Source organism: Strix uralensis, chromosome 2, assembly GCF_047716275.1.
Source record: "Strix uralensis isolate ZFMK-TIS-50842 chromosome 2, bStrUra1, whole genome shotgun sequence".
In the NCBI taxonomy this organism is placed as follows: Eukaryota; Metazoa; Chordata; class Aves; order Strigiformes; family Strigidae; genus Strix; species Strix uralensis.
The window spans coordinates 120,057,735-120,201,913 of NC_133973.1; the positions used below are offsets into that span (position 1 = coordinate 120,057,735).

Consider the following 144,179-nt stretch of genomic DNA (forward strand, 5'->3'; position numbering starts at 1 on the left):
AGCCCTCGAGGGCAAAACCCAATTTGCTGGTAGTAGTTCTGCGTTTTTATGGATGGAGAAAATATTCTATTTATTTCTGGGGATGTACGTTTACCTTTCATATCCTTTTCCTTGTTAACTAAGAAGCTATTGCAAGAGCTTCTTTCTCCCTCAGTGGATTTTTCCACACAATTAGTGGGAAATGGCAATTGCAGTGTTCACCATGTTCTTGTGCTGTGGACAAATCACATCCAAGCACTGTGAAAAATGTAGTGTCATTTCCCACCAAACATAATGAACAATATTGTATCACCTACTGAGTGGCAATCTGTAAAGCACTGACTGCTCAGGAGTTGATGCAGAATGGCAACTTAGTGGTTGATGTTCTCTGTTTACTCACAAAGCTCTAAGTAATATAAATTTGTAGTCCACAAGATGACGTATAGGGTTTAATTTTTATTTCTCAGAGTCCTTCTGGAGGGGCTGTGATAGTTTTGGTTTGTCTGAAAACATGTCTACCAAGCAACCTCAGGAGTGATGGCCATAAAGGGCAAACGTGGGCTAGCTTTAGCCAGCTGTCTCAGGTACTGGTAGCAGGCTAGACATGATGTTTATCTTGTGCTGCCCATTTGCCCTTCATCCCAGTCTGCTGATTGAAGCTGGCAGCTTTTGGGATGCAGATAAATTCCCCTTAATAGTGGAACTGGGATCAAAAACCTAATCATTTCTAATATTACTGCATCTTGAGAGGACTGAGATAAATGGGCATCCTGGAGGATAAAAAGTCCTCAACAACTTCAGTTAAGCCTTCCAGCAAACCCACTTATGTTTTTGTTGAGATAAAGCAGAGGAACACTCACTGCCATGTTTACTGTCTCCCCAAGCCAATCAGGTAAAGCCGAGGACTCCAAGTAAAGGAAGGTCATTAATTACCCTACAAAATCCTGGTCCCCCCATTGAGCGGTGTCCCTTAAACAAAGCAACAATTCATTGCTGCTACACCATGCTACATTTCCTCATTCAGTTGGTATGCAAGGGCATGTGTCGCATGGCAGCAATGAAATAGGATGCAAAGGTGAAAAAAAATTCTCAGTCATTTACTGTTATGTGTCTGACAGCCTTAATAACAGTAATTTAATGAATGATTCAACATTTTTTACATAAGGCAGTAAAAGGTCAGTTCTTCACTGTTAAGAGAACAAGACTTCTATCCCAGATGTCCAGCGGGTAGTACACGTACTACATTGAACATTCTGAGTATAAAATCTGAGTTTAACTCTCCTGGCCAGATTCTGACTCAGGAAGACTATGAAGGCTTGATCCTATGGTCCTTCAAAAACAAGGAAATGACTTCCATCTAATACAGATAAAGCTCTAACATGGATTAGTTAGGTTAACTTCAACCTCTGTTGAAGTCAGTGAAATTGCTAAATATTTACCTGAATATAGCAGAATAGAAATCCAGTAGATTATTTCTGCAGTGTACCTTAGTTCTCAAGTGTGCAAACTCTCAGCCTGGTCATAGGAGATGCTTCTTGCTATGTACTTACAAATCAGTGCAACAGGGCTTGCTTTCTGCTCACAGCTTTCATTGTAAATTGACTGTAATATTTAACATCTTTCAGCCAAAGAAAACTTTCACGCCTTTATTGAAGAAGCCGCTTAAACAATTACTTGTTAGGTTATATGAAAGAGCACAGGAAACTAACTGCTATTGTTTTAAATGGAAACAGAACCAGTATCCTTTTAAACAGATGTTTTTCCAGCAGTGTCAAAACTGTGGATGTCATGGGACATGCCATAATCCTAATTCTATCCTAATAGATGGGAACGCAGGTGTGATATTGGACATACTAACCCCTTTTCTTGTGCCAGTTTCCTACACAGCTGAGAATTATAGCTGGAAAAAACAGGGCTGGATGGCTCCTTACAGGTCACTTAGTTGTCCTTTCACCCAAGTGAAAATGAACTGTAATTATGCCATCCCTGAAACATGTTTCTCCAATATGTTCTTAAGGATGATGGGGATGGGCAGGGATCAGCCAAGGCTTCACTTGCTCTGAGCTGGTTGTGAGTATTTTCCACAGCTTTCTTGCTCGCTCACCTCCAGTTTATTCACTCCCAGGAAGATTTATGTCTCTTCAGTCTGTGCTTCTCCCTTTCGTGAGCAGTGCTTCATCTTTCTTTCTGTACATGTGTCTGTAACTGGGAATTGTGGAAGTATGGAAGTATATTATGCTAAGGAAAGACAGAAATGTTTTTTCTGATTTTATTGGGGATTTTTTCCTGTTTCTGTATTTGTGGTCTTTGTTGAAATGTGTTTCAACACAGGAGGTTGGGAAAGAAGGGCAGCACTTTTCATCTTGGTTTGGCTAATTCATAGCAAAGTCCCCAGCTGTACTAATTCAAAGCCATTATCATGCCTCTTGGTTGTCTGGATAATACAAATTAGCTGGATGTGTTGTGGCTGGATGCAACAACTGGCAATGTCCCTTGTGGTAGGAGGGACGTGAGAAGTGACCTAGCCTTTTACTCAGGTATAAGGCTGGTCCAGCCACCCCAAGTTCGAAATAAGAAAAGAAAGTGGCACTTGGGGCTTGTTCAATACATGAATGAAGAATTTTAGCATTTGTAACTAAAATTTGACACGGTCCACTTGCAGTGGATTTTTGAAGACATGCGAACCCAGAGAAAATGGTATTATTTATAGCAGAGTGTCACAGGTGGAACAGATTAACTGAGATCATGGCCACATCTTTTTAAAATTCAGTAGCAGATCTACATTTCAAATGGTAGTTTCTTTCTGTTTTCTCTCAGCTTAATTTCAGCAGAGCTAAATTCCTGTTTTCAGGCTGATTTGCACAGATGGATTATCTGGCAGAATATAATGCAGACTTCTGAAAGAATCAGATTTCTGTAGCTGGTTGCCATAATTCACAGCATATTTAAGGCAGTAAAATCTTGCAGCAGAGGAAAAATAGAGAAGAAAAATGGGAAGCAGGAAAAATGATGCCAAGGTCATTGAAGTCATGGGAAGGAGATGCATTGATTTCCATAGACTTTGGGTTGGGCCCATAGGAGACAATTTGTGAGGGATCCTGGGCACTGAGGTGACTTTGTCTCTGCAGTTTATTACATGTAGTAGGATTACAGCAAGAATTAATTTAGCAGAGTCATCAACCTCTCAAAGAACTCCTTGACATGCTGTCCTTTCCCTCCTTATATTTTGCTGTTTCTCCTCTGCACCCTGATTTTGCAGCACACAGAGTAAGAAGCAGATGCCTTTCAGGTGAGACTGGGATGAGGTAGTGAAGGCTGATCTGATTAATGCGCTGTGGGAAAGGAGAGTAGGTCAGAGGAGAAGTGACACCAGGGAAAGTTTATCTTGGAGTCCTCTGCATGAGAGTTGCAGGCACTATCAACTCTCCTTGTGTTCTCTGCACCTGTGAAAGAGTGGAAAAGAGAGTTTCTCCAGGCCTTTTGGACCCATGGGTATTGCTAAGCTCTTGAGAAATAAAACTCTGCAGAGGCCACTCCAGCTTCTTCAGCAAGATAGTAAAAGACAAGACATAATTGTCCAGCATTCAGGGCACATCTCAGTTTGAGATTATGAAACCTAAATGTATGGGACCAAGAGCTCTAGTGCTGAGAATCCCATCATGGGTGATGGCATCCCAGCTGAGACAGCCCTGGGGTGGAGGGAGCTGCTCAGCAGCCAGGCACTAGAGAACTGCATGCCCGGTTGGGTGCCTGCGCATAGTGTCATTTAGGGTGCCAAGAGTCTAGCAGGCCATGGTCCCTCATAGGTCATGGGGGCATCTGCCAGCCACATGTGGATGTCTTGGGTGTCCCATGGCACCCCAAACAGCACTAAATCCTAATGTCTGGAAAACTGAGTCAAGCAGTAGGTAAATATGTCAGGGTGAACTGAATTATTCTCTGGGTCTGCTGGCTGTACTTCCTCAGGATTCAATCCAGTTGTCTGCACATACGTACGTAGTGCTGATTGAGATGTCCCTGAGTATCTAAAACATCCATGTGGGCTGCTGCATGTAGCACAGGACCTGTAGGAGACTAATGACCTCTGTAGCAGCAGCTGGGGACCAGCCATGTCAGATGGCATTCAACACTTATCTGAACTGAGTCCAGTATCTCCACTGACCACAGTGGGCCCTAGGTGCCTAACTCCATGTAGACATCTCTTAGGCATTGGAATGGGCTGCCCAGGGCAGTGGAGAGTCCCCATCCCTGGAGACGTTTAAGAGGCAGGTAGACATAGCGCTTAGGGATATGGTGTAGTTGGGAACTGTCAGTGTTAGGTTAATGTTTGGACTAGATGATCTTCAAGGTCTTTTCCAACCTAGATGATTCTGTGATTCTGTGAAGTACATGCCTAATTGTACATGGATACTCTGCAACTGCTTGCTACCCTGGGTTAGCTACCCTTATCTCCTTAGCTAACCATACCTTGAGACACGGGCATCAGTGGGTAAACTCAGAAGGCACTTTCACTAAATGAACCCCGTTGTGACTGCAGAGTACATCCTCACATTTGAACAAAGGAGGCAAAAATAATAGAATCATGGACCAGAACTTTTAGTCTTTACTTAGGCAAAACAACGTTCAGCATTGTTGGCAGTGCTGGTGAAGAGAGTTACTTCACATCGAGTAATTAATTAATGCTGTGTAATCGTGCTAAGATATTGCAGTCATTTCCCACAAACTAATCTCTAACCACAGAGAATGATAAATTTACTGACATCCATTGATTTGTTTGTGGCAGTGTTTAAAAAGTAGAAGTTATTAAAGCACTGTTTTGATCAACACAACTTCACTGATTATATATCTCGTCTATCTTGCTAGTTTGATTTCCCTCTATGTTATTAACTCTGAAACTTGGCTTCTTCTAACAAAGAGTTATTTCTAAATCCAATATTTCCATTACGCAGTTAATTCCATCTGTTTTTTTCACATGTGCTGGTTACAGCTGAAAAGTCAGTGTTCGCAACATGATATTATGTGAAGTGCTGAATATAGGAGATGAGGTACCCAAAACTGCTGACTGGTTAGTGGCAGACTACCCTCATACACTGCAAACATGCTGGAGAAATCAGTGTCACCGGGATGCAATGTCACCCTGGACATTTTCTCCGCACCTCCGAGACCCCCTCTGTGCAGGTTTGTACCTGTAGAGCACTGAAGTCATGGCAGGCATACTTCACCTAACTTCAGTCATCTAGATGTAAGGTCCAGGTTAAGCTTATGAAATAGCCTCCATCAATGGCCAGGGAGGCAGAGAAAGGCATTTCAACGGGTGATTCACTTCCCCCATTGACTAGAGAGGGACCTTAATCATTAACTGAGGCTGGATACCTAACTTTTAGACAGCTGAAGTTATGTGACACGAATACCTCTTAAGTCTGAAATCTGTAGGAACATCTGCAACAGCTCTGGAGCCTTTTGCTCTGTACTTGTAAAATTCTACATCTGCTGTGATTTTAAGTAAAGGCCTATTATCAGTAAAATTGAGGCTTCAGTAATACACCTGACACTTAAAATTGTGTTGATGAATTGGAAGACCTGGAGAGACCATTTAAAATGACATGCCTTTCTATTTGTGCACTGAGTAACTAATGCTGGTCTGGTTACTAATTTCTGTGTAGTTTAGCAGGGTATTATTAGTAGGTTCAGCCTATTATCTTACTCATTTCATCTGGAGCTGAACTCAAGACTGACAAATAACACTATGCGTATCATTATCAATCACTGCCACTCTTTCTGCAGTTGCCTTAATTGTACTTCATTACTTGTATCAATATCTTGTATTCTGGGACTTTAAATAAAATGGTCTTAGTTTTAAAGGTGCTAGTGGAGAGGCTAGTTTGGACTTTGACATCTCTGGAGACTGTTTAATAGTAAAAACAAATTGTCAAATGCAGAAAGTTTACAATTTTTTCTTCTATCTGATATTAACTTTTTTGTAAGTGTGATTTTAACGTTTATTTTCCAGTCCAATGAATCACATGTAATAGATTGTATTTTGATCATCATCTCTGATTTTAGAGATTTTAGGGTGAGGTTTAAATCTCCTAAAAGGACCCTGTTTTTCAGTCATATAGCTTCTTTTTGATGGCACCAAGAACCTTAATTTTCGATTCTGGGTTCCCTTTACAAACTCAGGGTCATTGGTTCAAATAAGAAAACATAACAGAAGGACTAAGAAATTGTTACTAACTGTGCCCTATTTCATTATGGTTACAAAGCATTTTAGGAGTCTTTGGAATGATCAGGTACTAAAATGCAAATCTTGGCCAGTACCTTTCAAAGCTGACAAATCATTTGGGACATCTTCTTTCTTAAGTATGCACCTTGACACCTCAACTAAAACTGCTGGATTTGACAAATGTGCCAACTCCAAACCTCTAAAAATCAATTCCTTTCATTCACTTGAATTAAAGCTCCAGAAACATTGACCGCTAAATGTACTGATCTTATGTTTAGGAGGAAAAAGGCACGCTTTTTCCTTCCCATGGTATTTTTTCTATCAATCAGATTAATGAGCAATCTTGGCTTAGATAGAGGTTTTCTGTACAAGTTTTCTTTTGACCTTGATTATTAAATCTGGCTCTGGCAAGCGACACCAGTAACAATTTAAGTATACATGCTTGGGATTTCAAGGTCTGTTTTTATATTTGTCCCTTTTATCTGGTGCCAACAAGTCTTTTATTGCTGATTATTTCTCAACTCTTTTCCAATGAATATGTAAAATTCTACCTATGGTGCGGAACAATCTCACTTTTGATAGGTATGTTTGCAGTATCTTCTGCCCTTTTCCCCCTCACATCCCAATTGTAGTGGCATAATTTTGCACTTACGATCAACAGCAAAAGTACTTCCAGTTTTCCAAATGCCATGTTAAGAAGTCTGATTATCTCAAAACAGAAGCAAATGGGGGCCAGTCTTCACAAACTGTGTGTTATCAAGTTCAGAGAATAGAGTTGTGATATTAAGCTGATTAAGGCTGCTTATGATATAATTTCATATCCAGGGTTCAAGATTTTCTTCAATGAGATGAAGAAGAAACCCACCACCTATGACTCAAAAAAGTAGCTCTTAAACGGAAAGACATATAGCCTATTATTTAGTCTTCTTATTTTGATGTGTAAGTCCGAGAGATCCATCAGACACTGCTTCCTTTCAATGCATCTTTTTCTTTCCCTGTTGCTGCTAGTAGCTGATGGGAACTTCACCTTTCTGATGCTAGGCCCAGTTTTTGGTGGGAGTGTTTTTTTCTCCTTTGATTATAGGTCAGCCTCAGACAGCTTGCTGTCTGACTCAAAGCCACCACTCCTGTAACATTGAAAGCCGCAGCATTCCCATTATATGCCATTCCCTTGCATATCTGAGGTGATGGCTGATGGACCTTTTTGGTGCAGAACAGTTTGGTGGGGAGGACAGATGTGACAATGTTCTTGCCCTCAGGTATGAAGGGACTCTGCTGTCTTCTGAGTGAAACAGAGATTGAAAGGATTGATAAGATTTGGAAGATTTTGGGAGACTTTATGGGCTGGTAAGTAAAAGCAGGCCACTCTCTCTCTTCTCTTGAGCTTTCCTGCTTTTCCCACTGCCCTGTAACCCATCCTGGAATAAAACTGACAATGCAGCATCATTCAGAAACAGCTACTCTTGGATTAGTCTTCCATCAGAAAAATTAAGAATAATTTGTCTGATTTTTGGAGAAGGAGGTTCTGTCCCATCTGAAAATCAGGTCCTGTGTCCTGTTTCAAGTCCAGTTTCTGAAGTTGGCTCTCAGATACTGAGGTCACCAGAATCAGTGACTGCTCTTTAAAATATGAACATTAATCTGAAATGGTTCACACTGAGATCAGAGTATGCACAACTGAGATTCAGTGGAAGATACATGAATATTAAGAGATTAAGAGATGATTTAGTGGATTTGTCTGCTGTTACTAAGAGTGCATCACTTAAGTGGATCTAAAGTTTCAGCTTAGTTGTGGAATTTGCATTGTGATGTGAATGAAAAGGTCACAGAAATGGTTTGCCAGACACTGCAATGAACAATGCACATGTGCAGGAACTGATTCATTGACTCACAGAATTAAGTTGTGTTTTAAGCATTAAACTGACAGCTGCTAAGCAATTAAAAGAGATGTCTATTCTCGAGTGCTGATAGAAAGAATATAGTCAACATCTTAAAAAAAACCACCATTACAGCATACTTTGTGACAGGTTTCAGTCCCTTACACTTCATGAATTATTAGCGAGTTTGACAGCGTAGGAAGGCTTTGATCAAACCAGTCCAGTGTTTCAACATTGCCCCAAAATGACAGGCAGGAATTCCCGGAAAAAAAATGAAAAAACTTTCCTCCTTGCTTTGGGCCACAGTGAGTGGGTGTGTAATTACCCTTCACACATAATTTTCAGCAATTTTCTATTTATAATAATGGGACCTTGTTTTGGTTTTGGTTTTGTTTTAATCACAAAGGACCCAATACTGCAAAGAGACAGTTGTTTATAGGCATACTTTTTGTACAGGCTGATTAGGAGCTAGGCCTTAGCTGCCAAAGTCAGTGCAAAGCCTCCCACTGAGACTGATCTCCCACACTGGCATGCAAGAACAAGCCCTGGCATCACCTGGAGGTGACAAGTGCCCCACCAGCAGGCACCCACCAGAGACACTCCTGCAGCTTTTTTGTCATCAGACACTTTGATTGTGGGAATGAACTTTGCAAACTCAACACACCCTGGCAACATCTTGACAAGATAGTGGGTCTGTCTGCCTGTTAGGGCCAAATCAGCAAACTGGTAATAACAAACAAGGAGAAGACTGAGGTACTCAACAACTTTTTTGCCTCAGTCTTCACTGGTAATCTCTCTTCCCACACCTCTCAAGTGGATGGACCCCAAGATGGCAACTGGGGGAGCAAGGTCCCTCCCACTGTAAGAGAAGATCAGGTTTGTGGCCACCTGAGGAACCTAAACATACATAAGTGTATGGGACCTGATGTGATGCATCCCAGAGTCCTGAGGGAATTGGCTGATGTAGTTGCCAAGACACTCTCCACAATATTTGAAAAGTCATGTCAGTCAGGTGAAGTCCCTGGTGACTAGAAAAAGGTAAACATTGCACCCATTTAAAGAAAGGGTAGAAAGGAGGACCCTGGGAACTTCTGACCCATCAGCCTCACCTCTGTGCCTGGGAAGATGATGGAACAGATCCTCCTAGAAGCTATGCTAAGGGACTGTTGTGGTTTGAGCTCAGAGGGCATCTGAGCACCACACAGCAGCTCACTCTTCCATTCCCCCCCCACTGCTGGGAAGGAGAAAATCAAAAATCTCAGTCCAGGAAATTGAGATAAGGACAGGGAGGGGTGATCTTATCCATTATGACATAGGCAAAAGACAGACTCATTAGGGGAAGAAAAAAAGAACATAAAATTTAATACAGACACTAACAAAAACAAGTAACAGACAGAGTAGGACCATGAGAAGCATTACCACATCCTGAAAACACCTTTCCCCATTCCTCCCTTCTTCCCAGGCTCAGCTTTGCTCCAGATATCTCTACCTCCTTTCCCACAGTGGTGCAGAGGACAGGGAATGGGGGGTGCAGTCAGTCCTGCTGCTTCTTTCACCTTGGGAGGTGGGGACTTCTGGCATTCCTTCCCTGTTCCAGCATGGTTCCCCCTCTCACAGGAGACAGTCATCCACAAACGAGCTCCAACAGGAGTCACTCCAACAGGCATGTGGGTCACCTCCCTGTCTTGCAATCCTCCCAGTGCCAAACTACAATAGTGGGGCCTTCCTCCCACAGGGTCCTGGCCTTCTTCAGGTGCAGCCATCTGGTACAGTATGGGGCCCCCCACAGGCCACAAATTGCTATCTGCTCCACCACAGATCCCCATGGGTGGCAGGGGGAGTGGCCCTGCTGTCTCACCATGGGATACAGGGAAGTTTCTGCTCTGGTGCACCTCCCCCTCTTCATCCTCCATCCTTCCACTGACCTTGGTGCTTGCACAGATGTTTTCCTCACAACTTCTTCTAACAACTCCCACGACTCCTCCCAGGTACCCCTTCTTATATATGTTATCACAGAGGTGCAGCTAATTGGCCTGGATTTGGTGCAAAGGTGTGTCCGACTTGGAGCCAGGGGAGCTTTGAGAAGCTTCTCACAGGGACACTGCTGTAGCCCCCTCCCCTGCTACCAAAAACCCCTGCCATTCACTCAAACCAGGACAGGCACATGGACGTCAGGGAGGCGATTTGAGTCAGCCAGCCTGGCTTCACCAAAGGGCAAGTCCTGCCTGATCAACCTAATGGCCTTCTGTGATGGAGTGACTACATCAGTGGACAAGGGAAGAACTATGGATGTCATCTATCTGGACTTCTGTAAGGCCTTTGACACAGTCCCTCACAACATCCTTCTCTTTAAATTGGAGAGAGATGGATTTGGTGCTTGGACTGTTTCATGGATGAAGAATTGGTTGGGTGGTTGCATCTAGATGGTAGTGGTCAATGGCTCAATATCCAGATGGAGATTGGTGATAAGTGGTCTACCTCAGGGGTCCGTATTGGAACCAGTACTGTTTAATATAACCATCAATTGCATAGACAATGGGATCAAGTGCACCCTCAGCAAGTTTGCCAATGACACCAAGCTGAGTGGTGCGGTGACATACCTGAGGGTCAGGACGCCATCCAGAGGGACCTGGACAAGCTTGAGAAGTGGGCCCATGTGAACCTCACGAAGTTCAACAAGGCCAAGTACAAGGTTCTGCACCTGGGTTAGAGCAACCCCTGTATCAATACAAGCTGGGGGATGAAGGGATTGAGAGCATCCTTGTGGAGAAGGATTTGGGGCTACTTGTGGATGAAAAGCTGGACATGACCCAACAATCTGTGCTCACAGCCTAGAAAGCTGACCATATCCTGGGCTGCATCAAAAAAAGTGTGGCCAGCAGGTTGAGGGACGTGTCTGTCCCCCTCTACTTTGCGCTGCTGAGACCCCACCTGGAGTACTGTGTTCAGCTCTGGAGTCCTCAGCACAGGAAAGACATGGACCTGTTGGAGCGAATCCAGAGGAGGGCCACAAAAAAGATCGGAGGGGTGGAACACCTCTCCTATGAGGAAAGGCTGTGAGAGTTGGGGTTGTTCTGTCTGGGGAAAAGAAGGCTCCAGGGACATCTTATTGCAGCCTTCCAGTACTTTAATGGGCTTGTAAGAAAGAGGGAGACAGACTTTTTAGCAGAGTCTGTTGCGATAGGACAAGGGGTAATGGTTTTAAACTAAAAATTTAGACTAGATATAAAGAAGAAATTAAATTTAGACTAGATATAAGGAAGAAATTTTTTACGAGGAGGGTGGTTAAACACTGGTACAGGTTTCCCAGGGAGGTGGTAGATGCCCCATCCCTGGAAAAATTCAAGGTCAGGTTGGATGGGGCTCTGAGCAACCTGATCTAGTTGAAGATGTTCCTGCCCATTGCCAGGGGGTTGACCTAGATGGCCTTTCCAACCCCCACTATTCTATGATTCCATATGTTTTTTGTACTAATTTTCACAATGCCTTACAGTAATTGTGCCTCTTCCCTTCTCTCCCCTGTCATTTCTTTGGTGAAATAGCAGGGTCTGTAGCTGTCTGTTTCAAGAAAATCCCTTCCCTGCTTCTGAAGACAACAGACGGTACTTTTGGGATAACTTTCCAGTGTTAAACCCTATTTTGAAGAAGCTTATGATTCACAGGGCACGTATGAATGCTACCCACTGTTCACCACCTCTTGCTGTTATACAATCTCTCAAATGTGATAAACACTTCTAGGGGCTTTGTCATATTCTTTTTGTTCAGATACATGAACAGTCTTCCGTAGGATAACACGTAATTGATATAGTTTGACTTTCATTGTACTGCAGATTTAAATCCCCATGGATTTATCAGAGGCAAGAAGTCCTCCATCTGGGAAAAAAAAAGGGCTCAGTTTAGTACAAACAGCTGTTTAGTGAGGCTAAGGGGAAAAAAGAACACTTTTAATGAAAAATTAAAGCTGGGAATAAAGAAAAAGGTTCATCATCAAGACTTTGAGGCAAATAATATAAAAATCTCATAGGCCAGCAGACCCAGGCTGTTGCAGCAGAAAACAGTTTAATGGCAGAAAGGCAGCAAGCTGTCAGAGGGGGAAATTATCCTGTTGGTAGACCCATTCTGCCCAGTGAGGACTCTGTACCCACTTGCACTGAAGATACTGCCTTTGGGAGTTCCATAGGGAATTTCTCCCCATGGATGGGAAGAGACAAGTTAAAATGGAAGATACTTTGGGTGTCAAGTAGATCTTGTAGACCTCTAGAGACTTATAGGGAGTAGCTGCATGGGGGGTCGTCTGCCGTTTCCCATATCTGTCTTTGCTGAAATGCTCCCAGTGCCACGTGGTAGTACAGCAAGACTGAAACTCAGTCTCAGGTTGTGATTTAGGAAAGGAGGAAAGGAAATGGTGCAGAGTTCACATCACTGGAAGCTTTTGAAAAAGTGGGTTCTACATTTAGAAGTGTTAGAAATGGAAAGTTACAGTCAAAATGGAAAAAAGTTGTATGGGAGATTAATAAAGAACTGTGAGAAAGTGAAGAGCTGTGGCCTCTGGAAAGGCATGTTCTCTGGGGCGAAGGCATGGAAAACTCTACATCTTCAAATGAGTGGTAGTGTAGAGACTGATAAGCCAGGAGAGAAACAGTGAAGATCAGTCTGAAGAAAAAAGTCCTATTGAAACAAGGTGCATGCGTGCGTGCACACATGCGCACACACAAAAAGATAACTGTATCAAAGGAGTATGTGCTTCCAATGAAATGCTCAGAGTCTAAAAGCTGAAATCAAGGAACAGGTATGTTTGCTTTTAAATGTGGAAGTTGACATAGCAGACACCTTAGAACTGGAAAGGAAAGAATTATAATGATTTGGCTGTTGTAACACCTCGGAAAAAATTATTATTAAAAAAAAAAAAAAAGAGTGGCTGCCCAACTATAACAGTGGTGCTATGTGTTAAAGAAGACATGCAGTCAAATCAGATAAATAGGTTAAGTGTGTGACTCAAAACACAAAGTTACCATGGATAATAATTCCAGACCTTAATAGCAAAAATGCAGTGTTAAGACTATACTTCAGACCAGGATGGATAGAGAGAATGGCTATAACATATGAATAGAAGTTAGAGAGATGGCAAATGCAGAAAACCCAGTAAGAATGAGATACATGAGTTGTTTTATATAAAATAAATACCTGCAGTGTGATTGCAACATGGTGCTGGGACTACATTTTTAGACTGCACCATAGAGGAGCTAGTCAGGGAAAAGACAGGTAGAACAGCAGCTCTCCACTGAATCTGGAGCTGTGCAGAGGCCTGGTTTTAAGACATTACTGTCAAAGCCACAATGTTCAGTTTAAAAAAAAAACAACAAAGCAACAATATAAATATGTTTATATTTGTAAAGAAACAGACGGAAAGGTGAAGTGTTCACAGGTGACATAAGAATTGTCTGAAAATATCAGGGACTTGAGCAACTGCATGATCCCTCTTAATAGCATGTCTAGGAAGACCAACAAAAAAAGCCACTTGTGGTTCAAGAGTGGGGTAAGTAAGGCCATCCTTAAAAAGTTGAACTTAGTGAGAAAGAAAAGTAGAAATAGACATTAACTCTGGGAAGCAAAATATAAAATCATGGTAAGGCAGACCAAAAAGAAACACAGAGCTGAAGGCATAAAAATGAAGATATCCTTCATTAAACACACGTAAAACAAGAAACCTACCAGGGAGTCTATAAACACTCATACTGCTAAAGAAGTTCTGAAAGAGTATGGGTCTATAACAGAAGAAGAACATGACTTATTTGCATTGTTTGTTTTAGTGGAGGAGGTTGGTGTTTCTTTAAGGTCATGAATATTAGAGAATCACTCTTAAACCAGACCACCACAAGATCACAGGATGGCTTCGACTGGAAAGGATCTCAGTTCTCTGTTCCAACCTCCTGCTCATAGCAGGGGCAGGCCTGAGGTCAGACCAGGCTGCTCAAGGCTTCATCTAGTCTAAAATTAGCAGAGAAAGTTTTACAACATGGTGCTTAAATCAGTGGAAGCTCCTTAGCCTTTGTGAAATAATTGAAAGAGCATTCTGAAGTTCCTACATAGTTGTTATGAATGTCCTGTTGACTAAAGCTGCCTCAGTGACAGAGAAGCTCACAAATGTGGCTGTGATTTTCTACCTGGATTCTACAGGTGGAGTCAGAGATCCACGGGCTACCTTCAGCAAACTGAAGGGGTTTACATTACTGAGGAGAATCAGCAGATATAATGGGCAAACATGGACTTGGGAAGGACCACCAGACTTTCTGTAGATTTCATAGCTAAGAGCCAGTGAGCATGGGAGCTAAGGCAATCTGTTTCATGTACTTGGATTTCCAGGAGGCTTTCAGGAAGATCCATCACTAAAGACTCTCAAGGATAATAAGTTGAAAAGGATCAAGGAACACATTTGCTCATAGATTAATAACTCATTAAAAGATGGGGAAAAATGAATCCATGGATATAGAGGTATTGCAAAGACTTTTAAATCTTCTGTGGGCTTTATTAAATCTCTTGTTGGAGGTGGGGAAGTACCAGGTAAGTCTTTGGGTGAAGGTCATAGCTGTACTTTTATTTAATAGCATTTCCTTCTTGAGTGATGTGTCAAAAATGAAACAAATGTCTGTTAGTTGCATAAAAGCAGTAGCATGTCAGGATCTCACAGGATTTCATTCAGTTTCTTCTTTTCCAGTTTTGATCCAGTCAAGTCTTTCGGTGAAAGTGATTCTGCACTGTGAGGACTGGTGTTTCTTCTCTGTCATCTAAAAACTTTTTTTTTTTTTTTTTAATGTATTTGGCTAATTAACTGATTAAAGAGGCTTCTATTTTTAAAAAAGAAACTCTTCATAGAATCATAGAATCATTTAGGTTGGAAAAATTCCTTAAGATCATCAAATCCAACCATAAACCTAGCACTGCCAAGTCCATCACTAAACCATGTCCCTAAGCACCACATCTACACATCTTTTAAATACCTCCAGGGATGGTGACTCCACCACTTCCCTGGGCAGCCTGTTCTAATGCTTGACAGCCCTTTCCCTGAAAAAATTTTTCCTAATATCCGATCTAAACCTCCCCTAGTGCAACCTGAGGCCATTTCCTCTTGTCCTATAGCTTGTTACTTTGGAGAAGAGACCAATACCCACCTGGCTACAACCTCCTTTCAGGTAGTTGTAGAGAGCGATGAGGTCTCCCCTCAGCCTCCTTTCTTCCAGGCTAAACAACCCCAGTCCCCTCAGCTGCTCCTCATAAGACTTGTGCTCTAGACCCTTCACCACCTTCGTAGCCCTTCTTTGGACACGCTCCAGCCCCTCAATATCTTTCTTGTAGTGAGGGGCCCAAAACTGAACACAGTATTCAAGGTGCGGCCTCACCAGTGCTGAGCACAGGGGGACAATCCCTTCCCTAGTCCTGCTGGCCACACTATTTCTGATACAAACCAGGATACCATTGGCCTTCTTGGCCACCTGGGCGCACTGCTGGCTCATATTCAGCCAGCTGTCGACCAATACCTCAGGTTCTTTTCAAGCAGGTAGATTTCCAACCACTCTTCCCCAAGCCTGTAGCGTTGCATGGGGTTGTTGTGACCCAAGTGCAAGATGGGTCACTAAGCCTTGTTGAACCTCATACAATTGGCCTTGGCCCATTGATCCAGCCTGTCCAGATCCATCATAGAGCCTTTCTATCCTCAAGCAGATCAACACTCCCTCCCAGCTTGGTATTTTCTGCAAACTTACTGAAGGTGCACTTTATTGCCTCATCCAGATCATGGTAAAGATATTAAACAGAATCGGCCCCAGTACGGAGCCCTGGGGAACACCACTTGTGACCGGCCTCCAACTGGATTTAACTCCATTCACCACAACTCTTTGGGCCCGGCCATCCAGCCAGTTTTTCACCCAGCAAAGCGTGTGCCCATCCAAGCCATGAGCAGCCAGTTTCTCCAGCAGAATGCTGTGGGAAATGGTGTCAAAGGCTTTACTAAAGTCTAGGTAGACAACATCCACAGCCTCATCTGCTAAGCAGGTTACTTCGCCATAGAAGGAGATCAGGTTAGTCAAGCAAGACCTGCCTTTCATAAACCTATGCTGACTTGTCCTGGTCACCTGGTTGTCCTGTACATGATTCATGATGACATTCAAGATGATCCGCTCCATAACCTTCCCCGGCACCAAGGTCAGATTGGCAGGCCTGTAGTTCCCCAGCTCTTTTTCTGATTCTTCTCGTAGATGGGCAACGTATTTGCTAACCTTCAGTTAACTGGGACCTTCCTGATTAGCCAGGACTGCTGATAAATTATTTTGCTTCTATTCAGGCTTCTGAAGGTAAATGCAATAATTCTAAAAGTTGACCTGGCTAGGAATTGCAATAACAAGCATGCATTGATATGTTCTATACCTCAGAACAGGAAAGTAACCTGCAGGATAGCCTCTGGAGCTGTAGAGCACCATCACCTCTGCAGCTCTGTTTGAGATGGAGGTCTGTGCTGAAACCTTCTTTGGTGGCCTCTACTGCTCTGCATGAAAGGTCCCTGGGCCCTGATGTCTCTCAAGACTTACACTGATCTCCGGAAGACAGTATTTCCAACGTGTTGGTGTGCATGGGGTTTAGAGGTTGCTGTGATGAGCATCCCACTGCAAGGGCTCCTCTCAAGGGGCTGCTGTGCTGCGTAGGGCCAGTCATGCCCCAGGCATTATGGGGACGTGGTGCAGAGGCCCCCGGTGCGGAGGCTGGATTGGCCAAATCCTGCTGACTCAGGGCCCACAAGACAAGCTCTCATGCGTGAACACAGGCTGTCCTCCAGCTGCGGGAGGAGTGACAGAAAGCCACTGATTAGGGTATTTGGGACACCTTGGTCTGGCTGGTGGTGTGGTGCTCAGAAATTGTTTGGGCCTCTTCCACAGGTTGAAACAGGGGTTTCAAACTCTGCTTTGGGTCCGGAAAAGATGAGGGCAGGGGACTGAAGTTATCTCCTCAGTGCTGAGTAAGCTGCAGTGGGAGGCAGAAGAGCTCAGGCTCCACTGACTTCCTTACTGCAAGTTACAATGAATGCAAACTAATCATCTCTCAATGAAAATTTTAAGAACGATTTTAAAAAGCCCATATACATGTTTTGTTATTAAAATAAATGCAGGAAAATTAAAGTAGGTTGTGATGAAAACTTTCAAAACGTGTTCTCTTATTTTCTGCAGCCTCCATCATGAAGCTAAAAATGATACTTTTATTTCAGTGTTGCTATGGTTACTGATACTATTCTTCTGATTTTTCAGAGGCAATTAATTGATTGTGTTAAGGAGGAGTCTGTATACAGGAGATAACCTCAGACCTTCATGATGGTTTCATTTATATTGGTCTAATTTCAAAGTTTCATGGCCTAATCTACACTTAACTGAAGTAGCTGTAGTTTCATTTTTCTGTCCTTGTACAGACAAGTTTAAACTCTTAACAGATAAGGTTGAAAATTTTGACCTGAAGTCCCAGAAGACAGAATTTGTTTATTTACTATTGCTCCCCAAAGCACTCCATGAGATAAATACCTTGTTGAATGTCCTGGTAGCCTTTCCCATTTAATTTGAAGAATTCCATATATTTAAGAATGTATAAGGTATTTTTTGTAGTAAGGATGAACTTACAGCCAAAAATATTTGTTCTTGAACATTTTCCATCCCCTTTCTCCCAACCCCACAGTGACTCCGTGTGCTATTTACCGTGAATCACAGCACCACAGGATAACTCAGGCTGGAAAGGACCTCAGGAGGCCTCTGGTTTAACACAGGTTGGTCAGCTCAGAGGTCAGACCAGGCTGCTCAGAGCTGTGGCTTGAAAACATTTGAGGATGAAGTGTTGCTTCTTGCCCCAAAAGACCCGTGACTTCCATGTACAGGAGGGACAAGAAGGCAAAAGAGGAGCCAAGGAGACCACTAGGGCCATACGGAGAGCTGGTGACAGAGCCAGGAGCAAAGGCCTGATTCTGGTACTCAAGTCAAGTTAACAGAATTTAACAAACTGTTCCATAGACACTGATTTTATGTAGGTTCCAATTTCTCCAAAAGCAACACAGCTGTGCAGCCCTTCACTGTAGGCAGGCCCCTCTCTGGGGTGGTGTCTATCATCAGGGCATGTGTAACAGTTAAGAAGATCATCTCATAGCTTTGGTGCCAAGACCACTCAGGCACATTTAGCTTGTGCCCATGCTGGGAGAGGCTGAATTCATTAAAGCAGACATGGTTCTGCATTAATCTTCCTACCTGGTTGTGCCGGATGGAGCAGCTTATGGCTGTTAGCATGTGATGGTGGAGTGATGCCCCAGGGGAGGAAAGATAAGAGGTGTTGCTGCTTGATCATAATGCCTTTCAGCAATGAACTGCAAGTGGTTTGAGGTGAGTATGTGGATGATTTAAAATAAGGAGACATGCAGAATTGGCCTTGTTCTCAGTATGCTTGTGCTGTAATTGTGCTGCACTGATGACACTCAGCTTAAGCTAACATGTTAGCTGCATTCAGAGCCTACTCATGGTAGCTTAGAGCTAACGCACGTCCCATCCTACAGTCTCACTTACTAATGAGACCATTTGTTTCTTGGCTGGAGAAAGTGAAAGCATACACAGTGATTTAAGACTAACAATATTGTAGGGACAGCTTAACTGTGTCTAAACCTAGTTTAGCTTAAATCAAATGGGTAGTTGTTTGAATTCACACACACACAATGCTTGTGTTGTTTTCTTTAACTCTGTTTGGAAAACACTCCAGCTAAATCAGGGCATCCCCTGGTGTGATATAATGAGGTCTCTCCTCAGATGAGTTACACCGATATAAAGGAGCTATACAGGAATGGTCAATGCAGCATAAAACTGTCTGTAAGCAAGCCTCAAGGCACAGCAGACTAAGACAGCCTGCTCAGGGATTTGCACTGGTTTAATTAATTTGTTTTGTTAATTGAATCCCATTAAATTACAGAAAGTTTTGATTTTAGACAAAGCTTCAGGCCCTGATCTTCCTTTTGGACCTGTTAGTAGCACTGGCTGAACTGCTTTTGGTGAACACTTCATTTGCAACAGCGCAGTGTTGGTCGTCCCCAGACTATTGATGAGTATGACCCAATTTGTCAAATGGTTTCCCTGAAAGCCTTGAAAATTTTCAGGAGCTGATGATGGGGGTCTCCTATTTACAGTCTCTGAGCTGAGTAGCTATGGCACAACTCAGGGTAAGACCCAACTTCACTTTGAATCATCCGTCTAAGGAGGTGTGAACTGATAGCTCCTTAGCTGAGCAAAAAGGTTTTCTTCCTCCTCTGCCCTGGGAGCCGTGTGCCCTGTGCTTACCGCAGTAATGCCATTTCTTGTAAAGCTGGTTCACACAGCAGCTTGGAGTACCCTGGCTTTGGCTGTTCCAAGACCAAGGGAAAGTAAAAGGAACACATTGACTAAAGTCAGAAGACTCAGCTTTGTCAGTGCTCCTTCTGGAGACCATGTAAGTTAGGTGGTCGTGCCTTGTCTGAACAAAAGCTGCAGGCTATGCTGACTCCTTCTTAGATGCGGGGTGACTGTAATCTGGACTGGAAAAGCCATAAAGGGGGCTTTCTCTAGAAACTAATGTCAAGATCTGTTATGGAGAGAAAAACCTCATGTTCTAACTCATTAGGTGACTGTGTTTCCATGTCTGTTTGCTTGTGCCATGTTAAAAAACAACCAACCAACCAAACAAAACCCTTGGGGTTTTGGACAACAGAGTAAGTCACTGTAACTGGGATGGGTATGTGGTACAGAGCACAGCAGTTATTTCTGTGAATTGCATACTTATAAAAATGCAGGAAAGGACCTTTACACCGTGTAAAAGCATACAGGTTTAATGTAACTTGATTAAGCTTTGTGTGAATGGTACATATTTTCTCAGAGTACCAAATACGAGCAAAAAGAAATAACCCAAGGAGTAAACTGCAAATGGTGCTGTGTGCTGGCTCCCTAATCCCTGCTCTGGGAGGTTTTGCTGGTAGTGATGATGGTACATCTTCTGAGGGTCTAGGAGTTACCTGTACCTCATGGAATTAGCAATTTAGGTGATTAACATTTCCATTTTCCTTCTCAGGTGTGCTCTCTGGCTAAATGACATCTTCCCAGGGCAGCACATTTCGTGGGATGCCTTGCAGCAGTGGCATGGCTGCTTGCCATCGAGAAAGAGATGTGATACATCCCAGGAAACACAGTCCCTCCCAACAGCCTGGCTCAGGGAGAAGGGAGCAGAGGGCCTCCATCTGGGACAAGGTCGTGTTACATCTTGGCACGCCTGTTTGGTGCAGAGTGGGAAATACCTGATATGAAGGGGTTGATAACCGTGTTTCATGTACTTGCAGCTCTGAGGTGCTGCCAGGATGATGTGAAACCTTTTCCCTGCCCTGAAGCCAGACACTGTGTGAGGAGGGAGAGCCCTTCATTTTGCCAGTTGAGGGAGAGGTGGGATAAGATGCGTATATGCTATAAGGTGTGTAGTGGATGGACAGGTTGGGTATCTCCTCACACCACTGGTGCTGGCTTCCCCTGGTTCAAGGGCTGGGCTGCATGTGGGGCTGAGCTCTGCACCCTCCAAGGGGTTTGTGCTCTGTCAGCTTTGGGATGGGTGTGCTTGTTGTCATGGTGCGCAGGCACAGCTGGGTGAGGAAATGCATCAGCACTTCTTTGGAAATTTTGCTCATCTGGTTATTTTTTTGCATGTATTTGGCACTTGGTAAGAGTGCATGCACCTGGCTGCACCCATGTGCTGTTTCCTGGGACCAGCATTGCTGCTGGGGGCACCCTGGGCCCACCAAGCAGGGCCATTTCTGCAGCTTGGTAGGTCTCACGGGTGGGTGCTCAGGTGGGGATCTCCGGGCAAAGGGGCGGCAAGGTGGGTCTTCCTGCGGCCCCGGGCGTTGCTCTCGCTGCTCAGCAGCGGATCTCCTGTGCACATGCAGGGCATCGCCCAGAAAAAGCAGTTTGGGCGTCTAACAGGTTTTTTTTTTCTTCAGCTTTTAGGACGGCACCTTCTAGCGGGCTTTGTGAGAATTACCGACTGCTGGAGGACCTCCCTTCCCAGCGTATCCTTTCTCAGAGACTGTGGTGGAGGACAGGCAGCGCTGCAGCATCGCCCCCACCCGCCACCGGCCCGGGGATGCTGCGGTCCGACCCGGGGATGCTGCGGTCCGGCCCGGGGATGCTGCGGTCCCGCCTCACGGTCTTCGTGGTCTCAAACCCAGCTAATGACCTCAGCGCAAGCACTGCTTCCCAGACTGCTGCAGGGTTCACTGTTCCCTGTATCCCATATCCTCAGGGAAAACTGACATGGGGCAATATTAATAATTCTCCTCAGTTATGCTTTTTTTTTCCCTGCTGGCTTTCTAGTGCTACTTGCTACTCACCTCAGCCTCAGACAGTGTTTTTCTCAGGTTTTTAAGTTCTCCCTAGCCCTCAGAAAGCATGGAGAAGAGAAGGAGAGGGAAAAGGAGAGGGAGACAGAGAGAAGCAGCTGAACTTGTTGAGATGTGGCAATGCAGATGCTGCAGGTGGAGGGGAGGGAGAGTGCTAAAGTCTAGAGGCTGGTGCAGTGCTCCTGTGCCTGCAGAGGTGTTAGGCAATAGTAATTTCAGGGTCAGAGAACAGAAGAGGCAAAAATTACTCACTGAAAAAAACAAAGTCTGAAAGCCCTGAGCCCCTTGATGTTATTTTGAAGTTGTCTCTGCCTTGAGTGGACACTGGACTACATGACTGGCAGAGGTCCATTATAGTCTAAATTATTCTGTGATTTTAATTTTGCTCTGTCTGCATTTTAAAACAACAAAATTCTCCTTTGATAATGTATGGTCTTTTGGGAATCATATTATTTGCATTATTCTCATAAAGCTGACCAGTTACTTGTCTAAAGTACTGACACATCTGTCTGCATCACAAGCACATTTCAAATGTTACTGGGGTCATCTCCCTTCCTTGGAATTACGGGACATTTTCTGACAGCTTTGGAAAAGAAAAGAAAGATTACACTGCAGGGTGCAGCTGTCAAATCAGGGATTTGCACATTGACTGTATTCTTTAAACTATATTTTAAAAAGTAGGGAAATGTATCTGCTGATCACAAAACTGCCTCCATGCATGGTAGAAAGGAAATATTTTAGATTTGAGGGAGAAGAACACAGTGGATATTTGCTGGCTCTACAGAGTTTATAGCAGCAGCCATATTCCATACAAGCAAGAAGAAGATCTACAGATTTCTGGAAAGACAGCAAGTACATGTTCCAGGAACACTTAAAGTGAGTAATAGTTGAATTTCTGAAGAAAAACTGCAAGGTCAGTTAATGCCTTCTGTTACCACAAGCAGCATGTAGAGGAAAATCTTAGTTAACTTTTGAAATCAGTTGGACTTGAGAGCACAAAGTGAGGGTGACACTGTTTGTCTCCCTTCCCTGACAGAGAAGTGATCCTGCTGGTGATTTTGTCCTCTGGCAGGGGTTCAGGGTTACACATGGCTTTTTGAGGGTGCAGTGACCTATCAGTGCAAGCAGATGAGAGTGAATAGCAACAGAGCTGGGCCATGTTGCACAGGTCAGGATGCCCTGCTCAGTCCCACTCTCCTCCCTGTGCCCACAGTGGGTATGGGGTTTACTGCTTCCCCCGCATTTCACAGTATGATTTGGACTAGCTGCATATGCTTAAGTTTATAGAGAGATCAAAAGAATGTGCCGTTGTGTTTATTCTGTATAACCAAGATATATGAAGTGGGGAGAGAGAAAAGAAACCCCGAGAGGAAGGCCATGTCTGTAGTGCCTGCAGGATTACACAGCCATGGCACTCCCTGCTCACTGAAAGCACCTTTGCCCTTGTTTAGGAGGAAAAGGATGAGCTTTGCAGAGATTCATGTGGTGTGGGGCACAGCAGATGCCCAGATGTGAGACCACACTAAGTATCAAGGCAGGACCACACCGAACACCTCAGCCCCACCTGCTCTGCCCCGTCTCCAGCGGCTGACTTTTCACTGGGGTGACATGTGCCCCCCAGGGCAGAGCAGCCCCCTGAGAAGGGGGTCGGGGAAGGAGCTGGCGTGAGATGGCGGCTGGTACCTGGTTCCCAGCACCAGCAGAGGTGCCAAACCCGCTGCCACACAGGCCACACTCCCACATCCTCTGTGCACTGCTGAACTGAAAACTTGAGAAGATACAAAATCACTGAATTAAAAAAAAGAAATCCCCTCAGAAGCAATACGGAGAAAAGGATTTGCACTCGCCCATGCCTTCTAATATAACCATGAAGTGGAGCAATTTTGCGTATTTATACTCATATTCTCCAGGCACCTGCTGAATATCTATCACTGTAATGTCTCTTGCGCCTTTCTGTCTGTTAAAAATAGCTCAATACCAGTGATTTTAGCATTCATTGCTTTAAACTGAAGCCAATAGTTACTGAAAGAAAGTGCTTATTCCCCATGTCTTCTGCAGAAAAGGTGATTAAGGGACAACTGTAACTCAGGGGCTCTAGAATGTGATAATGATGTCCTGCCTTTGGGAATAAGCCATAATTAATTACCTGCCTTGGAGTGATTTTATTGTTGCTAGTGGATTTCAGAGAAGCCAGCTCCCAGGTGCAGATCTCCTTTTGTTTGTAAGAGGTGAAGCATCTGTGTAGTTGAACACAGCATTTCACAGCTGGGGGTCCTGGAGTTCTGCTTGTCTGCAAGGCATCAGCAAGTGCTCTGCAAGTTAAGAACAAGGACTTTACATGTTTGCATGTAGGCAAGGAAAAAACCAAATGAGTGGATATAAAGAATAGTAAATAAACATTCAAAGCTGAAGCTTTCTATTTTTTTTTTTTTTAATTTTTCATTGGAAGTGAGAACTGCACAAAAAGATCGATTTTTTTTTTCCCCAAAAGTGACAATCAGCCTTGGAAAAATGATTTTATGCTCATTCCTTTGCTTGGACCTTACTGTTCTGTGAACATGCATCATTAATTCCTTCTTGGTCAGATCTGTGGGATGGGGGATGCTGATAAAGACACCCAGAGCTGAAAATGAGCTGAATACCTGCCCTCAGTTTCTGCTGATTCCTGGGGAGGCAGTGCAGGAATCCTGGAGCTGACCCAGTCATGGAAGCACCCCCTGCTTTAGTTCCTGCTGGCACAGCTCCCATGGGATGCTCATCCCAGTCACTCCTTCAGAGCTGTGACCTGCATTAGATTGGGATCTGTAATCAGAAAAATCCATCTCCATCCATTTTGGCCAAATTTCTGTCTTCTCACAATGCATCTGGCTTTTCTTTTGGGATTGTTGTACTGGCTTTGCTTGCATTTTGTTTTCACACAGGATGCTGAGAGAAGGATTGGTGTGGGAGACAAGGCCAGTGGATCCACGCCGGGACTATGACTGTTCTTGGCTGTCTATTCAGTGTTTTTTGGCTTAATTCCCTCAGGAAGTTAAATTTATGGGATCATGTCATTGCTCTCTCCCTCTGTTCTTCTCCCCCTAGTAACTTTTGGATCCAGTTTCAACCACACTGGACAGGAAGGTAGATGTAGCAAATAAACAAGTAATACAAAATGTCAGCATGTGTTGAGTGAAAATAGATGGAGAAACTTCGTTTCTTATGGAGGGAAAAACCAAAGAGGTCCCTGCTCTGGGAGGCTGGGATTGAGAGGGAAATGCTGGATACTGGGACACACTGGTTCTGCTGCTCACACTGTCATTGAGTCAGTTCAGCAGTGGGGAGACACAACTCAGACCACCTCCAGTCACTTGACAGTGGGGCACTGGTCTGAGCACTGAGTCCCGGTCTCTGCTGAGGTTTGTGGATGGGTGCTTCAGTCAGTAGAGATTTAGAGGAAGGTCTGGTCCCACTGCTTGAACAGGCATGGTCAATGTCTGGGCCTGCAATGCCTTCAGCACCTTGTGGGAGAGACTGCTGGACCCTCACAAGATGTCTGGATGGTGTAGTCTCGGCCCAGCCACTCCACTGCAGATGTGGGCTGTGGTGGTGACATCGTGCATGGGTTGGCTGTACCCATTTTTCTTAGAAGGGGGATGGAGGCAAGTGGTGGCAGATTGTCCTTCTGTGACACAGAGGGGATTGTCCAATGGGATTCAGAATATGCTGTTGCAGAAAGAGAAATAGCTCACCAAGCTGTTAATATTGTCACTGTGTTCAGAAAAATGGGATAGGGTTTAAATATGATGTTCATAATTTTTTTCCCCAAGCCGGTGCAGAACTGAGCCAGATGGGTGCATTCTGTATTGACAAGGGCACTCGCTTTCTAAGAAGGAGTTTTATTCATCTATCCATCTGCTTAGTATCCATGCAACAGTGAAATGGATCAGCTTTTGCATATTTATACCCTTGTTCAGCCTGCAGCACTATGAGAACCAAATGACATGATCACAGGGAAGTCTGCCCACTTAGAAACACTCCAGCAACCAGAGCAGAATAAATGTGAACTGAATGTTATCATTTAATTATTTTTAATCAATAGTAGAGCTTGGCAAATTCAGCAAAGAAGTATTCATCAGTGTTAGCTCGAACAAAAATTGTGCTTTTGCTTTGGTATTCACTCTCCTTTTTAATGGTGCTCTGAGAATATGCATACAAATGATTTGTGCTCAACTGAATGCAAGTGCAGTGCAGAGAGGCCGTTCTCCAGAAGGGAGGGTGGCCTTGTGATTAAAGTGGTGTGACTCAGGAGCTCAGGGACAGGTACCTAGCACTGTTGCAAACTTTCTTTGTGACCTTGAACAAGTCATTTCAGGGAAGTGTTTTGGAGCATGTACTGGATCAGGCACTTGGCCATCAGTTAGAATTTGGGTGCTGGATCCTACCTTGTGCCTTTGAAAAATTTTGCCCTATATGTATCTAAATAGCTTCAATTCCCCTTGTGAAAAATTTGGATAATTGTATTTCCTTCTTGTCATCTGTAATTTGTCTTGTCTACTTACATCGTAGACTATTGCAGGCAGGGCCTGTCTCTACCTGTGTGCTTCTGGGGCTCACAGAGCAACTCAGACCTCTGGAGCCACTGTTGCAGAAATAAATTTGCGCAGAGTGAAAAACCTTTCCAAGGTTCCTGAAATGGCCATCTTCAAACTCATTTGATTTCCTTCTAGCTGTGTGTCATTCTGGGCAGGGAGCAGAGAGCATGGGAGCATGCCCTGCCAGGTCTGGTGATCCCTGTAGGCTCCTCCTGGACTGTGACGTCTCAGGCACCACCTTCAGGCTATGCATCCACCATGGATCAGGTCCACCATGGATCCAGAAAGATCAAAGCACCTGGCACAGAGGTTTTTTTACCCAACTTAGATACAAGAAGAAATTCACACATGGTATTGAAGAGGAAAGTACAAGGCCAGGCTGAAGACAGGACAGCCTTTAGCAGGGTGAGAGTGACTGTGAACAGCTCACTGACAGCACAGAGATGGCCAGAGATAGTCTCAGAGCTTTTGAACTGTTCCCGTTAAGTAACAGATTAAAATGACTCCTGTGGATAGTTCCCATAGACAGGAAAGGGCTGTCTGAACCTGCTAAAATATTGGCTACTGGCCACTATTGCGTAAATGAACACCACGGCTAACTGGATAGTGTCTTTTCTTCACGCTGCAGCAGTATAATGCACCTTCGTATATGCCCAACATATATGCCCATATATAGGTTCAAAAGAGATTATGTTGGACAGAGGCAAAGCGAACACTGTGTGTAGAGGCAGAAATGGCACATTTTTTTGAAACTTCTCTATTCTCAAAAAAAAAGTTCAGAATTATCTCCCAATTCAAACAAAATCTGTAACCTCTCCTGTTCTCTGCAGGTTCAAAGGCTAATGAAAGTCAAGGCTGAATTGAGGTGTAAGGGTTTCCCCCAGCAACATACTCTCAAGATCAGACTTACTGTGCCATGAAGGACAGGGGATCTGGGCTTCAACAAGAGTGATCTCAGCCTGGCTGTCACTTCTACTGGCTGCCGTTACTATCCCTGTTTGGGCAGCTTTTGGCGCATGCAAAGAGAGGCTGTGTGCAGGACATATGCAGATCTGCACCTTTCCATGTTGGAGTTTCCCCCTAACCTTTGAGCTGGTACTGATGCCATGTCAACACCCTATCTCTACCTGTGGTGTCACCTTTGTGTCCTTGCCTGGCTCTGCTCTGAGGATGTCTCATGGCTCCTCCTGGTGACCGTGCAATGGCCACAGCAGCCGGAGCTGTGGCTGTGCAACCACAGGGGCTATATCAGAGCTTAGTTTTGGGGCCATGGGTACAGGCAGTTGGACCTGGCCAGGGATGAGGAGGTGACAGCTGGGGTTGAGGACAGAGGTTGCAACTCCTAGCATCCACGGCCTGATACCATCTGATGATGGATGCCATCCCCACACGTGGTATTAGGGCTTGGTACCGGGTTGAGCCTCCCCTGGCACTTCTGCCTAATGGGCTGCAGCCGCTGGCCAGGATAAGGGTCTCTGCAGGTCCACAGAAGCCAGCCTTGCCCTGCTCCCTTGGTTATGCAGTGAGTGACGCTGCCCTGCTCCCAGGCCTGGAGCTGTGCTGTTATGTCGTGCTGTCTGCAGCCAGCTGGCAGTAAGAGCGGCTGCTGTGGTGTTTGAGAAGCTGTGACACAGTGAATGATGGTGCCAAAAGCTGCATTAGCTGTTTAGGGGGTGTTTACAAAACCTGACAGTGTTTCTTTACCTGACAGTGCAACCTTAGTGCTAGCAATGTGAAGACATCAACTGTGAATCTTTCTCTTCATCTTGAACATATACAAATCAAAGTATACATCTCACAAAGCATTATGCTGCATAACAACTTCAGACATATAGAAGTGGATTTCTCTGATGTTTAATACTTGCTTTTCAGTGACAGCAATGTTCACATTTGTGTATTTTCTAGTAGATATATAAAATATATTTGTCCCACCTTGTTATGATCTATGTAAACATCACTAATCTATATAAACTCTAGTAGCTTGTAATGACAGGGGATGGCACCAGAACTGATCATCCATCGAGCGAGTTATTCTATTGTAAGTTAGTTCATGCAGCAAAGCAAATATCTTATTCTAATTTATTAGGTAATATTCCAGTCAACAAGGCACTATTTTTCTGTGATCTTTTGATTGCTTTTGTTCTTTATTTGTTTGATATCCCTCAGTTCTCTATTTTTCCACTAGTAAACAAATTTTCTTTATATTTGGCATAAATAAGCAAGCAGTACGCCAGGGGGACATTCTAGTGCAGTAGAATGACAGCTACTGAAATTCTCATGTTTTCTAGGCATAATCAGTCTTACTGCAGAGATCTTTTAACATTGTTCCTTAATGCTTTGTTGCAGCTTGGACGGAAAAAGAGATTTTTAATGGCTAATTACTAAAAATTGGTGTCTTTACCTTTTTTTCCTGCCCTCTAAAACAGATGTTGATTTAAAACTGATTAAGGATTAAGCTTATCAGTTAAGTTTTTCCATTAACCATATGTATTTGAACTATTATGTAAATTGCCTTGGTTAAGCCCTGATTACTAGACAGGTATAAATTTCCTCTAATAGCTACCTGTACAATCTGAGATTGTTATTTCTGTCCCAATTCGATCATAACATTTTATTATTAATTACTCACCTGTCCTAGATTCCTTCCATACTCACACAGTTGCTTGACAGGACTTACTGGAGTGAACAGTAATATCAGTAAGTGAAGCTGCTTCCCTTTGAGTTCTTGTCCCATGGTGGACCACCCTGTAACACAACCCATCAAATTCCATCAAGACGGTTATTATATTTTTGAGTGCATTTTCCCAAAGTTTGAACTAAGATTAGTGAAATCTTTTCTTCCAAGATGGCTTTACTCTTTGTTTTGGTATTTCTGTGTGCTGACAATGTCCACAGTTACAACTGGATCTTGCTCTTCTTTCCAAGTCCCCTGCATTTTTGTTTTTGTTTATTAAGTTGCAGCCTAGCTGGATAGCTATCTTTTGATTTTTTTTTCTTTTTACAATTTGTTTTATTTGAATATGTAGCTATTGAATACTTAAAATTTTTAGCTGATATTCATCTGGTACTTCATTATCAATACACGATGACTGACGTGTCTTATTTTTGACTAGTCACTGCCATGTGAGAAGAAGACCCATATATGACAAGGACAGAACGTACACCATTAGAGTGACAGGACATTTTTCATCCCAGTCTTTTCCTGTGCTTCTGAGTGTCTTTCCCAAGGCTTCCTTTAATGTCCAGTTCTCTCTGCCCACTGGGTGAGAGGTCTGGGAATGTCCTTTTATGTGAAATCACTGTTTGACTCCTAAAACTTCGGTCTATTTTGTAGCAGCTGCTCTATCTCTGTGTCTCTGTGTCCTCCACGGATCTTAGGGCTTTGCTAGTGCATCCACTTTGTTATCTCTGTCCCCTCTTTCCATCTGATTTTTGGTAGGCTTTCAGATGCATTACTTGTTTATCACCATTTATTTTCCTTAGGGTTTGGGCCACTTGTTCCCAGAGGGCAACATGTAGTATTAGATTGCCATCTCCTGAACATGACCCTTTGTTTTCCCATGCTGGTGGCCAAACAACAATAGCTTGGCAAATTTCTGAAAATAGCAAGTAGTTTCTCTCAGTCCTCATTTTATGGTATTTCTTAAGCAGCCCAAGTTTCAGCTGCTTGAGCTGAACAGAGGAGTACTTTCATTTTTGTGTATGTATTTGTGCTTATGCAAATAGCTGCAAATCCTCTTTCAGGTTTTCCATATTTACAGTAACTGGATCCATCAGTAAACAGTGTTAGCCATTTTTCTTCTCCCCTTTTATTTAAGTCTGAGTTTGGATCTAACAGCCAATTTGCTTCCTGATATTTTCATGTTCAGATCCTCATATTTGGTAGAGGTGCTAAAACCTTTCCTCTTCTCAGTGTTTTCCCCTGACTTGTTAAGGCTGGTGTCCGCAGCACTATCTGTGGTGTGCTGCTCATCGTTTCAAGCTTTCGCAGCGCTGTATATTTGCTAGGTCTGTGCCGGGGGTAACTTCCCCATGCCCCCTGGCGCATGCATGCTCCTCTGTGCAGTGTGAAGCTGGCTGAAGGGCTGTCAGAGCTCTTGCCCTGCACATAGTACTTCCTTTTGCATCAAGACTACCCCCCCTTGTCAGTGATGGGTCACTGAATGTACAGTGGGTCTCCTATGCTGGGGCATGCCAGTGCAGGAGCCTAAGAAAAATCTTCCTTCAGCTGCCTTGGTGCCCCTGTCTGGTCCAGGCCCCATGGCTACCACCTCTTCTCCTTAAGTGCCATGGTCAGCATTCAGCTTTTGCCTGCTAACATTGGAATAAAACTGGAAAGTTAAATATTGATTGCAAGGTCCATAATTCTGGTATGACCGGGCAAGTTTATGTGTGTGTGAATGAGCTCTACCTGTTGTTTATCAGCAACCTCTTGAGCTAAAATTACGCCCCACTCTTTAAGTTCCCACTGAACCAGTTGGGTCTTTGGTCACCTAAACTAAAACCCAGTATCCTCTGTTACCTGAAGCACTATCTCTTTATTTGCTCTCATGGCCACACAAGAGGTTCCATGGATCAAAATAGAGAATCTACAGAAGGTGTAACTGAAGCTTGGTTCTTTTCCAAGAACTTCACATTTACCATAGCACACACAGGATAGGTTGCCGTAGCATTAGGATCCCTAAAGCACTGGCTGCCCCATCTGAGTATGAAACAATGCTAAAATCTGTGTTTCTACTTCATGTCCAGCATAGGTCACGGTTGCTTTGCTTGGTGGCTCTCTGGGCTCCCCAGGGGGCTCTTGCATTGAGCCAGCTGAAGGTCCTGCACTTGTGAGCATTTTGGGACTATATGTATTCACTTTGTTGTGATCAGCGATCTAGTTGCTGGTTGCCCCCCATAAAGTATGGACACGTCTGGGCAGGAGCAGCTGGAGGTTTTGAGGAGGTGGGCATCCCTACTGTGCAGAATCAGGTCTGTCTGGATCAGGCTTTACCACTTGTTCCTTTTCCAGCTCTTGTGGTTGAGTTAATTTTGGTTGTTCTTAAAAAGCACTAAAGGGTGCCCTTCTCCCACCATTTATGTTTTCTCCTTCTGTCCTCAGCTCCATGACCTGCTAAAATTCCCTCTTCCATCTCTGTCTCCAATACTCCAGCAAAATCACTGGCCTTTGTCTCAACTTTGAAATACTGGCTTTTCATTGTTAACCTTGTTTTCTATGGAGCAAACAATTAGTGTCAAATGTTACTGCTTGGACTGTTTCACAGACCCTCTTCTTCTTTCTCTTTACATTTTCTATCTATCTGTGCCTGGTAAAATTTTTCTGCCTGAATGACTTTCCTCTTAAGATAAAGCTGAGTCAAATGCTGTTGATTTACGGGTTCAGTAATTGCCGTAGCAGCTGGTACCAATCCATCCATCATTGCAGGTTTAATTTTGACCCTCAGCATTAGGTTGTTGTCTTGAGCCCTCCTGCATGAATTCTGATCGTGTATTCAGTACCTGCTTTTTTATTAAAAACCCCCTCTGGTCCTTCCTCAGCCTTCTCTTCTTCCAAACCAAGCAACTGCACCATGGTTAGGGAGAGCAGCAGTGCCTCTGCAGTCCTCCACAGTGTTGCTGACACTAAGATAAAGTTGGACGGTGCTGCGGTGGTTTATGATCACTCATGGCTGTGCCTGGGGCTCCTGTGAGTCCTACAACCCCTGTACTGCAGCTGCTGCTGAAGACAGTGCAGGTGATCCCCTGTTCAGCTCATATGAACAAATGGGTGCTGCTGGTACCAGATTTCCAGGACAGTGACATATCCTTCCTGATTCCAGCAACATCAGTTTTAGGATGGGTGCTGTGGTCCACCATGCAAGCTGTAACACACAGAGCAGAGATCTACACTGATGAACACTAGGAACGTCATTTACATTTTTCACTCCTGCACAGAACAAAAAGGTTTCTTAGCAAAAGAACTGGCAGTAATTGGGGTATATCAGCAGGATGTTTGAACGATTATAGGAGTGCGGTAAATCACAGGGCTGAGTTGCAGTGGTGTGGAGAGAACTGTAAGTTGTATGTTTTCTCTGTGTACACAGGCTAGCACATTGCTTTTGTAGCCACAAATCAACCCATCTGTATGATTTACTTTCTCCTCCTACTGTCTCCCTTTATTATGTTAAATCAATCATCCCTCTGCTCTGTGATTTATGGATTTTTTTTTTCTGGGAATGTGTCACAAAGCGAAAAATGGAAGTTTTGATGTATTAGTAAAACCAAACTAATCTGCCTAGGGATTGGAAGAATTTAGTTTCCTTTTGGGTGAATTCTGACAGATGATATAAATTTCCATCCTTCCCTCTTCTTCCTCCTCCTCCTCAAACCACACCTGGCTGCAAAGAAAGGCCTTGAAATAGGTGGTGGCCAAGGCTCAGCCATCTCCCGATCTGCCATCCTGTCCTGGCACACCTTGATGTGCACCCTACAATGCCTGTGGCCCTTTAGGGCTCTGTGTCATCTCTGCATGAAGTCATGGGTGGATGGACAGATGAAGCTGAAGAACTCAGCCCCATCCCAGGTTGCTCTGATGGCCTCCAACAGCTGACTGTGGCTGGCATCAGCCATGGCCAACTGAGCGTTCAGTGACTCCAAGGATGGACATGCCATCAGCTAGCTGTCAGGGCAGCATTATTTGGTATGGTCAGTATTTGTCTTCACCACGGTCCATACAAGGAAAATCTGACCAATGTGGGAGACATTTTTCTGGGAGGGAACAGAAAAGGAGTTTCCCATTCAAGTGGAGGGGGAAATGTCTGGTCAAATACAAAGGCCACAGTATGGGGACTGCTGCAGTCCAAACATACTAGCTTACCCACCACCCCATGCACTCTCCACTCCAAACCTGGACACAGAGTTTTATTTTGTGTTGGATGAACAGGCAGAGGGGCAGTTATGGCCCTACCACTGCACTGTTCTCTCTTTCAGAAATGGAGACATCATCTCTCCCCATCACATCCCTTTAACTGTGCTGAGCACCTCATATCACTCCTCTTTGCTATGCCATGGGGTATGTGTAGCCACAGGCCCTTAGAAGCCCATGTGAAGGGTTTACACCTCCCTAGACCTATTAAAAGCCCTTTTTTTGATGAGGGAAGGTCCACTGTTTGTCTAAATTGCCTCTCCTTGTCTCCTGTTCTTCCCAAGGGTGGAAAGCAGCTACTCCCCAAGTCCAACTCTTCTCCTTTTAATTGGAAGCTTGAGAGGCAGCAGATTGAGAGGGTAATGATGCTTATCAATTAAGGAAAACACACCTCTAAAAAGTTTGTAACACCTTAACTACCTTATAAACACACTACTTTTTAGTAGCATAATTCACAATTATGTTGCTGCAAGTAATATGGAGTGACAATTGTATTGCTTATTACTAGTATTACTACCGATACATAATTATATTACTACAAAGAAATCTTCTAAGTCATGCACTTATTAAGCTGCAATTTTACTGCTTTTCCTCCTGCACTTAGTATTAAGGTGCCAAATCTATCCTTCCTTATAAGTTTATGCATCTTTACTGCACTGTCCCACACCAAGTCTTATGGACCAACCTGTTGGAGAGACCATCAGCGTGTTCTCCAGGGGGGGTTCCCTCCAGCATCCCCAGTGGTGTTGGGTCCACAGCTCAGCTTCGGCATCTGCAGTCCTTCCATTAGAAGCTTCTCACCCTTCTTTGTTCTCCAGCTGATCTTATACTTCACTGCCCATTTTTTTCTTTTTTTGCATCCACATTTTTTCCTCCCTTTCACCTCTTTTGTGCCCTTTGGACTCCTCCCAAGTAAACATTCCTTAATTACACATTGGTCTCAACTCTGTTACATTTATGCCCAAATTCAGTGTTTCTAACACTATTACTAGGACATTTTAAGCCTATTATGGTATTACTGATACACTTCTTTAGATAAAAGATGTCTTACATTACAAACTCCCTCCACACTGGTAGCATTTGATTTACATTTTATTTTTTGGGGGGGCAGAATTACCTTACTTTAGCCTTATTCACCAACCTAAGTTTAATTAAGCAAAAGCAGTTTCTCATCTGAGGTACAGAGCTTGCATACCACAGCAACAATATTCGTGCATTTTGTTCTTACATCTCTGTACTGGGACAGTTTTCAGCACACTCCCACTTCCCATCAGAGTTCTTGGTCAGTTTTGGAGCCTGGTGTCCCAGCAGGACCCCTGGCTCTCAACCCCTAGCCCTGTGGAAGACCTCACATCCAAGTTTCCACAGATCAGGCATCACTGTGGGTGACCCCAGCTAGTTTATTCCCACAGAGGCCTGGATCACCTCCTTGTGTCATCCTCCACTGGCTTGGTGGAAGGAGATGAGCCAGTTCTACTTCTTGCTGCTCAACTGCAAAGTTACGGTGGGGAGAGGAGGATGCCTAGGTTTCATTTTGCACCAGTTCCCGGAGGACCCATCTCTTCCTTTCTTCATGAGCTTATAACACCTAATCTTGTCTGAGCTTTAGTGCTGTACAACTGTGTGCTCTACCATTACAATAGTTTTGTGTGTGCATGTGTGCACGTGTGTATGCATATTTATACACGTATATGTATGTGTGTATATATAAATATATGCATGCATATATACATATACATCTATATTTTTGTGTATATATATATACACACACAAAAATATATATGTATTGTGACTAACACCAGTAACAAGTAGTTATTATATGCAGAGTAAAGTATGTATGACTGTTGGGTTTGTGTGTGGCGGGGTTTTGGTAGCGGGGGAGGGGGCTACAGAGGTGGCTCCTGTGAGAAGCTTCTAGAAGCTCCCCTGGCTCCAAGTCAGACCCACCTCTGGCCAAGGCTGAACCAATTAGCAACGGTGGCTGTGTCTCTGTGATAACATATTTAAGAAGGGGAACTGAAGAGGAGGAGAAGTTGTGAGGGAAATACCTCTGCAAACACCAAGGTCAGTTGAAGAATGAGGGAGAAGGGGGAGTTGCACCAGAGCCTATGGTGAGAGCACAGGCTGTCCCTCTGTGGCCCATGGAGGACACCAGTGGGGCAGATGCCCACATGCAGCCTGTGGAGGACCCCATGCTGGAGCAGGTGGATGCACCCAAAGAAGGCTGGGACTCTGTGAGAAGCCCGCAGTGGAACAGTTCATTGCTGGAAGGACTGCAGCCTGCAGCAGGGACCCACGCTGGAGCAGTTTGTGAAGAGCTGCAGCCTGTGGGAAGGACTCATGTTGGAGAAACTTTGTGGAGGACTGTCTCCTGTGGGAGGGACCCCACGCTGGAGCAGGGCAAGACTGTGAGGAGTCCTCCCCCAGAGGAAGAAGGAGCGGCAGAGAGAACAGGTGATGAACTGCCTACAACTGCCATCCCCTGCCCCCCTGAGCCACTGGCAGGGAGGAGGTAGAGAAAATTGGGAGCAAAGCTGAACCTGGGAAGAAGGGAGGGGTGGGGGAAGGTGTTTTTAAAATGTGGTTGTATTTCTCACTGTCTGCTCTGTTTGACTGGTAAATTAGTGATGGTGATGATGGTGTTCAAATTAAATTGACGTTCTTTTTTCTTCCCCAGTTGAGTCTGTCTTTTGCCTGTGACCATAACTGGTGAGTCATCCCTCTCTGTCCTTGTCTCAATCCCTCAAGCCTTTTATTTTATTTTCTCCTCCTCATCTCTGAGAGGGAAGAAGTGAGTGAGTGAGTGGCTGCCTGGTGCTCAGTTGCACTCTAGGCTTAAAACACAACAATGACTGTAGAATAAAAATACAAAGAGGAGTATAGGCATGGGATGAGACTGGAGGCTTTGAAAATACAGGCACAAGATGATATTCAAAGCTCCAGGGCTATAAACTGCTCACCAACTGTCAATCACTTATCACCAGAGGAATTCAGTCTTGGGAACTGGGATTGTTTTTGGGGATACCAAAGAAAAAAAAGTTGGGACCAATAAGGAAGCATAGCTTGTCAGGATGACCAAAACTGATCTGGGCCAACTGAAGTGGTGACTTATAAACTCTCTCAAGGTGCAGAGTCCCCAGATATGGGTATAATATGGGTCTTCACTGTAGCTGTGAAGGGGATATTGTGAAAGTATCTTTGATGATCCATGATGCAGTGCTGCAGCTGCTGTAAATTTTTTGCTTTTGCTTTTATTTCTAGGTGTATTTTTGCTTATATTGCTTTTGCTGCCTTGAGTATGCTATCACAGCTATTAGGGAAAAGCACAAATACAATACTAAGCATTAAAATGAGGTTCCCTTTCCCTCCCCCTTTCCAGTTGATTGGTTTTTGGTAACTTGCTCCAAAACTTAGATGCAATAAATTGGCAACAAACTGACTGGTTGTTGGGGAAATTTTTGTCAGGGAGCAGCAGGCATAGGGTTGTTCTACACAGGAAAATCAGCTGGGAGCAGAGGGTGACCACAGCAGAGGCAGGACAGTGTCCCCACTGACCAGGCACAGTCCCACAGAATCTGGGCAGAGCCAGATTCTATTGACTGCCCAGTGATCATAAAACAAGGTGAGGTGATGAGACAGGTCCAATATTAATGCAGGAAGACTAGTGAGCAGATCAGGATTGTCAGGGCACAGGGCTGGACACCAATACACCTACAACATAGCTCAGGCAAGGACAGAAGACCCAGGGCTGAGCTTAAGTGGAGCTCCTGGACCACTGGACAGTGGGTACCTGGGTGGAAATTCTGGGTGAGTTTGGTCAGGACAATTAAGGCACTCAGAGCGCTGACAACTGGGTTGGAGAAGCTGCAGGTGAGTTAATTCCTGGGGGACTTAGCAAGAGTTAGGTTGGTCTCTCCTAGATGTAAGTAGGACTATGAAATTTGCTGGTCCTCACAGCTGTCTTCCAGACGGAAACAACATCCTTCAGTAGTAGGTCTGGACTCAAAGTGCTTGTCAGATTTGCAATGGAGGCATCATCTTGCCTGTCTTCCAGGAAGGATCTGAAAGTTTCCTGTAGCCTGTAGGTGAAACAGGTCATAATTTTAAGTGTCTGGAGGACTCCTGGGTTTCCAAGTGCCCTGACCTTCAGCAGGCAATTCTGGCAGTCAGTGACAGTACCCCCGAGATGGCCTTGCAGCTGGAAGCCAGGCAGTATTCTCTGGGGTATCTCTGGTGGTATCAGACAACAATGTGGGCAACTGTTGGTCAACACTGTCAACAGCACACAAATAGATATTGTGGCCTCCTCAAAGCTGAGTTCTCTCAGCTTCACAGGCTGCCTCTTCCATATCAGGTATAACACAGCATGTTGAACCTATCTGTACTCAACTCAATACATCCCCAACTCCTTCCTTCATGGGGGTCTGTCATGCTGGCACTGTGGCATTAGGAGAGCTTTCTCATGCAAGAAGCAGGGAAGGGGAGGTGGTGTGGCCATATCCTCTCATTGGGATTTCTCATTGGTCCTGTGTAGGGGCACCTTTTTTGTTCCCTTACATGATATTTTTTTTAATACCCCAAGGCCAGACACATACTGAACTGTATTAACAAGAATGTAGCCAGATGATTAAGGAAAGTGATTTTTCTCCTCTGTTGGTGCTTGTGAAATCACATTTAGAGGTTTGTGTCTGATTTTGTGCTCCCAGTATAAGAAAAACATTGACAGTTTGGAGTGAGTTCAGTGGAGTGCAACCAGTATGATTAGAGATCTGGAGCTCAGGACATATGAAGAGAAGGTAGAGAACTAGGTTATTCAGCCTTCAGCAGAGAAGGTAGAGGGGAACTCCAAATGCATCTCTAACTACATAGTGGGTGGGTGTCAAGAAGAAACCAGGCTCTTCTTGGAGTGCCCAGCGGAATGACAAGAATTAACAAGCAGAAGATGCAACAGTGGAAATCCTGGTTAAACATAATGAAAATATTCTCCACATGGTTAGTGGAGCCCTGGGAAAATGCAGAGTGGTGGTGGCACTGTCGTTGGAGATAGTCAGAACACAGCTGGACAAGACCTTGAACAGTCTGCTACAGCTTTGAAGTCAGACCTTCTTGAACCAAAGGACCTCCAGAGGGCCCTCCCAACCTAAGTCTCCATGATTGTATGATTTTTAGAGGTTTCTTGCTTCCTCATAACATGCCAGATGAATTGAAGATGCTGGGGTTCCTGCTGTATTTTACTCCCATTTCTCTTTACCTGGGCATCACAAAAAGACTTGATGATACTCATCACAGCCACAGTAACTCCCACTTTTGGAAGGCATGGCCCTTCTCTCCAGTAAGCTTCAAGAGCCCACCTTAAAAGGGACTTCAAGACCCCTTCCATCTGGGTCTAAAAAGTTCGTATCTACCCCTGGAACAAACCAGGAAAAATCTGTTCTTACCCCCACTGTGGATCAAAGGAATCCAGAGGCACAATGATCATCTCATGGAGCTCAATGAGGAACAAATCCAGGTTAACTGTGGCGAGTGCAGTAGTCAGAGCCTTCTCTTTCTCTGCACTCAGCTCCTCGTGGTACTGCTCAGAAACCAGGAAGAAGGGATTCTGCAATGACAAACAACATCAGCAAGAGGACAGCCTGGGACTCCCTGCACACACCATCCAGGCCCTACATCTGATGGAAGAAGTAAAACTGGGACCCTCTTTGTTCCTGACTATTATGCCAGTGCCACCGGAGACCACAGTACCAGCTGCTGATATGACCCATCTCAGAAAGCACCACTGTTTCTAGCACAAAATCTTGTGGATGGCCCTGTTCCAAGGGTCTTACGTGACTTAAGTAGATGAGTATTGCTTGGCTTTTGCTGAATAATAAGACATTAAAATCACAAAATTTTCCCTTTTTTTTCCTAAAAACTTCCAAAGTTTTTCACAGAAAATCAATTTTGTCAAAAAGTTTCTCTCTTTCCTTAGCTCTTGTAGACAGTTTTGTAATCCAGGCTGTCTCCTTCACCTGATTCATCTGCATCAGCAGCACAGATCTCTTTGCTGACAATGTCTGCCACAGAGACAGGATGTGCTTCAGCTGAGTGTGTGGTACCACCTGGAGGAGGAGAAAATAGACGGGCAATCAGTCACCCAGTTCCTGCTCTTCAGAAAGGCCATGGCTGAGTTGGCCATGTTCAAGGTTAGCTCACAAAAAAGTGTGTGACTTAAAAGGTGATATCTTAATCCTTAGGGGAGGGTATGAGGAATGGAAATGTTCAGCCAATTTCCCATTCAGTACAACCAAAGTGCTTTGCTTACCGGCATGTCTCTGAACTGTTCTACACTTGCATCCATCTTCAGGTCATGTTTTACATACTCAGACAACTGGCGCTCTGGGTCCCCACCGGTCACAGCCAGGAACTCGGCTGCCACTTCCAAGGTGGCAAGCGTTTGAGAAATAGCACTCACTGATCGGGCTTCTTCCATGATCTGTTTCAGCCGGTTCACACTTAATGATTCCTATCAAAAGGAGAATATAGCCAGACTGTGACTCTGACACATGAGTTCTGGGTCCTGCCACTGTGTCTGTACAGCAGAGTGGCTGTATAACCTTTGGCACCAGTTCTGGCCTCTTATCAGAGGGAGTTAGACATACATGGTTGACGTCCAGGGTTTACATGGGAAAGCCACAGACTCTACAAAGACATAGGTTCCCCAGCCTAGTTTCAAGCAGGAACAATAACCGTAGAGTTGCTACTTGTGCTGATCCACCATCCCAGCGCATGTCATGCTGTGGTCACCATATCCCCTTGGTTTAGACACTCGCACAGATGAGTCCATCTGACAGAGTTGCCTAGATTCCCTTTAGAGCCAGCAAAGAAAATTGGCTCCTTGTGAGGCTCCAGCCATCTGTCTGATTTGAACTTGGACCTTTTCACACATCCTGCAGATGCCATATTCTCTGTTGAGCTCTCTTTTCCCTGAGGTAGCTTATTAATAAGCATTATAAGGCAGAGGAAACCTGAATGAAAAAACAGGATGGCAAACTCTTTTCGTACCTGTTGCAGCTGTTCTCTCACTTTTGTTTTTGTGTACTGCAGTGTCTTCATTCTGTTCAGTGCAAAGCAGGGAGCCGTCTGGAAAGCAAATGAGTGGCTATGAAGACACAAAGTATCACTTGGCACAAGCCAAAGGGCAAGTCCATGACCATGCGGTAGGACACGGCTATCCATGTCTGGGCTGCAGGGCCTGTGGCAGGAGGTGTCAGTGAGGTGGCAGCAGGGAGGGACTACCCAAGTGGAATATAAAGACATTCCTTGGGCATGCAAGGATAGAGTTAGGAAAGCCAAAGCCCAATTGGATTTGAGACTCCTGAAGGCTGTGAAGGCCAACAAGAAGGGTTTCTACATCAGTACATCTGTAGCAAAAGAAAGATCAGCTAAGAACTGGGCCCACTGCTCAACAGGGAAAGGGACCTACTGACAAAGGACATGGAAAAGGTACTCACTGAGATACTCAATACATTCTTTGCCTCACTTTTTACTGTAATGGTCTGCTTTCAGTCCTCTGTGTTTACTGGCAAAGTTTAAAGGCATGTCACAAAAAAAGAGGACCAAATTAGGGACTACTGAGATAAGTTGCTGTTGTGGCAGCTAAGCATCACAGAGCTGCTCACTCACTTTCCTCCCCTCCTTACCCCCAATGGGATGGCAAAAGAGGAAGGGAAGAATAAAAGTGGGAAAACAAGTAATGCAAAAGCAATCATTCACCACTTCCCACAGGTAGATTGATGCCCAGCTGCTTCCTGAGCAAAAGATGGCTAACCACTCTAAAACCCCGTCTTCCGTGTTTTATTGCTGAGCATGACATTATACAGCATGGAATACCTCTTTGGTTAGTTTGGGTAATCTGTCTGGCTGTGTCCCCTCCCAACCTCTTGCACATCCTCAATCTATTCACTGGAGGGGAGCAGACTGAGAAATGGAGAAGGCCTTTGATGCTGTGCAAACATTGTTCAGCAATAGCTAAACGACTAGTGTGTTATCAGCACTGTTTTGATCACAGATCTAAAACACAGCTTCTATGATGAAAATTAACTCCATCTCAGCCAGACCCACTACAGCTGGATATACACAGGTCCATGGGATCAGAAGGAACACATTCAGTGGTGCTGAGGAAGCTGGCTGATGTCATTAAAACATTTCAGCAACAACTGACATGACATGTCAGCAAGTTTGTGGATGATACCAAATTGGGGAAAGAAGCTGATACACTGGAGGGCACAGCTGCCATTCAGATGGGTGTCAACTGGCTGAAGAAATGGGCCAAAAGGAACCTCATGTACACACCAGGCTATATTAGCAGGAGTGTAGCCAGCAGGACGAGGGAAGTGATTCTTTCCATCTATTCAGCATTTATGAGATTACATTTGAGTACTGTGTCCAATTTGGGGTTCCTCAGTACAAGAAACATTGACAAATTGAAGTGAGTCTAGTAGAGACCAACAAGATGGTTGCAAGGGATTTTTCACCCTGTAAAAGAGAACTCTATGAGGAGAATCTAACTGGTCTTCCACTACTAAAAGGAGGATTGAAGGCAATAAGGACAAGTGGCAACCAGGGATCTCCTACTTGAGCTTGCAGAAAACATTTTCACGGTGCTAAAACATGAGAACAGAGGGGCAGAGAGGTGGTGAATCTCTATCCTTGGAGACTTCCAAAATTCAACTATATAACACCCTGAGCAATCTGCTCTTGTTTTGAAGTTAGCCTTACTTGGATAAAATGGTTGGACCAGAAACATCCAGCAATCCCTCCAGCCAAACTCTTTCAGTTTCTCTGTGACTGTTTCTCTGCTTATCCTACTCTACTACTGGACAAGCATGTGGACCTGAATCACTATGTGACAGCCATGTTACAGTGTCCCTGAACCCCTTTTTCCCATTCTCTTGTGGCCAGATTTTCACATTTCGCAAATCCAAACACCTTTCCTCTGACATAGGAAATAGCTGGTGCCAGTGGTCATAAGAGAATCCCAGGTTAAGTTTATGTAACCACCTGACGGTTATGCAGTTTTAAAGGGACTGAAGGGACTTAGGTACCTAAATCCATTGCTGTCCCACAAGACTTAATTTTTGAGGTAGGTACCTCCGGCCTTCCTTTTCAGATGGGAATAACCATTTGCAAATCTGGTCCCCTGAGAACTTCTGGAGGAAAGCCAAAGGCTAATGTGAGCAAGTAAGTGAAGATGAATACCACAGCAAAAGACTGATTTCTCCAGTATGGTTCAGAGACCAACATTAGACTCCAGCCCTATACTATGCCCAGGAGCTCAACTCTTGAGTCTTTTTAGATAGTGTCTGACTCCTCCTCAGTTATAAGAAAATCCAGGGCAACCTCCCTTGCAGGGTTTGAACAGAAAGGCTCACATTGCCTTTCACAGCACCAAGGTCTGCTGAGCACAGTTGTGGTTTTTGACCACACAAATCCAAGGAATGGAGATAGATGCAGAGTGGTGGGCTGCCAAATGTACAAGCACCTGCATTTGTGTTTGCTCCAGCTCTGGAGAGGTGAGTACCAGGTGCTGGAAATAAAATCCTACACCCTCTGCTGGCCTGGAGCACTGCTACTTGGCTCGTGATGAAAGTGCGTTGTGCTAAGCTCACCTGAGCTTTGATGACAGGTTTCCCACTGATAAAACGTTGGATCACTTGCTGCTGCAGTGTCTGGAAGTCAAAGTGGGTTGTCTTGGTGCCATCTTCCTCTACCATATACTGGGAGTTGGCCAGCATTGCCGTGATCAGATCATGCTCAGTTATCTTCAGCACTGAGGATGGTTTCACTTCTTCTGCAGAGATGATCCTGGGAGAGAAGAAGTTAACCTTTGTTGTTAATGGTAGCACCTTGCTTCTTACCTCATCTCACTTTGCAATCAGTGACACGTGCAGCTCTAGATGAGTCCTGATTTGCTCCAGAGGGATGATTTGAAATGTACCGTTGTTTTTCCTTTGTGATCTGAGTAGCTGTGTCCACACAAGTGTTCTGGTGCTGTATGAGGAGCTTCGTCACAAGGTAACTGATAGAAAGTGGAGTTGGGAGGAGTTTCAGGACAGCAGTGTTGGAATTGATGTCCTCTGGCAACAGGTCTGGGGGCACTCTGACATCTGTAACAAAAAGGAGGGTTTATTTTCTGCCTTGTGTGGTAGGAAGAATTCTCCCAAGGGAAAAACTCTGGCTAGTTTTTCTTAAAACCTTTTTGAGGTTTTTTTATATCAATTTCTGTATTTTTGGAAGGATTTTTAATTTATTTTCAGCTAAAGGGTCAAAACAAAGCAAGCTCAGCATCTAGCATGAGTTCCAGCCTTCATCAGTGGCTTAGGAAAGGGAACTAACAATACCTGGGAAGTCAAAATACCTGAGCACAGTGGTTTCATTCTGATATTGCTCCAGACTTTCTGAATGGTCCCTATAGCTCGGCCGAAAGCTGAGCGCTGGTCCTCTTCAGGCACAGAGAGGGGAGAAAAACAGCAGTGTCAATGAAATCTCCCAAGAGAAGGGAATTTAAAAAGATTTATTTTTGTCTCCTTGATTCCTTATGGAGTGCAACTGCTCAGTAAACTGTGTTAGGCTGGGCTTTGGTTGCTATTCATAGCTGTGGCTCCAAGTTTAACCAGAGTTAATTTTTTCTAGCCCATATTATAATTTATCTGGCATTAAGTGGTGCTGAATCCCAGCTCACATGCACCATGATAACATACCTGCTTACAGTCTTAAAAACCTGTCTCATGTATGTTGCCCATTCATGGGTGAAACAGCAGGAAATATCTCTAGAAGTTTCTCAAGTCCTGTGGCTACACCTACTCTGAGGATGGGAAGCAATCTGTCCAAGACTCATTCCAATGTTTCAGAGATCATTCCCGTGTCTCAGTGATCTCTACTCTCTCCCTCAAACCCCAAAGATGTTCATAAAGATAGAGATGACTGAGAGTCACCACTGTGAGCCTGTGTCAGGGCCCTGAGGGCACTAATATAATAGCCCTGAGCAGCCTGACCTGGGGACTCCACCTCACCCCTTCCCCATGGGCCCAGGACATGTATGTAAGCTCAGGACAGTACTTGAACTGTAAGCAGCCCTGTACTTGAACTGTAAGCAGCCCTGTCTCCTGCTCTCAGAAGTTATTGACTGGAATTCCTAGACTTCTGGACTTATTACCTTGACTTGTGTTATGATCACTGGGCTGTTGAGAGCACCTGGCTCTATCACTACCCTGGCCTTGCCCCAATACTGTGGGACTGCACCCTGGTTGCTGCCTGGTTTGTGCTGTGGTCACCCTTAGCTCCTGGGTTATCTTCCCTCATGGAGCAGTCTTCTGTTTGCTGCTCCCTCACAGCTTGCAACAGAAATCACAGGTCCTGCTATAACATCCGAGCAAAGCATATGGGTGTTGAGAAGTAGTATAGGCCAGTTTACTGGGAATAGATCCATATCATACCTGAAGGTTCAAGCTGGTCTAGAAATTGTTGTACTGAGTATACTTCCCCATTATGGCTATTCTCAAAGAAGTGGATCAGAGCTTTCTGCAGACTGAAAATGTCAGGCAGATGTTGGACATGCTGGATGTTTTGCACCTGGAAGGGAAAATTCAGCATGACTTTATGTCCTGGTTTAACCAGGATAGGGTTAAGTTTCCCCAGCAGCAGGGGGGGAGCTCTAGCCGGGTTATTCAGATACCATACAGACATCACATCCTGGCGCTGAAGTGGGACAGTAGGTTACCACGTGTATTGTGGGATTTGCTCTGTTCTCATTGCTGTATTGGTAGATATTTTGCTGTGTTCATTGTTATTACTGTTATTCTTATTGTTATTGCTGTTGTTTGTTGTGTTGCAGTTGCACTGTTGTATTAAACCTCTCCTTATCTCAGCCCAGGGCTTTGTATTTCACTCCCTTTGTGGGGGAGGGGCAGTGGCCGCGTGGTTTCAGACCCCGGCAGGGACTAAACCACCACACTTTGCCATCCATGTACTTATCTGAGGAACCAGGATTGTGTCTGGCATTGTGTGGTATCCAGGAGAAGGGCACTGTACTAGGAAACACAGGGAAATGAGTCAAATTAATGCCCCACTGACACCCATAATGGTAAATCCACATGGTGCCTGTCTCTGCTTTGAAGGAGGAGGAATGTTTCTACAGCAAACCTTAGACGCAAGCTCCAGAAGAACAGGGTAACGGTTTCCTTCGCCTTCTCTGTGTTCTTGCTGAAGGAGATGCATCAGGGTCTGGATGGACATCTTCTGCTCAAATTTCCACATGTTGGACAGGCCAATAAATCCAAGGTTTGGCTGGTCTTTGAAAGGAGTCATCTGGCCATAAGCTATTTGTAGCAGCAGGTTGGAGCCCTGAGAATCTCTCATTCTCTGCTGCTTGACAGAAGTAAGACTCTGCTCCCAGGCCTGTAGAATTTGAAGGGTTGTTAGGAGACGTCTTTTGTTACAAAAGGGTTTGGGAGACTTACAAGTGTCCTCATGAGGGAAGACAATGGTGGCTCTGAAGAAAGGGAAGTGACATTAAAATCTTCCTGTTGAAGAATGAAGCTGGGACAATAATAAAATTGCCCAAGAAGAAACCAACAGGGAATTTTCTTGCTCTCCAAGGCATAGAGCCAGTTTTTTTCTAAAGGGGATTTGCATCAGCATATAAAAAGCATCTTAAAAAAGGGGTGATAAACCTGTTTATTGCATATGGGAATGTCCCAGCTCATTGGATGTGTCTGGGTATTCACCACAGCCCATGTGGGCTCTGCACTTCATCCCTAGCAAAGTGGTAGTTTGTATATGGGATACCTGGAAACACAGTGATCAGTCCATTGCATACCTGGAAGAATGACTGAGTCAGGGTTTTAAAGCAGGTTTCCCACTGCCTTCGGTCTTCTTGCCTAAGCAAAATATTCAAGACCATGTTTTGTCCTGTAAAAAATGTAAAGCAAAATAAGGACCCTCACCCAGTAGACACTGGAGTCTGTGCAGAACAGCTGCAGTCATGGGATGAGAGCCACCAGTTCCAGTGGCCATATGAAAACCAACCTGATGTAAGACTGCTGGTACCCTTTCAATGCGTGGAATGTACCTTTACCTGTTGTACTGTTGTTCAGGTGCTGGAGAAACAGATGGACAGTCACTGTGGCATCCTCTGTGTTTCTGCTAAGTGCCTCTGCCAGGCATTCAATATCTTTCTCAAGGTGGTCCCAGAAGAATTTTGCCACATCCTTTGGCTTCTCTGTCATCAGACTCAGAATTGCCTGGAATACAGGGTAGTTTCTTAATTTAGCTCTCAAGAATGTTTCCTCTCAGAGTAGGGCAGAAGCTATTAATCATATGGAAGCTGCAAGTTAAGTGCGGTGAACAGGCAGACAGGAGGTAAGGCAGGGAAAAGAAGCAGGAGCTGTCTCACCTGTTTATCTGTATAGAGCCCCAGAATCATGGATGAATGCAGCAGAGCTCTTGCAAGACAGACAGAGGCAGGTGACAGGTCCCTCTCCAATTCAATTCTCCGTATTGAAGGGCTCCCAAGGATGTATCCTTTTACTGTTTTATCCTCTGTGCTGTGATAAGGAAATGTAATTCAGTTTACACTCTCAGTGACTGGGCTCCTCACAGGTAAGTTAACATTGACAGAGGCTTGACCATCGCTGGGTCAGAACAAGTGTGAACTTGGGGTGAGATGAGACTTTTGGAAGAACTGCTGCTAAAGAAATGTCCTTTCCAGCTGTTTCATGTCACTCATGCTTTTTCTCCTTTCTGTTCCCCCCAGTAGGTATTTCCAAGCCTTCCTCCTGCAATTGGACCCTGGGTCACAAAGACCTTGCTTTGCCCAGCTACAGCGTTTCCCCTGTGCCTAGAGAACAGAAAGAGGGTCAAGTGGTCATAGCCCTGTTCATCTCTTCTGGGCTGTAGGACAGGGAGCATCAACTTACATTTCCTTCCTCACGAAATCTCTCTCAGGTTTGTGATTAATTCCTCCAACTTTGGCACCACAGAGGCATTGTCTGACTTCCCCGGGATGCCCACACTGTAGGTAAAGAAATGACAGCAGCATAAGACTGCTGGGGCAGAAAACCTAACAGCAGACAGAATACCCTCAGCATCACAAAAAGCCAAAAGACACTTACGTTGGTGACGATCCAGTATGATCCACACCGACAAGCTGTTTATGAAAAGGAATTAGATTAATTCAGTCAATTATCTCCCAGTTACAAAACCCTCCATGATGTAAGCACAGACAGAAATTCACTGGGAGGACAACAGCCCAGGCTCTTCTCAAGTAAGACCTTCTTCCCATCTGCTGGGATCTGGCCTCACAGTATGGTTCTTAAGTTTGCCATATGGACCTGGAGTTGCTGCACCCAAAAGGAGATTGGTAAAGTACTCAGCAGAAGCACAGAGGTTCCTTTAAAGAAAGTCACCCTTCCCTCCATCCACCTGTTTCTCCTTTCCACCCATTCCCTTGACAGTCTGCCTCAGGGCGCAGTTATAGCAGGTTCCCTGTGTCTGCCATCCGTATAGGAGTAGCTGAAATGGACTGAGGTAGAATTTCCCCAACACTTACTCCAAGGGGTATCATATTGACCAATTTTCCAGTTCTTCTGATCAAAAAGCAGGTCTTCAGGCATGGTGGGGAGGTAGGACCCCTTAGAAATGAAACACAGGTATAAAGAAGAATTTGGGGAATTGTGTAACCATTATTTCTAGTTTGCTTCTCATCTACTGGAGAAATAACAGTTCTGGAGATAAACACATTAGGTGAAAATGGGTACATGAAAAAGCTTGACTGAGACATAGATCAAGGTACACAGCATTAGATCAACTGGGGATACACTGGGGATGGCTGGGCTTACAAGAACAGCAATATCCAAGTTAGCATCTTCATCGCTTCCTTGGTATCTGCCTACTAAACTGAGGATTCAGAGGGAAAGAGCAGGATCTGGACACTGCTGTTGTCTTCACCGCCAAGAGATGGGCAATTGCTTTCTGCACTCCTCAAATACCAGGAACAATTTATGCATCGTTAGATGCAAAGTGGGACCTAGTCTACTAAAAAGTTTATCTTTACCTGACAGCTGGCATATTTGTGGTCAGAATGAAGAAGTTTGGGCTAGGATCTGAGTCATATAAGCGCAGTCAGCAACTAATATTTGGCAGGCCCTGAGGCTCTCTTAGACTCACTAGAGAGAGATGGACAGGCTGTGTCCTCCACTCTCAATACAGATAGTGATGGACAATCTCAGTTTGCTCTCAGTGGACTGTCTGGAAGGGAGCAGAAAAACTAGAAGGTTCCATATGGTGTTTGGAACAACCCAGAAAGCTGCAGACTGACCCAAACCAAATCTGGCTGTAAACTGACAGAGCTTGTTGTGTAAAAATAAGTCCCACCCTGACAGTGTTATCATGAAGGGACATATCTGTATCCCCACATCTTGACTTACCTTCATCACACGAGGCTTAAAGCAGATATTTCTGAAAAGTTGAGTGAGGGGACTTTGGGATAGGGCCAGCGTAAATGCAGTGTGAAACACCACCTCCATCAAGACCTTGTTTTTGTGTCTGCTCAGAGCATCCACGATCTTCTTCATCTTGTTTTCCAGAGGCTCTTCTGGAAGCAATGGTGTTTGGAGGATGTTTTCCATTAGTTTTATGATAGGCTAGAAAAGAAATTGAACAAACCAGATGGAGTCTAAGGAGATCCAGAAGGCACCTCTTAATGAAGTGCCCTCTGGTAGACTTCAAAAGTGGTGACCCTTTTGTCTCCGACTCAGGATGAAATTCCTATAGCTTTCTTCAAAAACTCCATAGAATTCTGTGGGAGACACAATGGATACTCACCATCAGTCTCTGGACTTCCTGGGGATCTTTGGTTTTTATTTGATTTTCTGCTCTGTCCAGCACTGAACACATCAGTGTTATATTCGACCAGGCACCTATATGCTGTGAAACACAGATGTAAATTAAGTCATCATAACAAAGATACCACCAACATGTAGAAGGCTGTCTCAAGCCCACTGAAGCATTCAGAAGGACCCCACAAATGATCATGTTATTTTTGTGATGTGACTATTACAAACTGTTTTTACATCTTTTAAAATTTGTGTTTGTATCATGGGGACAAACTTCGGGTGCTGTAGAGACATGGGGTCCGAAATCTGTTCTGCCTGAATTTTACCATGCAATTGTCACATGTTAAGCAGGTACGAAGGAGGGATGAATCATTCTCTAGAGGAGCTTATATCTCTCTCTAGACTGGAAGAAAGCCGCCAAGAAGAAATTTTTCATTACTTAAGTTGGGTGTTTCCTATCCCATCAGCTCTGATTGTACACACAGGATGCAATACAAGATGTATTTCACCAGGCAGGGCTCAAGTTAGCCAGCTGGACACCCTCAGACCTGGCTGCAAAGAAAAGCCTGGGTGCATCTGTGTGCTTGGGTGGCACAACTTCATTGACCTGTAGATGGGCTTTTGGAAGACACTCACCTGTGAAATTTCAAGCCCTCTGGGTAAAATCCATTTTTCTGTCTGAAGGATCTTCTGCATTGGGATGAACCCATAGTTGTTACAGAGATTTCTAATGAGAAATATTTGAGGCCATGGTGTCTGTGCTTTTGCCACCAGCTTCTTCATTGCATCCACCAGGTCTTGCTCCTCTTGCTTGTTCCCACCAGGAGATGGTATGTTTGGATCTGCAGCTACCAGTGAGATTTCTCATTAGGCTTGCTCCCATGCAGTTGTACATCATAGATCCTTTGCAAACACACCACCTGCTTAGGTTGCAACAACACTTTTTTCCCCAAGAGTAGGAATATGGCCTGCAGCCATAGCATCTTGGGCTTCTTAATACCTACAGCATGCAGGGAAGTAGAATACTAGACAATTGAATGGTGCACTGTTTTCCCCTTTTTGGTCATTATAGGATCTTGGTTGGGTAATCTTGTTTAGCAGGTATCTTAGGTCAGAGAGGAAAGCTCTCAAAGTCTGTCCAGAAAGTAGAGAGCAATCTCATGGCTCCGTCCTAGGTAGCTGAGAGAAGCAGGAATCCTCTGGCCTACTTTATATCATGGCCTTATAAAGGGTCTCCTGTATCTCCGTTGATTATACAGATTGAGGTAAGATTGTATTCCATCTCTTCACTCAGACTTTACTTAGACACTCTTAAAAGCTGACAAAGATGTAAGGAAGTAACTCAACAGAGTTTAAAGTGCAATACATCCGGTTCTAAACCAAGAGACTCACACATGTTCAGTGTGAACTCCATTGACTACTTGTCATTCTCAACAGGACAAACAGAGTCCCAGCACATGCACCTACCTACCTGTAGAGACTTAAGTGATTATCTTGATACACTGCTGTACACTGCCCCTTAAGTATGGTGAAATATTTATTCAGGGGAAATGCCAATATTCTGATAAGTTTCTTTTAACTCTGAACAAAACCTGGATGTTTCAATACTGAGAAAATAATCCAGAAAAATGAAAATGGCTTCAGAGGAAATCAACAAGGTAATTCTAGGTAATATATACATTTTGGATGCAACATACCCATCTTTGGATGCAACATATTTCCATACAAAATTTAGGTACTTTAGCCCCATTCAGTTTCAATATTGCCAAAAAATAGTTTTATAATGTTGGAATAAAAGGTTTAAAAAATTATCTAGATTTAGAAGAATAAATTAACCTTTCTGATCCTGAATCACCTCTTGAAAATTCATCTCTTAAACCTCTTAGGTTTAGACAAAGTTTTGTCTTTTTTTTTCCTTTTTTTTTTTTTTAATTCAGAAACCTCCTATACTAGTGAATGTTAGGCTTGTTCTAAACCTGCTTATGAGAAAACACAAATCTCATGCTCTCTGTAGCTAGCAGAAATACTCACCGTAGAGCACCTGTCTGCCAAGCACAGTGGCCACATGGCTGATGGAGAACCGGAGACGGGCTATGAACTGGAGGGTGTCAATTTTTGAGGCCTTGCATGAGCAGAAAGCAGAAAGGTCTGTAGTAGAGAGGCAGCTTTCAGCAAGCTGGTTGACATCATCTTGAGAAGAAGGATACATAAAATCCTGTTCAACAAGAAAGAGAGGGGGAAAGTAAGAGTCCAAAGCTGCCATAGGTTCTGGATAGTCCCTTCTTTCCTAAGCTTTTTCACCAGGTGCAGAGCTCAATTCTGCTGTGCTGTTGTACCCTGTAAATCTCAAGCCCCTAGCAATGACCTGCTTTGCAGGTGGAGTATTTTTCATCACCCTTGAGGGTAGTCCCAACTCAGCTTCTCTGGCAGGAGACAACTGCCCCCTTTCTTGATTCACTTGGTGGAGAATCACATGTTGAACAGATGTGTTTGTGCATAACTGTAGTGCCTCAGTTCAAAGTGGAGCAGAGACCAGGGGCAGTTCTGCTCAGAGTATCAGCTGTGCTAAAGGGAGATTCTTGTGGCTTACATATCAGGCCATGGACACCCCTGGACTCCAGGAGCTCCAGCTCTGAAATTTAGACTGTACATTGGACCTTATTAACTCAGGCCTGAATTCTTCCAGACTATGCTTAGGCACATAATCAAGGGAGGTCAGCAGCCTGTTCCAGGAGCCAGTGTGGGGGAAAAGAGAGGAAGAGTGTGATCTGCAAAGGGCAGGACAGGAAATGATGTTTAGTTTGAGTATGGATTCCAGGAACAGCTTAAAGATATTTGCACTTGCCTCCAGACAATGCACCACCATGAAGTAGAAATAGTTCCAGTTCCTTTTGTGGAAGGTTATCTTTTCCTCCATCTCAGAAAGATATTTTTCCAGGTGAACTTTTATATTGTTGAACCTATGACAAAAAAAAAGACATAGGATGTGAACATCCATGTAGCCAATGTGCCTCAGTGATCAGGTTAGAAGCGAGCTCATGCTAACCCATGTCGCAGGAGCAGTTTCAAGAGGGAGGACTTGAATGTTGGACTGGTGTCCATGCACTCTTCAAAGGGTGACAGCTCACTTTTTGACTTGCACACTAAAAATGAAGGATGACATTAATTATTTTTCTTCAGTACAAGATCAGGGCAGGGTCCCAGTGAAGTCAGGCTCTTACCCCTTTTTACTGCCTGCTGCTCAGAGCTGAATGGCTTGCAGGCCACAAATTGGATCAGTCGAGTGATGACTTCTGGGGACGGTGTGCCTCTCTCTCCCAAGACAGAGGTGGCAACAAACTCCACAAAGAAGGAGTTACATTTCCTCCTGAATTTGTTGTGACGTGCAACAGCTTCCCTGGAGGGAGGAATAAAATCAAAATCTACCATCGAAACCCAACAAAGCAAAAGAACAACTTCTCTTTTCTGCTTCTCTGAATGTGACCAGGAGGTCAGGTACACTTAGACTGTGGAGAAGAAATACACTTTTTAAATAGATAGGGGAATTAACCCCCAGAAACCCACTACAGCATTTTTTCTGGAACACCGAGGACAAACTTTCTTCTTCCTTGTACTCTCTCTCTCTCTCCTATCTCCACTCAAGATACCTAGAGAACAAAGACAAATGGATTCTTATGTAGTATGTATGCCTGGATAGACTGTCTGCTGAGATGGAGGTAAGAGGGTTGAAACTGACCCCAGCCCACTTCACATGAATCCTTTCACCACCAAAGGGTTTGCTACACGTGGTAAATACTGACATTTCCATGGAGCTCACATGTTAATGACATTTGTGTAGCCTCTACTCTGGCAACTATTCCAGTATTTTATACAAAGTAATAGAGACTGAGACAAAACTAGTTGTTATTAGTTAGTTACAGGATACCTTGTGGCCACTGTAGCTGTGGGTGTGTAATCCTCCGGGAAGTTATCCTTGCAGATCTTACACTGCTTGCTTCTCCACTCACGGATGCACTGTGAGCAGAAAATGTGGCCACAGGGTAGTTCTGCTGGGTCAGTGATCTCCAGTAGACAGCTCTTGCAGTCCTTCACACCCTTCCTGAAAGATGCCACCAAAGGAAGACACAACTCAGGGCTGATTTTACACTGGTGCCTGACTTTAGGGTGTGCATGGGATTCTCATGCCCAGCTTTTGCTGTGGGCATTTTTAACTAGCCTAGAGTAGAGAATAAGGGCAACATCTGCTAGTTTAATAAGGGGCTGGCTCTACCAAGGACCATCCCATCTAAGAGATGTGGCCTGCCATGATAAGCATGGCTGAGTGAGAGGGATGGGCCTCATTCACAATCTTACTAGGCCTGTGAGTACCTACATCAATTACATCACATTCAATTCCAGGGTTGTCTCTGTCACAAGGCAGGGACAACAGAGCATGGGAAAGACTTTGCTCCATGGCCTTCTGATGTTGGGTATTACATGCCCTGTAATTAGAAGTCTCCAGGCATTTGGCCTGAGGATATCCTTTGGCCTGAGGAGATTCATCCCCATTGACTAGTGATGATCTTACCCCACCCCTTACAAAAAATGGTTTTGATGTAAAATGTCCCTGGACAGGTTGGTGGTTTTTTTTTTTGGCTTGGACTTACACAAGGTACACAGTGTCAGCATTTTGGTTGCATTTCTTGAGCACTTTTGTCACCAACTCAAAAGCTTCTGCTGGATCAAAATTTTGTGTTTCGGTCAGGCGCTGTAGGAAAAAAAGGATGGTGAAAGCTCAATGGAAATATCTTCTTGGCATATGAAAGAGGAACAATATGGGATGTCATCACTGCAAAATTACATAATAAAACACCAAAATCAAACAGACACACCAATATCTTTCTTCATGTAATGCCAGGGATAATTGACGTGAAATACGTCTTAAGCTTTCAATGAAACCTTCCTTTAAATAAAATTCTGATTCAGGGGGGCTTTCATGATGATTCTGAAATCTCAGGTTTTTTTGCACTGGATGATGTTTCCATCTTCTTCTCACCCCCTTCCCATTTCTATACTCTCCCTCTAGCTGGGATCAGAGGAATCCATGGAAGATAAGGCTCGTTCCAAACTCTGCTAGTCTCCAAGGCTATAAATTTTTCAGGCAAACGCTACACTGAGCACATACATTCCAGGTGAAGATGAACTGCTTCACAAGAAGTCTCAGAAGCTTCTCATCTATTTCTGTCTCATTGTGCAGCAGGTGGTCAAAGAACATGTAGACAATCTTGGTGCAGGTCCACTGGTGTCTGGAAAACACACATACACAGATGTTGAACAAAGCTTCAAGACTTGCCAGAGAAAGCCACAGGTGACCTACTCTACTGTTGGCAATGGTGGTGCAATTTTAAGTGGGAGGATGGCCTATGGACCTCTGAGGTCTATTCCAACAAAGATTTCTATGACACATCGCAGGTACTCTGAGATGATTTGAGGACACAAGAACTCCTGGGCTAGCTTTGGAGGACTAAACTAAGCAAGGAGAGAAAAATATGGCATGGTCCTGTCTATGTCACTTGTTGGAGTGTCCCCAGACCAAACTGAGTTATTAAATTGTTACTGGGTTTTGTCTATGGAGATACCTATTTTACTACAGCAAGCATTCTGGGCATGATCAAGCATGCAGTCAGATGTTCAGGAAAACAGGTCTTATTGTCAAGGGATGATGGATACGTGACCATGATCAAAATACATAGTTCTTAAGACAGCTTTTTGGAGTGATTTTGCTAATGATTTTGTGATAATCAGACAACAGAAAGAGCAAAGGATTAGGATGGAGCCAACAGTTTCAGGGATCAAGGTTCTCAAACTAATTACTACAGCTTCCCAAGGAAAAGATGAATTAAGCTCACAGTGTAGACACCTAGCTCATGGAAGAGGTGAGATAAGGCCCCATATATTTGCCTGAAGTCTCTTGATTCATTGAAATGGTGGATTAGGAGCTCCAGGGAAAAAGGATAGGCTATGAGCAATCCTTCTCCACAGACTGTATTTTTAAGCTTCAAGCCTTTTAGTTTTCAAATTTTTTGGTGAGAGCTGTCAGAATCTTTTGGCAAACATGCCAACAATTTGAAGGAAAAATTTTTGGCTTGTCTGAAAGAGGACCTGTTACTTGAAAGACAAAGATAGGGCTGTTGAGAAGGGCTGGACTTACGACACACTCTTCAGGAGTTCCCTTTTTTTCTGGTAAAGATGAATCTGGTAATTGTCCATACTGATCCACTCCATCCAGGGCTTAATGGACCTGACCCTTCCAAGCCATTCTGTACAGCCCTCAAATGACAGAAGATTATCTGTGGGCTGCACCTTCTTCAGGAGAATGTTCAAGGTGTCAAGAGTGACAAACTGAAATTATATTTAAAAAGAGAGAAGAAAAAATATCTTTTATAGCTGACCTAGCCCCATTGCGCCTTGGTGAAAAAAAGCTTTGGAGGCGGTGACGGGGAATTCTTGGAAAACCTTAGCTTAGTGCATGCAGCAACAAATACCACAGTAGGAATTTATTAGGTAGGGAAGTGACAACAATACAGAAACCATAATTGTACCATAGTGTAACTGTGTGGCACTTAAGTCTTGAATACTGTTTGACTACTTGAACCAGAGCACTGGTTTCCCTCCACAGGGAAAACTTTCAGCTCTAAGCTTCTAAATGTGTTGTCTTCAGTCCCCTTGACATTCAGGAAGGAGAAATAGGTATCTCCAAAGAACACTTCTGTTTCACAGAGAGATGTTTAAGACTGTTGAATGAATTGTTCTTTGGAAAGACTTGGTTATTTAGGTGAGATCCAGTTGTCCTATTGTAAGTCTCTGCTGTCAGCTGAAATGCCTTTGGATGTCTAAGACATTTATACAGAGCTGGCAGATGGGGCACAGGACCTACAGGAGATTCGTGCCCTACTGCAGCAGGACCTGGAGGCCATACAGCATCTGAAATGTCAGTAGATGCCTACTTGTGGGCAACTGAACTGTACCTCTCCCTTCAGTCATGAGTCTCTCCCCACTGTCTCTGTAGCTCACGTTTTCACTGGCAATCACAGGAGATTAGATGACCATTGCAAATGTAAACATATCATGGTAGACATGGAAGCTAGTGTCTCAATCCAGTCTTGGACCCCACCCCAGAATTTAAATACTATGACTGTCACCTATAAGGTGTGAATGTCTAAGAAGAGATGAATGTCATACACAGAATAACACAAGCAAAAGGATGTGTAATATTTTTCTACACAGTCTAGATTAAATTACAGAATTTCTGAAGACCAAAGAGTATAAATGGAATTAAAAAATGGTTAGAGGAGCATGAAGTACAGGTCATTTGCTAGGGAATGAGATGGATACAACTGCTAGCTCTGAAACTCCCTAAGACTTACTGGAAGCTGGAAAATACTTCAAAGGAAAGATCTCCTGAAGTCTTGACTCTTTTCTTACACACTTACACTGAGTATTTGCTAGTGACCATTGATAGAAACAGGCTGTGCTACTTCACTCTGTGAAACACCAGCTGTTCCCTTTTGCTCACCATTTCTGGCGGGTCCTTCTTGTACATTTCTTTCAGCTCACTTGTTACAGTCTCTTCACTTTTTACCAAGTCAACAAAGAGTTGGTACTCCTCTCGCAGGTAGAAATATTCCATGTGAAGCCAAATGGGGGAAAAGCTTATCTCCTCCTGCCCCACAAAGGAGCAGAGCTGTTTCGCATTGACTAAGAGAGCTTTTGACAGAATCTGCAGATAAAATAAAAGGTGTTATTTCTGCTCCAAACAAACAGCAGGGAACTGAGGATGGCATGCAACATTGCTGAAGCAGTCCTATAAAGCTTCTCCATCAAAAAAACTTTTCCTAAGGTGAAATTAAGACTGGGCACCAGCAGTTGTTGGGAATTGTGCAGAACATGAGAAGCTAATTTCTTTCCCCATACTTGGAACTTGTGGTTCTGTGACACAACCCAGTGCCATTTAAAATTTGTATTTCACCAAACCCCATTTACCTCATAGACAGAAAGATCTTGTCCAGGAAAAGTCATTCTTAGAAAGTCATTGGTGTAACACTGTATCACCTCTGGACTACTGCCATCTGGCATCAACACATTCTTGATCAGTGTTTGGAACAATTTGGCTGGTTCCTTCATAGGCACTTTTGGAAGTCCTAGAGGAAAGGGCAGAGATGTCAGGTAACCAGAAAATAGAAGTTGACAGGAAAACAGGAATGCACAACTGATGTTCTAGGTTATATCAGGTCATTATGGTTGCATGGGGAATAGAACTGCTATGGTTGCTCCTACCACAATCCTTGGCTATTGCAGGAAACTCTGGAGATCAGCTTCCCTGGGTTAAAGAACAACACCTGCTTGAAAAGTCTGATGTTACCTTTCATTTTATAGACTCTCTCCCATAGTTCCTCCAGGTAGGCCTTCAAAACCCAACTGAATGGAAACTGGCAAAACACAGTTGTGTTGGGGTCTTCAGTCATTGACAACACGGAAATCTTAGTATCTTGTTTCCTTAAACAGCACAGAATGAAGTAATTACATAATATGCTCTATGAGTATTGAACTGAAGCATCACAGAGAAATTTCTGACTGTCACTGGTATATGTTCTGCTTAAAGGGTTAAAAAGCACAGAAAGACATTTTGTAGATACTCAGCAACAGTGAAAACAAGGCAGGAGCAGAAAAAGTTCCTGTCACTGGGAGCTGAAGGCTAAAAAAGACTGTAGCAGGGGAAAGACAACTGAGTCAGACATCTGTCTTGTCTCTGACCACAGCTGCTCTTCACAGTAAGCTGACTGATCAATTAAAATGTGGTATTTGGACACCCAGCATTTTGTGCTGGGGAGGGAATTCATCTGCTCTAACCTTAGGGAACTCAAATTCAAGTTTGTTTCTGACTTTACCCTGTGTTAATCACTATTCCAACGAACTGGAGTTCCTTGCTGAGTTGCTGAAGGTTTAAGAGAACCGTAAAGTTCTGATTCCAGTGTCATGACACAAAGGACTTATCACAGATAAGTTATGAGCTGTGTGAGCTCATCTTAAATTCAGACTTGTTTTACTATTTCTTTCTGCAGAGGGTTGCATTATGAAAGCAGGTTTTTATTCTCCTAATGCACATCCTGTATTTTTCCACCAAGTCTCTTACTTGCTAGTGTATTTAATTCTCAAGAATGATTCTTCTTTGAACATCTGAAGCCACAGTTCTGAGAGTGGAGACAGTGGAGAGAGATGATCCAGGTTGTTGTTAGCATCCACCACTGCGAGAATTTGAGCAAACAGGTTGGCCACAATGTCTTCTAAATGCATCCAGAGCGCATGCCTAGAAGCGATAACATGGCCTGTCAAGTGTCTTCCTTGTACCTGACCAAACCTCTATTCATCAGAAACTCACATCTACTTCTGTATACCAGATAATAATATCACTCCTGGTTGTCATATCTGAGCCCCATTAAGTATTGTGCTTCACACAGCACAGCTCTTTTAACACTCTCAGAGACAGACCTGTTAGAAATTTGGAAAGAGCTGCACAGACAAAATTACCTGAATGAAGTGTCTTCAAGGATAAATTCACCGGAGACAGCTCTGTGGAAAACCCAGTCCCTTGGCTCAAGGCTTATTTTCTCACGTTCTTGTAGAAGATAGCAAATTCTCCTTTTCAGCCCACTCATGAAATGACTTGACACTAATTATAAAACAATGTTATTAAAACATTTGAATGAAAGGAGTTTTCATGCAAAGTTTTCAGTCAAAGTAAAGCCAGTCATAGAAAGTGACCTCTATGAAATTTCTTGGTTTTCCTCCACAATAAAATCCAGGGTCTTTATATTCTACCCTAGTGTCTTCTCTTTCCTCTTTATTTCTAGTGAGTTGATTTTGGGGGCAACATTTAGTAAGGACATGCCATTTTTGGTGGAGGAAAGAAAATCCACTTCCCTCTGTCTCAGTCTTTTAAAAATAATTGTATGAATTAGGTTCTTTGGTGTATAAATACTCTGATATTCATATTGATATGGAGATATATTTAGTATTGTATGTCAGAAGAATAGTCAGTGCTGCAGAAGAGTTGACATCCTGTTTTATCTATATGACACTAGTATCAATATAAAATAAAATTGATGGGGTTGTTTTCATTTCAGTACTGATATAACTACAAGCAAAATTCATTCTGCATTGTGCTGAGGAATGAAGGTGTCACTATGAAATCACAAGAAAACATCTTTTCCTTAGGGACATTTTCTTACAGTCACAATTTAATACAGAATAAATTCTGGTTTTGCCATATGACCTCAAGGAATTTCCAGACCCATCACATCTTTGAAGTGGCAACATGTCTCTTTTCTTTTTCAGTCATTAACAAACATCCTAGGCACCTGACAGGAACCTATTGTTCAAAGAAGAGTAAGTCATGCATCACAGTGAAAAAGTCTTTCTGTGTGCAGGAAAGAATAATTTCCAACTGCATCTACAAGGATTTTAGCACTTGGTTTCTGATGAAACTTAGACCCTTTCCATTTTTCTGAAGCCACAGTTTTCTATAAAGACACCACATCACCTGTACAAATGATCTGTATCAATTCTATGTAGAAATCAGTTGGGTGGCTTTGGACTTCAAAATAGTCATGGAGGTATAAAGTGACCTCTTCCTCAGATTTTTCTACCAAGGTCTCCACTGAAGGTCATGCAAAAAGCTGGATGTTTCAGTACAGACCCTGAGAACACACACCATGGTGTGCATGGAGAGCAGAAGAGGCCCTGAGCAAACCTAGTCCTCTCTCCTTTGGGACCTTCCCTCATGCTGGCCTAGATGAGCACCAGGACAGATCATTAAACCACTCATTTCATTCCCCCTGTTCCATGGTTTGCAATGCACAAGATGCAGCCATGTGTAAATAAAAAAAACCCCATGCACTCTGGGCCTTGGTTTGTACTCACACGTGGTTCTACTATGATCCTGGAAAAGCAAGTTGTGAATGATCATGATTCTCTCAGTGGCACGCTTACTGTTGTCTGTCTTGTCTTCCAGCTGGATCACAGCTTTCTGAATGCTCTGTTTGATCATAGAGTCCATGCTGAGGAGCTGTGAATAGAAAAGATTGGAGGTCAGATTATTGCCTAACACTCCATTGCATTTGCTCTGTCAATTCCTACTTAACTTGACACAATGGACTCCCACGTATATGTCTACTTCACCATCTCATCCCTAGTAAATCAATCCCAACATTGCAGAGAAATGTTAAAAGCCCTGAGAAGGGATGCAGAAATGGGGAAAGAGATTTCATGCTTTGTCAAAGTTCACAGAAGGCTTAAATATGCCTGCTCTGGCCTTGCGCTGGTCTATCATATGGTGGCGACCACTTCACCCTCACTGTGTGACTCACAAAGATCTAAAACTACTTTTTCTTCTGGCAAACGTACTATCCAAACCAGGGATCGGCATAACTGGATCCCTAAATGCCTATGAAAGCTATTGTTTCCTAAATCAGTCCCTGTGTAATGTCAGGCAGCTGAAATAAGAAAAAGAAATAAATCATACATTTCCTTCTGGAAAAAGACTGGACTTGGCTGGATCTTCAAGAGCAGCAGATTCCTCTGGAAAACCTGAAATCACAATCACTCATAAGACTCCTTTGTAAAAAATGTAAAAACCTGAAAAATAGATACCTCTATCTAAAAGAAGCATCTGCAGTGTCTCAACAATCAACAAAGTGTTGCAAAGCTCTTAATCTCAGAAATTTCAACCTGGGCTTTTTCCCCTCTGGGGAGAATTGCCCAGTTACCAGTTCTCAGTTTTGGTTGGCTGCCCATAGGAAATGTGGGTGTGTCAGGAGAGAAAGTGGAGTTCCTCCCCAACAGCTCCCGCCTCCCCTTGTCCGTACATCCTGAAAACAATGGCTGGGATTTATTGAGTTGGCTTTGAACTCACCAGATCATGGATTTTTAGTGGTTTTATTTGGGCAAGCCAGACAGAAAGACTTGCTGGGAATCCAATTGAATAAGTGTGTGTCTGCTGTACGCCGAATGCCACAACAGTACAGACAACTTGTTATTCTAAGTGAAGAAGTAGCTTAGGTACCCTCCTACCCTACAGTCACAGCTTGCAGACCAGGAGGAAAAAAATGCATTGCTGTGAGGACTTCAGAATCATCAAGTACAGCAAGACCTGCTGAGACCCAGAGCCAGTGCCTCCATGGACCACTTGATCTAGCTGTACTTAAAGCTGTAGATGAAGCAAATGGGACACAGAGGAAAGGACAGAGCTATGCAGGTAGTGGGTGAAAAGGAAGTAGCTGGTTACCTGTTGGGACATGCCCCTGGAAAGTGGTCATGAAAATCTCAGCAATAGTCATTTTGGCGAGTTGGCCTAGATTGGATGTAAAGTTGTCTGGGGGCATCAGATCATCCAAGTGGATGGATGTCCATTCACCTGGGGAGACAGTAAGCATAACAGAAATAATAGTAGTAGTCATAACTGCTGTCAACAGTTGACCTGCCTTCCTTGGTCCACCACACCCATCCAGAAAAATCAATAAACTTTGGGTGCCCTGACCTACCAGCAGCCTGGATAATAAGATATTGAGAGATGGAAGATTTACCACCTCCTGCTTTTTTTTTGCTGAGGGAGGATACACTTCTCTTATATCATTCTGTTCCCCCCTCTCCATCTTCACAATGCTAATGGGCACAAATGCCCTAACTGTCACTCTCTTCCATTAACTAGGGAAGAAAATGATCCTATAACCCAAAAGGTGTTTGACCACCTTCAAAGTAAATAAGTTTTTTCTTATGTTTGAATGGAATTTCTCGTATTTCAGTTTGTGCCCTTTGCCTCTTGTCCTGTCATGGGACACTACTGAAGCATCTGGCTCCATCTTCTTTACACCCTCTCATCATGCATGCATACACAGTGATAAGATCCCACAAGCCTTCTCTTCTCCAGGCTGAACTATCTCAGCTTGCTTAGCCTCTCCTCGTAAGAAAGATGCTCTGGTCCCTTAATCATCTTTGTGGCCCTTCACTGGTCTTGTTCCAGTATGTCCATATCTCTTTTATACTGGGAAGCACAGAAATGGACACAGTAGTTCAGGTGTGGCCTCACCAGTGCTGAGTAGAGGGGAAGGATCAACTTCCTCAACCTGCTGGCAGCACTCTGCCTAATGAAGGCTATGTTGGCCTTCTTTGCCACAAGAACACATTGCTAGCTAATGTTAAACTTGAAGTCCACCAGGACCACCAGGTCCTTCTCTGTGAAGTTGCTTTTCATCTGGTCAGTGCTCAGCCTGTACTGGTGCCTGTGGTTATTCCTAAACAGATGCAGGAGTTTGCACTTCCCTCTGTTGAACTTCATAAGGTTCCTGTCAGCCCATTTGTCTAGCCTGTACAGGTCCCTCTGGATGGCAGCATGACACTCTGCTGTATCAGCCACCCCTCCTAGTTTTGTATTATCAGCAAACTTACTGAAGGTATGCTCTGTCCCATCTTCTGGGTCATTAATGAAGATGTTAAATGGTACTGGCCCCAGTATCAATCCTTGAGGTAACACCACAAGCGACTGGCTTCCAGCTGGACTTCATGTTGTTGAGCAAAACCTCCTAAGCGCAGCAGTTCAGTTGCTTGTCAGTCCAACTCACTATCCATTTATCTAGTCCATACTTCATTAATTTGTCAGTGAGGATGTTATGGGAGACAGTGTCAAAAGCCTTACTAAAGTCAAGATAAACACCATCCACCATCCTCTCCTCATCCATCAAGCCAGTCATCTCATCATAGAAAGCTGTCAGGTTGGTCAGACTTGATTTCCCATTTATAAATCCATGTTGATTTACTGTGTTTCATGTGTTTGGATAAGGTTTCCAGGATTATTTGCTACATCATCTTTCCAGGGATCAGTGTGAGGCTATCTGGTCTATAGTTCCCTGGATCCTTCTTCTTGACCTTGCATAACCAACCTCTCCTTTCCCTCCCACTCTCTCCCTGGTCCAGAATAGCAATTTCAACCTTACCACTCTCAAATGCCAGATAGCTGCAACCTCCCAGAACTCGTGGGACTTGAGTGACCAGCACAACATGTGATGGGCCTGTGCCTGTTGATTTCCGTCTCTCATCTGTGATACAGTACCTAGAAACAGGACAGAGAAGCTAAAAATTCCACTCCCTCTGTTGGTTGGGCAAAGAGTCTTCCAAAGCCACCCACTGCCTTTTCAGGGCTCAGACAGAGCTTTTGGAAAGACCAACAGCTCAAGGTGTGGCTGTGCTGCAGCTGTGGAAAGGGAAGAGAGGAGCTCAGCTCAGCCCAGACCCTGCTCTGGCAAGGCCAAGAGCCAGATGGTGCTGACTACTTCAAGACTCATTCCCATGTATCTCCCCTACACCCTCTCCAAGCAATGACTCAGTCACATGCTTCAGCAAGATCTTTCATGACAAATTTCCCTCCCTGATGAATACTGAATTTTAATCTGAATTTGTTTTGTTGTATGTATGGGTCTCTGCCCAATCATATGTTCTTTCTGTCAATCATGGGAAAAACATTAGCAATATCTGCCACAAACACAGACCAATTAGACAACAAAAACCACAAGACAGACCAATCCAGGACTTCCGGGGAAACAGGCCAAAATCAAGCATAGCTTTCCTAGAAGTAGGACCAGAAAAGTTCAAGTCCCCCCTCTATAAAAGCAGAAAGAAAGCATTTCAGGAGACAACATGCACATTAGCTGACATGGTGAAAAAAGGATATGAACAGGAAATGTAGGAAAGTGAAAAAGGGGTAAGAGGGATCATGTTGAGAAAGAATACGTCTGGCTGGAAGGATGTCACTAATGTACTTCAAGGGCTTGAGACCGACCTCATATAATGCTACTGTCAATTACTTCAGCCCTTACTGTTACCCAGAAGGGCTTAAGTCTCCTGAAGGCCCTGTGTCCTATCAGCCAGCCCTGAGAGGTGTCTTGCATCCTTAGCATGTGTCAAAAGGCATCAGATGTCGGTTTAAAAGTCCTTTGGTTTGATGTCTAAAGGGAAAAAAGTCATCTGGTCTTAGGCTCTGTTTGGAGTATCTTGTGCTGTGTGAGTCAACCATGCTGCAGTAAAGTGATTTTAATGTGAGAATGATGTATAAAGCATGCTCCCAGAATGAAGAAGATTGCTCTTTTAGACAAATGAAAGCTGAGATGTTAGGGATGTTTTATCTAATATCATAAGAAACACAAGCTTGGAAATTTAAGCTACAGAACATAGGCATGAGTGCACACACACAGATATACACATAAAGATATATGAGAACATCTGCAATGACTCCACTGACAGGTCACTAAAACCAACACTATATCCCACGGCTATTTGGCCACTGCCTCTTCCCTTATCTTTGCACCTGATTAAAGAAATGCAGAAGGAAAGAAGAAAGAAGGAAGGATGTTTACTTGGCACAAGGTAGAAGCCTTTTGCTGCTCTGTGGCTCATCAAAGTGAAACTGGATGAGAAGCAATTTCTCTTCTGATGATTGTGTAAAAAAATTCCTGCAGACAATGAAAGGGGCTGTTATTGCTTTATTCATAAAACCACCTATGTTCTCCATTCTCCCTGTTCCCCCTCACCCCCCTTCCCCAAAACCTCAATCTATAAAATTAGTAAACAAAGGTGAGAAGGGAATCTCTCCTCACCTGAGTTCCTGGCGGAAAGTGTATTCGGTGTCAAACTGGTTTAGCCAGAGGCAGTGGATTTTATTTTGAAGGTTAAGTGTCTTCCTTATCTCTTCTAAATCTCTCTCATTTAAAAGTCTTGCATGTGTAGAAACCTGCAGTGAAAGGGAAATACTGTGTATTTGTTGTATTACCATCCCTAATGGGTGGGAAAATTGAAGTGATCCCCTTATGGACCTTTTCAAGTGCTTCCTAAAGGCAAGACTCAGAAATGTGGCCTGCTTACAGGGAAGAAGGGTGGGAGCATTGTTAGCAACAAGAAAAAATCCTGATTCCTCATGCTACAAGAGACTTAGACTTGAGCTGCATCCTTAGGAATGACTCAGATGTTATGAGGTATTGACTTCAAAGGAATCCTGCTGGGAGATGTACATGAGCACTTCAAACCTGGAAGTGTTTGAAGATGGAAGAGCCTTTCCATGCAATGTTATGAGCCTAGCACGGTGGTCCCCACATGTGACTCTACTGGACTGACTCTCTCCAAAGGCTGTGGGCTCCAAGTACTGTAGGTTGTCTTTGGGAATTCAGCTGCTACCCTTTTAGGTATCTCTATGCAACACAGGTTCCTGAGCTCCTGTGGTGGTCACTGGAGAACTGATCAGGATGCTTTGTTTGGCTTGGACAACAACTCCTGAAAATAGATGTCAGGGGGGCAGTGAGCATGATCCAGGACCTGCCGAATTGCCTGAATCACCTAAAGTCCTGCTGGAGGCTTGGTGAGATCCCAACAGCATTACCAGTGGTGCTTGTCACTTGTCTGCAGGCAATGAATTATGCCCTGTGTATCTTAGCCTTGAACCTCCAGAGCTTTCAGAGTTAGGAGCTGGCACCCACTGCCTGTTTGTTAGCAGATCCACCACATCCAGGTCAAGAGGAGAAGCAGAGCCCATCCTGACTGCAGAGGACCACAAGGCAGAAGTCAGGCACATGTGTGATACAACTGATGGGGCAGGAGCCAAAGAGGACAGGTAGAAGCCTATCACTGTTCAACAATGGAACTTATCCAGTGGCTTAATGGAGGTTATGTGGCAGCATCCCTCATCTGGAAAATGAAGACAACTCTCACTGCTTTACAGTGAAGCACACATACCTGCAGGCATAGCCCAGTGGTCCTCTCCTTCCTTGGCTGCCGGTTAACTGTCTCTCCCAAAACACTAACAAGGCTGTTGTGCTTCTGCTTGTGGAAGTACAAGTCTTGGATCTGCTCAGCATCATCCAGAAGGGAGTATTTAAGGCGCAGGATGGAGTCAGGGGTTGCACACTGAACAAGTTTCCTTTTGGCAAGGGAGAGCACTGGCTCTTCACAGGGCTCAAGATCACCCCAGGACCTGCTCTGTGTGGTCTCCAGAGCAATAGCTGCAGATGTGTCACTGCTGAAACCAATGAAGACATCCTGTTCTGTGGGGCTGAGCTTGGTGGATGAAATATTGGAGAACTTGCTGCTGTCAATGGAGACAAACTGCCTGGCCCAGGTCTCCAGGTCCTGCTTCAGCTGTTGCTGCTGCCAGTTCAGAACAGTTTTCATGTTCAAGCAGTGCTTCTCCAGCCGGTTCAGCAGTGGGGTGGGGAACTGGGTGTAGACTATGTTCTTCTCCTCTATCACAATGAGTCTGAACTCATCCTTCACACGGCTCTTCACTCTGTGAGTGCCAAGACCCAGGTTCACATAGTAATTTCCCCCCAGCCTATCAAAGCACTGGTTGAGTGCATCGTAAAGGCTCTCATAAAGGTTGTGTATATTTAAAAGAACAACAGGCCTGCCTGTCTCCATGCAGATCTTCACTCTGCTGACAGAACGGCACACCTGGGAATAATCTTGGTCCTGTGGAAAACCAGAGCCAAATATGATTTCACAGTTCTCAATATCTATAAGCTGTGTCTTCTGGATGATGTGGAAAGCTGCCTGGTTGGTTGTCAGCAGCAGGAGGTATCGAGACCTAAGTCCAGCCTGCTGTTTGCCCATATTTTCCTTTAGCAGAAAAAGTGTGTGTTTGGTTTCCAAGTCAGGGGGAAGATACACCTCGCTGATGTATTTTCGGAAGAGCTCAACAGGATTGATATCACTGGAGCCTCCAAAGTTTCTCTGAATGGCCTTTATAATGATCTCCTTTTGAGACATGCACTTCTTGTCCTGGGTATAGGACAGTATCATTTTGATCAAGCTATAGAAATCACGGAGCCCAAAGAACTCATTTTTTTGTGTTTCTAGCACCTTGCAGTAGAATTCTGCCAGCAAAGGAAACAAACACTCAATGCTTTCAGGGGTAGGCTGTGCAGCACAGATGCCCTTTGCAGTTTTAACTAGCTCTTCTTTGCTGGGATCAGTCCTAAATACAAGAAGACCCCTGTTCATTTTGGCAGGGTCTAGGGCCCAGTTTGAAATGCCCACAAAGCCAACTTTTTGGTAAGATTCTGGGTTTTCCTCATCAACACATCCATCTTCAAGAAGAGGGTGCAGTGTCTTCAGCGGCATCTCTGGTGAGTCTTCTGCGAGGCCGACCTCATCCAGGAGGACCACAGACGCAAACTCCTCTAGATTCTTCTCCTTCTGGAACTGTGCACATTGTCGGAAAGTGGAGATGATCCCTTCTGGCTTTGAATGGGGACTGCACTGAAAAGACAACAGCTGGATCTCCTTGCATCTTTTGAACAAATCGGTTTTGGACAGCTTGCCCTTCATGGCATCCACAACAATGGTTTTAGACAGGGATTTTGAGCTTCCTGGCTTCCCAACCAGAAAGAGTGGAACTCGTAGATCCATGCATACAACTATCATGAAGATGTTTTCCCTCAGAGCATCGTTGCAGGCTGTTGCCTCAGGAACAGAGAGGTTGTCAAGAAATACCTCTTGGCAAAGCTCAATCTCTTGCTGTAGCAGGGACGCAGGAACAGAAAAGCATTTTGCAACCTCCTCCAGGTAATCTTTGCGGTTCTCTAGAGATACATAGTAGCATGCTCCCACTGAAAGGACCAAGGCCCTCTGTGCATAATTTAAGACTGGCTTCTGTTCCGTTTTGTACTTCTTCTCATCAATGTGAGGAAATAGCAGGTCTCTTAATTCATAAAACCAGAGCGCAATGCTCATGCAGCGCTCTATATCCCGAAGACTAGCAACTCTGCATTCATCTTTCTTCTTCCTGAGGAAGTTCTGGGAGGCTGAAATGACACTGGTAAAGATGTCCAAATTTCCAATGGGGATCTTGTTCTTCATGGTGGACTTTACAATCTCTCTGATGTACAGGCTCTGTGTCTTTTCATTCAGCTCTCCAAAATCCCAGACAAGAGGCAATAAGCTAGGTGGAAGGGGCTTGACCCGATACACCAGCTGCCGCAAAGGAATGTGGCCCAGTTTCTCCAGTGTGTCTTCACTCCGGACTCGGTACCCCAAGCCAGCTTTTTCAAGTTTCTCTACAGTTTCCTTGGTGTGCCTTTTGTAAGGGTTGCAAGCAGCTACTACTTTTAAACTGTCAGTGAGAATCTTCTCTCCATTTACACTGTGATCAAACAGCACCTCTTTGATTGCAAAGATAGCTTCTGATGTATTGGCTTCATCAAAAAAGAGTACAGTGTCCACTTTGTACTTTTCTTCATTGATGCGTGCCAGCTCAATTGCCTGCCTAACTTTCTTGTGGATGGTCTTGGAGGTAGTTCCACCATGGACACGCACCACCACCATGTTCTGAAAGTCCCTGCCTGCCCTTTGCAGGCTGCACATGAACTGCACAAGCTTTGTCTTCCCACAACCTGTTTCTCCCATGATGATTACAGGGATCCCACACTGGAACCGCAGATGAATGGCAAGCATCTTCATGGTGTTGTCCAGTGTCAGTTGATACGATTCATCTGGATCTTCGGTATAGCTCACACCAAAAACTCTGCAGAGGACCCCCAGCTGCATCATTCTGGGCAAGTCTTCAAACTTCTTATTGAAAGGAACATTCTGGCCTTTCAAAGTGAGGTATAATTTAAGTTTGATAACATTCTTTTCCAAAATAGCTTGGGAATAGGCATCAATAGCATCCAAGTTTTTGCTGATGTGGAAACCCAGGAATTCCATGGAGTCATTGTCTGCATGGAAGACTATATAGGGGTGGGACCCTTGTTCCCATTTTCGTCTTAGCTGGTACTGTGTCATAATACTGTTTTCCTCATCATCATTTTCTGCACTTGGCACACTTTCATCAGAGATGTCAAGAGAGGGCATAGCAAAGTCCTTGGACATCGTGATCATGAACTTTACTACAAATGTTTTAAACCCCTGGAAATCCTCTCCAACTGCTGGGCTACAGAAAACCGATTTCTCACATTTGCTTAGCTGGAAGTTTAGGAAATGAGTGAAGTTGCTAAGCTCAGTCCAAGAAGGGTTGTGTTTCCCACAGAAATCCAGTAAGAGCTTCAGGCACTCTTTCTCTGTCCCTTCAGTTCTCTCAGGGATGAAAATGAAATGGTCAAGGTTTTCCTTCCTCTTATATCTGCTGAGGTATTGGTAAGACCTCTGGAAAGCTTCAGTCTTCAACTTGTCTTGGTCAAACTGCTCCTCTTTCATTTCAGAAAGACGACCAGAGCTGGGGTGTTCCAGCAAGTCAAGTACCCTCATTGGTGATACACATTTCACTGCAGGAAAAAGATCCAGGAACTCTTCTTCTGTTTCACTGGACATCTAAAAGAAAGTCAATAAGGAGTGCACAGATTACAATGAGAACAGTTGTCCAACCTTCTGTATTTGCCTACAGCTCAAGAGCTTTTTTTTCTGCACATAAATAGGCCAGGAGGCTTGGAAGACAATATGTAGATCAAATTTGTCCAAGCCTGCATGCATGCTCCTAGATGGATATGTACTGACATGCCCATAACCCGTAAGGTCCTAGGACTGAGTGGATGTCCAATGAAAAGATAGAATAGAGCAAGAATGATTATTTCCACACACCAAATGATCTGCTAAACAGACAGGTTTTAGCACAGGGTACTCTCCATCTTCATCTGCTTTCTCTAGTAAGTAAGCCACAATGGCTTTCCCATCCAAATACTTGGCCAGACTCACCTTGCACCTATGTCAACCTGTTGAAGGGGGCACACACAGCCCCCCTTGGCAAGGACTCTCACAGTTTTATGGCCCATACCATGAAGCACACCCATTCATTTGTTCTAAGCTGATCTTGTTAACATTGTTTGATGCTCCTGGTTCTTGTGTTGGAAGAGATGGTGGATGCTTGCTCCCCATTCACCCTCTCCAGGCCACTCAGCATGTTCTAACTCTCCATCATATTCCCAATTTCGTCTTTCTCATTTCTCATAAGGGAGAATTCTATTATTTTTTGAACATGTGGGATGTCTATGTTATACCAGGAATGAACTGAAAAAAAACCCCAAACTCTGCACAGCACTTTACATTTCCTGTCCAGAGTAGACACATGCTAGGACTGCTTGTTTCTGTGCAGATAAGCCATCACTCCACTGGAGAGACAGACCCTAAATTATGCATAGCCTTAAAAGAGACTTTGGATTTTAGCAGATTTACTGCAGGTAGCAGACCTAGTTACGTTAACATCCTCCCTTACTATTCCTCCGACATATGTACACCATCCACAAAGGAATACCTCTTGTTTCCATGTTCTGCTAACATCTTTCCCTTTTGCCAGGTACTCAATCAAGTAAAGATGAGAAGATTTGCACTTCCAGACTGAGCCATTGGGACTCTGGATGTGTCTTAGTATGCATAGCTCAATCAGCAACCGGTAGAGACCTGTTGAAACCTGACAGGGAAGAAACATTTGAAAATTGGTGAAAGAAATGTCTATCAAAACACTTACTCCAATATCCAAGGCAGGTAGTAGTACCTGCAGCCAGTCTACAGCTTTGCTCCCATTCTTGTGCAGGACTGCTATTCTAGCACACACTGAGACATCTGTAACTGTTAATATAATTGGATGCTTGGTGCTCTGCAGCCTTCCAAGGTAGGCCTAGGTCATCTGGATTCACTGTCTACTCTAATGCCACTACCTTTTTTTAAATAAAGCCCCTTCCAGAGACTGGATGAGAGATGGCGAATCCACCCCTTCCTTCTACCTGTGCATGGGGGCTTCTAGGTCTGATCACTTGGTTTGAATTCAGCCATCCTCCAGTGCCCTGTACTCTGATTGACATCACTGTAGGAGGAAAGATTGATTTTATGAAATGGGACCCATTTCACACAGCTGTGTGTATGTGGGCATGGAACAAGGCAAATGCAGACACCTGAGCTTCCAAACTGTACCCAGAACTCTTATTCACTTTAACTTTTAAGCACCTGCTGTTACTACTGTAGATGAGAACAAGCCAGCACAAGAGGCTGTGCAAATACCCTCCTCCAAAAAAGCCTATGAGGTCTTGGACACTCCACATTCAACCACCAAGATAAAGACTCTCACCACTGGTGACACATCAATATGGAAGACGGCAGGCTGAGTTTCAGTTGGGAATTCCTCAGCAGAGAGTAGCTCCTCCAGAAGTAACTGGAAATCAATCTCTGACTCCATCAGTCTAATGGTTTTGTGAACCACTGGTAAACCACCCAGCTGGGCACGGATCTTTTGGATGGTATTGTCCACGAAGAGAGACTTCCCTAGGGAACAGAAGAGAGGGCCAAGATTCACCCTCGGAGTCAATCTGCCCTTTCATATACATGGGACTGTCTTTCTCTAGATGTCTGAACTGCCTCTAAACTGAGTGTCTATCTCTCAACAGCCTCTTTAGAACAGTATCTGGGAGCAGATCCCAGTCACATGAGGGACATCCTCCAAATATGTGCTCACAATTTTAGCAGTATGGCCCATCTCAAGACAGACTCATGATTGCACTCCAGCCCCATTGAGGTTACCAGTACAGACATAGCCAGGCTTGGAACCTGACCAACTTGCCTCAGATGTGCACTACAAAATGTCAGAAAACTTTACTATCTAAAGAGACGTGTCTTGAAAGGTTTCAGAAATGGCAGAAAGCATGAGACATCCTGCTGAGGCTTGCAAAGGGCCTACAGAACACTTGTTCCATTCTGGAATGGCAGGTGGCAGCCAGTTGGGCTAGCCTGTCGTCTTTCAGAAGACATCTGGGCTTATTTAGGCAACCAACTCCCATTCCTGTGAGCGATATTACCCCATAAAGAGGTATTTCTTGCTCTTTCCCAGAGTCTCACACCATTATTTGCTTCTCTTTAGACTAGACAACTGTAGCTCCCCTGAAGATCATGTTTTCTAGACTGCATTGTCATTCCCCTTTGGACTCTTTACAAGTGGCCTAAAATGCCTCTTGAAATTCACTACCCAAAGCTAAACACATGTAGGAGAGCAGAGGGCTCTCCATTGCATGCCACGTTCCTCTCAAGGCCTCCTGGTTTGAGGCATGACTCACAGTAGGACTACTAACACCTACCCATTCCTGCTCGAGTTGAAAATACAAACTTCACATTCTGCTGATAGGGCTCTTCAAAGGCCTGAGCAACAGGGGCTGTCCCACAAGGCACTTTGAGATGGGTGCTCAGGTATGCTTGGATTTCTGTCTTAGAGTAGCATGGGATAGTAACTTTGTAGGTGTCGAAGGCTGTGATGACATAAGAATTGTGAGCTTTGGCATTGCAAAAGATAATGAACCTGTAGTCAGAGACTGTAGAAGATTGCAGCAAGCGGAAGAAGTGGGACTCCAGTTGTTTGGAAACTTTGTACGTTAACTTCTCAGCACCCAGCAAGCAGTAGATTTTCTGGTTTTGAGAATTAGATGAAAGAGCTCTCCTAACAATCAGCTCCACTTCTTCCTCCTCTGTGTCAGGTGTGCACACCAGGACCTCATCATACGTTGGGAGAGGTGCTGTCTTGGTGTGTGTGTAAACGGAGAGCATGTAGAGTAACATTTCCTCTTCTTTACACGTGATGAGAGAAGGTTTCCTGGCTTCAAGGCCTACTGGTAAACTTCTCTTGATACATGTGGTTTCAAGAGCTGCTAATTGATTCAGTGTTTCACCAAAGACATCCAGGCTGATGTATTTGTCTGACACAAGGCCAGTGAATTTTTTACAGTAAGCATCCCAGAGCAGATTCACCTTGTCACAGATGGATGGCAAACTCTCAAAGGAGGTGGCCAGTTCATCTTTTGCAAGGGTGCTAAAAGTTGCCTGGTCAACACCTCTGTTCTTGCTTTTAAACTTCCTTGACTTCTGCAGAAAGGCTTCTCTCTGCTCATCATATAATTTGCTCAGATTTTCAACCTCTTCCATGTCATCGCCTCGTTCAAAAGCAAAATTCATGAGCTTCTGCTCTGTAATGTCAGAGTTTGGAAGGCAGCTCTGCAGGGCTGCCTTTGCCACTGACGTGTCATAGCCAGATTCAACCAGACTTTTGATGAGTTGGGGAAAACGAATTACATAGTCATGCCAGGTAACAGACTCCTTGTCTCCTGCTGATGTGTTAACAGAGTCAAGTGGAGTCATGAGGGCTTGCTCCAGGGCATTTCTAATATCTTCTGCTTTAATGTCATGCTTTATGACAGAAAGCATATTAAGAATCTGTGGCTCTATTACACTATTGTGGGCTTTGGCCAGTTGGCTACATAAATAGAAGAGCTGGTGTGAAGTGAACAGGTTAAGATGATAGTAGGTGTTCCTTTGAGTCTCCAGATATTTCTTCCACTCTACTAGACAGTGCTCCATTGCTTTGCAAAGGCCATCGAGCTCCTCCAGGACAGGTCTGGTGCTCTGAACGAGGATGTCAGCAATTCCAAATTCTGTGTAAACTTTTACTCTGTGTTGAGGATTGCAGTAGATGTCAGCCTTCCAGTTTATGAAGAGGATATTGCCAACACTGAGAAGCTGCAGGTACAACTTTCCAACCATTTGAACCTTTTCCAGGATCTGTAACATGCCACAGACAAAACAGGGAAATGGATTATTGTGTATTTTCAACAACTACTGAATACTTCTCACATTACATTTTCTTCCAAAGATCTATTCAATCCTGTTAAGCAAACAGAAAAAAAAGGATTTGGCTCAATTTTTACGTAGAGCTTCTTCTCAGGATACATTCCTTGGACAAGGACATGCTCTAGAAGTGCAAGTTTTCTTGGAAGACTACTCTTCAAGATGGTAACCAGCACATGTCTACTGAGGGAAGGAGGTCCATAAGAGGAAGGACAGCTCCATTGTCCCAGATAGCAAGAAAATCTCACCCCTAAAGATTATGATGAGCTGTATCCCACCCTCAGAATCATCACCTTTGAGATATCTGGCCCCTTGGAGGTTTCTTCATCTCTGACTAAAGAACTGCTCTGCTTACAATTGATCAGACAGCAAGCAGTTGAGATGGTTCCTCAGGTACGTAACAGAACACCTCACTTCAAAAACCTTCTGAATAAACAGTTGTATAGAAATAAAGAAAAGGCATTTTTGGTATGTGAAGCATCTGGCTTGCGGTGGGTGCCTACACTGGGGTGACCTCCATTACCTTGCAAGGGGAAGGCTGTATTTATAATTTGCCTTACACCTGAGATCTGGGAGTCTGCTACCTCTGTTCCTGAAGTCACACCTGAAGGTCAAGAATAAGTCTCCATGAAAGAATTCTAGCTAAAAACCCCAAACTGCTTTCCAAGCACAAATTGGTGTTGCACTGTGTCTTACCTCCAAGAAGCGGTCTGCCTCCTCTCTACCTTGCTCAGCTTTTGTAGTGACCAACATAAGCTTGTTCTGGAGCTCTGTGAGCTGAGCTAGGCTGTATTCTTTAGCCTTCTGATCTGTCTGAGATTCTTCCTCTGTGGTGTCCTTCAGCAGTAGCACTGAAACACAATCCTCAAGGGCAGCCTGGAAAGCAGGTAAGAGGATCAGCCCCTCTCTGCCTCTTCTCTGTGTAATTCCCCATCCTTGTGTAATGGACCTTCAAGAACAGTAGTAGTACATGCCTGCATATCTGTCATGCCCCGCTCAGATGAGGGAGACAAGTGACTCAGATTTGTAAATCCCCAGTGGAGTGGACAACGGTGAGACAAGTCTCAAAGTCCAAACGTTTATTAACTTCCCACAATGTACTGATCGGATACACAATAATTGGCTAAGTATATAATGATTTGTGGCAGGCAATACAGTATGCCTTGCATTTCTTAAAGGTAGTGAAGGAAAAGGGGAAAAAGGAAAGGGGAGAGATGGAGGGAATAGAGGAATAGAGATCACCGGTCTGTGTTCCTGCATCAATCCTGCCAGTGAGTGTTCAAGAAGGCATCTATCTTCTTCTCTTCACTTCACCCCCCCCCATCCCCTTTTGCTCCCCCTCGATTTATACACACTTTCCTTGGGTCCGTTCCCTAGGTCGACCCACATACCTACGCATCCCATGTATGGGGAGGGGTAAGGTGTTTCATGGAATGATGTAATTAGCATGATCTTGTTAGTCTTCATTAGCATATTCATGGGTGTTAACTTTAATCTAGTCTTCATTAGCATATTCAGGGGTCTTAACTTTAATATGCATTTTGTGGATAATGAAGCAAAGTTCATTCACAGGACAGATGGCCCTTGAAATTTGTCCAGGTGCACCAGAGTAGAGCCATCTTGTCTCCACAGGGCTCCCCCCTCCTGCTGCATCCTGTGTTATTTGGGCAGCCTTATCAGCTTCGACCTCCACACTATCCATCCTGTGACTATAGTTTCATTACTTGCGAGTGTTTGAGGCATTCCTTAGCTCAGAGGGCTTCCACTCCCCCTGCTAACTTTTATCTCTTTCTCAGGCTGTTTTTCTCAGTCCATTTTTCTCACCGACCTGTTTTTACAAGTTGTCTCTCACAATATCACAGCCAAGCATCAGATTTTCCCATGTCGTAAGATGTGGATCATTCCTTCCCTCCTCTATTATTGTGCAGGGCTCATTCTTTCAGGGTATGCTGCAAGCACCACTCTCCTTGAACCATGGAGTAGCAGTTCTCATTTTAAAACTTTACCTTTCCTTTTTTTACTTTCCCTGTGATCAGCTGAGTTGTTTTTTGTATTAAAATATTGCTTTCTTTCCTTCCTGAGGACAAAAAAATCTGCTTTGCCTTGAAAATAACCAAGGCTTAATGGAAGATGTGACATGAGTTTGGCTTTCAAACCTGAGCAGAGATCTATTGGTTATCTGACATACTCCTTGAAGATGGATTTCAAGAATGTTAATTTCTTTGGGCAGAAACAAGCCCCTAGAAAGCACTCTTCAAAGTGTGGAGAACTGTTACCTTGAAATTTTGAGGTGCTGAGATGATAAACATCCCTCTGCTGTTGATATCTCTGGCTTGAGAGATTGAGGAACACTCTATGGAGCCGTGAGAGTCATGAACCATCCGTATCCACTCTCTGTTATCACAAGAATCTTTCTGTTAAAGGTAAAAAAAACCGCAACAGAATAAATCCTAATAACTTGTTGGCAGGTCTGTAAGGACAATTTTGGTAAGAGCGGGGTTTCTTGTACCTGCTGTGGCTGAAGAGACAAAGCACAGCTGTTGCACCCAAATCTACATCTATCTTATAAGCTTTCTGAAAGCCAAAGCCAGGGAATAAGTATTTTGTGAAGCTGCTGTTCTCTGTCAGTCTTTGGCAATTTGGAGGAAGGGTGTCAGTTAAATGGTACCTGGAGTAGGATGGTATCATTTCTGTGGAGAGGATTATGCAAGACAGTGCTAGACTAGACTTTCCTAAACCACAGAGCATTGAATTGACTTTCTTCTGCATGTGACACCTAACGGGTGTCCTCCATTTGCCTTCACATTGGCATGTGATGTCTTTGAAGGTGTCCCAACTGGACTTCAATTCCAAACACCACAGATTTCTCATAGGTTTTACATCATATCCACTACACCCACTTGCATGTCTTGACTCCGCTATGGCATGGCACCAGACTTTGGCAATTCATTCTAGTACAAGTCCAAGTAATTTTGGAACATGGGATTCCTAGACTCACCAACTTCTTGGGCAGATTACTGTCTTTTGCAGTGGCTTCGCTGATGAATGACAGGGCTGAAAAGAACTGTTCAAAACCAGATGTGGGTCCCAGGTCAAATATAATGGGTGCTGAAGCAGCCATAGCATCACGGAAGAACCGCACTTTGTCAATATCCATGTCATTTTCACCTGCAAAAATTGATGCCAGCTCCACAAATACAGGGATTTCTGTTTTGTCTGGTGAAAACAACAACAACAACAAAAAAATCCAAAAATGAAACACATAGTTGAGGAGTTTCATAGTTGACTCATAGTTGAGGAGTTCACATAGTTGACTGATACAATGCCTCTGGCTGTTATGACAAGTAGAGATTAACTGACCCCTTTCTATTGCCTCTCTTGTCTGATGACTCTATTATATCCCAGTACAACTCACCTTTTATTATGGTTTTGATCCAGGAGACAAAGCCTTTCCTTGTGCATTCAAGAAGTTCCCTCAAGAAGTCGAGGATCTCTTGTGGAAGGTTGATCAAACTAGTTTGCATCTTCATTATGTCCTGGGTCATATAATCAAGTCTCTTATTCCTGAATTCTGGCCCTTCCTGAAAAAAGAACCCCAAGACATACTGATGTGTGTCCCTTGGTAAGAAAAGAGGGAAGGTAAGCTCTGCCACGGCCCTGCACATCAATTTCATCAGCCACTCAGAGTCTTTTACAAAGGGCCAGCTCCCCAGAGACTTCTATTCCTCCCATCCAATCGATTTTAATAAAAGCCAGTCTGGTTATTTCAGTACAAGTCCCTGCAGCAGAGGAAGAGTCATGATATAAAACTTCTGCACTGAAGTCCTAATCACTAAAAGGACCTTTCCACAAAATGTACAAGGTCTGCTCCAATTTTAAATATCTGGGGAAACCTGTTCAAAACATGGAAAGCTATCTAAAGTACAAAAAGTTGCAGAACATCCAGCTGCTCCATCTTTGCTACCATAATAGAAAGGTTACGACAGTATAACATTTTAGCTTTTACAGGATTGGAGCAACTAGGCATGGAGATCTACAAAAAAGAACATGTGGAAGCCAAATGAAGAATGGCTGGAGCAGGTAGAAAATATTAGGGTGGGACTGATGCAGAATTTGGTTGCTGACAGAGATGCCTGCATCCATCGGCCTCACACAGTTGACTCAGATGCCCTTGGGTGTCTCTAATGGCACTGGGAGCTCATTTGCAGACAATCAGGAATCTGATTAAGGGTAAGATGAAGCATGTTCCCTGACTCCATTTACTCTACTATAAAGGTGCCAGGCTAAAAGAGAGACTGCTACAACAGTGAAATTTATATTCCAGAAGAAAAATTCCATCCACTGTATCGAGTATGATTTAGTTAAAAGTTAAGATGCACAAAAGCAGAGGTTCCCCATTCAGACCTGACAACACAGGAACCACTAGAGCACTCAGTATAAACCAGATATCCATGTGTCCTACATACATATTTTGTTAGGTCGTTGAGAATCTGAAAATTTCCATTAAGCTCAAGTTTCTTCCGCAGTTCATCAATCATCTTGGCAGTGTTCACCACTGTAGACAGGGTCAGGTAGTTTTTAATCTTCTCCACTGCAGCATCTACCCAGGCAGCTTTTCCATTCCCTTTCCCTTCACTCATCTCCATAATTTCAAACTCCTTCGTGAGTTGACTCTCATTTGCTAACTGCTTCTCAAAATGGCTCTGCAGAGTCCCAAGGGTGATGGAAAAGTCTTTGAGGGCCAGATAGGTACTCCGAAAGTCAGCGATGGCTGGCTTATAAATCTTTTCTTGAACATCTTCTATCAAGAGAATTTTCTCTTCAGGGATTGTGGCTTTAATTTGCTTTGCTTTTTTCTTGCACAGTCTCCAGAAATAATTGCTTTCCTCTAAGGTATGAATTTTTTTCATCATGTCACTGTATTTAGCAAGGAGGTGCAATTCGGGAATTTTCTTCTCACCATTCACAGAAAATTTGCTTACAGACGTCTGATCCTTAAAATTTCCTCTTTTTCTGATGCTTTTCTTCACAGCACTCCTATCCACTAAATAAGGTGGAAACAAAAAAATTAGTGCGTTTCTCCAGCTAGAAAGACACTTATCCTCTAAGCATGGAAATATTCTGAACCTGACCTCAACACCAAAGGGAGATAGGGGTGTGTTTGTGTGCGTGTGTGTGTTTGTTTCACCAAAGTTCTTGGAGAAAAACTGAATCCAAGATCAACACCAAAATAAATGGTGGGCAAAATCAATTGCTCCATGATGAGGAAGGAAGCCTTCAAACCATGGCCTTGAACCTGTGGTAGTGTCTGTACTGTTAGAAAAAAACTTGGCCCTGAAGTAGAGGTTGAGCAGACTTACCCCACCATTTGGCCCACCCCAGCTGGAGAATCACTTCTATTGATTCTTGCACCCAATCTGAGAACTTCAACACTGGGATTGTATGTTCCACTGTCCAGCAGGAAGAACTCACTGGGTGAGTCTTCCCAACCAATATACATTTCTGCTACCTTTTGCTCCTCTGTCCTGCTCTTTTCAGGTCCCAGATCTTGTCTGAAATTGCCCTTTCCCCGTACAAACATTTGTCAAAGTAGGTAATCCAACCTTTTATGTTTCTTGGAAAAATATAATACCTGGCACTGTTTAATCTTCCTCCACGAGACAGATTTTCCCACTATTCTGAACTCCTTCCATACATAAACCCCTAGCAGACTTTACCCATTCCTTTTTTCCTTAAGGACCTCCCTGCTTATTCTCTTCTCCCAGCTACTGCTTGCCACTATAGAGTCATGCAGCACTATTTCCTGGAGGATTTGCTACTAGCTCTTTATTTTTAGGAGACAGCTCCCCATTCAAGAACCATATAGGCAATCCTGTCCTCTCAAATATAATGGGATGGTACCTCTTATCACATCCTCTATGCTGCTGCATAGATGCAGAAATGAGCATCTCTGCTTCTTCTGCTCTTCAAATTGCATATATTCCTCCCTTCTGACTTCCAATACTGTTGTTATACAGCTGGAGATAGTGGAATCTGGAGAAAGAAACAAACAAAGAATACCAACCATGCCCAGACCTCAGATATAAAGGATTTTTGAGAAAATCACTTGGAGAGAGAAAAGAACTACTGGAAACATAACCGCTGCCATTAACAAATGCATGCTTGAATTTGCACAAAGGCCTTGGGGGGTACTGGTGGATGAAAAACCGGACATGAGCCAGCAATGGGCTGCATCAAAAGAAGCGTGGCCAGCAGATCAAGGGAGGTGATTCTTCTCCTCTAATCCACTCTCCTGAAACCCCACCTGGAGTATTGTGTTCAGCTCTGGAGTCCTCAGCACAGGAAAGACATGGACCCGTTGGACTCAGTCCAGAAGAGGGTCACAAAAATGATCAGGGGTATGGAACACCTCTCCTATGAGGAAAGGCTGAAAAAGTTGGGGTTGTTCAGCCTGGAGAAGACAAGGCTCCAGGGAGATCTTATTGAAGCCTTCCAGTACTTAAAGGGGGCTTATAAGAAATATGGGGACAGACTTTTTGGTAGGGCCTGTTGCTGTAGGACAAGGGGTAATGGTTTTAATCTAAAAGAGGGTAGATTTAGACTAGATATGAGGAAGAAATTATTTACAATGAGGGTTGTGAAACACTGGTACAAGTTGCCCAGAGAATTTGTAGTTGCTCCATCCCTGCAAAGATTCAAGGTCAGGTTGGATGGGGCTCTGAGCAACCTGATCTAGTTGAAGATGTCCCTGCCCATTGCCAGGGGGCTGCCCTAGATGACCTTTCCAACCCCCACTATTCTATGATTCTATATGTTTTTTCTACTAATTTTCACAATGCCTTACAGTAATTGTGCCTCTTCCCTTCTCTCCCCTGTCATTTCTTTGGTGAAATAGCAGGGTCTGTAGCTGTCTGTTTCAAGAAAATCCCTTCCCTGCTTCTGAAGACAACAGACGGTACTTTTGGGATAACTTTCCAGTGTTAAACCCTATTTTGAAGAATCTTATGATTCACAGGACATGTATAAATGCTACCCACTGTTCACCACCTCTCACTGTTATACAATCTCTCAAATGTGATAAACACTTCTAGGGGCTTTGTCATATTCTTTTTGTTCAGATACATGAACAGTCTTCCGTAGGACAACACATAATTGATATAGTTCGACTCCCTCATGGCAGGGGGGTTGGACTAGATGACCTTTAAAAGTCCCTTCCAACCCAAACTATTCTATGATTCTAACAACACAAATACAATTCTATAAAAAAATCATAAGAAGACTGCAATATTTTAATTGCTATCCATTGTACAGAAGAGGAGTATTGTTTTCTGGTCTTCATAGTGTTAATGGCTTAAAAATACTGCCTGTATTAAACTTTTATATTTTTTGCCTTGTGTTTGGTCTCTTGCAGAGAAGTTTTTGCTTTACTTGTATTTTAGATGTTTTTCCGATAGTTATATGTTCTCTTTGCCCCATTGCATAGGAAAACACACCACATGTTTTGGGAAATAAATTTGGAAACTGTAAGCTTACCGCAGATGCACAATATATCCTGAAATACCACCTGATGCTGCAAGATAATGGACAGTATGTTGCAGGGAATTTCTCCTGAGAAAACTCGATGCCTCAAAAAGTGGAAGAATTTGAAAAACTGCGAAAGCAGGATTTTTGCTTTTTCACTGATCTTATTTTGAAGCTTGTGCTCTGAATTATCTGTAAAATAGATGAAAAATAGTGATAGAGCTGTGCTTTCAAAAGAAGCATTTTCCCCACTGGATTTCATTTTAACATACATCTTCAGGAAGAGTTAGCAGCCTCACAGCACCCTGCCTCCAAGCCATGAGTAGCAAGGGGATCTGTTACAGCCAGCTTTATGAACTGCATAGATTTGGTTGTTTTCCCATTAAGTGGCCAAAACCAGTATGTGGGAAAAATGTTGCTTTGTTCCCAGTCAATGTAAAATAGCATTTTTCAATTGTTTCAGGTACATGAAAAGCAAAATGTATCTTTAGAGGACCCTGGCCTAGCTTTGGTTATAAACCTCCTTCACACAGGAGACAAACCTCTGGGGTGCTTCACAATTAGCATTTCTCTTTTGTTTTGTTTTGGTTTGGTTTGGTTTTTTCTTTTTCAGAGAGTATTTTTTTTAATATCCTTCATTTAAAAAATGAAACACCTCTCATGAATGTGCAACAAAAGACCATTTCAACTGGAAAAATACATTGAGATGTTTCTTAGCTTCTTAAATGAAACATTGTTTTCCCAGGGTATGTGAATATTTTGTCTCTTTAGTTTTGCGTTGGCAACAAACTTGGCAGATCTTTGAACAAAGCTGGTGAAACCTCATATTTCCTTCTAGCAAAAGAAAGGACTTGATGGCAAACTTCTCCCAGCTCCATGGCTGAACTTTTGTTTGGTGTGGGATTTTAGTGATACGTGCATCAGATGTTGGTTGGCTTTCAGAGCCCATCAAAACTCACTTCCAAAACAAAAATTTTTAAAAAGCCCCTCTGTGGAAAACTCACAAGCAGAGAGGAGATCACAGATCACAGAAGAGCTGAGCACCTCTGCGAGAACTGGGCCCGTGCTGTCGACAAAACTGTCTACTTTTTCCAACGTGCTCATCTTGTCTGAGAATATTTTCTCAACAACAGCAGAAAGCACTTTCCCACCAGTTGACCTTTCTGTCTTGAGGACTTTGGAAACCATTTTTCCTAACATAGGCTCCTGTAAGGACAAGAAATTTCTCCTCTTAGTTGTAAATAGGCTTTGCAGAACCTGTACCTTTACAGAAAATTCCTCTCCCACTCCATTAACCCACCACAGACCAAATAAGCACAGCTAGCAGAGTGGGTCAACTCAGTGTGGCAGGAAGTAGAAACTCCCAGCTGTGCAAGAAGGGATGGTGACATTTAGACAGAAACTCTGTACCTCACTTTTCTCGAAGTATTTAATCCTTTGAATGACACAATCTGTAAAGCAGCTCTCCAGATTTTTATTCCAGCACTTGTCCTTCTTCATGAATTCCAAGTAGAAGTCTGGAAGTTTTCTGCCATCTACCTGCAGGAAGGAAATGCTTAAGCTGCAGGTTTTTTTTTTTTTTCTGGGGCCTTGCCAAATATCATTGGGTTGTCAGAGTGGGGGAGGAGTTATGTCCCTCTACACCAGCAAGGAGATGGCTGCTTCATCTCCCATCATCCAAACACTGACTGGGACAAAACAAAGCATCCTGGGATCAGGAATCTTGGATGGAGTTAAGTAACCATAACTTACTTTCTCCAGCCACCTTTCAACCATGCTGTATATCAGGCTTTGCCACTTCTGGGCCCATTCCACACAGAGGATCTTAAGCAAGAACAGCTCGTGCCACACCTGTGGCAGAAAAATAAAGCTGGTCAACTGGGCCTCAAGGTATAGACAGACCTTCCAGGGTGGGTGGTTATCCCTGTGGATTCTTGCCACTCACATTGATGTTTTCCAGGAACTGTCTATTTTCCACAGGTGGCCTGAGCAAGGATTTTTCCAGCCACTCCTTGATGTAACCTTCAAACTCATTGTACCTTTCGGAGATAAACTGCTGAAATTCCTTGGAAAATAAAAAAAATGGAAGAATTGGCAAGGAGAGACAGATTTTCACTCTGGCTTTTGATCCTTAACTGCTGTGTACAGAGTGAAAATGAAGACTTTCCCATAACTATCAATGGCTTCCAAGAAGAGAAATGGCTGGCACACTCTGAGATGCTACCAGCCTTGTTTGCACCTCTCTGTCCATGCAAACCCTCCTCATCTGCCCCAGCGCAAATTCTGACAAGGTTAGAATAAGTAACTGAGAAAGGTACCTAATGCTCTACTGACACTCCTATAGTTGGCCATGTTTGAATGAAGCAGACCTGAACTCCTGTCCCTTCTCAGCTAAAAAGACATAGGTATATATCTTCATGAAAGCTGTGGGTGTTTTTTTTACCTGATTTGCTTGCAACACATCTGATTTTGCAGCAAACATGTCAAGTATCCGTAGCAGTGACATTATCAGGCTAAATGGCACTGCATGCCAACGCTTTAAGGAAAATGAAAGCAACGCATATGTTAAAACCAGACACTGCAAGGCATCTTCCGTATTACTTGTGGGCTTTGTCAGCTGCTCCGTACACCCTGGCAGGCATCTGTGGACACAGAAAAGCATTGTACACCTCTTGTGTTCATTCTAACAATAGCATTTAAAAAAAGTCAACACAACCTTGAGTTTAAGTGCCCTTCATTTGCTGTACCATGCTATGCAATTTCAGCTGACCAGAGCCACTTATGTGTCTGAATTTGGAGCTGAATCCCACAACATGAGACGGAGGTAGACTGTCTGGCAGGACAGATTCCCCTGTGGACCTCCTTCCCACATGATACTGCTCAGCCCCACAGGGGTTTAAAAGATTATGACACACAATTAACAAAGAAAATTATTACAGCCTCCCTTGTTCTGCTCAACCTAAGTCTAGCTATTCCTTCCCACCTCCTCCACAGAACTGTCCTAGTATTTCTCCTCTCAACAGGTTAGCACTTACAAGTCCTTGAACCAGCATTTCATCCTTTCAGCAATGTTGTTCAAAACTCCATTCAAATCCTTTTCCTGAATAGAGGGTAAAAACATACACTGAAAACAACTGTGAAAACACATCCGTTCCTAGAGCTGAGGCAGTCTCCTATGAAAAATAAGTGTGAAACCTTCAGAGAATTTTTTTCTGCCAATGTCTGATTTTTAAAAAATCCCTAGTGCTTCCAGATGGAAAGGCAAATCTAGCTCCTATTAAAGCAATCACTTCAAATCCCACAGAAGCTAGCTGTCTCCAAGATCTCTGGAGTTCAGTGGGTTGTGTGGGAGGGCTTAGCTCAGATTTTTTCAAGTACAAACCAGAGTGTGTTGGGGATAAACCCTATAATAAGCACCAAGAAGTAGATTTTAAGTGGAATTCCTCTCCAGGGCCTCAGAGCATATTACGACAGTCTAGTTAAAACATAAGTGAGAATGACAGAAAGTAGGTTCCCACAGACAAGTCCAATTTTCATTTAAAAAGAGTCACTGCCCCAAAAATGCAAGTTAGACTTTAACTTCCTTCTTTCAGCCTTTCCAATTTCTGGATCATCACAGTGTTCGTATTGGGTACTGCTTTTGGAGACAGGATATAAAATTGTTTAAAGATTCTGAATAAAATTCACTTGATACAGCATTTGCTAGCCTTTTTTAAACCAGGCCAAAACCCAATGAGATCCCCTTGTCCTTTCTCTTTGCAACTTCTCCCAAAACATGGTTATTGAGCTCTTATTCTGGGTTCCTATGATTCAACCCCTTGGATTTGCTAAAAACTTCTTCAAGAGACAGGGAGACTTTCTTGCTCACCTGTACAAAATTGTACAACTTCCCATAACCTAGGGAAGAAACACTAAAAAGAAGTTGATCTTACATGCACTTGGGATGGTTTACTGACGACTTCAATGACGCGTTGATGTACAGTATCCAGGAGGAGCTGAGGTGGAAACTTGATTTGGAGCAGGGAGTTCTTGGTGAAATTCTTCAGTGCCAACATCTCCAAGACCGTCTTTGCCAGTGGAGAGCAGCTTTCAATGAATGACTTCTGAATCTCTATCATTGCCAGAACTTTCCTATGAAAATGGACCATCAACAGCAGATGCACTTTGAAACATCAGGAGACACTTTGTGTCATCTTATGTGTTCCCGTGGCTGGCCAATGTGGCACTGGACTTAAAGAAGATGTGGATGGACACTGAATGGAATATCTGGGATTTTAGAGCAAGTGAATTTACACAGTAAGATTTTTTTTTGAGGTTTTTACATAAGAAATTCTGTGTTTGAGACTTTCCATCCAGGGGCCACTGTCTTGTGTGAGTGCACAAACATACCTTTTCTTCCTGTCCAGTTTGCCTGCAAACAGGTTATTTTGGAGTGATTCCACCTTTCCCCCGTGAAACAATGGCCAACTGAGGATCTAGGGATAGTTCTCTCCTTAAGGCCACTTCCAACAGGCTGTCTGAATAAGGCTGCACAGTCCTCAGCTCAGTCTTCGCCTTCCTCCAACTCACCTTCAAACACCCTTCTCTTCTAGTTAGAGCTCAGGGCAGAAGTAGGATGTATGAGAAAGTGAATGACTTGCAGCCCAGGGAAGAAACACAAAGTTTCTGGTGGTTGAAAGTCCACAAGCAAAAGCACTGAAAAATTATTCTAACAGTACAACAGCTTATTTCCCTGATTCAGCCTTGATGCTCTCTCCCTTTCAAACCTACCTCTGCTTCTCTTCATCATCTCTCAGCGACAACAAGTGTTGTAAGGGAATGGTTTCTGGAAAAAAGGGGTCCTCCATATTCTCTGTGATTGCATACAGCAATGGAATCAGCCAAATACACAAGGTGCTGCCTTTATTACTTAAGAAAATTTTCTTCACAGTTGAAATGTAATTGCTGAAAAGAAAGAAAACCACTAAAAATCTCCATCAGTAGTCAGATCTCCCATAACCACTGCCTAGGATAGCAGTGGCAGGGAGTTGTGTGGTTACCCCTTAACCCAATGGCATTCATCTTGCCAACATGTAGATGCATGAAGGTATGGGAGAGAGAGCAAGAGCTTGGTTCTAGAGACCTTATCATCAGACATTCATGTACAACAAATGAATCCCACCTCAACTTTCCCAAAACAGTCTCCCTCCATAAGTTTTATGTAGCAAAGGAAAATCAAAACAGAAAAGCCTCAAATGCTATAGGTTAAATCAAAACAGCATGACAGAATACAGTAATCTGACTTTGTGGTATAATACATTCATTTTCGTAAGGCTCAATTCAGCTGTCTATGCAAAAATGTCTAATTCTCTTTGAGATGTCTGGGACATCCAAGACAGACCTGCAGGGTTTTCAGATATGAACCAGAACTTCTGGGAGATATTAATCCTTTCAAATTGTCAACAGGAGGCTTGGTGAGATAGCACATGGCATCTAAAATGACACCGATGCCCAGCTGAGTCTTGAATCTCCAAAGATTACAAGAGAAGCCTGGACACCTACAGATGTGCATAACTGTAACGGTCTGAAACTCAAACCAATCCCTGCCAAAAATAGAACCTGTGGCTCTCCTTCAATCAGAGACCTGGCAGAGGGAACAGACTGCAGATGTTATGGCAGCCAGCGGCAGAAATACAGCTAGGAATTTTTGAACTGAAGGGGAAAGAGAGTTGGGGGACCACATTCTAGCTCTATCTTCACATAATTGCTCCATATAGAAAAAGACCCAATGAACTGAATAACTACAGAAGGATCTGTAACTCAAGAAAATAGGATGACACTTTTAATTACCTCTTTCTTCTCAGATACTTGAATTTGCCTTGAAATGGGCCGATGTCCTGGAACAGTTTTTCAGCCTTGATGATTACCTCTTTGCTTAGTGGGATGTCATAACAAGATGAGGTGTGTAAGGCAAAAAGCAGCCCATCATCTTTACTCTTCTCTCTCTCCAGATATCCAATGATCTTGTCCATGAACTTTGTCATGTTATCATGCAACTGGACAATGAGAATAAGGAAAGGGGGTTTCATCAAGATAGGCAAGACTATTTTACTTGAGGAGCTGGTAAGGGTTCAAAAAGTAGGATGGAAGATGAAAGTTGCTAAGTATCATTATTTGGAGGCAAAAGCCTTGCAGTTAAAACACTTAAAGACAGGTTCCTGTCTTTGCAATAGCTAACAAATTTCTTAGCTTCCATTGCATCTCACTGCCCTGGCACTACCCCAGGGAAAATGTTTTCCTGGCTGTTACAAGTTTACCAAGCAGTTCTTATATGCTGAATCCGCACCAGCACCAGGAGTGTACTAGCCACCCATTCTAGCCCTACTGCAGATGAAGTATAGATAAACAGATCTTCAGTCTCACAGCTGAGCTGGGAAATCAAAGGGAATCAAAAGAAATAGTGGAGATTCTCTCAGAGGCCTAGCTTAGTATGGGAGTATGACTCCATGACTGTGAAACCCAAAGGGCAGATAAACAACTTTCACCTAAACAGAGATGCAGAATCTGTCACTGTACTCATTTCATTAGGATTTCCCTACAGATGACTTGCAAGGCATTGCTCTGCATTCTGTGTAGCCCAGGTGTATTTCAGGCTTTCCACTCTGTGTGACCTTTCAGGATACATCCACAACGTAAGACAACATCCCCACCTAGCTGTTTGTAACCTGGGTACCCACTCCTCTTCTGGATATACCCTGCTGACTCCCTCTGAGTCAAGCCCCAGACCATGCCAGGTGGATGTGGCACCTCAGGTCAAACAGGACTTCCATTAAACAGCACTAGCAGGTTGAGCCTGGCCAACAGCCGAACACCCACCAGGCTTCTCACTTAACCTCTTCTCCAGTGGGCCAGAATGAAAACAGAAGGCAAGTGAGAAGACTCATGAACCAAGATAATGAGAGTTAAACAGTGAAAGCAAAAGCTGTGCAAATAAACAAAGCAAAAAGAATTCATACACTACTTCTCATTGGCAGGCAGATGTCCAGCCCCTTCCTGGGTGGCAGGGCCTCAGCACATGTAACAGTTGCTTGGGAAGACAAATGCCATAACTGCAAACATCTGTCCTTCCGCCTCATTTCTCTGAGCTATTATTGCTGAGGACAACATCATATGGTATGGAATATCCCTTTGGTCAATTTGGGCCAGCTGTATTGGCTATGTCCCCTCCCAACCTCTTGTCCACCACCAGCATACTCACTGTGAGGAGGGAGAAAGCCTTGATGCTGTACAAGCACTGTTCAGCAATAGCCAAAACATTTGTTTGTTATCAACACTGTTTTAGTCACAGATGCAAGGCGCAGCACCATATGCTATGAAGAAAGTTAACTCCATCCCAGCCAAACCTAGTACCATCTCAGACAGAAACCATGATGTGTGGACATCAGTGGTCTCCTTTAGCCATTGGGATTTTGCCTTTTTATTGCATTTGCAGGATAGGGATTCACTTCCATGAACAATGAGAGTACTGACTTCAGCCTTTCTTCCAAGATTCCTGCGCAATCCATAGCAAGAGATGGTTGTCCACCTGTCCACATTAGGATAAAGAAAAACATCCTACTCTTTGTCCCTTGCAGATGTATCTCTGCTGGTAATAAAGGGAGCTGGGGAAGGGGGGCTTGCTCAGGTGGACCTGTTCACACTGAAGTTAGTACTCAGCTCAGGAAAGTAAACACCTGAAAGAAGCAATTTCAGCATAGAGAAGTCAGTAAGGACTGGTAAGACGTTCCTCCGACTAAACATCAGTGCATACTGAATGGTTGACTCTCCAATCCTTCAGTGACTCTGCTGACTACTTCTCAGCACCTACAACAGGAGCTAAGAAATTCAGCATGTATGCACTCAGTTATTTTTCAATATGCCAATATTATTTTAGGTGTCTGCAACCTTGAACTGCATTCTACCTTTGCTTCATACTCCTGAGAAGTAAGTCAAATGGGAATCTAATCTAGACTTTAAAATGAGGCGTTGAAGCCTGAACATAACTGCATATGAAATTCTTTTTTTCCATGCAGGATTCTCAAAATCAGGGTAGTCTTTCCATGACCCATCCTCAAAGCTAGTTCTACAGATGACACCATTTGGATCTGATTCCAGTAGAGATCTCCTTTGACCTCATCAGTCTTTGGGTCCAACCCAGAAACTGGAAAAAAACAATGAAAATAAGGTCCATCCATTTGATGTTCAGAACCCTACACGGAATTAGAGGTAGCTGCAGAAATTTCTCTTCAGGGGTCTGTCTACCTGGGAGCTGCTTGCTACTTTGACTTGGTGTATACTTACCACTTGTTCAGTAAGATTAGTCAGAGAATAGGTTTCGCCTTTTTCAGCATCTCCAAGATAGATTTTGAAGCTCTCCGTGTAGTTCCTCAGTTTTCTTTCTATATTCTTAAAGCTGTTCTGGAGCTTGATGGGCTGGATAAATTTGTCTACAAGGTATTCTATAATACTACAGTTGACTGACTTTTGGGGCATTGTTGTTGAACACCATAATTTGAAGGAAGGCAAATGTTTGAAGCGATTTTTTTTTTTTCCATGAAAATAGCACTTCATGTTTTCAAAAATGGTCCATGTACCTGGGAAGGAATCAGGGTCTGTGAATGAACCTTCAAACCTATAAAAGATGAACTTTATACTGTCCCTGAGCTAACGATAGCAATTACTTTTTATGAATGCCAAGCCCAGCTGAGCCATAACTGGGGCACTAATGCACAAAACTCACCATGCATATATAAATTCAGCCCTAGATATCTCACCTGTACTTTAGATGGGCCTGGTGTGCATAGCCCACGGCTGATTCAATTGCTCCAACAGTAGGTGTCTACTACTTCTAGAGTCATCCTGGCATATTCAAAACATCTATATAGTGTGGTAGATCTGACACTGGACCTCCAGGTCACCTGCACCCTTCTGGAATGGCAACTGAAAGCCATTCTGAAAGGTAGATGCAAAGGTGATTCAAGGCTCCATTACACACTCTCCCTTGCCCAACAATGAAAAGCCTAAGTTTATTCTGGTAAAAAGCAAAATAACTTAAACACTTCTTCCTGAATAGTTTGTGTTTATGTTTTATAAAGAATTTATTTGTGTTAAATAAATAGCCCATAAGCCTATATGTCAAAAATCCCCACAATAAAAATGTTTCAGTTGCAGGAAGCAGGTGCTGCCGCAGTGCAAAGCAAAACAAGGGAGAGTTTATATTTGTCTACTGCATGTAAGGATTTGTTGGTCATACTTCACCCCAGTCCTAGCTTTGAAGAAAGTACAGCACTTACCATCTGCTTTGATCTCTTCCCTGGGAATGTTTATGACTCGATGTAATTGACTCTCTATATTCTGGGAATCCATTCCATAAATATGCTCTAAATCACATAATCTCGTTTCACTGTCAATTAAGACATTAAGGATAGCATATTTATAAAAAATTGGTCCTCTCTGGAGGTCAGAAATGGGGATTCTTGCACAGCCCATGACCAGTTCTTTTCTAGAATAGAATAAAGATGAATTAGTTACTACACTGTAAGGAGCTTCCATCAGGTTCGACCCCAGATGGACTTTGGCTCTACAGATGAGTTTGTGCAGCAAGAATGAGCAATCAACATTCACATTCAAAATGCAAAGTTCAAAAAAATGCCTCTGGCCTTTATCGTGGCAAACAAAAACTTGATAATCTGACCTGAGCTTGATGGTTTATCAGACAGGAGAGAAATAAAAATAACTAGTAAGAAGCCTTGATGTGAACAACCCTGGTCTTAGCCAAAGTTTCAACTGCCTTGTAAAAAGAATGAGAAATACATCTAGAGATATTCCTGCTGAATGCTGCAACTGTAGCAGAACTGAAGGGACTCTATTCACCCCATCTTCTCTTATGCAAGGCATCTGGTGACATCTGGCAAGCTCCATAATGTTTTAGACCTTTGTGCAGATCTGGCAGAGCTGATGCAGGACCTACAGAAGTTAGACTTAACACCGTAACTCGCTTCTACAGATACCTAAATTTAGGTGTCTTTGTCTGGAGCTGAAGTCCAGGCTGGGACCCTAAAGTTTGGGTGAGCTGTATGCTTTCCAAAAACGTGACATCAACATACATTTAGGGATGACTTTTACCTTTGTTTCAGAACAGCAAATTCCTGGTATTGTCCCGGTTGCTTGTAAAAAACAACACAGAGCTTGGATGACGATTCAGAAAACCTGGATTTTTTTGACATTGCAGCAAAAAACTCCAGGGTCATTGTTTCTTCTGTTTGAAGTCTTCCATTGAACAGATATGGATTCTGCAGGCAGCTATTGAAAGGGGAAGAAATACTGTAAGGTCAACATCAAGTTCCCTTCCACCACTCTGTCACCATCTTCACCTGATTCACCTAAGGACTTCAGGGCAGCATTGAGATACTCACATACATTTCTCCAAGCCTTTGTCTGAAGCTCCTGGAAGAGGAGTATCTTCTGCATCATTTCTTCCAGTCCTGTACAAATATCCTGATTACCATAAAGCATTTGCAGTGGTCCCAGCTGCCTACATGCAAGTATCAAGCCACTGTGTGAATAACTCAGATAAAGATAGCATGCTGTAGACCAAGTGGCATTGCAAAGAGACAAACTCCTGTCCTGGAGGGTCTCTACCTGTCTCCATCTTTATCTGCTGGCAGAGGAAGGAGTTTAAGGGTGGAGTAGCATTACAGTACTAAAGATATAACTCCTCCCAAAGACAGCTCTTTTCCCAGCAAGCTCCCAGACCTCAAGCTCCTTGAGGTCTGATGGGAAATCTCACAGCATAGGTCTCTGCATCAACCAACCTGCTATCAAGTCCTAGGTTTTCTTTGCTTTCATGGTCATCTGCAAGTGAGGAGAATGCTTGGGTTAATGTGAGCAGAAGATACACCAAGTCAAGAAAAACTAGAAGACAGTTGCATACTGGGAATGGGAAAGAAGATATTGAAGCTCCTCACAGCCTGGGTATGTTCCTCTGGGTCTCTGAACCAAGAATCCCAGCTCACTTGTGTGATCGCCCACCTATTTTGCCAAGCTTCACCAGTTCTTGGTACAGCTTTCCTGGGGATAGGGACATGGAACAATCTGTGCTGTTGGGGACAAGGGTGGGGGCAGGGAATGGGCCTAAGGACAATAGTTAGCACACCTGATGCCATCACTGGCACTTGTCCTTCCCTCTGTGATCCAAAGTCACCAGCTGGTGAGCAGAGAGGCACATAGGAAGCCTTGGGGCCCATGACACTGATTGCCGGGAGCTGCAGACTAACTTGTGAGAGAACTGGGTAGAGCAAGGATTGTCTAGGAGGGGTCTCAACTAGGCCACTTTTTAGGGGTGCTCCCTTGGAAGGACAAATCCCAGGGCTGGCCCCATCTTTTGTTTCACAGGCTCACTTCTTGGGAGCCAGGAAGTGAATAAATGACGCTGCAACACAGGCAGTGAGGGAAGCAGCAGCAAGCTAACATATAGGAGAGAGCAGAAATGCCCTTCTACTCCTCAAGACTAAATACTAACCTTCTTTTTGCCTAGAGTTTCATACCCATTTCTGCTTCATCAAGACATTCCCCAGTCACACTGTACCTGAATTGGTGGACAGTTTCTCCAAGGGCTTGCTGTCATATGTAGTTGAGGGGTTGCTTCTCACCAATCCCAGGGATGAACTGGTATCACAGCCTCCCTTTGGGAATATTTCAGAAATCAGGATACACTCTTCAGAGAAGATCATGGGGGAGAAGGCTTCACAGGGAAGGACTATGAAGTCCAGCTCAGGGGATCTAATGAATGTGGTTGTATCATTCCCAACTACTTTCCTCTCTGTAAGCCCCTTTCCAGCCAGCTGTGGTTAAGATATTCTACAGCCTGCAAGCATCCACTCATTTTGCCAGCTTCTCTGTGGGACACCAAGTAGAGTGAAGCTCAGATCTTACAGGATGGTTCCCTGGATTCCCCTGAAGCTCCAGATCCTGGCTAAATGATGCTCAGAAATCATGTTACTTGACCACTCTGGACCTAGAGAAACAGGGGTCCCACCTCAATGTTTGGTCCTAGAACTTATACCTGGTATGCAAGCATTGTATCTGTCAGATGGTCTGTGCAGTGAGGTTGTTGCTTGTTGCTTTTCAGTGCTGCAGATTTCATTCCTGGTGCAAGAAAAGGCATGTATTGAGCACAGTGTCTATCATCACCATATCTTCTACAATGATGTTAAGCCCTCTCATTTTGCTCCTAATAATAAAGGAGCATCAATTGCTTTTACAATGCTCCCCTTTTCCAACAAGAATCTGCTGAAAGGTCTGAGCTGGGCCAACGGTCACAGAGCCCAGATTTCCACCCTAGTGGATGGACTCATCTGAGCCAGTTAAAAGCTGGCATATCTAATCCAAGCCAGTTATCTAGATTTAGCAGAGACAAATTAACAGTAATGCAGCGAAAGAAAATGTTATTGAATAGGATAAAAAAGAAAGAAGGGCAGGCCTTGCACCAAGTTTTATGAAGTCAGTTAGCTCTGATTCCTTCTGATGAGATTCTGTCACATTCTGCACCTTCCAAGGAAAACCACCCAGGAACAAACTTGCCTGTGTCAAAATCGTGTGGTAAGAGCAGACTGTGCCTGCCACGTGATGGTCAGCCAGCCATCCAGCCTGCTAACAGCACCATAAAAACCTGCACATCAGCACTGCTCCTCCCCATAGTTTGGGACTGGCATACAAATATAAAGGCAGGATGTGTGCCCCCACTGGGGACAAACTCTGTTACAGGGTCTTTAGTGCAAGTTGTGACACCTTCTTCTTCTATGTCTGCAGACTCCCTGATTAAATCCCTGGTGTAGGAGGTAAGAGAGTGGCTGTCACACAAGTGTGACATGCTGGTTCTTGCAGAAAGCTTGTCTTTGGGCCTAGGGAGACTGGACAGAGTTTGCCATATTTTTCTTTTTTTCTTTTTTTCTTTTTTTTTTTACCATGTGAAGCAGCCTTTTTTTTTCTGGTAGCACAGATGGGAGATCAGCTTCATATACATTTATGTACACTTCCTTATAAATAACATTCAGTTATTTTAAACACAGGATAAAATTCAACCTCCATTACAGGAGTTAGAAGTTTTCAAAAGGCAAGTACCCTTTTATACTTAGTTTTACCGGGCTTTCCCTTACTGTATAAAGCAAGAAGTTCTTAGGTTAGAATCACGGGAAGTAGGTTCGTGGCTGTTTACATCGCCTCCACCCACGTTTTCTGTTACCTCCTTTCTCACCCAGCAGAGTACTGCTGCCTTCCTGGACAGATGACGGCACAGGATGAAGCTTCTCTCTGCTTTCACTCTCTCTGTTGCTCTCTGCACTCTCCATTGCAGCAGCTCAAACCTGGACAGCCAAGGAGAAAACTTCAGCAAACAGACTTGCAGCTTCAAAGCTAAAGGTCTAAAAGAAGGGTTAAAAGATCACAAAGATCAGCCTGAGAAGCCCAGGTCTTGTCATTTTACCTCCCCCGCCCCAGCCCATGCAATGAGGAGAACCTCATTTAGTGGTTACAACCTCACCGGTTTCAAACCCCTCTTCAAGCCCTGTAGGGGTTTGTCAGCACCTCTGAGAATGCTCAGGAGCATGGAAAAATCAGGTGCTTTTTACACACTCTCCTGGAAATGTGACTTCATGGGTGCGTTTTGAGGAATTTCTATGGACTGGGACTTTACAGATGAATGCAGTTCAGCTCAGTCGAGTTCTGCTTTCTGAAAGAGAAGGAAAAAGAGCTGAAGTTTCTGTCCCAGAGTCTCTCTCTATGCACCGCTTCACCCTTTCTCTGGTCTCCTCCCTTCCTCCTCCCTGATACTGCTCTCAGCCACACTGTGCATTGCTTACCTCTCTCTCTGCAGCTTGGTCTCTAAAAGTTTAAAACCTGCTCAATCTCTTTCCCATGCTTGCAGTTATGTTTTTTCCTCCAAAATAGTAAAATTAGAAGGCAATTCAAAAGGCAATTAATTTTTCTCCTTTCCCACCAAGTATTTTTCCAGCAATGCAAGAAGGGGTGAGGGCAGCACATTTTGAACAGCCCTGTTAAACCCTCCTGCCTCTGTTTCAGGTACACAGGGAGACTGGGTGCACTATTCTGGTCTGGTCATGAATTGGGATAGGGGAAACTGAGGCAGGAACAGTGTCCCCTTGCCCTCATGCAGACAGGGAGGCTCCCTCATCTCCATGGGGTGCCCAGGCAGCCTGCAGACCAGAGGCTGGAGGTGGCAGGTCAGGGACAGCTCTGCATGGCGAGCCCCAGTGCCCAGCCGGGTAGGAGAGAGTGGGTGAAATCCCAAGAGAGAGACAAGGCTCCCTGGGGATGCTGCAGGAGAAAGCACACACAGAAACCTCCCCCCAAAGCCTCCCGCTTCCCTTGGGTTTAAAGTCTGCAAAAGCCTGAGCAAAACCCCGGTGCAGGACTCTGCGTTAGCCCCTACCTTGTGCTGTGTCTGCCTTGTGCTGTATCCTCACTGGGCTGGGCTGTCACTGCTTCTTATACCCACCCGAGTCTGACAGCTGCCATTTCTCGGAAATCATGGAAAGTGAAAGAAACAGTCAAGAGGCAGCAGCGAGCTGCCTGTTTCCTATTACCAAGTGGAGGGGGAAGTTCCTCAGCAAGAATAAAAACAGGGGTGTGAGACCTCACCCAGGGTGTGTGGCTGCCCTGCCAAGCTGTGGGGCAGCCTTGGACTTCCCTGACACAGGTGTCGTGTGGGGGTCCCTCGGCCACACGGGTCTCCCCCTGCTCCAGAAGTCCTGGAGTGCATTGGCCTCACATATCCCCCCCCCGCCCTCCCACATTCCCCTGGGATACCCAGTAATGCCACCAGTGCTTCTGCCCCACAGGTCCTTCTGTGGCCCCAGGGATCCTTACCCACAGATATTCCCCCACCCCACATGCTTATCCCTCTGTGCCCCAGCAATCCTCAGGGTGTCTCAGCCCTGCAAATACCCTTGTGCCTCCAGGGACCTGGGGGCTTTCTCTGCCTCACCCCCCTCCAGCTCTGGCTGTCCCCAGGATCATGAGGTCCCTGCCATATGTCCCATGTGGTCCTTCTACACAAGTCCCCAGATATCCCTGATGTGTTTTAGTCCCATAGATCCCCTCATGGACCAGGGTCCCTCAGCCCCTCCTTGGCCCAATGTATGCTCCAGATCCCAGCCACGACCTTCTGTCCTTGGACATGGCACCGAAAGCCAGAACTCAATGCCCCACTGCCCAGCTCAGTGGAGCATCATCATCTGAAGAACATGCCCAAGACCATCAGCAAGGCTACCATCAGGAGGGCAGTAGGCCCTGGGGCTGCTTCGGGGTGATCCTCAGGGTGCTGTGGGGAGGCCTGATCTATGGCCTCCCCAGAATGTCTTTCAAGGTCCTGACTGACAGCCCTGGACAGGCTCAGCAGGTAACCCAGCTCACCCTCACCCATGGTGGGTGACATGGTGCCTGGGATGTTCCACAGGGGATCCAGGTGTCTATTGTAATTAGACCTTTATAGCATTGTGTTTGGTCATACAAAGCTACAACTCTATGAAATCAGAAAAATTCAGCTTTGCCTCCTGCTAAAAAGACAAAAGATAATGTTTGTCTAGACCTTTCCTCCCCACCCACAGCACATGCCCCAGTCATTGTAGTACAAGGTTTACTTCTTTCTCTCTTCCATGACTCAGAAAGAGATAAAAGAAACTGTGTCAATACCTGAGAGAGAATAGCAAGTGAATTAAACAAGAGGCATTTGTAAATTCAACAGAGCGTAACAGCAGCTGGGCCTCGTCTGTCTAGGAGGAGCACCTACCCATAGAAAGCATGTTTGGAAAGCAAGAGGAAGAGCAGTGGGATGGAAGCTCAGCATAGCAATAAGACTGCTAGCTCAGACAGCTAGGGAGAGGCTGACATATAAATGAACTATGGAGATGTGCAAATAGGGCCAAGAGGACTGCAGCCCGTGGGCAAGCATTGACTGTCCAACACTTGTTCCCCATTGCATAATAACAGATATTGAGCTGTCGAACAGTTGCTGGAGAGCATCTTTCCCATTGCAGCCTTATCCAGCCCCGCTGAACAGGCAAACTGCCACAGCCCCCAGCTCAGCTTGTGCTTCTCCTCAGAGCACTGACAGGTCAGACAGGACGGTTGATCTCCATGCTGTGTGCTCCTCAGGCTTTGCACCCAGCCTGGGGGGCTTCTCTGCACTTCTGAGCTTTGTACCCACATGTAGGGTGGCTGGAGCTGGCTTCCAAGACCCACTCCTGGTCCCAGGACTCACAGATGCTCTCCAGCAGAACAACCACTGCTTCTGATACCCTCTGCCAGAATGGGATCCACTGTACCTGCCAGCCAAGGCATGTTAGAGAAAAGGCATGTCTAGGCTCTTTAGGAAAAGCACAGAGGAGCTGCCAGTCTGTCACTGAAAACAGCTTATAAAAAACAGAGTTGAAAAGCTGCCAGTGTTGACTTTTTTTTTCTATATTTGATACTTTATACAGCTGCAAGGGTGAAAAAGAAAGAATGATGAGCTTGAAGCAAAACCAGAGCATTATAATGTTCTCTGAACATATGTCTGTGTTACTCTATTGAAGCTTTTGCTTGGTTTTCCTTTCAGGGTTTACATTTTTTCTAAAGCTTCTATTTAAGTGTTATTCTTTTCCTTCTTTTCTTTTTTAAAGAAGCCAACCAACCAGTTCATCAAAAGAAGACACTGGAAAAGTAAAATGCCCCTGTAGAATTTTCAGTGTTTGAACCCCTAAATCCTTCTGAGAACCACAGAAATGATCATTAGAATACATCATTTTAAAAAAGCTCTTTGCATCAAGGGATTCTGCAAACAGAGCAGCAGATATTACAGGATATATTTTGCCTGTTTCCTTATCAAAAAGCAAAGATAAAGCCTGGTTCTGTAATATAAACTACACTACCTAGGAGAGTATTGTCTCTGTTAACTTTAAATTGACGTTTACCTTGTCACATTATTGATATTTCATCACTGTACCAAATTTTAAGAATAGGGAAATATTCCAAGTTATTGTGTTAAAATTCCTATTGCTATTCCAAGTAGCATGTATGGTAGCCTATGAGCACATCAGCTGAATGACATGACATTTTAATGTCATTTTTATTTACTCAAATCATTCTTGTCTGAGTAATCTTTTTGTGTGTGTGTATGTGGCAAGTGTCAGGTAGGAAGAGCTCTTCTGCTGGGGTATTCAAGTAGCAAAGTTAGTCCTGGTGGTGTACTAAAGTAAGTACTTACAAAAAGTCTGAGCCCATTGAGCTAAAAGAGATTATGTAGTTTGGTATCTTATCTTCTGATCTTGTTAGGAGCTGCCACTTTATCTTACCACCAAAAGCAATACCGTGGGGAATGATTTGTGTGGGAACGGATATAGATTAGCTGAATGAAATAGCACAGTTTCCTGAAATGTGGTCGTGGTAGGTGTCAGCCGTTAAAAGGTTTTCAGCTCTGCAGAAGTACAAGTAGAAGAAACTAGCTGCTTGAGAAGCCCATATCATTCGATGTAAGTGAATGAATTGTGGATATGATGATATATGCAGCAGCTAGTTCTTTACCAAGAAAAGATTAAAGTGATTTTGCTTGTTAGAAAAATATCCCTCCTGAAGACATGACATTTCTGTAAAGTTACAATGCTTGGACTTACTTAGGAGGATTGGTTTTGGGTAGCAACCAAGTGCAAGCTTTAAGCTTTAAACTAGTACTACTATAATGTCAAAAAGTGCTGAAGCTGGTATGATGTATGTGAGAGACATGGTTAACCTGTAAAATTCAGATACTGTAATGCAGAAAGAAAAACTAGATCAGGAAAGGCTTGGAAAAAATAAATGTGTAAAGGTGAAAATGTATGTGGAGAAAAAATATATATGTTTTGATACGTTTCTAAATCTTCCCCTTAGCTTGCCACTGCAATTAGCATCTGGCTTTGCCATGCCATGTTAGAAAACTAAAGAGTACTCATGTCTGTGTTCACTTCCTGTTGTGTGAACACAGGACCTTCCGAAGGAAGATTTGAGAGTTTGATAGGACAAAAATAACACACAATACCTTGTTTAAACTTCCTGTAAAGTTTACCCTCTGATCTCTTGAATAGCCCAGCTTTTCCCCACGTACCACAGATTATTCCCTGTCCCCACCAGTCAGGATTTGGGTCTCGAAAACCCAATTGTCAGGCCCCTCTTACTCCCATCAGTCTTTGAGAGGGTTGAGGAGTCATGACAGCCAACTGCTTGGTTTTCTCACCTTCCCTTCACTGTTGATGATTTCAGTCAAAGTTTCTGTGCTGGGTTTGTGTGCTAGGGTTTTCGGTAGAGGGGGAGGGAGCTATAGTGGTGGCTCCCTGTGAGAAACTTCTTGAAAGCTCCCCCGGCTCCAAGTCGGACCCACCTCTGGTCCAAGACCGAGCCAATTAGTGATGGTGGCCGTGCCTCTGTGATAACATATTTAAGAAGGGGAATCTGAGAGAGGGTTGGGATTTGTGAGGAGGCATTATGAGAAAGACACCCATGTGAATACCGAGGTCAGTGGAAGGAAGGAGGAGGAAGGGGGAGAGGTGTGCTAAAGCAGGGAGCCCCCCTGTATCCCATGGTCAAATGGCAGGGCACCCCCCCTGCCACCCATGGAGGTCACTGCAGGAGCAGACACCCACCTGTGGAGGACCTCTGGGACCCTATGGGAAGAAGCAGCCCCCGCTGTTGTAGTTCAGCACTGGGAGGACTGCAGCACACAGGTGTGACCCACACTGGAGCATCTCAAGAAGAATGCATCCCATAGGGAGGACTCATGACAGAGAAAGTTTGTGGAGGACTGTCTCCTGTGAGAGGGATGCCACATGGAGCAGGTGGAAGAATGCAGAAGAGTACTTGCCCCCATCTGCAGGAAGAAGAGATGGACTGACTGCACCCCCCATCCCCTGCCCCTGTGTGAGACACAAGAAACCAGGCCTGCAAGAAACTAAGAAAAACAGCCTGAGAAAACAAAAGTTGAGGCTGATCGAAGAAATGCCTCAAACACTCGCAAGACAAAACTATGAGTCACAGGGTGGATAGTGTGGAGGTCAAAGCTGATAAGGCTGCCCGAATAACACAAGATGCAGCTGGAGGAGGGAGCCCTGTGGAGACAGGACAGCTCTGCTCTGGTGCACCTGGACAAATTTCAAGGGCCATCTGTCCAGTGAATGACCTTTGCTTCATTATCCACGAAATGCATACTAAAGTTAACACCCCTCAATATGCTAACGAAGGCAAACATGATCATGCTAATTACATCATCCCATGAAACACCTTACCCCTCCCCGTATATGGGATACGTAGGTATGTGGGTTGACCTAGGGGACAGACACAAGGAAAGTGTGTATAAATCAAGGGGGGGAAAAGAAAGGAGGGGGGGCCTGGAGAGTGCAGTGAAGCAAAGAAAACAGATGCAAGTGAAGAAGACGGCTGCCTCCTGGAACCTCGCTGGCGGGATCAGCACAGAAACACAGACCGGTGATCTGTATTTCCCTATTCCCTGTATCTCCCTCTTTTCCTTTTTCCATTAAGAAATGCAAGGCATATTGTATTGCTTGCCACAACTTGCTATATACGTAGCTAATTATCATGTGTTCAATTAGTACATTGTGGGTAGTTAATAAATGCTTGGACTTGGATACTTGTTGTCTACTCCATTGGGGATTTGTGAATCTGAGTCACTTGTCTCCCTCATCTGAGCGAGACGTGACACCCTGCACTACTGGGAAAGGAGGTAGAGATATCGGGAGCAAAACTGAGCCTGGGAAGAAGGGAGAGGTGGGTGGAGGTGTTTTTAAGATATGGTAACACTTCTCACAGTCCCATTCTAAGTGGTGTTGTTGTTAGAGTTTTGAATTAAAGTGATGTTCGTTTTATTCCCCTAACAATTCTGTCTTTTGCCTGTGACCATAATGGGTGAGGCACCCCTCCCTGTTCTTATATCAATTCCCGAGCCTTTTGCTTCATTTTCTCCTTCCCAGCACTGGGTGGGGAGAGGTGACTGAATGGGTGTGTGGTGCTCAGTTGCCCTCTGGGCTCAAACCACGACAGTTTCATACCCAAATATCATTGAGAACCTGGTCCCAAATACCCAGATACCTCTTAAAAATGAGCTTTTGAAACTGGTGTTCAAAACATTGAAACATATGGCAGGATAACCCTTCATTTTCCTCATAAAAAATCAAATCCTTCTTGATTCGATATAAATGTAGACTTCAAAATCATTGTGCTTTAAATCATGAGTTTGCACTTCTGGAAAATTTGATGTTCCTTTTTTTCTCCCTGAGGTTGTTGATTTTGTTCCTTCCCCTCCCAGCTTTTCTTTTCTTATTTTATTTTATCTCTTATTATTTCAGAGAGCCTTAGTCCTGTTGCATTTTCTGGGGAGTAAATATTCTGGTCTAGTAACGCTGCCTAATGTCTGTACCAAAGCTTAAGCAAACTCAACCATTGGCATCTAAGATGTATGAGGCTCCTGATCTAGGGACTATTTTCATCACGGTGCTGCTTTCACAATCATTTTACTAAACCATTAGGTGAGAGAAAGAATCATTAGGAATGACTCTCAGGAATCTGGCAAAAGCCCCACCCTAAAACATTTTGCAAGGCACATTTTTTTAAAATAAAAGGAAATCCTGCCATGGCAATACTGTGATTAAAATGCCATGAAAAGACTTTAATAAACATCAGAGACATTATAGGTATCTCTTGCCTTAATGACAGCTGATTAATTATATGGCGTTTATGCTGAATGTTATTTGGACAAATTAGAAATTCTGCCTCAGGCCATCAGACACTTGTAGTCCTGGTGCTGCACAAAACAAACATGTGCTAAACAATAACCGGATCTGATTCAAAATGCTGAAAGAAAGTCAAAGCAACTGCAGTTGCTTGGTCTGTAAATCGTCTCAGGGGCTTCATCTGCAGGAGGAAATTACAGGTTTGCAATTGCCCCATAGCACAGCTGTACCAGTATGTTGTATGAGAGTTACGCGGTAGACATAGAGGCTACATTCTAATTCTAGAGTCTCTTGCCTCCTTTGGGTAAGGTTAGATCACAGAGATAAACATTCCTGCATCTTGTTTGTGGCAGCTTGCTTTTGAGAGACTGACAGCACATGCAGATAATGCAGTAGTGCATACATTCATGTGCACTAAGGCACCTCTCAAGCATTACAAGAGCTCAGAGAGACTGCGGCACTGTTTCTGAAAGATCTTGTGCAGGCTGTGCTATGCAATTTTCATAGCTTGTTCCAAAGCTTATTTAATTGTCAGTATTTTCTCTCTTAACTCTTCACAGACATTGTGCTTTACAACACTACTTAAAGTTTTGCAAAACATTCAGAATGAAATCAGCAAAATTCATATGTCAAATTTGGGATTAATCTGATAAATTGTGGGTGCAATTTATTTGTTTGCACATACAGAGACCAAGAGCTATGCTTGGTCTATAGCTATGTAGATTTTTCCTCACTCCCATAAAACTTACAGAAGTCTCAATTTCTAATTCTGCAAACAATTTTTTAGCCCTGTGAATATCAACAGAAGTTCTTGTGTTTTCTTACCATGCAGTTATAATGAGCAATAGCCTTTAATCTTACTTTCAGTGGGCAGAATTCAAACTGTAGTTCTGTTCTCCCAAGTGTTTTAGCAAAGGTTATTGTCTTAGTGTGGCATGCTCCCCTGGCTGCATCTCATTCAAACTGATCTCCTTCTACGACAGGGCAACCCATTTATTGAATGAAGGAAAGGCTGTGGATGTAGTTTACCTTGACTTTAGTAAGGCCTTTGACACCATTTCCCACAGCATTCTCCTGGCGAAACTGGCTGCCTGAGGCTTGGATGGGCACACGCTTCGCTGGGTAAAAAACTGGCTGGATGGCCGGGCCCAAAGAGTTGGGGTGAATGGAGTTAAATCCAGTTGGAGGCCGGTCACAAGTGGTGTCCCCCAGGGCTCGGTTTTGGGGCCACTCCTGTTTAACATCTTCATTGATGATCTAGATGAGGGGATCGAGGGCACCCTCAGTAAGTTTGCAGATGACACCAAGTTGGGTGGGAGTGTTGATCTGCTCAAGGGTAGGGAGGCTCTGCAGAGAGATCTGGACAGGCTGGAGCAATGGGCTAAGGCCAACTGTAGGAGTTTCAATAAGGCCAAATGCCGGGTGCTGCACTTGGGCCACAACAACCCCCAGCAGCGCTACAGGCTTGGGGAGGAGTGGCTGGAGAGCTGCCAGTCAGAGAGGGACCTGGGGGTGTTGATTGACAGCCGGCTGAACATGAGCCAGCAGTGTGCCCAGGTGGCCAAGAAGGCCAATGGCATCCTGGCTTGTATCAGCAATAGCGTGGCCAGCAGGGACAGGGAAGTGATCTTTCCCCTGTACTCGGCACTGGTGAGGCTGCACCTCGATTACTGTGTTCAGTTTTGGGCCCCTCACTACAAAAAGGACATTGAATTACTCGAGCGTGTCCAGAGAAGGGCAACGAAGCTGGTGCAGGGTCTGGAGCACATGTCGTACGAGGAGCGGCTGAGGGAACTGGGGTTGTTTAGTCTGGAGAAGAGGAGGCTGAGGGGAGACCTCATCGCCCTCTACAACTACCTGAAAGGAGGTTGCAGAGAGCTGGGGATGAGCCTCTTTAACCAAGTAATAAGCGATAGAACAAGAGGGAATGGCCTCAAGTTGTGCCAGGGAAGGTTTAGACTAGATATTAGGAAGCATTTCTTTACAGAACGGGTTGTTAGGCGTTGGAATGGGCTGCCCAGGGAGGTGGTGGAGTCCCCATCCCTGGAGGTGTTTAAGAGTCGGGTCGACTTAGCGCTGAGCGATATGGTGTAGTTGGGATCTGTCAGTGCTAGGTTAATGGTTGGACTAGATGATCTTCAAGGTCCTTTCCAACCTAGATGATTCTGATTCTGTGCTTCACCAGTAATCTTTCTTTCTTAAGAAAGAGAAATAAGCTCTTAACTCTTTCATGTAACTAAAGTCTCTGTTAAATCATTTTGGCATATTAAGAATAGATCAGGAGAACAGTGAAACTCTTTTCCCCTCTATTATAACTTGAATTACTCTATCTCTGCACTTACCATTGACCAGTGGTCCTTTTCCTTCCCTTAGAGCATTTTCAGTGTAGTCTCTGTGTGATGATATTTTTCTGATGACAAAAAGCAATACCTTTTCAAAGAGCAGGTCACTTTGAGGACACACGGGCTGTGTTTATGTTATTATACTTGGGCACATTTTCCTTTTGTCATTGGTATTTACAGCACAGTTAATATTTCTCCATGTTCAATCTTACTTGACTGCCTAGATCTACACCCCTGGCACCACTTTTCTCTGAAGAAGAGAGCAAGTGGTTACTGCAGGTGCTGCCCAGCTCAGGTCCTTCCAGATGGTGTAAATCAGAGCTACGCAGCTAGTCCATAGGTAGCTCAGGACCTGCTCACCTTGTTTGTAGTCATGCTCACATAAAAATAACAGATCTGACTCTTGCTTGATGTTGCACTTTCTGTAGTTTAATAGAGATTCCCCCAGGCAGCAAATCGCCAGCTCACCAGATAGCATCACTTCTACCATGACTGGGCAGGTGACATGACTTACCCTGCTATGGCAGCCTCTCAGCCCAGGGTGACCTTCTCCTGAGAGGCATAAAATGCTCCTGATCCTGACCCATTCAGGGTCAGCTAGGCCTCTAGTGCCATTGGGTAAATAATGGCACATCCCCTTTAGTGGTTTTCACCCAACAGTTTCAGACTGGGCAAGTGGAACATTTTATTAATGTTCAGTGAATTTTTCTACAGGGAGGTTTTAGCCTGCACAGATAGCGCTATCTCCCTCCTGCAGGTTACCAAGAACAAGAGAGCACTTGCTAATAAAGGACAGCAAACAACTTATCAGTTACGCAGTAAGGACCGAGGCTTTCCTCATATGAAGGCTTCAGAAGTTTCATACAGGCACCTTATTTAAATGTCATCAGCGCTTCTGTGAGCACTGCTGAAAACAATTCTTCTGTCTGTGCCTCGGTCTGACATCCAGTCACAGGACAGCAGGGTAAGAACCTCTGTCACAAGCAACCACTACAGTCTAGCACACCCTTCTTTTGTGCCTGTGATACCTGATCACCTCAATTAATTTAATTTGTCTCTCTGAAGGTTATTTGTCACTTAGTGCAAGTTATCCTCAGGTGCATTGCAGGTGTACTCGTGTAATTTGCTGTTAATTACTTGTTTACTTATATATTGCTAATAAAGGGAAAGGAGGGGAATCCAATTTAGGTACCTAAATAAAAGCCAGGTGTTTGGCCATGTTTACCCTCTCTAACTTGTTTTCACAGCTATAGAGTCATTAAAGGCTTTGGCTGTTGCTACCATAAGCTGTTTACTAAACCGCAGATGTTTAAAAAGATAGTAAAAAAAAGTGCTGAGCACCCCTGTTGTGCTGAGTTTAGCTGGGAGTTAAATTTCTTCATAGTAACTTGTATGGTACTATGTTTTGGGTTTGTGATGAAAACAGTGTTGATAACATAGGAATGTTTTAGCTATGGCTGAGGCATACTTACACAACACCTAAGCATTTTCTTCTTGGCACACTGCCCTACCAGGGAGGAGGCTGAGGGTGCACAAGGAGTTGGGAGAGGATGCAGCTGGGACAGCTGAAACTGGCTGACTAAAGGGATATTCCATACCATATGATGTCATGCTCAGCGATGAAAGCTGCGGGAAGAAGAAGGAAGGGAAGGGGGGGATGGCTGGTTGGTTGGTTGGATGTTTGTCTTCCCAAGTAACCGTTATGTGTGATGGAGCCCTGCTTTCCTGGAGATGGCTGAACAACTGCCTGCCGATGGGAAGTAGTGAATGAATCCCTTTCTTTGCTTTGCTTGCATGTGGGGCTTTTGCTTTATCTATTAAAATGCCTTTATCTCAACCTCCATGTTTTCTCACTTTTACACTTCTGATTCTCTCCCCCATCTCCATCTGGGGGGAGTGAACGAGCAGCTGTGTGGTACTGAGCTACCTACTGGGGTTAAACCACAACACCTGGACAGTTAGCTTGGACAGCATGGTTCCCCGGTTCCCCTTTTTCCTCAGATTTTCATTAAGGCTTCACCCTGTCAAAAGAATTGTTTGTTGCTGAAGTCAACAGAGAGAGATGAAGTAGCCAGCCACAATAATTGTTTTATTCTAAATACTCAGAGATACCAATCTACTGTTGGCTCAGCACACTGAATGTTCAGGACTGATTGCTGATCTGGTCTCTGCACGTTTATGGACATAAAGAAACTGGAATCCCTGTCTATATAGCTGTCAACAAACCTCTGAGTCTAATGTGCAATCACTTTAGCTTTTAGCAGCACAGATGGATGTAGAGCTGGTGACTACTGCCAAACACCCAAGCAAAATTGCAGACTCTGCTGGAGGATGACTGGAAGATGTAAATGATCATATAGCAGCATCTGCTGCCATGTTGCAGGCTCTTGTGTGGCCCATGCAGACCCACAGTGACATGGAGCTTTCTATAAAGCTGTAGATTTTCTGGACTGTGGTTGTACCGTAACACACAGCAGGGAAATAATTGTTCCATGCATTGGATTGACATGGAGCAGCAGACAAGAACTGTGCCAGACAGTAGGTTAAGATCAGCAATGAATGGTTCACAGCTGAAGCTTGTACCGTTTCAACCAACACAGGCTGGCAAGTAGTAGCTTCTTTAGCATTATTATTAATGTTAGCCTTCCCGAGTGCATCCATCAAGGTGTGTGACTGTGTGGCCAACATCACCATCTCCGGGCAGGGGGTAAGTGTTCAGCCAAACTTTTCTTAAGTGCTGGGCAGGAGACTGACTTCAGTAGTACTTGATTCCTGAGGTATTTGCTTCAGTCAAGGTGACTGTGGTGACTTCAAAATCTGTTCTGAAATGGCTTAAAACCAGCACTTGACCTACGCAAAAATACGCTAGTCTGGACAATATCTTTAGGGCTCTAAATGTATTCAGATTTATTTTTTTTAAACTAAAAAAACTCTCCAGAACATCAAAATATATGTAAAGCTGTTTCTTACAAGTGCATCAGGTTAGCTCAGCAAATATTTTCCTCTAGAACTCCTCTTCCATGTGTCAAAAGGGAATAGAGACCTCTGTAGCTGTTAGAAACTGAGAAAAAAGATCAATGCTTTGAATATCCTACTTTTCTACAACATTTCCATAGTCTGTAGTGGTTTTGCTTTAATATTTGTTCCCTGGCACTTTGTAATCTTAGGTTTATTCCATTAAAGGCCATGCCTTTCTCTTCTTAGAGGGAGCTACTGCTGTTTGGCCATTGTTTTTTGATGAGATTTATTCAGGCAGTCAGTGACCTTTCCTATACCCCCCTATTGATTGTCTGGAATGTCTTGGCCTGACAAGGTGAAAACAGTTACAGTGTTTTATTATTTCTAGTACTTCTTTATTTACCTGGTTATGCAAGACACAGACTGGCTGGCTGATTGATTTATTGCAGCTTTGTACTGCTGCCGGCATCCTTCTGGGCAACAGGACTGGAAAAGGACTTTCTACAGCTGAGTTTATGCCAGTGTCCATGTATTAACAAACTGCATGTAAGGCATTTCAGTCAGAACCATCCCTTGTAACGCATGGCTGTCCATTTGCCCAGGGTTTGTGACTGCAAATCTAGGCTTATACATGCTGTCAGACTGCCAGCTGGCAGTGCAGCAATTTACTGCTGAGATAGGCTTGTGTCAAAAGCAGTATAAATGAAAAAGCGAAAATATATTGTAAAACATAGTAAAAGAGCCACTCTACTTCTGTCACCACTACATAACAACCTCTGAAAGAATGAAGCGGACATGGGACAAAAGAATGTCTTCCTCCAGCAATGCTTGTTTCTGGGATTATTCTGTGAAGTGCTAGGAAAGAGATCTCAGGTAACTGGACAGAGTGGGTATCTATGGCCAGTGTGTGACTGCAAAGTGTGAATGAATGGGGGAGACCTTATGTTGACCTGGCAATCCAAGAATAAACCAGTTACAATGATCCAGAAGCCACAACATGGTTTTTCACCTCTGCAGCTAACTTGGGACAGCTGATCCATATGAGCAGCATGAATTCTTTGACAAGAGGTGAGTGAAGGTGAGTTCTGGCCTGTCACAGGGCAATAGGCCTGTCAAAAGCTGTTGTACAGCATGGTCTGCCGCAGTCTCTGGCGTTCAGGAGCAGATGATGGCCACTGGAAGAGCAGAGACCCATATGGAACAAAGGAAAACGAGGGGGAGGAATAGTTAGATTTGGAATCTGGGGAGTGAACTCAATGCTCCTCTCATAGGTCAGATGTCTGTTCTCATACTTTTAGGCAAGAAGTTATCAACTGATCACTCAAGAAAGAATAAACTTTCTTCTAGTGACTCAGTCACCATGATACTCTGAAACATATGTGCGTGCACCAACCCACATCTCTTATCTGTCTCATGTGAATAAACACTAATGATGCGAAGCTCTGGATGGTTTGTGTGTCAGTACCGTGTTACTTCTCTTGGCTGAAACTGCATATAAGGGTAATGAATCACAGTGGGGTAACACTGCATCTGGAATCACTGATCCCCAAAATCTTTCTTAAAGAGATAGAGGATACCATCCCCTTAATGGTTGTAACCAGCAGCCTTGAAATACTCAAAGGAAAAGTTTTCTCTGCCTCTTAGCACTAATCAGGAAAAGAGAAGAACACCTCAAAGGAAGAATTATATCCTACTGGAGATGCTTAGTTCTGTCAGAGAAAGTCGAACACATGGTGTCTGTGGAAGAAGCTGGTTTACGATCACAGTTCAACCAGTGAAATCCAAGCAAGGACAACCCAAATACAGGACTTCTGAAAAAATGGAGAAGAAACCTACTGGTATGATTTTGTGGGTCCAGGTAAAGTTACGGCTTCTTGATCAAAAGGTCTGTATTTAGGAAGAGGCCTAAGGTGGAGCTAAGGGTGCAAACTGTTTAGCAAAGTCAGTGACAAGTGGACAATCTGTATCCAGAAGACCTGGAAATGCAGCAAAATGTTCAGGTGGAGAAGAGGGAGCTTCTGTCTGGACAAGTGAACACAGTGGATGGCTCCATCTGTCAGAACTGAGGAAGTAATATGGAAGAACTAAGAAAAAGGGGATGAGGACGTCTTCAGAAGGTAGGAATGATAGCCTTTAATATTAGAACCACTCTAATTCAGAGCTGCAGTTCCACTGAGTTTCAGAAGAATCTCCACCTTCGCTACTGCTTAGGTATTTCAGCAGCTTTGGTTTCCAGTACTGGTGACAGTGCACTTGGCTCCTTTCTCTGATGGATGAAATGAAGAGGGGTTGCACCAAAATCAGACAAAGTACCACTGGGAAGGGACAGTCTTCCACTGCTCTCTTTGACACTTCTTCCCTAAGACATCTGTGTACTCATCCTTGTAAGAGTGGCTTTACAGCTGTCTTTCAAGGTCAGAACAACAACGAGGCATGAAATGCTTCACTTTCTTGTTGGATATAAATCTGAAGCCCAACTAACTTCCCAGGCTCAACACCATCTGAGAGGCATGTCACATGGGAGCAGCTCAGTTCAATTCAGAGAGAAGCGGATTAGCATAGCAACCTGTACAATGCTGGCAACATCAGAAAGGAGACAAACCCCTCAGGTATCTACCAAAAATAGATATAATCCATCTAAGATAGGAATAGGTGTTGTGCTGGGGCAGGTTCATGTTTAGGGGGCACTGGTCCATTTTGGACCATTGTCAGTATCATCCACACCTGATTCAGTGACAAGTTGCAGGTTATCACTAGGCCATATTTCTCTTTTATTACGGACATGCTCTTTTTTTTTTTCATAGCCTGACTTAGACCCTACCAGTTTTTGTATAAAGAGGTCATAACATTGTCACGTCCCGCTCAGATGAGGGAGACAAGTGACTCAGATTCGCAAATCCCCAACAGAGTGGACAACGGTGAGACAAGTCTCAAAGTCCAAACATTTATTAACTACCCACAATGTACTAATTGAACACACGATAATTAGCTACGTATATAGCAAGTTGTGGCAAGCAATACAATATGCCTTGCATTTCTTAATGGAAAAAGGAAAAGAGGGAACAGGGAAATACAGATCAGTCTGGGTTTCTGTGTCGATCCCACCAGCAAGGGTTCCAGGAGGCAGCCGTCTTCTTTGTTTGCATCCGTCTTTTTCGCTTCACTGCACTCTCCAGGCCCCCCCTCCTTTCTTTTCCCCCCCTTGATTTATACACACTTTCCTTGTGTCTGTCCCCTAGGTCAACCCACATACCTATGTATCCCATGTACGGAGAGGGGTAAGGTGTTTCATGGGATGATGTAATTAGCATGATCATGTTAGCCCTCATTAGCATATTGAGGGGTGTTAACTTTAGTATGCATTTCGTGGATAATGAAGCAAAGGTCATTCACTGGACAGATGGCCCTTGAAATTTGTCCAGGTGCACCAGAGCAGAGCTGTTCTGTCTCCACAGGGCTCCCTCCTCCAGCTGCATCTTGTGTTATTCGGGCAGCCTTATCAGCTTTGACCTCCACACTATCCACCCTGTGACTCATAGTTTTGTCTTGCGAGTGTTTGAGGCATTTCTTCGATCAGCCTCAACTTTTGTTTTCTCAGGCTGTTTTTCTTAGTTTCTTGCAGGCCTGGTTTCTTGTGCTCACAAACATATTTTTCACACCATTTTTTTTAATCCAGTATTTGTACTATTACATTTCATATCTGCAGCCCCACACTTCCCCTGCTCAGTGAACTGAATGCCCACCAAAAAGTGAAATATGCTACTTGCACTTCTAAAAGAATGAAGCTAGGACTCTCACTCTGCATCGCCAAGGTGATGCTCTCCATTTTCCTTCAACCTGAATCTGTAACACTGCATGCACTGCAGGTCATGGAAGTATTCACAGAGTTAGGCCAGGCTGGATTTCAGGATAAGTCACCAAAATGAGCCTGACATATACCAGAAGTCCTGAGCATATTTCCTGTGGGCTTCTGAACTTTTAGCCTTTCCTGTCAATATGGGTCCTAAAGTCTGTTCAACACCTATGAGAACAGCAGCTGGTGTCCCCAACATTCTCCTCACACTTAGGAAAGTCTCAGAAAAAGGATGAGCCTTTTGATGAAGAGATGTAGGTAGAAGTAGGATGGAAAATACTTATGCTTAAAGACATCTCTGGCCGACACATGGGAAACGTGGTCACTAAAGAGTATGTATAAAGACACGATGTCCTTTTAAAAGATTTTAGCCCATCTGAAAGGGACATCAGTTACTGGGAATAGGACCTACCGTTAATTTTTTGGCCATGTATGGACTCTTAATACCTCATAGGTTCTGCCTGAGATGCCCAGTTCCTTCCTTCCTCACCATGTTGCCTGCATCTCTCACACTGGAAGCATGACAGGACAGCCTCTTCCTCATTGCTGGGCACAGTAGGTCACAGTGTGATGAGCCCATCAGCTACGTGGAAATGGGAAGACTTAGGGAGAGAGGCCAAAGTGCTCAGTCAAGGACTGTGCCTGGTGCCAGGGAACTGCACACAGGGGGCCCCTATGATGAGGCATCCTCAACATAAAGACCTTCACCTAAGACATGGGACCAAGCACACGTGTGAATGCATCACATGTCACTACATTTCTGGGTGTAGTGGATGTGCTCCAGCCAGGCATGCCAATGCATAAAGTTTCACACTAAGAAGAGAATAACTTGAGAGATCTCCAGTTGCTGTAGATATTAATATACCTAGATGACAACCCATTTGCATTTTCATGTCAATTGATCTCAATCAGCATCTGAAATTCAAAAAACCCCTCATCTCCTGATTCTTCCCTGCACTTCGGTCTTCAGACAGTGCATGGTCACAAGTCTGGCAGTGTGGTTATGGCTGCAGAATACGAGCCAGAGGTATCTCTCGCCTGTGACTTCTCAAGCGTGTGCCTTTTCAGTGCCACTTCCAGTCTTTCAACACTGGGTGGCACCAACAATATAAAGAATCAGGACCACGTCTCTAGCCTTCCCTTGTTCAAAGAGAGTTGTGATCCCGGCAGAGGTGAGGTGCTATCAGTTTATTTGTTTATAGTCTTGACGCAGTGAATGTAAGAAAAACATTATTCTAGCAAGACACCTCAGGTAATGGTAGGATTAGGAGCAGGTGAGGATATAAGATAGGAAGAACTGGCTGTAAAGTTTGATCACTTCCACTGTGGAACTATTTCAGTTAAAAAAACCCCCACCTGTGATTAAAGTTTTTGTTATCTTTTCGTCATGAATAAGCCCTTTCCTCAGGCACATCAGAAAAAGACAGAGAAAAGCAGTGGAGAGATAGGGCCAGTCCCAGGCTCTGTGCCAGTGTTGTTCATGTCTCTGAGACTGCTGGAGCCAGGAGTGGCCCTTGCAGCTCCTCTGCTCCCTTCACCTTCAACCACATTGCCCAGTGCACCAGCCAGCAAAGCAGGACCTGAGTGAGAGGCAGAGCCCCTCCATCAACAAGTTGTTCTTTCTCACACCTCATCTAACATGGGATGCTAATGGCATCCCCTTAGCCAATAAGGCCAAGTTCTTTAGGAAAAATACTCTGCATGCAATTTTTTTGTGGGAGCTTAAGAGACAGAAGTTTCTAGATGGCCAGCTGGAGGACTGACATGTACTCATTATTGATTTCTAATTGATGGCTATGATAAATTCCAAGAGTGTAGCAACACAGAGCAGAAAGTCATGGAGGAGCTGCCACCTTACAGAGAATTTTGTATGCCTTCCTTAATATCTGTCATTTGTGACCAATGCCACTGAATGCAGTTATCCAATAAGATGCCAAACTGTCAGCATTTCATTAAAATATGCTGCAGAGAGTAGTTCACTAAACTACTTAGCATGCCAAATGCATAGTATGTGCCAACATATTTATCGTATAATGTTCTTAAGAGCTGCAAGCCTCTGTTCATTGGGAGTAATCAATTCCATTTTCATATGCAGTGGACCTTGAACCCTGCTTTGCACTCACATTGCAACAATTTAATTTTTTCAAGGGACTATCAGAATAAGTAGATGCAGTACCTCTACCAGGAGCTTTGGCAGTAAACTGTATTGATATTCTGGGCTAAAAAAGCCCCACAGATCTCTGCACACTGTGGGAAGGATCTAAAAATACATAATAAAAGCATGATTAGTACAGCATGCAACAAGGTGAGGAGTACATGCTGCTGGACAAAAATAAAGTCTTGACAGTGTAAAAGAGAGAAAGCCAAATAAAGTAATTCAGCAACAAGAATATTAAGTTCAGCCTTATTGCAATATGAAATAAAGGACAGTTACATTTTTAGTGTTGCTGAAAGAATCTACCCCCGTGACTGGTAATTAATAGTTCAAGGAGACCTTCAGTCCCCTGTTCAACCTTTGGATTGCCTCATTAGACACTGTCAGTTTCTAGGACATGCAAATCCTCTGTGTCAAAAAGCACTAGTTTTCATACACTCAGTGACCTTTCTCATTTCTTGTATCTCTTCTTTCTTTTCTGTCTGACTACCCCAAAGTGCTTACTGAGACTCTGTTCCCAGGCAATTACGTGTTGGGCATCTCTCCCACAGCTGAAATAGGGTCTCTCCTCTGACATTGAAAGCTAGGCAGCACTTCATTAAGCCAGAACTTCTGTACATGTTCAGCAATCCTCCACAACCTCTCTCCATGGGAAGCCTGGCTCCTGAACCTTGGGATTTTCATCTTTACTTGGTATAAGGTGCTGCCAAACAGTAATAGTCAAACCCCCAAGGCCAGCAAAGGGGCATTAGCATGTTCCTGAGACTTGTCCCCCATCCCTTTCCATCCCTGGCAATGAGCTCCAGCGCCCCGTTGCCCATTGTTAGGGCAGTGTACTGGGTTTGGCTGAGCTGGAATTGGTTTTCCCCTGTAGCAGCCCTCATGGTGCTGTGTTTTATGTTGGGAGCTGGCAGGGTGTTGATAGCACACTGGTGTTGTGGCTACTGCTGAGTAGTGCTTACACAGCACCAAGGCTCTTTCCGACATTTTCCCCCCCACAGTGGGGATGGGGTGGGCAAGATCTTGGGAGGGGACACAACCAGGACAGCTGACCCGAACTGACCAAAGGGATATTCCATACCATATGACGTCTGCTCAGTATAAAGCTGGGAGAAAGGAGGAAGGGAGTGGGGTCACCCTTGGTCCTCCGAGGCAACCACTACGCGTATTGGAGCCCTGCTTCCTGAGAAGGCCCGACAGTGCCTGTTCATGGGAAGTAGAGAATAAATCTGTTTTCTTTTTTTTTGCTTCCACGCACGGACCTTTGCTTTGCTTTGCTTATATTAAAACTGCTTTTGTTTTACCCACAACGACTGGTTTTTTTTTTACCTGTCTTATTTTCTTCCCCCTCTTTGCCCTGTTGAGAAAAAAAGGGGGAAGGGGGGGGAAGTGATAGAGTGACTTGGTGGGTACCTGGCATTTAGCCAAGGTCAAACCACCACAGGCAGACAGAAAATATCTGTCATATCACATATATCTTTAAATCTTGAAATGCCACTCTGGCTCTATAGCAACACTAACAGGCATCATCTGTTTTTTTATAGCTGGGAGCCTCACAGAGGCCCTACTGCAGTGTTTTGCAGCTACAGTTGAACAATTCAAACCTAGAAATGAGTGTGAGGTAAAATCTCATCTGTTACACCTCTGCTGAGCATCCTGGCTTGTATCAGAAATAGTGTGGACAGCAGGACTAGGGAAGGGATTGTCCCCCTGTACTCAGCACTGGTGAGGCCGCACCTAAAATATTGTGTTCAGTTTTGGGCCCCTCACTATAAGAAAGACATCGAGGTGCTGGAGTGTGTCCAGAGAAGGGCAACGAAGGTGGTGAAGGGTCTAGAGCACAAGTCTTATGAAGAGCACCTGAGGGAACAGGGGTTGTTTAGCCTGGAGAAATGGGAGGGAGACCTCATCGCCCTCTACAGCTACCTGAAAGGAGGTTGTAGTGAGGTGGGTGTTGGTCTCTTCTCCCAAGAAACAAGCAATAGGACAAGAAGAAATGGCCTCAAGTTGTGCCAGAGGAGGTTTAGGTTGAATAGTAGGAAAAATTTCTTCACCAAAAGGCATTTAGTAAGCATTGGAACAGGCTGCACTGGAACTGGTTGAGTCACCATCCCTGGAGGTATTTAAAAGACATGGAGATGTGGCACTTAGGGACATGGTTTACTGGTGTACTTGGCAGTGCTAGGTTAACAGTTGGACTTGATGATCTTAAAGGTCTTTTCCAATCTAAATGATACTATTCTACTCTATTCTCCCAGACCATGATCTTGGGGAGCTTTGTTTCAGATCTCAGTGAGATCTATAGAGAGCTTTACAACCTTGAAATTCAGACTGCATATTAGAATCCCAAAAGAGTATGTGGAAACCCAGCTCTAAGCTTCAAAAATCAGTAAAATAGGACATGTAGAACACACTGACACACCGAGATTTGCAGAGACTGTATACATACAAACATCCTCATAAAATCAGACAAGGTTTTTTTTCCCCAAATGGCTGTCTCCTCAGGATGAGCTTGCTGAAGGGAAAGGTGTGGGGAGGAGTGGAAGGAAAGAAGGGAGGAATCACAGGAATAAACTCAATTTAAGTGTGCACAGAAGGAGCAAGGAAACCTGTAAACATATCCAGGGTGACAAAAGATAACTGAAGCAAAGGGATTTTAAAGATCTGAAACTCACCTGTTCTGGCAAACAGAGCTGAAGATGAATAAACACTTATGATCTGTGTGAGACAATTTGCTCCATGCTTGTCCCTCCCAGAACTGCTGTCTATTCTCCTGAGGCAAATGGGCTTGTTTGCTGCTGTAGAAAAGATAGTAGCCTGGAGTGCTACCTGGAAAGGAGGTCCTGTGCTGCTGCATAGCCCTGATGAATATGGAATAAAAGGTGATCTTTAATTATACACAGGACTCAGACTGGCCAGACTGTGTACACCAGGCCAGATGCTCACAGTATTTACTGCTTTGTCCATATTTACAACATCCAAGCCTAGACTGCAGGTATTTATTGTGGCCTTTCTGCCTCTCCTGACCCTATGGTTTGGATGCACTGGCCTGGCCCTGCAGCCAGAGGATACATGACAGCTGTACCTTGTGGGACAGCAGGCACCACGGCCCCTTCCCCGAGCTGAGAGCACAGGCTCAGACCTCTATTGTTTGGGGGAGAATATTTGAGAGGTCAGCTCATATTACAGACTTAACTGCAACAGAAACATAAGGAATAAATTCTTCTCCTTCTACATTATGTAAATCATTTTCTGGGGTGTGTCAGCTCTTCTGTGAGTGAGAGCTCGTTTTAATCAGTTGAGAGAGGATCTGACTGACACAGAGGCAGAGCTGCTGAATATAGGAGTGTGTAGTCTGGTAGAGTTGATTTTCAGAGCAAATTTTTCTGAATTTTTCTTTTATTTCCACCTGCTATTTTGTTTCATACCTTCAATACAGTGGTACAGAGTCAACGTCTGGAGAAGGAAAGGCTGCATCAGACTAACAATACATTTGAAGGGTTGTGTTTACTTCACACATATTACAGGACCACAGTGAGACTTCAGTCATACACTTCCTGGACAGTTTTTAACAAGGGAATTGATGCTTGGCAGTTACATTTAAGTGGTAAAATTTTGCTGTTAATCATAGAGCCTGTTAGGGCAATAGGTTGCTTATAATCATGCTGCTTACTGGTGTATCTATGACACTATAACACACAGTTCCCATGTCTTTAGTACAGTAATACATTCCTTCTTCCTTCTTTTCTTTCCTCCTCTCTTCTCTCCCTCCCTCTCTCCCTCCCTCCCTCTCCTTCAGGAGACCTCCAGGTCTCCTAAACACTTTATTAGGCAAGTGTCTTCCTTCCTTCCTTCCTTCCTTCCTTCCTTCCTTCCTTCCTTCCTTCCTTCCTTCCTCCCTCCCTCCCTCCCTCCCTGCCTGCCTCCCTTCCTGCCTGCCTGCCTGCCTGCCTGCCTGCCTCCCTTCCTGCCTGCCTCCCTCCCTTCCTGCCTGCCTCCCTTCCTTCCTGCCTGCCTTTCCTGTTCCCTCTCCCCCTCAGCCCCTGCAGTGTGCTGACAAAGGTACCAATTGCTGGAGGTCCATGGTGAGCTGACCGACTTTGGGAGTTTGACTTCATTTTATGTGTTGCTACCGCAATGGCATCCAAAGACCGCTGACACACTCTCCTCCCTTTCTAAACTGCTTTCCCCATTATCAATGGCTACAGTTGTCAGCAGGTTCCAGTGCAGTCAGAAGGGGAAGCGCAATCGTGATGCAGCTGGGATGTCTCCATTTCTTGCTTCTCACTTGCAGAAACATTGGTTCCAGAAGAGAAGACAGGGTCTAGCAACTTAAATTTGAGTTTGTCACCTACAGCTTCTGATGGGCAGGACTTGAAACCTATAAAAATTTGGGCAAAAAAAGAAGAAAGGGCCATGCTTTTGCAGCAAGATTTTGTGGCGTGCCCCTTCTCCCGCTGCTTTTTTAATTAACTTTGCTTCTACCCAGCAAGGAGGGTAATGAGACCCTCTTTCTTTCTGTTTGGTTTTCTGGGTTTTTTTCAGATCGTGCCTATCATCAGTGCAGGAAACAATTTGCTATGCTTTTTTTTTTTTTCTTCTTTTTTGTACCTCTTACCAGTTTCACAGGCTCTTTTTTCCTTTTTTTTCCAGTGGGTCAGCTACACTTTTCCATGGCCTGGGGAAGAGAAGATTATAACTGGCCTGGGTGGAGCTGGTAGTGGCATGTAGTGGGGGGCAGTCTCTGAGACTCTGTGGCTCCTCTGGTCCAGCCAGCCAGCCCTGCATGACATTTGTTCACCACCTAGCAATGTTTCAATAGCCTGCACTGAATTTATTTACTGGAGGGTGTCCCAGGGAGGCAGACATGGCATTTATCAGGTGCCAGTTAGCAAACTCTGCTACCTTTGCCAGTAAATTGAAGAGTCAGTGCTGTGTTAGGAAAAAGATATCATATACAGAGCACCTATTAATAGTCTTATCTTTGTCTACAGTGAATTGTTGTGAAATGTTCAGGCTTCTACCCAAACTGCAAATTCAAAATGCTGTTTGGGTCGAGCAGGGCAGAAAACCAGTTTCATGCAAGCTCCTAATGTAGTGTAACTCTGAAGTTACAGTTTCACTGAAGCTCCAGGTGATAAACATTACTCCTGAACACATCCATCAGTGTCTGCACTGCCTGACATTGCTGTCCTTGTCCAAGCAATGGATATTCTTTTTTCATTGTTTTTCTCACCCGTATCACAGGTTAGAGGATATGTCTGTTCCCCAGGAGGTGGGGTTTGCCCTCCTCCTGACAGACACTGCCTGTGCCCTTTTCTGACCAAAACCTCCTTCCTACCTGCTTTGTATTCCAGTTCAATCACCAGTGTTAGTGGCACTAAATGCTGTCTAGCCATCCATCACAAGACATTCAGGGCATCCATTATGATATTATTCATTTGAGCAATCTATGTTCATTATTAATCTTCCCTTACTGCAGGCTAAAGCAACCCTGGCTTGTAAGGTTTCTGTTCTTTTCAAAGCTGGCTTTACTATAATTGCATTTTCTGCTGTTATCTGCTTGCTTGCTTGCTTCTTAGTGCTTTGCAGGGTGTTGTCCCTCTTCATACCTTCTGAACTGTGCCATTTGTCCTGGAAAATGTTTATTGAGGATTAATATGCAGTCAATCACTGTTGTGCTCTCAACTTCTGAAAGTCTGCTTTGGAATATAGCTCATACCTTCACCAGGCTGAAGGGGTTAAATACATAAATCTTGTTCTTCTTTCCTAAATTCTTGCTCTCCTGCCACCAAAGACAAACGAATTTGGATCCTTAAAAGAACAGGGACAGGCTTTGGTTTTTCAACCTTGTGCTTTTTAGTGTTAAGCTAAATAATTCCACCTGGTTTCCCCACTGACCATCCAAACACTGCCATGTACACAGCACTCTTGAACGTGTTTGTGCACCCTTGCAGATTACCCATTCTGCAACATTAGTTCCCTTTTTTTCCCCCAGATACAGCAGATTTCATGAGATTAAATCACATCTGTGCCCAGATTTCATGAGATTAAATCACATCCTGGGGGTGGGACAAGGTGCAGGAAGCCTCTATTTCCAGCCTAGATATTGTTACTAAGGAGGTGACAACAAATATAGGTGATGGCACTCCAAGAATGTGACAAAGAGATGAGCTGACCGTAGGCAGCACAATGGACCCCTTTGAGTCAGGGACACCAAATCCTGGCCATTGACTGGGTTCCCCTGTTGCACCCTAGGAGTAACAGAGAATATGACACCAAACTGTCCTGGGTCTGCTACCAAGACCTGCTTGCTTCCTCCACAGCAGGGAAGACACATTTGCTCAGATGTGCCAAAGTGAAATGGCTCTGGGAGCCACTGCTCAAACCACATTCCCCCTTCAAGAACACAACAGCTCTAATTCATGCTCCTAAACAGTTACAGCAAGTGATGGATAAGTACACATCATCTTGGATTTGTTAGGAAAAACCTTTGGATTATTTTTTTCCTTAAAGCAGGTTGGAATAGCCAAAGGCCAGTACATTCTATTGTATTCAGGGTTAAATCACTCCAACACTAGTTTGATTTAGCTGCTGACAACTGACTTACAAATGTGGCCAAATGTCAACAAGCAGTAATTTTTTTTATGGGACATTTACATTCTGTATGGGGAGAATTTGGCAAAAAAATCTTGATAACCAGTGATCCCAAGTATTTCAATAACTGTATGATTTGTTTTGGTTATTGAAAGCTAGATTGTCCCCTCCCTGCAATGCAGAATCAGTACTGTGGCGTTTTTATCCACCCAGGAGCAGAAGGAACATTAGCTCCTTTTGCCTCCATCACACTGAAAGCAACTGCATTTCTTGTTTTAGAGAAGAGGTGAAAGCTGCCACAACAGAACTGAAAGTGAAGGAGCTCAGAATAAAGGCAAGTACCTCTCAGGAGAAAAGGCAAAGGGAATACACAGAAAACTTCTGCTTGGCTGCTCTAATGCTCCTCTCCCCAGCAGTGCCCTTTCTAATCACAGACTGCTTGGTAAGTCTTGGCTCTGCCACAAACTCACTGCTCATCTCCTATCTGCTTCCTTTCCCATCGTTGTCATCTTTGTTTCTGGAATACTGTTTAGGGTCCAGATGCTTGTTTAGGCATCTGTAACTCACATCCTTAAGACTGCCACTACAAGGTGCAGTTTTTCATACTACAGAGCCATGTGTCTGGACACACTGCTGTTCAGGTCAGCACTGTCCCCACTCACCACCCTTGCACACCAAGTCTTCACAGGGAATTTGAGCGGTCATCTAGTCCATCCTCCCACCCCAGCCAAATTGTTCCTCAATATCTTGGACTATGTATGTGCAGAGTGTAACACAGGGGAAAGCTGGTCTGGATTGGGCCCAATGGATGCTGCCCCCAGAAGCAGTAAACAATAATAATGAGACTACGGTCCACATGCCAGGGTTAAATAAACAGAGAATATTTGATTTCTGTTAGTTGTAGGTCAAGTTGTGGATTTAGTATATAAATTTGGGCACTCTTGAATATTGCGGTTGTGAAAGTCAAGAATGAGCACAGTAGCTACGCCTTTTCAGCCACTGCAACTTCAATCTCTTAAAAAGGAAAAAAAAATTTAAAAAAAAAAGAAAAATTGTAGCTTGAATATGACACAGCATTTAGTGGTTTTCTTTCTCTTTTCAGTTGATTAAGTTGCCTCCTCTATTAAAAACCTCTTGATAGGACACTGAGAGCTATTAGCAACTCATGAGAATCTGTGGCTGGTAAATAGAATTACAACTCTGAGAAGAAATACTGCAGATACCATACAGTAAGTAAGCGACATGGCAATAGAAGTAGGTTAAAATACTGTGCTATTTTAGCAGGTGAATTCCTAGAAGATGATCAGGGAACCTGTCAGCACCTGACTGAGGTCATCGCTGAGTGATACCTGCAGAAAGACAGTAATATATCACCTGTACAACTGTAAAATCTGTAAGCAAATTTCTAGCATTTAATATGCTTTGACCTGAGCTCCAGCAATGCCCTTTTTAGTGTAGGCAGAACATGCCCTCTGTGTGACTGGAGTCTCAGCTTGGAAAGGTTCCCCTTGTCTTCCATGGATGACAACCTTCATTCAAAAGCCACTAAGCTCACATTAATCTCCCCTTATTCTAATGCCTGCTCCCTTGCATAGTAAAATCCTCTTTTGGCTGGTTCAGTTGGTGATGAGAGCACATCTTCCAGATGACAGTATCTGTAGCATACACACAGGCCCCCCTGCCGCCTCGAGAATGCTGAAATCAGAGTAAGAGCCAGAGCTGCTGTTTAAAATATTAAATACACAAATATTTTACACATAGTATTTTAGCTGTGAATAGTAACCTGGTAGTGCCTGGGAGGGGCAGACAATTTATGTCCTTTCTTTCCATATGAGCTGTTTTGCCGTGACTTACAGATGCTAAATAAATTATTAATCAAGTCTGAAAAATACGCTGGAGCCTTCCTTCCTGAAAGGAAGGGTGATGTTAATCACCAGAGGGATTTGGCAGGTAAGTCACATTGCCACTAAATAACTGATCAACATCTTTCACCACAATTTTATTGTGTTCAGGGTTTACCTGTCTAACATGGAATATGTTGCAGGTGTGCACTAATTCTTCATTTTTCAGTACCACCACTGGTGATGTACATTTGCCCCAGAGGGGCAAGTGGACATGAACTACAGGGCAGATGGCAGATGGCAGAACTGCACAACATGCTGGTGAGGCACAGGAGAAAAATCCGGTGGATCTTTGTGTTTTGGACTGGTTTTTGTTTTTCCATTTGAGCGATGATTAATGGCTGCGTCAGACATCACAAACCAAAGGATGCAGTTTTGAACACCCCTGGACTGACTTCAGGACAAGGTGGTAGAGAAAAGGAGAAATTTCTGCTATTGTCATGACTTTCTCCCTGCTTACTTTTCAGTGTCACAGGCACTTGATCAATGTATTTCTTTCTTAGCACAGGGCAGAGAACATGAATAGGAGACAACACAGAATAGACAGATCAGTTGGACTGTTAATATATGCTGTGAGTTAGTTGAGGGCTCTCATTTTCAAAAGAATTGGACTCCAACACCAGGCAAGGCTGAAGACAGTGGTCAACAACTGTCAACTGCTGACGGTATTACCACTGACTGTGGTCAACCAAGTGATCTTGTAAAAGTCTCTTCTAACACAAAGACAATACACATGCCTTGCTTTCCAGCTAGAGGATAATACACAAAAAAAATACTGTGTCTCAGGCACTATTGGGTTTTGGGCCATATCTTGTGCCCTAATGCTTCCATTCAAAGCCTGATTGAGCCATAGCTGTGGAGCTGGGTGCTCATGTCTTCATGATCCTGGTCTCTACCCAGAAAGCCCAGGCCTTTAAAGCACAACCGAGAGAATTGATGATGAGTACTGCTAAACACAAACTGGCCTTTGGTGATGTCCAGAAACACGACCATGGCGTTCCTCTGCTGCTAGTCCTGCATCAGAGGGAGCAAAGGCTATGACAGGTGTGCACAGATCACTCTTCTGTGGTACAGAGAGGGAGAAGGGAGGAAGCAAGTGCTTTCCCTGCTGATTCTGCTGCTGCTTTCCTTCAAAACACATTTAGATTAATCTTTTAAGTGTTCAATTCTACCCTGAGTATTTTATATCAGTAGAAATACATTACTGCAAACAGAATGCCCACCAGACAACCCACAAATACATTCACACACAATGTATCTTGAGATGCATAATGCTATTTCTTCACTCTTCTGTATGTCCCTAGCTCCCAGTATGTCAGAATCACCTCTTGGCACCCTGCTTAGTGATAATGAATCAGGCTCAGCTGTTACGATCCAGAGCCAGTGAGCATCCCTGGTACATACCTTGCTGCCAACCCATCCTCTATTAATCCAAGGGTTCACATGTGTATGTATTCATAGTGCCTCATTTTCTAATGAAGTGAGTCATTAGGAAGTCAGATAGATGAAATCACAGCAAAACAGTACCAATTAATTTTCCTGCCCCTTTTTCCAATTGGAGCATGGTATAGTGCATCTTTCTTCAGTGTGGCCATCACCTCATTGTGTTAGGTACTGTATAAAAGTGAGTATGAAACGCCTCTGTCTCAAAAAGATAACAACCTATGTATAAATTAAGAGGCAACACACTGCAGAGTGAAACTGCAGTATCAGGCTGTCAAGAAGGGGTCTTGGTTCATGGCTGACTGCTCATTGTGAAGATTTCTGTGGCATAACAGGAGAAGAGACATTTACACAATTTATTGTTTACAGCATAAATATAAATAGTCGGTGATGATGAAAGAACCCCTGAGACCTTGTAAACTAAATCACACTGAAAAAGACCACTCATGAAGACCATAAGCTGGCAAAAGCTTATGCCATGTATTCTGATTCCTTTCTTTAAACTGAAGAATATCTTCCTAATTAATAACTGATGGTATTAATATAATGAAAGACTTTTATATCTTCAAACTCATTTCTGTTCAGAAAGCTTTGATACATAGGAGTATATATCCAGACTAACACATACCTTTACAGTGAGTGAAGACACCAAACATCTCTCTTGTACAAGAGTGTCTGCTGGTTTGATCATTAGTCCCAGGAAGTAGACAAGCAGTTAGAGCCAGTTCCTAGCAATAGAAGAAATATTAGAAACAAGGCAACATAAATCACTAAAAGACAAATGAAAATGGAAAGTTTGGGTTTTTCCTTTATCTTTCTCTTCTTTTTTTCTTTCACACACTTTATTTCAGGGAAGTGAGAAAGAGAAGATTTCATCAGCCAAACAAAAGACATTGCTGCTGCTTACAGACATGCCGTCGGGTCCCAGCAACTGGTGGGCTGTCCCCTTCAGGATGTGCAAGACGAGCTGAACACAGGGAAGGCTCTTCATCCTGTATTCATGTCTGCTGTACACCATGTTTGCTGTGGGCATATTATCATGATCTGTATGATCCCCAATGATCTTTCAAGAGATACTTTTCTTTATCATAGAACACATAAAAGACATCCATTTTTCATGTGATCAGAAGCACAAAAACATAATTCAAAATGGATCATGAGACACCTATTTGTGAAATCAATGCTAGCATGTCATTCAAGTTTTTGTTTTGTTTAGCTGATTAATTTGCCTATGTTACACAGCATACAGGTGTGATAAACAATGGGTTCTCTCTCTTGCAATATTATTTTCTGATCAAGGTATTTTCTGAGAAGTCTGTAGATTGGCACATATGACATATAAGTGCGCTTCCAGAGATAGACAGAGGGAGAGACTTCCTGAACAGAAACTTCTTGGCCATTCCTATTTCATAGAATATGATATTCCAAAAAGCTGATGATTGAACCTGATTGAGAATGCTAAAAAAAAAAAAAACAAGCAAATTCAAATTCAAGTTTTTAGGCATCTCAAAGGCCATGGAAGTGAGTTTCAAGAACAGGACTTGATGAGAGAGCTTGAAGAGGCTCTAGTTATGTGCTGACCTTGCTGACAAACAAGGAAGGTGAAAGTTGCAGGGTGCAAGGTTGGCGTTTTGTTATGATGACTTTTATTTGGTACGGTATAAAACAATTCTGGGAAATATTCTGATAAATGGCAGCATAATAGTGAACAAATACTTCCTATAATTCCTCACACAAAGAATAGCAGTCTTGTAGTAGCTGCAAAGAAAATACATGGCAGCATTTTTCAGAACAGCTGTTTTTGGAAGAATTTACCTACAAATGCAGTACACAGGGATGAATTTAGTAGGATGACTTAGGGGTCTTAAACCTCACCTATTACCTTCCTCTTCACTCTCTCCACTAGCACTGCTTACCCGTGTGAGCTTGCTCTGGACTAGGGCACATGGGTAGCCCTCCTCCCTTTCAGTGGCTCTCAGTGCACATGATAAAAGGGGTTTGGTCCACTGAAGTAAATGGAAAAACTCTCATTTCAAGGTGATTTGGACTGAGTCCCTTGACTATCTTTGCAGCAGATTTCTCCTTGAAGACGCTCACAAGGAAATGGTATCATTGCCTCTCTGCTTTTATCTGCCTGATGAACCAAATTCCAATAATGCATAGACATGCACCCTTGGAAGGCTCCATATGCAAGTTTTACAAGGAAATGCAGTCCTCTGTGCCCCACAGACTTGCCTACTTGCCTACAGGTTTTAAGCAGAATTGATTCAGATCTAAACTGAAGGCTCTCCCTGTGCCTATTAATCACCTTTCCTCACACAGCGTTTTTGCAGCTGCCACCACATACACTCCTTGGGCACCGATCCACCGTTTCACACCTCCCAAAGTTGCGCCATAACCACTAGCGCTGATTTTTTATCCTGGGTAGCAGGACAAATCTTCTAGGGCAGCTATAAATGATAACTAACTTACATAATTATCCTGACACTTCACTGCACTCTCAGTCAGTTGACTACTGATTTAGATTATAATGATACTTTAGTAATATTCAGATCAATTGACTTTCTGCCCAAGATATTATTTGTATCTTTTCACAGACAATAAAACCATAAGGAGCCACTGTGATCATCTATTCTGACCCCTGCAGAAGGCTCTGAGTCAAGACCTGAGCCCCAAAAGAACTATACCATATCTTGTTCGAAACCATTCTGTTTCCAGTGATGGATAACTGAACTGCAAGCCTTGGGAAGCTGTTCCAGTGTAACTTAGGAGAGCGAGCTAAGATCAGATGGTTTTGTGTGAAAGAAGTCCTTTTTAATTGGTAATTACTATATAATTTGAAACATCTGTAAAAAGAAAGATAAAAGGGAAACATTCACATGCGTGGGGAGTAGCGTATAAAGAACGCAGGTTTCCTTTTATATCCCTATTACTGTGTTTGATCCTCTCCAGCTTCTATCATTGCCCTCTGTGTGATTATCTTCAGCACAATACAACATTTTTTAAGTCAGTGCAGACTAAAACTGTGTTGTAACACAGTGGCTCCTTTGTCTCCAGTAGATATTTAGTAAATCTGTGGTCAGCAACAGCAGTATTTGGTAAATCATATAAACCCATGACAGGTTTGCTCAAAGCAAGAGAAGTGTCAGGGTGACTGAGGTGTAAGAAACAGCTCTGAATGAGCAATTCAAATGGAGGAGGCATTTAAATAATTAACTGCCTTTTCATAGGATTTTCCTGCTGCAGTGGAAGAAAGGATAAACAATTAACAACTGAAATGCTCCATCTTGCCTGAGCTGTCCCTGACTGTATGAAATAATGGGCTTTAGTGCAGGAGGGGAACGGCATTCAGACTATCCTCATAGCTGAAGAAGATCTTCCTTTATAAAGGAGAAGGAAAGGAGAGGTAAAGGGGCCATAAGCTCCGTGCAGAGGAGGGTGTGGTGTGAGTTGGGCTGTTTTCCTGTTGCTTACTATTTCTCCTTGGTGTTGAAGCAGAAGTGGCAGTGAAGTGTGAGACTGTGCCCAGTGGCACCGCTGCAGGCAGAGGGAGCCCGTGCTGGCAGGTACCACCACCAAGGATGGGGTGACACCACGGCAGCTTCACCACCTGTGAGCTGACGGCTGCCCGTGCCAGCCGTGGTGCTCAGCCTTTGCTGCACTGCTTCCAGACCATTCCTGGGCAACTGATGTCTTTCAGGACCCAGGCTGGGGTAAGGGCTTTCAGACAGAACGATAAAATAGACGGAAATGAAAAGGGAGGGAGAGGTAGGTGGATGGCTCATCTGCAGTGTGAACATGCTTCACAAAACTTACCCAGTGCAACCGATAATAACAGGCAGCAACAGCAGTCTCCAGTGCCGGGCTGCCTACCTAGTCACAGCACACATGGGAGTTAGGAACACGTCTGCTGCAGAAGGCCATGTATGTTACAGTGATCATTTATGCAAACAGGACATATCTCTCCCCTTTAAATACAAATTGTGTGAAACTGTACAATATCATCCAAAAATAGGATAAGCCCAAAAACTGTCTTTTGAATTGTCTTCTGCTTGATTTGAAACTGAAGGAGGAGCAGTAGGCTGTGCAGCAAATGCCATTCCATGACCCTTTTATACAAATCAAGCCACATGACAATACCCAGAATTTTCTCCTAACACTGTTAATAAACTGCTTTGACCATTCACCATCCTTATCTCTTATAAATACCAAGCTGAGGACTATTAATATCTTCAGTTTACTGTTGCTACCTAACTCAGTTTCATCGTTACCATTTGCTTTTGGGGATTTACTTAAAAAAAAAATCAGGAAAAGAACAAAGTATATTAAGGCACATGGTTGGGAATAAGGCTAAGAAAACATAATAAAAAGTATTGATGAGACATGAAAACCATGTATGTATTTGCAGTCAAATGCCTAGCAGTATATAACTGAATGGTAGTCCTTTAATTAAAGAAACTAAAAGTTTCTTTAATACTGCATTTACAGCAGTCTTTAAAGAAAAGCAAACACATGCACACATGCATAAACATACATGCACGCACACAAATACACAAATGCACTACAAAATCACCCCCTGAAAATCAGTCCAGTCTGAAGTAACTGGAGCTAAAGCGAGGGGGAAAGTCCAAGAGAAGAGAAACTGCAGAAACTGACTGAGCTTGCCAAATCTTGATGGTGCTTTTCTGTTTGTAAATCTCTGGCCTCTGACTATGATAGAATACTTTTTCAACAGTGTTTCCAATTTCTTCCACAACTTCAAAGACGATGTTCTGGGCAAATATGGACAGAACTCTACTTGTTTTCTGTGAAATCTGGAAGACTGTAAATCTAGAAGGTTAAAGTATTTTTCGGCATCTTCCAGGAGAGATTACTTACCTCAGCCCTGCCCAAGAGACCTTTATATGGTTATGACCGAATCCTTTCCCAAAGAGAAAGAGAAGAAGCAGAACCAGGGTCTAAAGACCCAGAAAGGATGGCACACAGGGCCATGGGCAGGGAAGGGATGATGGGTGGCTCAGGTCTGGGGAGGAGGAAGAAGGCAGGAAGAGAAGGTGGATGCCAGGGAGGAGAGATGGAGGAAAGGGAGAAGACAGAGCTGTCAGGTAGGACCCAGGTAGTCACACAGCCCCTTTTGCACAACAAAGAAGAGAATAGAGGTCAGCAGCCCATGAACAGGCAAAACAGAGTTTTGTGGCACAGGGACTGGTGGCCCAATGGACAGTGTAGGACAGCCTGCAGGGTTTCACTGCAACGGGTGGTGCAGGTGAATCCACACAGCTCCTCCCTTGGCAGAATTGTGGGGGTGTTCACAAAGCCCAGTCTTGGCAGAATGGCAGAGTTAAAAACATCTGTTAAGGTAGAAAGGCGAGTGCATACAACATGCGGGAGCCGAATACCCAAAACTGCCTTCACTTGCCCAAAACTGAGCATGTTAAAGAAGACAGCGACAACTAGCTGGATTGAACAGTGACCAGGGAATTGTAGAGAGAATTCTAAACTATGGAGGAGTCAGCTTAAGAAGGTTTATGAGTGAAGTATAAAAATTTGTAACAGCCGGAAGAGCCCTTGAAGTGGGAACAGCAGCAGTCAAAAGTTGGTGTGACAGTGCCAGAAATACCACCAGCATCCCAACCTCTGCCGAGTCTGGGAAGAACAGCTGCCCCGTTGGACACCACGAGGACCCGGCATCCAGCTAGTGTTGTCAACATGGGTTCACAAGACGAAAGTCCTGTTTAACCAATTTGCAGGGAGGCCTTTGTCACTGGTGTGTGCATGAGGAGCACCCACATCTCACAGGAGGGGTGTTAGAGTAGGGAAGCCCCCATTTCCAAGAGAGGGATGAGTGCTGGGACCCATGTGGCCTCTGGTGTGGTGGTGTGAATGTCACTGTGCACACTGTGGGATTAGAGCTTTGGGGGACTAGTTATGAAGGCTATTTTAAAATTTGTAGGTGTTTATTAACATTTCATAGGCATCTAGTGCTATGGTTTGTCGTATTACTGATATTGATCCTGCATGTACGGTTCACTGATTGCCAATTAATTACATGTCATTAAAAAATTTAAAAATTGCTTTGATCCTGGTTTGATTTAAACCACTTGAGCTGAGCAGTTTTGCCCTGTGACAGAGGATAGAGGAGCTCTTATGGAAAAAGAAAGAGTACAAGCTACCCAGTGCTGCCCCAGCTCTCATGCAGGACTCAGCAGGGGCAGCAAAGCTGAGCTTCTTGAGCCACAGGCGATCCACGAGCAGCATGAGGGGAGGTCCCAGGCTGGGGGGGATCTTGCACAGTGAGGTGAGGCTGCAAGAGGGGGAGATGGCTTGCCAGGGCTGGATGGGACCAGCCACACGCCTGCAAATCCCTCCCAGGAACCACTCTGGGAGTCCCCTTGGAGGACCGTGGTGTGGACCTCGCAGTTCTTGCACTCATGCAGAAATTTGTGTCTCAAACCCACAGTTTGCAACACACTCTCAATATGCGCTACAGCGGGACAGACAGCTGTGCCAGGGGAAACATTTCTTTCACTGTGTGCCACATGCTGCACTCTAGTGAAGAAAAATATTGACCACTGCAACTCCACTGGTCCAGGTGGGCTCTGCTCCTTGTCCTGTGATGGGAGGGTGTGGGTGAGAAGATGCTTTGCATTCCTACCCATGATCCAGATGGTGATCCATCCAGGTCAGCCAGGGGATTTTATCTCCTCCTTGGGCCCATATGTAGCCCTCTAGTCCAGATTGCAACCCTAGTAAGGCTAATTCCTTTCTCATGAAAGAAGAGACACTCGTAATGTGCTCAAACTGGCTTCGTGGTAGGTTTTAGTCAGAACATGAAGGAAGCTTGCAGGCATGCACTGAAGCATGCAGAGTTTCAATGCGATAAAAAGATGGGTCCCATTCCAGGGGTTGTGCTTGCAGCCCCCTTTGCAGACATTTATCACCGAAGGCATCGCCAGACAAGTTGTCTCCTTTCTTTGGCTGAAATGAGTGAATGTGATAAGCAATACTGCCCACGCTGTGCCTGAGAGAAGTGTTTCAGAAAACTCTACCCTGTGCTGACAGGACATGACTGAAGAGTGAGCTGGGTGAGCTGGCACTGCTCATCCTGTGCACTTTCTGCAAGCAGCTGCAGGGATCGCTATGAAGTGAGCAGTCATTTAAAAAGGAGGTAAGAAACATGTTTCCCTCTGGTTTTTGCAGGTTCCCTGAGTCCTTGGGCTAGGAGCACTGTGCAGCTGCAAACAAGGTACTACTGGCCATAGGGTCCTTGTGCACTGCTCTGACAGCAAGGGCATGGATGGCTAAACAGCACAACAACCACCAACAGCTCTTTGAAAACTTGCAGTGTCTGAGAGGGAAAACTCAAAGGAGTTTGTGTATTGACTGTTCTCTGCCTGTTTCATTTAGTCTATCACAGCTTGAAAGGCAGTCTGTGCTTTGGTTTGCAACTCATGAAGGACTGGCTTCACTTCTCCCTTGGGACAAATCTCCTGTCAGAGCAAAACAGCTAGACTACACCACATTACAGAGGACCTGTGTTGCTGCACCATCTCCACAGCCTCATAACTCACACTTCACCTTGCTTTTGTCCTACAGCTTTATTTCTGCAAAGCACTTACATGCAAATTACAAGCTGACATTTATAAGACTACAAGTTAAGCACATGCCTATGCGTCTTTGAATGTGAACACTGCTTTCCCCTGCCCCCACTGACCTGAACCAGTGCTTGGCATTAGAAATGACGAGAGTTTCCAAAGTACCCCACACAAACCAACAGTTGAGGAAGGGAGAGAAACAGACAGAGAAATGCCTAAGAGCAGCCACACGCAGAAGAGCATAATGGAAATGTTTGTGACAGTTGGATAATGGATAACTAAGCCTTTGGAAAAAATCATTTTTACAAGTTGGATGGTGAAAATGGCCTCAGCAATATTTTCCCCTCAGATAAATCACTCAGTGCCTTGCGGTGAGTAGCAGTTATGCTCACCTCTCACCATGACAAGGGAAACGGCATAAGGAGGATGCCCTGCTCACTGTGCAAGGGGCAGAGGAGCAGATGAGACTACAGAGAGCTGAGACAAGGTGAACATCACTTGTTATAGACAGACTTTGAAAAGTAAATTGTAAATGATCAAGGGGAGCAATAAAGGCAACACGTACTCCTGTAGGTTGGTGCCTCTGTCCACAAACATCGTTTAGCTTCTGCAAGCCTGACACCTGCAGTGTTGAACAGACACTTGTACCTTGTGATGTTTACATGGAGATAGAGAAGGATCTTGGGCAGTTGTCGTCTATCACACACTTCAGACAGAGGCGGGGAAATGCAGAAATTATTAGTTAAGTAATAAGGACTTTTTCTGCTAAGACAGTTCCATCTCAGTAGTAATGACTGTGGCAAATATGTAAAAAGGTTCATTTGCAAACAGCAAAGCCTGCAGGGTAGATCACCAGTAGGTCTGACTAAATGGAGTTACACCCTCAAGAGAGATGCTACGGGCTATCCTTTAGCTCACTGGTCCTCTGCAGTGTGGGGAATACTCCCATGGACATACAGGGCTCAGTGTAGTGTTGGCACCACTGAGACCATACACCCATGGGTTTTATGGGATCAACAGTTGATATCCACAAAACAGGAGTGGGTGTTTGCGTCTGACCTGGTCTCCATACAGCCAATAGAGAGAAACAGGGGCCACAGGGATGCAATTTGTCCTGTCCATATCTTTCAGAAAGGGTAAAACGAGGCCCCATGTGCTCCAATTTCTCTCATCAGGTAAGAACCCCACTGAACTCCAAAGGGAGCCTGGGTTGCAGTCGTCTGCCCTGTAGACGTACAGGCTTAAGGAAGATGAATCTTTTCCTGCTGTCTTGCCTTCCTTTTGAGTTGTGAGAGGGAGCAGGACTCAGTGCAATTGTCAGTATGTCACCTTGTACAAGATGCTATGAAGAAGCATCTACCCGAAGCTCCTGACACCTAGACAGGTAAGACGAAGAGAAGGAACAGTGCCGGGACCTGTCCATAGAGCTGCCCTGTGATAGAATGGCACTAAGAAGTTTCAGGTCAGTGCCCTCCTGATCAGATCCCGTACTCTACACCATAAGGTTCATCTGGCGATGGCGCCTTTTCCCACACCTCAGCAGGTACAGATAGGGCATGCAATGTTGCAGGTACCATCCTGGTTGCAAACATGTGAAGCCCATAACTCCAACATATTTCCACCTGGGACTGCAAGGTGCAGCCCTGACCTAAAGCTTCCTTCACTGGAGGGGATGAAGAATTCAATACCAATTTTATACTAATTTTTAATTTAATACCAATAACTGCAAATAGTCTGAAATTAAGCCCTGAGCTTATAAAATCATCTGAATAAACACCATTTATTAGAGAGCACAAGCTTCCAGTACTGCCACAACAGATTTGGAAGAGAGCTGCCCCTCTCCTGCCGGATGCCTCCCCAGAAGCAACAAAAGCACAGCACAGCTGCAGACACCAAGCAGAAGCTGCCTCTGCTCTGTCTGCCCCTGGGGAGTGACAAGCAGGGCCACCTCAGACATGATCTGTCTCTGAAGAAAGTTTACTTATTTAAATATTATTCAGGATGTGATTGAGTTGTCTACACCTAGGCATCTGATGTCATTTTTGGCTTTTGTACAGAATTATCTTTTGGGGTCCCATACATAAAATGGAATGGAGGAGCCACACACACCATGCATTTCATCTTCGTGTCCATTCACCTGAGTCGTACAAGACAGCTGCAGCATCTCCATCTTGGGCCAACACTGCATCTGTGCCTGTTCTTCCTTACAGGTAGTCATCTGAAAATCTCTGGGGACAGGGAGGAGGGGTGAGGGGGAAGAGGGGGATAATAATAGTTGAATAATTTATTCAATGAGATTCATGGAATTTGGGGACTGATACATTCTATGAATAATATTTTCATTATTTTCCCAACTCCAGTGCTAACAGAAGATATGAATAATGATTGAAGCAAGCACTTGAATTATATGACAATGCTATTGAACTTTGGAAGCATATATTACATGAAGTGAGGGCACTCTAGTTCTGCCCATTGTCAGTTTGATGTAGACATTCTCAGAAATGGCGAAATATGTATTTGACACTTTGGCCTTTCCTCACAGAAAGTTTGTGCTCAGATTACCTGACAATAAGAATCAATGAATAACTTGCATGCTGTTTCTCTCTCAGAAAATTGCTAACAATTGCTTTCTTTCAGCACTTCAGAAATTACATCCCTAGAGATGGCAGACCTCTCGTGTCTACTGTCCCCTCTCAGCACAGGGCAGCATGTCCTTGTGTCCAGAGGGGAAACTCATTCCTCTAGGGCACTGCAACCTGCCACTGCCCTGCAGCAGCACATGCTGACAGCCCCCTGACATTGCAGCAGTTCTCTCTGCAGCAGTTGCAGACAGATCATAGCAGGATGCCGGCAAGGCTCTTCCCATATTTCATCCTTCCCAACATCTGCTCACCATTGGAGGTGCCTGCTGAAAGTGGTCTCTAGACACAAGGGCAAAAGGAAGATTAACTGGTCCCTGTGAAGTTTGGCCATGAAATCCAAGCTGCAGTCAGATGGGCTTCTACAGGGTTTCTGCTGCTGTTTCCTGACCCTTGGCGGGCAGAGCCACTGACTTCAGCACATGGTATCTAAGGGTCTATTTCCAGCCTGCATGCAGAAGTACTTCTTAATAAAATCAGAACAATCTAGGACTTTATTACTTGGGTAGATTTTGGCCCTAAAAGAATTATAATGTCCTCTTATCATTGGCTTAACAGAGGAACTGGAGAGTCAATGGATGTTTCCCATCCAGCCTAAGAAGTCGCAGCTGAACAATAACATGTCTGTTATAATTACCAGCCAGAGGAGATTTAATGACTCCAAACAACATGGGACCTACTGCATCTACTGCTATACCGCGAATAAGGTTCATTTCCAAAACTAAAAGATAACTTGATTTCCTGGTATCAGTTCACCGATATCAGATGCACAACACCCTTTGACATCAGTGATGAAAGATCACACTAAAGAAAAAGAAAAACAGTCAATAATTTTCCACTCTCCAAAAATTCATAATCTAACTGTTAACTGAGCTTGCTGCAAGGGACTGACTGTCATTCATCAGCTAAATGTTGAATTCATCAGTTCTTGGACGGCCTCTACTCAGTCAGAAATGAACATGGTTCATACATATGTTTAATTCTAACTTTGAAAGTATAGAGGAATTTAACAGAACATTAGAGAGTGATGAATATATTATAATGGCATTAATGAGACTGATGCTTATATCTAAAGCGAAAAGTCCCAGAGGGTTCAGGGAGCTCCAAAGTTACTAATGACTTATTAATTTTTGAGTTGATAGTAGATAACAAATTAAACATTCTAAATATGAGTATGCACTGTGATTTCTGCTGCAGAAGACAAAGTCTTTCAGCATATTGTACTATGGGGTATCATTTATAAGGCCAGAGAATTTTTTTTTTTATACATCTTTAAGAAAGGTTGTAGTTGGATAGCTGTATGCACTCCTAGGCACTTGACTACAGGAAGGTACTGATAAACCAGAAGAAATTTGAAAGATTCCAACTATGAGCAAAGGAAATGATAAAAAGGCTCTGATAAAAAGAGTAGGGGACAAATCCTCTTCAGAAAGATGGGAAGAACTAGATATGAACAGAAAAGAAAGCTGGTGGGAAATTATATGACACTCAGAAGAAAAAAAAAAAAAAGCATCAAACAAGTCAAATAAAAGTCATGGCAAAAAAGATTTCTTTACCAAATATATGTGCAAAACTGCCATCACTTCTTACATGAAACACAAAACACAGGTGATGAATCAGAACAAAGCTGATAAAGGGCCAGGACATTTTCAGAACCTGTATGTCTTAAATTTCCTAAGTTGTGCCCTGAGGTTTCCTGCCTTTACTTCTTGACTTAAGACTGTAACTGGCAAATATTTACACAAGCAAGTATCTTTGTGTACGTGAGGTTTTCAGTTCAGTTCAGCAGATTTTGTGCATGTGAATGACCCAATTGATCTGCTCAGGGGTGACAGAGCCACTTTGTACTTCACTGCCAGCACGCTGGCAAAGTCAACTCTGTTTCAGCATCACTCCAGCACAACCATCCCAATGTCAATGCGATCACACAGAGCAGCAGAACTGGGATAAATTCACACATGCCGCATATTTTCTGAGAGGTTGTTGCTGTAGAAAGACATATATATGAAAAAGAGAGAACGGTGAAGGAAAAGGAGCATGGATGGTCACCAACCTCCGGCTTAAGTGGAATAAGAGGTGGTAACTAAAGTTAAAGGAAGCAGAGGCCAGGCTAGGCAGCATACTGTGAACTGCATTCAACAGCACACAGTCACAATATGTGGGTTAAAAAAAAAAAAGCTGTAATCTGCCTTTATCCTTCTAAGCCCTTAAGCGTGCTGTGGGCCTTTTGACTTCAGCAAGGATTTGAGCCATCATAATAAAAAAAGGTCCTTGAAAATGGAGTATGTGATATTTTATATTCACAAAAAGAATGAAAACATTAAATAACAGCTGAAAACCAGGAATTGCTCCTTACAGAGCTGTCAATGTGTTACTGGGGACTCCATCTTCAACTGATGAAGGTGATGGGATCTTTTTCAGTTAATACCTAATGGATGTACAGGAAGAAAAGGAAAGTCCCAAAGTAGCTAAATGAGATTAATTTCTGGGGAGTTCTCTAATATTTGCCTTAACTGAGGATTTTCTGTCACCTGAATGTGACAGTATAACTTGAAAGGAAGTATTAGGGAGGATTATGAAAGATTCATAGTGACTTGAGTCTAAACCATGTCCTCAGGAACATTTTCCATGAAAACCCAGCTCCTGACTGGGGACGGGGGAACCTGGCTTTAGGGAACCTGCCCAACACAGGCAGCGCATGCACAAGCTACATTTACCTGGCCATGGAGGACAGGTATTCCTCTTACCACACCAGCGTGTTCCCAGCTGGAGTGACTTTGGGGTTGTTCATTTTCCCCAACAGACCTCCTGCCATTCATCTGACCATGTTTCTCTTTGGGCTTTGGCCTTTCATAACATGAAAAAAATAGAGCCACAGAAAAGAAACAGTCGAAGGTTATCCACACCCCAAGATCATGGTTATGGCAATGGAAGGACGGGCTGCCTGAAAAGACTGACAGACCAGTTCAGGGGCTACACTGGCCAATGCTCTGTCTCAGAAGAAGACTAATATGAAGTCACAGGACCACAGGATAGCTCAGACTGGAAGGACCTCAGGAGTTCTCTACTCCAACCTCCTGCTCACAGCAGGCTCAGCTCTGAGTTATTACCCATTACCCTCTAAACTGAACCAGCCATCCAGATTATAAACCATCTGACTTTTTCCCATCCCTACCATAGCATCCCATCTTGGATACAAGAATATAACGGGAAAGAACCATGAATGCCTTGCTAAACTCAATGAAAATGACATCTACCACTCTCCCCTCATCCTGAAATGCAGTCATTTTACCATAGGAGGCAATCAGGTTGGACAGGCATGACTGACCCTTGGTAAATCCATGCTGACTGCTACTAGTCACTTACTTCTCCTTCCTGCACCCAGAGATGTTCTCTGAGAGGACTCACTCCATGACCTTTCCAGGGACCAGAGAATATGACTGGCTTGTAGTTCCCTGGGTTGTCCTCTGGCCTTTTATGGTGGTATTGTTTTGAAATTATTTCAGAAGTTAATACAGAAGACATTATTTAGGCTTCTAAAACTAGACATGGGGTTAAAAATAATTTCCCACATTATCATTAGTCATCATTACACCCACCTGCGTTTGATATCCATTCAACAGTGCTTGAGAGTTTGCTCAGTTTTGACCACAACATCATAATATAGCAATTAATTCCAGTTTATGTGAAAAAGCATTTCTCTTCCATCTCCATTGGGTGTTGTGAGAGAAGATGAGGGTGTTTGCTATATCAGTGTGTAGAGCTTCCTGTGTAAAATCTGAAAATCTGGGAAATTATAACAAAGAAATGTTTGTCCATTTGATGCAAGCCCATATTTTTAGAGAGATGATTAGGGTGTTCTTAAGAAGCTCTTGCAGCTTCAGCTTTTAACATCCTCTTTGTGGGTAGATTTATTATAGTCTTTTAATCACAGACAGAGAACATCAAAAGGTTTACAGAAGTTCATAAGTCTCCATGCCCAAACTGCAAGGCATCTGGGACTAATTTACAACTTCACACTGGAAAAACAAAATGCAAATGTCAAGTGCAGCTCCTCATACACTTCTAGGAAGGGGGAAAAAAAAAAAAAAAAAAAAAAAGGCTATTTCTCCTGGAACAAATGATGTTGGAATCCCTGGCAAACATATTGAAATATATGTGGCCCCATGCCCAAAATCTTACAAAACCAAACGACAGAAATTTGATTGACATTACAGGACTGGTCAGGATGCTATAAGCTCTGCAAGGGAAATACCATCCCTTTTACAGGTCAATCAGCCATATAATGAAACATCTATACATCCTGTGAAAGCCAAAGAGAGGTGAAGTCCTTTGCCATACCTTAGGGTGCAGACTTTGAACAACAGCTGGCAGCTGCATGCTAACGAGTGCTTTATTAAATAGCTATTGTTAGATGCAAAATGCATGTTGCTCAATTGAGAACCCACTGGTGGGCATGGATAAAAGATTGGAATGAAGATTGTTAAACTGAGAAAAGGTGCTGTATTTGTGTCACTGTAAAAATTACAATAGCAGTTAATTTATCTGAAATTACCAATAACTTATTAGCCTCCTGAACAAATCTAAGATAGAGGTTAATACTACAGTATATTTCTTGTAACCATTTTTGTATTAATTAGTTCCAGCCTACAAATTGCTTGGAAAAAATTACTATTAATTTCATCTGTTTGCTTCAATCTAACTGAACATGAATTCAGATAGTTGATTTTATAGTCTATTTTAATTATTTTAGGTAAGACCTGAGTAATAAAATAAGGCTATACTTTGCCAAACAGCAACAAGATTTTGTACCCAAGAGCCTGTGTGATTAATTTAAGAAATAGCTTTTCAGAAATTATCAAATATTGCTTCTAGTCATGCTATAAGCTATTCTATGGCTCTACTATGCTGCTGTTTATTCATATTTATCTCTGTTCTATCCCATAATTTTATATGTATTAGTTTTCAGTGAAATGCATAAAAATCAGTTTGAGATGAGTTTTCTTTTTTTAGATGAACAGTAGTTCCGGGTTAAAATTGAAAAAGCATTGTGATCCTATTCTCACCCAGTCAGTTTTCTCCATTGCTGAGGGAACCAAAAATAGGCTCATGTAAGATGAAAAAGAAAAAATCTACTGAAGAGTTAGCTTGTCCTATAAAAATGAAACAAGCCCTCTACAGTGTTATTATTTTGTCTTGTGTAACAGGCTGTTATTTTATGAAATAATATTAATCTGTGAGACAGGAGGGAATTCCTTCTACTTGCTTTCATCCTCAAAATGCTAGCTGACTCCTGGACTAAGCCATATAGCATTTCCAGAAGGAGCATTTATTCCAAATTCAAGAATGGTTTGCCATTTAGACAGGCTTCTATCCCTTTTCTGACTGCTGGAAACCCAAGTCAACTCACCTGAACTGGATGCTTTACTTTTAGACAGTCTGAATTGCATTTGTGAGGATGTAAGAAATTCTGCTTATACCCAGGAAGCTTAGTTCATAAGAAAAGGAAAGTGTCATTAGTAAAATGTGAAAATGACACAGTAGCAAATATCATCTATAGTTGAGATCTTACAAATGCTTCTGAAGGTGCATAACTAACCCCTGGGAACAGTCCTACTCATGTCAAGAGAACTAATTCTGTGAACAGAGGTAAAAGTGTAAGTGTATCCAGGTTTATACGGTGTATACATAGTAACCAGCCCGAAATTTTCTTCACATTTGCCTTTTCCATCAGAAGAGACTGGTACGAGGAAATTATTTAAAACTCTAAACCTCAATTTTACTGTATCAAGACCAGGCAATTCAAGTTGGAAAAGAAAAGATGAACGGAAGGTTGTGCTTTATACAGGAGGTGTTCTCTTCTAGTTAACCAAATGAAAAAGAGTATGCCACCGTGTGATTAATAGCTAAACATAATATGGTACTGCATAAATAACCACTGTAAATATAGCTATCTTCACAGCAGGGGAAGCCTTAGCACAAATAACAGCGGGCTAGCTGACAGCCAGAGAGATTACAGTATTTCATTTTCAGACACAAGTCTCAGTCAGAGTGGCTGTGGTCAGCAAGAAACTGTTTCTAATACTTTTGGCTGGACCTTGAATTTAATCTGTTGACTGCTGCCAGATTTACCGGGCAGGCTTTAATGGTCCATCGATTTTAATGGACTGTTAATGAACACAGCAGATTATAATTCGGAAGGCCACCAGGAACAGAGAAGCAAGAGAGCATAGGCAGCAATGGTTTGATGTAGACAGCAGTGATGCAGTCAGTTACATGTAAAATATTACTGTTCTCTTTCCATATCATCTGAGCATACAGCAAGTATAAAACCAAAATATCTCTTTATAGCTACCTGCAGTGGCAATATTTAGCCCCCTGCCTACATCAGAGGTAAAACTTCCTTCATGGTTTTAGGTTCGCCAGGAAAATACACACTGAAAAAATGAGTTGCATAACACTGTCTTAAAAATATAAAGGTAGTCCACAGAAGAGAGCAAATTCAAGCATGTCTGCTCAGACTGCTCTGTTTCCCATCCCCACAGGTGGAATACATCTGGCCAACTCCTCTGAAGTTAAGCATATCATTTACACCAGTCTCCAGGCTTTGTCCTGAGCCAATTCCTTCCTCAGAAGAAATCATATTGCCTATTTATATTCAACACCCCTTCTCCAAGTAAATGTCCTTTTCCCCACGGGCCCAGTAGGTAAGACTCCCAGACACTTGAACGCCTTTGGCTTTCGAATAGAATCACAATATAGTTTAGGTTCGAAAAGACCTTTAAGATCATCGAGTCCAACTGTGAATGTAACGCTGCTAAGTTCATTACTAAACCATGTCCTTAAACACCACATCCACACATCTTTTAAATACCTCTGAAGGGGATTTAGAAAACTGGGACATGTGAACCTGGTGCACAATCTCTCTGCAGTAGACTCTGACACCAAAGAAATAAAGGTAAAACCAGGCATGTGGCAGTTCTAGACTCCTCACCATGTACACAACTGTATTGGTGTAACAGTTGCTATTCCTGTACAAGAAGATCATCTTTGCAGTGCTAAAATATTGTCCAGAGGGGCAATATAGTATAATTACAAATGACAAATAGTTACAGCATTGTAAAAGCTGTACACACTTTTTTCCTATGTGCATATTGGCTTTCATGTTCAAGGAAGATAAATTCAGCTTGGCCCAAGTCCAGGTTATACACTTAGAAGAAGTGGGGAATGCAGAGATGATCATACAAGAGATGACAGGAAGAATTTGGCTTGTTTAACCCAGGAAAGTAAAGACTGAGAAGAGAAATGGTTTCGATTTATATGTAACATCAGGGGGTAGATCTCTACCAAGAGAAAAGCTTCAGGGCAGTGCTAGCAGAAGAACGAATGAGTATAGCCATGAATAGATTTCAGCAGAAAATTAAACCGATTCCACACATAAGAATGATGTCCTGGCAACAGCTTTTCAACAGGAACAATGTGAGCAAAAAACTAAGTCACTTTTAAGATGCAATTCAATGTTTTTAAGAAGAAGATTATACAATGTGGTGGCATGTGATATCAAGGGACAGAGCCTGGTGAATATGAAAGTCCCTTCCCATCCCACATTTGTCATAGCCAGCACATCGTGATGTTGATTTGACTGTGCAGAAAGGTTACAGGCTCTGCTTTTCATGCATATCTAATCCTTCTTAGACAGACCCTGGTTATACAATGCAGAGAACAGGGACAGTGAGTCCTCCAGATGCAAGGACATCCTTGGGAAAGCTGGAGAAACTTCTAAGTTATTTTTTTAATTAAAAACATGTTTCCCAAGTTTCCCTGTTTTTGAAAGCTGATACATGCTGAGATTAAATTCAGCAGTTCTGCATTCATGTGAATAGTGTTCATCTGGAGATGGAAGCAAAGACAGAGTCATTTTGGGGAGTTGGTGAATCAAACACAACTCAGACCAAGCAAGCCATTTTTGAGGACATCAATGGACAGAACTAAAAGGTTTAACATGTGGGCTCATAAAACTTCTCAGTATCCTCAGTGCAGTTTGCAAAACTCTGGGCTTCACAACATTAGAAAGCTTGTGGGAACAAGCTCTCCCCTGGATCCTACCTCCCTTGCATTATCACTGTCGGATGGGGTAGAAACAGTAGACAAAAATGCTACTCTTATAGTTTTTTGGCACTTCAATTTCTAGTGGTGACCAGAACTCAAAAACCTGGATAAAATTGGAAAAGATTTTGAAGACAAGGGAAATGTTCTCATTTGCAAAACTAAGAAGATTCCTATTTTCTCTGGAAGGCTTTATGCCTTCCTAATGCAATCCTCTCTTCCATAGGAATTTCAAGAAAGTCTGTAAGTGCTAATAAATGAACCAGTAACCAGAATAAAATGTTGAGAATAGATAGTAGCTCCTCAGACAGCCAGGAGGTTTACTGACATCAGTGTTTCCCATGGCGGGTGCGTGGCAGGCTCCTATGCTGCCTGGTGTGACCCTGGAAGCAGGGTTTGACACAACACCTTCCAGAGCAGCTCTGATAAACATCCAGCCCTTGGGGCTACTCTCACAGCTGAATCAAACTCTGACATTTCTGAAGCTCTCAGGTTACAAAACAAACTTGTGTAAATGTTTCATTCCTTCAAAAACACGGTGGGGCTTAACAAACCTAAGAGACACGGGAGCAGCACTTTCGCTAGCCAGCAGCCTTTCTCCCATAGCATGTAAGTAGAAGTGACAGTCTGTCATGACCTAGAGGACAGCCAGCCACTCCTCCCAGTTGCAGAGGAGATGAAGAGCATCCTTCTTGAATCTGAGGGCTTCAGAAATGCAAAACCCCCTGAGACTTGGGATGTTATTTTTAAGATACCAGTGAATCGAAGGCCCAGAGGCTTCAGCTGGAGCTGGGAATTGGGGGTGAGATGGGAACGGTGCTCCTCTCCAAAGGGCTGCTGCTAGCCTGGGAGTGGCCTGAGGGCTGGGCTCAGCATGGGGATGCAGACCTTTCACACTCTTTCAGACTCGGGTTAGGATAACCAGCTGGTACAGCCAGGGGAAATCTTTAAGCTCTGCAGAGGAGATGTAGTCCTGTTTGGATCCTGTGCTCTCTGTGCTTTGCCTAATTCCTTCCAGGTGTTCCAGTCCCCTTGCAGCTGCACCACGGGGCCAGTTTGGGTTGATGAGGCAGCCTGGGGTCCTTCCAAGAGAATCTCAGTGCTATGAAACTCAGTGACAAAGAGAACTTTCATAGAGCCACAGGCTTGGCACATACTGAAGTTCAGGACACCCCTATTCAGAAGGCAGAGTATAAACATGGTGTGTTTGCACATATATAACCTCTGCTTACTTTCTCTCTTTTACATGTACACTTTCATTTAAACTGTATCTGATTTCTACCATATCTGATCTCAGAGACTGACCTCTTCAGTACATCTCTGTGATCCCTGGGCTTGTTGTTGGTGCTTTTTATTATAGATCTTCATTATCAGTGAAGGAAGTGACTTTTAGGAATATATATACATTTTTCTCTCTTGGATGCTTCAAAGATTGCAGGCATACTGTAAGCTGCTGCCTCCATGGTTTGCGGGACCTATTCCTCCTCCTATGCTCACAGACACCTTGTCATAGTCCCAAGGACAGCACCTACCCAACCACTTGAAATACCAGCTGCAGCTGTGGTACAAGCCACGAAAGCTTCAGGACATTTGACTTTCTTTTTAAGCTTCCCAGCAGAAAGACCAGGATGCTTCCCATGGGTCCTGACAAGTGTTCTTGGTACATCTGAACAGAGACTTTGTTTCTTCTCCTCTTAGTGCATAACATCCACATTTAGATTAACTCATGCCTGACCTCGTCTCTGGGGTAGACTAAACCAGCAGGTTGCTCCTGGACCCTTCACTGCTCCTTTCATTGTCTCAAAAAGCAGCCTAGAACAGAGCAGCTGGTGAGAGCACGCCTCTGGTCTGACACAAAGCCTATCTCTGGGGCAGGGCTTCCTGCAGATCTGCGTGTTGGGTGAAGAGACAGAAGGCACAGCTGTGCTGTGGGACATCCATCTGCACTCATTAGAGCTTTCTTTTCCTGTAGGCTGAACCTAGAGCTGTAACAGGTCTGTAGTCACTGGGGATAAGCCCAGACTGGGAGAGACTTACCAGCATCTCTTGTTACATCCTGCTTACTTCTCTCCTCCAGGGAAGCAACCCAGGCATCCATGTACAGGTTGACAAAATTTGGCTCAGAACACAACCATTCAGGAGACTGGATGTGAGCAGCCAGCGTCTAGGCAGTAAGTCAGTTTATCACCAAGGGTAAAGGAGATCTTGATCATGGAGGGGTATCAGAGAAGTTCTTTTGATGCAGCCCAGGATGTGATTGGCTTTCTGGGCTGTGAGCGCAGCTCTCCCTTCTTTCCCTGATCTGTGAGGGGACAGACAGACATGGACAGACAGAGCAAGCATCCTAGTACCACCATGTCAGTGCTCATTTCAGGCCTGATGGCACTGGCAACTACCCACAGCTTTGTAATAAAAGCTACCATGTGTGTAAAATAAATATGTTTTATTAGACAGACCAATAGTAGCTCATTTAATAAAAGGATACAACCTCTAGCCTCAAGTCTTATAATACTTTTGATGGCATTTATAAACATTTAATGCAGTATCCAGGGTAAATTTGAGCTTTTTTAACCTTGGACAACTTGGAGTGTGGGCTTACCCACAACTATTCCTCCACTGCAGAATGGTCTTAGAAAATTGAACAAAGCTTTAAAAAAGTTTATTCTGTTTCCACAAGGTAATAAAGTACATATATAAAAAGAACATCATAACAATATAAATAATTAAAATTGTGACCAGGTGTAAAGGATGACAAATAA

At 43.8% G+C, this 144,179-nt stretch overlaps 1 protein-coding gene across 1 annotated transcript; it reads right to left on the reverse strand.

The window, feature by feature from the left end:
* Positions 1 to 34,057: 34,057 nt before the first annotated feature.
* LOC141939751 (E3 ubiquitin-protein ligase rnf213-alpha-like) lies at positions 34,058 to 95,596 on the reverse strand. Its single transcript, XM_074860114.1, has 68 exons — positions 95,510 to 95,596; positions 94,601 to 94,789; positions 94,304 to 94,424; positions 93,125 to 93,207; positions 92,648 to 92,744; positions 91,875 to 91,914; positions 91,476 to 91,544; positions 91,186 to 91,362; positions 90,354 to 90,562; positions 89,362 to 89,654; positions 86,872 to 87,077; positions 85,813 to 85,986; positions 84,975 to 85,173; positions 84,078 to 84,142; positions 83,486 to 83,684; positions 82,988 to 83,107; positions 82,795 to 82,893; positions 82,453 to 82,581; positions 82,047 to 82,248; positions 81,055 to 81,234; positions 79,423 to 79,554; positions 77,988 to 78,565; positions 76,937 to 77,102; positions 76,520 to 76,737; positions 75,798 to 75,935; positions 74,218 to 74,397; positions 71,985 to 73,455; positions 70,985 to 71,178; positions 70,175 to 70,330; positions 65,668 to 69,237; positions 64,539 to 64,672; positions 64,299 to 64,394; positions 62,883 to 62,998; positions 61,178 to 61,306; positions 60,416 to 60,480; positions 59,815 to 59,959; positions 58,423 to 58,564; positions 58,028 to 58,201; positions 57,257 to 57,390; positions 56,878 to 57,035; positions 56,411 to 56,614; positions 55,046 to 55,236; positions 54,020 to 54,140; positions 53,502 to 53,602; positions 52,781 to 52,954; positions 52,077 to 52,252; positions 51,902 to 51,998; positions 51,701 to 51,815; positions 50,887 to 51,070; positions 49,492 to 49,703; positions 48,845 to 48,946; positions 48,448 to 48,663; positions 47,571 to 47,652; positions 47,134 to 47,168; positions 46,939 to 47,033; positions 46,416 to 46,566; positions 46,098 to 46,263; positions 45,840 to 45,931; positions 45,164 to 45,418; positions 44,458 to 44,593; positions 43,380 to 43,463; positions 42,960 to 43,128; positions 42,631 to 42,826; positions 40,025 to 40,102; positions 39,285 to 39,485; positions 38,992 to 39,081; positions 38,422 to 38,582; positions 34,058 to 37,062 (listed from the first exon to the last, which is right to left on the reverse strand). The coding sequence occupies exons 3-68, from the start codon at positions 94,407 to 94,409 to the stop codon at positions 36,900 to 36,902; spliced, it is 14,790 nt and encodes a 4,929-aa protein (XP_074716215.1). The 5' UTR covers positions 94,410 to 94,424; positions 94,601 to 94,789; positions 95,510 to 95,596; the 3' UTR covers positions 34,058 to 36,899.
* Positions 95,597 to 144,179: the final 48,583 nt, after the last annotated feature.

What these genes read in the sequence shown, in the direction of transcription:
- LOC141939751 (XM_074860114.1), bottom strand. Translation starts at nt 94,409, where the DNA reads ATGGAGAGTGCAGAGAGCAACAGAGAGAGTGAAAGCAGAGAGAAGCTT. An exon ending in CTAATCTTACTGAACAAGTG is followed by an intron (nt 87,078 to 89,361) that starts GTAAGTATACAC and finishes CTCATTGTCCAG; the next exon opens with TTGCATGATAACATGACAAA. An exon ending in GGATATATTGTGCATCTGCG is followed by an intron (nt 79,555 to 81,054) that starts GTAAGCTTACAG and finishes TTCTTTCTCCAG; the next exon opens with ATTCCACTATCTCCAGCTGT.